General features: G+C 39.7%; 4 protein-coding genes across 4 annotated transcripts in view; 2 read left to right on the top strand and 2 right to left on the bottom strand.

The window, feature by feature from the left end:
- Nucleotides 1-6,672: 6,672 nt before the first annotated feature.
- On the bottom strand, nucleotides 6,673-35,755 carry LOC140953838 (uncharacterized). Its single transcript, XM_073403218.1, has 20 exons — nucleotides 35,686-35,755; nucleotides 33,397-33,493; nucleotides 31,152-31,283; nucleotides 30,233-30,358; nucleotides 28,358-28,467; nucleotides 27,073-27,183; nucleotides 25,360-25,482; nucleotides 21,167-21,286; nucleotides 20,795-20,911; nucleotides 19,803-19,925; nucleotides 19,315-19,437; nucleotides 18,385-18,507; nucleotides 17,198-17,371; nucleotides 16,610-16,786; nucleotides 15,189-16,504; nucleotides 14,610-14,748; nucleotides 9,803-13,735; nucleotides 8,743-8,910; nucleotides 8,242-8,463; nucleotides 6,673-7,583 (listed from the first exon to the last, which is right to left on the bottom strand). The coding sequence occupies exons 1-20, from the start codon at nucleotides 35,753-35,755 to the stop codon at nucleotides 7,318-7,320; spliced, it is 7,770 nt and encodes a 2,589-aa protein (XP_073259319.1). The 3' UTR covers nucleotides 6,673-7,317.
- A 2,175-nt stretch (nucleotides 35,756-37,930) lies between these two features.
- On the top strand, nucleotides 37,931-39,731 carry LOC140921371 (transcription elongation factor 1 homolog). Its single transcript, XM_073371372.1, has 3 exons — nucleotides 37,931-38,116; nucleotides 38,430-38,500; nucleotides 39,614-39,731. Exons 1-3 carry the CDS (start codon nucleotides 38,004-38,006, stop codon nucleotides 39,676-39,678), a joined length of 249 nt encoding a protein of 82 aa, XP_073227473.1. The 5' UTR covers nucleotides 37,931-38,003; the 3' UTR covers nucleotides 39,679-39,731.
- Nucleotides 39,732-41,901: 2,170 nt separating this feature from the next.
- Nucleotides 41,902-111,751, top strand: LOC140953519 (cytoplasmic dynein 1 heavy chain 1-like). The gene is made up of 94 exons (XM_073402921.1): nucleotides 41,902-42,506; nucleotides 45,073-45,328; nucleotides 46,000-46,186; nucleotides 46,686-46,906; nucleotides 47,500-47,550; nucleotides 47,970-48,139; nucleotides 48,707-48,967; nucleotides 49,510-49,726; nucleotides 50,055-50,141; nucleotides 50,336-50,491; nucleotides 50,920-51,054; nucleotides 51,528-51,662; nucleotides 52,100-52,171; nucleotides 52,842-52,925; nucleotides 53,528-53,707; nucleotides 54,156-54,305; nucleotides 54,909-55,055; nucleotides 56,105-56,349; nucleotides 56,840-56,912; nucleotides 57,526-57,636; nucleotides 58,217-58,336; nucleotides 59,178-59,318; nucleotides 59,897-60,119; nucleotides 60,458-60,603; nucleotides 61,020-61,130; nucleotides 61,703-61,912; nucleotides 62,442-62,588; nucleotides 63,548-63,714; nucleotides 63,805-64,144; nucleotides 64,560-64,745; nucleotides 65,643-65,846; nucleotides 66,728-67,010; nucleotides 67,697-67,797; nucleotides 68,180-68,330; nucleotides 68,852-69,092; nucleotides 69,862-70,045; nucleotides 70,757-70,969; nucleotides 71,799-71,951; nucleotides 73,088-73,173; nucleotides 73,593-73,749; nucleotides 74,640-74,861; nucleotides 76,504-76,707; nucleotides 77,696-77,863; nucleotides 78,651-78,884; nucleotides 79,471-79,645; nucleotides 80,716-80,869; nucleotides 81,540-81,705; nucleotides 82,181-82,344; nucleotides 83,170-83,356; nucleotides 83,754-83,849; nucleotides 83,990-84,085; nucleotides 84,495-84,656; nucleotides 84,934-85,056; nucleotides 85,591-85,682; nucleotides 85,850-85,943; nucleotides 86,587-86,778; nucleotides 87,185-87,277; nucleotides 87,424-87,510; nucleotides 87,700-87,765; nucleotides 88,204-88,291; nucleotides 88,736-88,931; nucleotides 89,781-89,898; nucleotides 90,474-90,563; nucleotides 91,058-91,183; nucleotides 91,883-92,021; nucleotides 92,156-92,256; nucleotides 92,924-93,108; nucleotides 93,364-93,433; nucleotides 93,816-93,962; nucleotides 94,363-94,513; nucleotides 94,912-95,165; nucleotides 95,497-95,631; nucleotides 96,502-96,596; nucleotides 97,584-97,683; nucleotides 98,033-98,183; nucleotides 98,734-98,894; nucleotides 99,664-99,775; nucleotides 100,012-100,072; nucleotides 100,648-100,771; nucleotides 101,225-101,338; nucleotides 101,874-102,044; nucleotides 102,376-102,477; nucleotides 102,560-102,681; nucleotides 103,175-103,278; nucleotides 103,753-103,834; nucleotides 106,784-106,871; nucleotides 107,511-107,579; nucleotides 107,762-107,885; nucleotides 108,289-108,431; nucleotides 109,190-109,300; nucleotides 109,659-109,722; nucleotides 110,092-110,188; nucleotides 110,702-110,738; nucleotides 111,164-111,751. The coding sequence occupies exons 1-94, from the start codon at nucleotides 41,977-41,979 to the stop codon at nucleotides 111,305-111,307; spliced, it is 13,983 nt and encodes a 4,660-aa protein (XP_073259022.1). The 5' UTR covers nucleotides 41,902-41,976; the 3' UTR covers nucleotides 111,308-111,751.
- A 3,867-nt stretch (nucleotides 111,752-115,618) lies between these two features.
- LOC140953550 (polypyrimidine tract-binding protein 1-like) overlaps nucleotides 115,619-127,559 on the bottom strand; it is a 16,773-nt gene continuing 4,832 nt past the window's right edge. Inside the window, exons 8-22 of the mRNA XM_073402958.1 lie at nucleotides 127,519-127,559; nucleotides 126,587-126,766; nucleotides 126,153-126,204; nucleotides 125,940-125,998; nucleotides 125,732-125,832; nucleotides 125,350-125,432; nucleotides 124,439-124,522; nucleotides 123,442-123,515; nucleotides 121,686-121,719; nucleotides 120,550-120,642; nucleotides 119,720-119,814; nucleotides 119,483-119,601; nucleotides 118,934-119,008; nucleotides 118,204-118,267; nucleotides 115,619-118,101 (exon numbers count right to left, since the gene is read on the bottom strand). The exon at nucleotides 127,519-127,559 is cut by the window's right edge and continues 32 nt beyond it. Of these exons, the coding sequence (XP_073259059.1) occupies nucleotides 118,027-118,101; nucleotides 118,204-118,267; nucleotides 118,934-119,008; nucleotides 119,483-119,601; nucleotides 119,720-119,814; nucleotides 120,550-120,642; nucleotides 121,686-121,719; nucleotides 123,442-123,515; nucleotides 124,439-124,522; nucleotides 125,350-125,432; nucleotides 125,732-125,832; nucleotides 125,940-125,998; nucleotides 126,153-126,204; nucleotides 126,587-126,766; nucleotides 127,519-127,559 (1,229 nt within the window). The 3' untranslated portion in view covers nucleotides 115,619-118,026. The remainder of the gene's footprint in view (nucleotides 118,102-118,203; nucleotides 118,268-118,933; nucleotides 119,009-119,482; nucleotides 119,602-119,719; nucleotides 119,815-120,549; nucleotides 120,643-121,685; nucleotides 121,720-123,441; nucleotides 123,516-124,438; nucleotides 124,523-125,349; nucleotides 125,433-125,731; nucleotides 125,833-125,939; nucleotides 125,999-126,152; nucleotides 126,205-126,586; nucleotides 126,767-127,518) is intronic.

The following is a 127,559-nucleotide window of genomic DNA, read 5'->3' as shown; positions in this document are numbered from 1 at the left end:
TACCATAATGTGCTTTACGCTTTTTTGTCGTATCAATACCGGGAGAACATATCGCTGCAACTGACGCCTTGGGTCAATTCTTGCACTAAACAAAAATCTTCCATCAACAGGTTCCAAAGTTTTTGCACTTATTTTGAAAAATGCGTTTCGCGTCGCCTGCAAATCATCGCAAATAGCCACTGAGAAACCTGACCTCTGTGACTTTGATACTTCTTCTGCGTCTGAATTTAAAGGCTTCAGCTCGGATTTAAACTCTTTACAGGGCGGGGAAGAGGCACTGCAGTTAGCCTGGAAGTTCGTTGGCGAGTCAACAAAGATACTGGTGTCTACGGACACAGCTTTGAGGCAGATATCTTCCCCAGATGCAGAACTTAATACCTTGATGTGCTTAACGCCTTTTTGCGGTATCAATACCGGGAGATCGTATCGCTGCATCCCACGGCTTGGGTCAATTCTTGTACCAAAGGAGCACCTTCCGTTAACAGGTTCCAAAGTGTTTCCACCTATTTCACCTGCTATTTTGAAAGATTCTTTTCCGTTCGTCTCAAAATCATCGCAAAAAGCCACTGAGACGCCCGAGTTCTCAGAGTTTGGTGATGCTACGTTTTCTGCGTCTGACTGTTGAGCACGAAGGAAAAAGACAAACGCTACGAATACTGACCACTTCATGATAACACTGCTGAGTATCTGCTGTGCTAAAATAAACAGGAATCTGCGCTGATTACAGCCAGAATAGTCGGGTGAGATTATTGAACTTGCTTTATCAAAAGTATAGCTTTGAAATATTAAAACTCAAAGATAAAGTCATTGCCGAAGCCAGTCCAATGGCCAGCAATGTTGAGTGTTCTTCAAATACCAGTTTTTGACCTCTTGATGGGAACTTGTCAAGCGGAGAGAAAAATAATTGTTTGTTGATGACAGATTGTATAGCCATGAAATATTTAAATCAAAGATAAAGTCATTTCAGGCCAATATTTTGTAAGACTGTCTTTAATAATCAGGGTAAAGAATTTACCTAAACAACTACATACAGTAATTCCGCGATAGTTATTCGGGTCGCCTATATCACCAGCTTTAAAGACTGGTGAAATATCACCCACCGACCACAACTGGGGAAATATGCCGGAATTCAAAACCCAATGATGGACACGCTTGATTTGATCATTAGATATACTATCATTTCCGGCTGCCTTGCCAGTTTTTAACTTGGTCGATGCTTTACGTATCTCTTCAAGCGTGATTGGTTCGTCTGGGATTGGTTCATTTGATTTTGCGAATTCAGCACTTTTAGATACGTTGAAGTCAACCAACTTCTCAAACCCACTTTTTGCGGAGTTATGGAGGGTAGAGAGTTTCCTAAAATAGGTAAACCATTCTTCTGCATCAATTTTGTCTGATATTTGGTTGGCTGATTTTTGTCTTAATTCGTTTACCATTTCCCAGAAATCCTTGGGATTGTCAGACTCAAAAGAAGCAATTTTGTGAAGTAAGAATTCTTTAAAAGATCTTTTCTTCGTTTTAGCTGATTTCTTATAAGTTTTCTTTATTACCAAAAATGTACCTCGCACGATGGGATCAGAGGGAAATTTCGAAGACAGTTTTCCAATGCGCAGTACTTCTCTTTTGAGTTCGAAACAAGATTTATCACACCACTTGTTTTTCCTTTTCCGGGAATTTTTGAGTTTTTTCAACACAGGTAAACCTGATTTAACAGGTAACGTGGTTTCAGCAACACTGAAAACAACATCCGAAAGATCTTTAACAGCGTCATCGACATCATAGAAGACGTCTTTCAGACATGCATTAGAAAACTTGTTAAGGTGGTCTACCACCTGTTGTGATGATAATTCATCCAAAAATTTTGTTTTGAATATATTGTTCCATTTGAAAGACACAGGTGGAGGGTGTTACTGAGAAGGAGACGTTTTTGGTTTCACACGCACCCCCGATTTCAATACAAAAGATATTAGACAATGGCATGACCAGTCCGTTAGAGGGGAGACGACAAAACCCATTATTTCAGTTAGTAATTCCTCAATTACTACAGCGTAGTCAATTGAGCTTACTCCATTGGGGGTGAAGCAGGTAAAGTCGCCTGGTCTGTCACCTTTAGTTCTCCAGTTAAGAATTATTTTAATTTAACGCCATGGCAAAGCTGCTATCAATTCTAAGCCAAACTTGTTAACTGTATGATCCCTGTTGCTTCTTCGTAAAACATGTTCGCGTTCAGTGACAGATACTCCTAATCTACAATTAAAAACCTAAGAGACATCTTCTGCAAAATCATCCAAGTTTCCAGTGCCGCTTGCATTAAAGTCACCGCAAAGAATAATTTTCCCCTTTTTACCGAAGTAGGAAAGCTGGTCACGGAAAGTGATAAAGCAATTAATGCGGTCTTTGTTTGATTCTGAGGCATACGTCTTCGACGTATACGGCGGTAAGTAAACAGACCAAAGGCCGAAAATGTCGTCCGTAAGTCTAAAGAAATTCCGATCTAATTTCCACCATAAAAATCTCTCGTCATCGCATTTACAAATGGTGACGCCCTGAAATAACTGCTCTTTTACCAGAAGGGTTATTCCACCCGACGCACGCTTAGCTCTTGGGTTTTTCCTCCTATACATGTATAAAGAAAAACTAGAATCCCTCAAAATTTACTTGCTCATCAGTTGGCAACCAGGTTTCTAGCAAGTGATCAGTACTATAAAAGCTAAATAACTCAGGAAATTTCTAATTATATACCCTGTGGGCGGAGGCCGTCGATCTTCCCGACTTATCTAGGAAGATCGAAGGGCCTCTGCTCGCAGTGTACTAATTATATGGTGGCTACGTGTGATGTTCTCCTCGCCCTCTTTTCCGTCGGAGGCTAGAAAGACAAAGTGGCGAAGATTTTGGCAAACCAACGGATCTAAAATATTTAAATACTCAAAAAAGAGAAGGATTCGATCATATATCTTCAAAGTTCCACCTTGAAAAAAGCAAATTGATTCGAGCTATCGGAAGGTTTAAATAAAGGAAGTAAAATTACAGTGTTTGACTGGTGATGAAAAAAAAATCGGAATTCTATTTGTCACCTGTAGAACCAATGATAGAGAATCGTTTGATAAGGTAGTGTTTCTTACCTTCTATTTCATTTAGAAAACGCATAATTTCCTATATTTGGCAAGCCGTACCTTCTATATTCTATCATCAATTTATATGATTACTTGTCCTTGATTTTGCCATTGCTTGTCGCTGGTTCGAGTTTTTTTCAAGATCTAACAAAGAAGATTTCTTTTCTTTTTTAATTTGACAAGAGTACAATTTTAATCTATTGTTATAAATTGAAGTAGCTGTGATTGATGTATTGATGTGTTTTAGCTACCTCTACTGTCAATGATGTTTTTGGTTAAGTCAGTTATCTCTGATTTATTTATTTGTCGAGTACCATCTAGTCTAGTTGTATTTGTACCGCGGTTATGTTAAACTGTGTACAAATCAGGGGCACCCAATGACGGTTTCCTCCTAAATGCGTTGAAAACACTTTTTAGGCTATCTAGCTCCTTTACATAAAACAAGGAGTTAAACTATAGGGCCATTTATACGAGGAAAAATAAGACGCGTCTTATTTTTCCTCGTATAAATGGCCCTCATGATAAAGGTTGAAATAGAGTGATAAAAAGTTTGTTATCAATTGATAAGGAAAGGAAGTCAAGACCGTTTTGTTGCAAAAATACTGGGTCTATATAAATTGTCCTATCGATATTTGTTTTGAATTTGAGAAGCTTCCATCAGCACAAAAGGAAAGCCAAAGGAATAGCATTGTTAAATTTCAATAGGATCATCGTTAATAAAAAAGGATTTTTTTCTGAGCGTAGATTTGCGGCAACACTTCTCGAAAATAATTATAACAGATTCGGGATTTTTTCCCTCTTTGTGGTGGTTGTAGTGTCTGCAAGGATAAGAGGATCTCGAAGTCATCTCAAATAATATCGAACAAATCTACCAAATAGGCTAAGCGTTGTAAGCGAAATCAAATGGCGGATTGAAAAACCAAAGCCTAATTACTGGAATTTGGTGCTGAGTTTTCTTTGCTTTTTTCTAAAACTGTTTCGTCTTAGTGATGTTCTCCATATTTAGCAAAATAAAAGAAGTGCCTGGGTGGGACGTCGCCAAACCACAAACAATAAACCATTTTACAGTTACAGGTCAAACCGAGGCTGGAGTTGACCTTCGTCTCAGTCAAGGGTGTGTTGGTTTTGATACAACCCTTCCTTCTTTATTTTAAGTCATGTGGTTCTTACGCTAACTCATATTTTTTCAGTATAAGTTCCATTATAAAATTAAGGAGGTTTATATGAAAACAAGGTCAAACTCAGCATTACGTTCACTCGTAGGCTAGATTACTAAGGCTACAACTGTAAAATGGTCTATTCTATTGTGATCTCAGGTGGCATTCTGCAGGTGACACCTGCTGTTTCACCGTTTCAGTGGAATCGGGATTTTTATAACTTCCAAGGGAAATGGAAATTGGTTCGAAAAATCAGCGAGAATATATTCGAAAAATCAACGGTGGCATGGAATCATACCTGTTTTAACATGGTTTTGTTTTAAAAGAACCAAGAAGGCTGCAGACAACAACGGCCTTATTTTCAAACTAAACTTACATGTAGTGTAAATTATAAAAGATTTAAGCCAACTAAGCAAAACAAAAACCAGTAATGTATTGGTATACAGTATGTGCTAATTTTGGGCGGACTTCATTTGCTGTAACAGAAACCCACAGTAGTAAAAAATGTATAATTATAGTTACCTGTGTTAAAATAACGGGTAATATAAGGTGTTGCATCTTTTCAACACGGAAACTCAGGCTCTTTCTTTACAACGTCCGTAATGCTTCCGATTGTGTAACAACAACGGTGTTGCAGTTTATAACAGATTTGTCACTTACTTTGTAATATCAAGTATATAAATACACCTTCCCAGGAGCTTGTTGAATGCTTAACCAGGAGTACATGTGCAGACCAAAATCTTGTGTTCCAGGTTGGTTCCTAAATTATCAAGGTTCAAGAAATCGAAAGTAAATTTTTGAAAGGAATCAAAATTAGTTCGAAATCTCGGAAGTTGAGAAAAACCGAAGATTCGGCAAAACCGGGGTGAAATTACTGACCGTGTCTAACCAAAGCAACGTCTTTTGGTTAGAAAAATCGGGCGTTTCGGAAAATCAACTATTTGAAAGATCGGGATCCTACTGTACTCTACCCAGGTGGTTCTAGTTAGTCGAGCTTGCGTAGCAGAACGACTCATAATTTGCAACCTTTTTTTTTTCTTCGTATTTAGTCCATTAATAGGAAGTCATGGTCCCAGGCTTTCTTAGCGGAGACAGTGGAAACTGGGGATAGGATCGCTACGTGACCTAAGACATATAAAGATTTTCCAGAGCGCCATGAATGTTTTGTGAAGAAAGCTTTCGAAAGATTTTAAAAATGCGAAAGATGTCCAGCTTTTCCAGAACCGGTCGGTCCACGAATTCTATCGATTGAAATGAGTCTTGTGATGAGCTTGCGGTTTATTTTCAGCGATAGTTGAGATGAAACGCCATGTTTATCACGTTTTGGCTCTTTGGCAATGATGCAATTTCTCTCGAATGGAGGCCCTTGATTTTCGTGTATTTTCATACACGCGTGCTCAATAACAAATGGACGAATGTGACGATATAACAAGTAAAGACCCTGAAGAACCCAGAGAGGGGAGAAGAACCACTCTATAAGCTTGAATCTACTTCTTTTTAAAAAAAATACAATTCAGCTCATGCATCAAATATTATGGAGCTTATTCAAGTTACGCTACCTATTATTACTTCTCTGATGTTAAGACCGTATTAGGCTCGTGAAGTTCATTATTACCTTTTATGTTCGGATACTAACAACTAGACTGTCATTATCACAAAGTGCGATTGAGCAATAAATTTGCATGCTCTTTATATTGTTGAACCTCATGCTTGGTTTACGTAACTCAGGGCATTAGAGTGCACAGGAGTGCCCTCAAATTGGCTTATCTAATTCTTCTCGCGGTTTACCGCCAAATTCATTTCACCGGTGCTTTTATGGTCTTTTTTAACAGTCGCGCGCGATAATAGTGAACTTACACTAAAGGACGGCGGACGAAAGAAAACGGCGATAAACCTTTTATGACAAGCGTAAAAGTAATTTTGTTTTAACAATTTTTATGGCAAGCTTTCTCGTCCTTTAAACAGATCGTTTTTTTTTTTGAGGCCAGAACATAGTATTGTGATACGAAGATCATGAAAAAAAAACTTGCAAGAGATAGCCCTCTCATTTTTGTCACACACAAACGTTTTGCCGTCCTGTTGCGAAACCTCATCAATGTGACGCAGGCTACCTTATGCGGATGTCGATTAATCTTTGAAAATACGTAGAACTACTAAAAGCGTTATAACAAATGAGAAGAAGCTTTTGGGCTTTAAATCACCCTTTTTCTATAGCGGAATTTCATTTTTTATTTTCGTCAGCTGTCAAGCTTGAAAAGCGCATAAAAATTTTGTTTAGGCTTTTATAGACTGTGCTTGCAAAAGTAGCATAATATGCTTCGAGCAGTGGTCATACATTTCTAGAATTATGGCAATAATTATGCTAGTTTTTTCTAAAAAATGCAGAAATTATTCCTCTTATTTTTCCTTTAAATTTAGTAAAAACAGCTCAGTAACCTTACAACTAACAAGTAAATGACAAACACATTTACCCATTTTACATCTAGAAACTTTAATAGGGCATAATTCACGCCATCTTGGGTATTCGAGCGAGTTACGCACATGCGTTGAGTCCTGCGGAAAGACTACTGTGTCACTACCAGTGCAGGGGCGGATCCACGATTTTTTTTAGGAGGGGGTGCACTCGTCTCTTGCTCTAGTTCAACACCAATAAACCACATAGCTTTTTTTTTGCAGAATACCAGTTGTATTAGAAAACTGCAGGTCATCTCGGGGGGGAGGGGGGTGCACACCCCCTGCACCCTCCCCCTAGATCCGCCCCTGCAGTAGGATCCAGGTCCCTTGAATTTGACAATTTAATAAGCAGACAAAAAAAAGTGGTTTTTTAACTTAAATTTGCCTGTAACACTGATCACAGGCCAGAAAAGATTGGTTGCACAATCATTAAACGACCATTTTGTGTTGCAAAACTAGCCAAAGTACAAATTATGCTAACAGTGCTTTTTTCGGAAAAAGGATCAAAATTAGACTCGTGATGACAAATTATGCCAAATATGATGCTATCAAAATCTATCAAAGCCTTATTTTGTTGGGGTTCAACCTGTTCTTTACATGCTAGTATCATCATCTTGTGGGTCCTCTATTTGGTAGCAAGGGTTCTCGAGGCTGTAAAGGGTGCCAAGCTTAACAGCAGATGGGTCCCCGGACTGGTAAATTAGGTTCTTCTGACTGAGTACCGGTCGCTCCTTAACATCCTCGTTCGTATCGTATATGGGATTCTGGAAGGTTTGATCAGTAGCTGACGTTCTCATCTTGCCAGTTTTAAAATGGGGGATTTTCTTGACGCGATAGCGAATAGCGTACGCCAACACTCCTTAAGAAGAGAAGAAGCAACAACAATTTTTACAAAACGATTTGTAGCAAGACCTGGTCCAATCGTAACATTTGTATAGAAATTCTTTCCTACTATAATATCCCACGTTCGACTATAGCAGTGCAATTTTCGTGCCCTGATAAAATTATAGTTTAGCACTTTTTATTTTATAACTTTGTTTTTGCGAAAAGAAAATTTATCTCATACATGGAAGTGTATTATAATGCTTATGGACGTTTCATATTACATGGCAGCAGTGTGTGTCGGTTCTCGATCTTACTAATCGGGCTTTCAAATGATGTCTGTCAACTGATGTCAGTGGAAACGTCAGCTTTCGAATCTCTTTACGATGGCAGATTTACTTTTCATTATTAACTCAGCACTAAAAAAATGTTTAAAAGTAGCCCCTTAGTTCTTATTGTTGATGAATGAGTACGTGATTCAGATAGTGTTCTTTGAAAACAATTACATTTTCCACCCTCATCATATTCCACCGATCCAGTGTAGGGAGTCATATGATTGACTTATTAACCCTCTACCAATCTACCAATCTCAATCTTGAGTCTTTGAATAAAGTGATCTCTGAGAGCTTAGAAGGACTAACCATGCATACAGAAAAATACTAAAAATGCCTAATTTGGTTTGCGATGGAACGAACCTGCCAGTAGAATGACAATAACAGCCACGCATGCGCCAAAGGCTATCTTCCATTTGGTGGCGACATCTTTATCACTTCCAAGCCCGGACGCGTTTGGACTCCTAGTCGTCTTCTCAACTTCTCCTTTTCGTGTGGTTCTGGTTTCGTCTGTAGCAGTAGTCGCCACTGACTTCTTCAACGTGGTTTCAGTGGGAGGGAAAGTCGTAGGATAAGTAACGATATCTGGTGAAAGATGTACGAGAAGACCATTAAAGAATTTACGTGTTGTTGTACAATTTCAGCTTTCAGCTTATAGAGGATGGTATGTCACTCAACTAAAAAAATGGTGGACTGGCCCAAATGAGGGGAGAAACGTTCCTTTGTTACTTAGTAGTAACTAAATTCAGTTATAAATTATTACTACTCTCACAACGGATGGCTTAAAACTGCTTAGCAGTCACGATTGTTGCAGATTTGCTATGGCGAGAGGAGGCAACGCATATCATTATCATCTAGCCTTACCTTTACAGGAAGAACGCGTTTCTAATCCTGTTTTGCGGGAATTAGAACCCGAGGGACAAAGAAAACAGGACGTTTGTCCCTGATATGGTTGGTATGTTCCAATAGGACACGGAAAGCATGCCGTCGTTGTCCCATTTAAGGCACCATAAGTACCCGATGGACAGTTCACTGTAAAAAAAAAAAGTTTAGAACTTTATGCGGACCCTTACATTAGTCTACTAGGAAGAGTTTCAATACGACTTCGAGTCTCCAACCAAATCTGAGCGCTCAAGATAATTCTACCACACTTCTTTTTAAGTCCTTATACTGGCTCGACGCTAGAAAGGAGCGAACGATCTGGCGGGTCATTAGCAGGTTTTAAATGTTAAATTTCACTTAGTCTAGCGTTGAAGGACAATGGAAACGTAGGGAATGCCTCTTTCATTCCAAACCACTGACATACTTCATTTTACAGTTCAGCTAAGTCAAAAAGGAATAGAAACTGAAAATTATCTGTCCTAAAATTGCCATATACGAATAATGAAAGGCGCACATTCCAAAATGACCTGTTCCGTTAACTACTTAATAGCTGGTGAAACTTTTCCAAAGTGAGAAATAAAAAACCTGTCTCTGAAGAGTGAAGGTACTGACAGAAATTTTTCTCGAAAAACCAGAAAATTAGGATCAGTAGGTTGATTTCCCGTCTGACTGGAAGTAAACTAGTTCGAGCAACAGCCCCAGTTAGCAACCTCGACCCCAGAGTCTTTTGGAAAACGAGAAGACCCTGGGGACGTGACTGCTCCAGTTAGTGGCCGAAGCGATCGAGATTTGAAACCTTGGGCGATTGAACAACTCGTCCAATTTTGCTGCCTCCTGCACAAACTTGGTTTTTAAAAATGATACGAGTGTGTCTTAAGGGCAGGACAAACATAGTAGCCAAAGCTGAGCAATGGCCGCTGTTGCTTTTGCGTTCCTTTTTCTTCATTGCGTGATAATAATCACAAATCTGGTCCGTGATTTTCAAGTTTAGTTTGGAAATGTCTTTTGATTACATAGTTTGGATCTCAACAGAGTTACTTACCGCAAAGGAAATTATTTACATACAACATCGTGCCAGTAGGACACATGGATTTGTACTCTCCAGTTTTCCATGAGCTTGGATCAATGTACAGGATGACATCTTTGATATTTAAGCTGATTCCTCGAGTATTTGACTCGTTAACCAGAACAGCTACAGACTGTTTCATCACATTCACAGACTCCACTACACTTCGAGCGTTCTCCCTCTCGGTTCTGTTAGTCGACTCTGGTCCTGTTACATTTAAGCTGAGCAACCTCAGGGATGCACTGCAAGAGACGTTTTTCTGGTCGTTGCTTTTGCAGTCATGTATAGTAAGATTCCTCACTGCATTAGAGGAAAGGTTCGCCAAGTTGCTTACCACTCTTTTAAAAGAAAATTGTACGTCTAACTGAAAACGTTCGTTGTCGTGTAAGGGAGTGTTATCAATATCCATCTGATTGTTTACTTCATAAGAATCTTGAAGACTTTTGTAGTTACCAACTATCTCAAACGATAATCCCAACGAAGGCACCACCAAAGAAAATCCAAGAACTCTGACGTGGACATCATGAGACAAAGTGAAGTCGAAAGGATTGGACACGTTACACTTGTAAAATCCTTCCTCCTGATTCTGGACTGATGTGAACTTCAATACGGAAAAGTTGCCTCTTTCAACCATGCTGTATCCATTCGCTTCGAAAGGCATGAAAAGCCACTGATAGCGAAGTGGTCGAACCAAGCTGGTTGCCTTACAGCGCAAATAAAAGCCGGTGTTGATAGGAATGTTTAGCTTGTTTGGAGGCTGATATACCAGGGTTGGAGGTGGGTGTACCAGAACTAAACTGGGCGTCGATGTCTCCACACTCACATGGTTGTAAGCTTCACATGTATAATTACCGCTATCTTTTGTTGTCACTTTTTCGATTCGCAGATTCTCTGTGTCCCTTTCTAGCAGAAGCACGCCATTTTTCTTCCAGCGATAAGATGGCGCGGGATCTCCGACAGCTTTGCAAGTCAACTCGAGCGTCTGTCCAGTTTTCATGTTTTTCATCACTTCCGGGTGATTTGTAATGTTGGGAGCGACCGCACAGAAAATTTTTTCATTCTTGATGTCTTGCAAAATCTGTAGAATTCTAGAAGATTTCTCAGCCGCTTCAGCCACTGTAAGGTCTTCAAAGGAAACAAGGGCTTTGACTTCCGTCCTCAGTACTGCTAATGTTTTCTTCAACCTGACTGCCTCAGGGAGAGTTACGTCTTGGTAGAGATAGTTCCAGTTGTCCACAAAGTCTTCCACACAATCCACGAAACCATTGCATTCTAGTGATGTGCCGTTAAACACCCGCTCCATACTCGCTTCCCATTCTCTGTAAACAACCCCAATCGCTGTTTGCACTTTATTGTGATTGGCTGCATTTCTTAGTTCAATCAAACTAACTGCAGTTATAACCTCCAAGTCTGAGGACACGGCCTTCATGGACTCCTTGACATCCTTAGCGGTGAGCCCAAACTCCGCTGCTTGCGTCATGTTGACAGCAAAATCATGGGCTTCAGCATGCCGTTGTGTTATGGTTTGATTCGTGAAAAAAGTGAAAGTCATTAATGACTGTGCAGAGATCTTATAAAGTGACCTTAATATGTCAGTCAAGACGCGATGATAGTTTGTAACTAAGGCACATTTTTTCTTGAATTCAAGCAGATTCGTTACATCAGCATTGCCTTTATCAATGGCTCGCCTCCTCCTCTCTGCACTTTTAGCTGAGGACATCTGATTTAATGGATGACCGGAACGGAGAACAAAGCTCACGTTACCAAAAAGTTCTCTGACTATTTGTTTCGTTACCTGTTGCAAGGAATCATTCAATGATGCAAAATTGAGGATTGGAAAGATCGTTTTCTCTATGTCCTTTGAGGCTATTTTGAACATCACTGGTATGGAAGTTTCGCGGGGCGAGGAAAAGGTAAGACCAAATGAAACTTCCTTAATATCCACTGGACATGTTTGATTGGTACTATTCCAAAGCTGTGCCAAAACAATTGCGTCCTTTAGAAGGGCACGGTTCTCACCATTCGCCCTTTGTGAGATTTTACTTGCTTTTGCAACAGCATCATGTACTCTTCGAAGAATGTTGCGTTCACTGGAAGCACCTTCCAGTTCAATCTTTTGTTTGACAAGTTCAATCTCGGCGATTCGGAGTTTCCTTTTTGCATTTTGTAACTTTGCGAATGGTTTTAAGAGATTACTTTTTGCTGTGTTAAGCTTGGACAGGGCTTTTTCTGTGGTCTTGAGGCAGAACGCGTTCTTTTCCTTGCATCTCAACTCCTTTATCCGTGATGCGCAGTTTACTACTTTGCAACACGGAGTGGCAACAGTTTCTTTTATAACGTTCACTTTACATGAAATCACACATGAGTAAGGTATTTCAGTGAAACTATAATTGAAGACATCCTTTTCACAAGGCTTAGGTTCAACGTAGCAGTTCCATTCACCCTCATCGTTACATCCGGTGACTGCATCGACCACTCCACTGACAACCCCTGCAGGTACTTTACCATCAAGGTTTTTGTTATCGTTTGGTTCAGAGTTTGCATCTTTCGCCATTTTGATATCCGTGTTCTTATTGATATAGCGCGTAGCGAACAAGTAAGCTCCGGCAGATTTCGCCGCTTCTTCTACGCTTCCAGTTTCAGCAAGCTTAACTATTCCGTTTGCAAGTGGATAGGCAGCCTGTGGTGGAACGCCTACGGACGTCAAAACGCCCGTAGCTACTGTTTTAGCAACCGCTTTTCCCACTTTCTCAAAATTACAGCTTACGAAGGAGAAGAGGTCACCCCCCGAATGATCGCATTCCTCTTCCAGGCAGGTTGCCATCTCCTTAAAAGGTGCGACCCTTTTCTTTAAGACATTATGACAAATCGCAGGACAAAGTCCTTGTTCCTCACTTATGAGGTCTTTGTAACAAGTGTTACATGCTGTTCCAGCCACACAGACATGGGGACATTCAGTTACGGAACATAGTCGTTCGAGCGATGCTTTGAGTTTGTTGAATTCTTGGTTACTTACGGATGCATTTTTCTCGGCAGTACTAGCCTCCTTCGAAGCGACTTTTTGGGCTTTTAACGCCCACAGGTATCGTGTGATGGCCAAACTAGTCCTATTTTCGGCACGAAGAAGTCTTGTTTTACTTTGTTCAAACCTTTTGCTCATTTTGTCATCGATATTTTGGAGGGCTACAAGTCGTTGTACAGTGTGCTCTACAACAACTTGAATGTACTCGTTTATCATCTTCTTCAAGACGTCTTCTAAAGCATCATTCGTGCCTCCTTTATTGGACCTTCCAAATATTCCGGTAACCTTTAAAAGTAAATAATCCCAAGGCTGTAGTCGACTCGAGCCACTTAACGATAGGCGATATGTTTTGAAGAGGAGGAAGTCTCGTTGAAAACTCGCAGAGGTGTTTGAAATAGTGACTTGCGACTCAAACGAGTCACCCAGTAGTGACACTGTTGCGTTAAGGACTCCATAAGTTTTGTTCTGGCTGTCAAAAGGTAGAAATATCTGGACAGAATCCGATTGGGAAATTGTAAAAAATCTTCCTAATGCTGCCTTCTGGTTGAAACTTGCGGACAATTTCAGATCCTGAGCTTTCCTTTCAGCACTGCATCGTTCAAAAGTTTGATTAGTGGCAATTTCCGTCTCAATGGTCACGTTGGGAAACTTCAGTGGTCCAAACTTAATTGTCCCATTTAATATGTAAAGCTCCAAATGCGTGGCTGATCTCGAGTTTAACGAGGAATTATTCAAATTGTGAGATTTGGCAAACAACGAAACATTGCTGTTAGGAATTTCTATGAAAGAGCCAAGTAGAGTAGACGTAAAGGGGTCTTTTTGCAAGAGGCCGTTCAGGGACATTTCGTATGTATCTTGGAACTTGCAAGATGTGTAGTTTTCGTACTCTGTTAAAAGTAAATAGTAAGATTTCATACCTTTAAAAAACGATTACCAAAGTAAATTCACTGCACAGAAAAATTTTTTAAGAACAGGCATGCTGCGTTCACTATAGAAATCACACATGCACCGGCGGTGACTTCAGCGATAATGATCTGTGTTACATTTTCATCACGGTCGTAGTCGCTGAATGTGGATGGTCTCGTAAACAACTCTCATAAACAGATCTTGGGCCCTGTCCAGGATTTCTTAAAACATTCTTGGTCTCAAATCTAGGGGCTCATTGGCCCCCCAAAAGGTTATTTGACTTTTCGCGCGAGAACTAAGGTGTGGACAACCTGCTGGCCATTGCACATGTGTAGTGAATCAACCACCAACCACGCCTTTGAATCCCATGCGAAAGCTCTGGTAAAAGCTAGGAATATGTATTACAGTTGAACCTCCATTAAGGGCAACCTCTCCGCAACGGACACTTTGCTACAACGGCCACGTTTTTTTTGGCGGACGGCCACCTCTCAACAATGGCCATGTTCGTCTGTCTCCAAGGTGGCCGTTGTGGAGAGGTTCAACTGTATTTTGCAAGTTTCAAACTGAAATTTATTTGCCTGTTGGGTTTTCATTGAACCAAAGTACAGGCAAGATCTATTGCAGGTTAGTTTCTAGGTAAAATTTAGCCAAAACGGGCTTGTGAAGATTTAAGACGAAAACAATAAAGACTTTTTTTCAACGTAAGTGCAGAAAGTTCCCTAGCATCTTAACAGAAACTAGCTACGCATCCTATCATGGAAAAGTGTCGGTTCGTCAATGAGTGATTGTTTACTTAAGCGATTTCATTACTACTCTATATTAGAGGCCCAGAGAACCTTCTCCTTGCACACTGACCTTGGTATCGCACTTTTCCCGAGCACCTATGTAATGATATGTTGAATATTATCTGTTGCTTTAGCACGGAAAGAGCAACGGACACATTCGTTTGTCCTCGAATACCAGCCGTCCAAGATCTTGGATTTTTGACCCACACCTGTGTTTAATAACACTATGTTAGCCTTAGGTTTTGGCATGCAAGTAGTGCTGAAGATATACAATATTGCCGTCAACAAAGTAACTTGTCATTGCGTTTTCGTGGTCCAAGGTGATTCCGTGGACAGAATGAAGAAATCTCTTTTGCAATAAGAAATAATTTTACAGGGACGTTTGAAATTAATGTAACATTCCTCGTATCCAGTGTTCCTTACGAAGCTTTTGTCTCTATGCTGTGGAACACTTCCTTGTAGGCGTTGTCAAATTTGTCCAAAATAACACCGACCCTCTATTGCCGTGATTCAAGAACGTGCAATAGTGATATGTAAATATGTAAATCTTGAATTTTGTATGTGTGTTTTTGGAACTGCCCATATGCAACCACGCTCCATCGTTTTAATTATGTATATTTTAGATAAGTTTACTTTTGTTCAAACTTACATTGTTGTTATCCTGAATGCCGATAACAGCATTTCCCACTAAACTAACTTTCATAAAATGGATGGGATGAGACCCAAGAATGGTCTTTTCTACTCTTCCATAGAGTTCCAGGTTGCCAGGTATGAAAACATTTCCTCGATTCCATACATTTACCGAATAGCTCGTTTTCCTTTGTCCAAAAAACTGCATTGCCAGAACAGAGATGTTCCAGCCTTTAGTTGCAAGTTCCTGGTACAGGGGCATACTTCTGAGTGTAACATAGGATAGCGGATTGAAGGCAAGAACCACCTTGGGGGGAAGGTCGTCTAAGCAAAGCTCCACAGCGGCCAAAAGGAACGAATTTTTGCCATATTTTGGTAGCTTTACAAAAGTCCCGTTAACTACAACGGTTATGGCACCAGTGTATAAAAGAACAGAGTAGTAGGTATGATCTTTCAGTGAAAGTCCTAGACCCTTCAAGACACCTTTGAGTTCCTTTCCGGTCCAAATATAAGTGATGACGTCATTTGGCTCAAGGCTCGAGAACGTTTTTGACGGAATAAGATGGAACCAGCTGGGTAGGCTGGAATTTAAAGACTGAAGAAAAACGGTTGCTAACGTCTCAGAGGGAAAACATTCTAGGCTTTTAGGAGTTTTGTCATAGCATTGCACTGTATCTCTTGAAACAGAAAAACGATCTATTTTGTCAAGGGTTGCTCCTCGCAAGCCGAGTGGTAAGGTAAGATTTCTAAAGACGATAGAGACAGCTCCGTTTGTGCTAACTCGTCTCGTGGACCGTAACCATGGTTCCGTTGATATTGCGTGAAGAAAACTGCTCCCTACTGGGCACTTATAAAGAGCAATTTTGTGACAGCCCTTTGGGAAACTGATGTTGGCATTTTCATTGCAAGATGTGCCATTCTGAAGAACAATCACCGTGTCTGGTAACACTGCCTGGTAATCCTTGGCTGTAGCACCAGAAAGGGTGTAAGTGATCTGATGGATACCTGGGAGACGTGCCGTGACAGTCATGTTAAAGATGTACAGTCTTCCTCGCTCAAGTTTTACTGGAACAACGACCAGATCCCGAGGATGCAATTCCAATCCTACTGAGTTAAATGTGATTGTCAGTTCCTCTTTTGGTGGAGACAACTGAAAAGTAAAGTTCCAGCTGCTATTCTGCTCAAGTCGGGGGTAATTTGGCTTGCGGAAAATCCCGACCTGGCATTTGCTGCCAATGTGAGCAGTGCCTGTGCAGTTACACCAAAAAGCAGTGCTGTTGAGAGGGCGGCACACGCCTCCATTCAAGCAAGGGTTGGGACGACAAACTGTTATAGCTGCAATGGTCAATCAAATATTAAAACATTAATCAATTATTTAATCATGTAATCTAGAGCGGTCACATCCTAAGGATGAAATACCTGGAAGCTTATATTCCTTACCGTCACAGTTGCCAGGAGTGGGTATCCATGTGGAGTCAGCTGAGCATGAAACGGTTTTGCTGCCATTCAAGAAATACCCAGAGCGACAATCAAATGAGCACTTTCCTTTGTATGTGGTTGAGCAGGGAATTTTGACAAAGCCATTGGAAGGAGGCTTAGGTCTTTTACATTGCTTTGCTGCAATCAGAGAAAAAGAAAATTGATGAGTAATTATGAAAGCATCGCTGGCTGTAATCCATAATCTTCATAATTTCTCGCAGTCTTGGTTTTTAAGATATACCAAAGGTTTAGATAAGTGGATTCTGAATCAATGTTTACCATCGCGGTAGGTTCGAAAGAGTTCTTCAAAGTTGTGGTAAAGTTAATTTGTGATTATTACAGAAAGGGGAAAGCCTTTCTTCGTCGATTTCGGTGAAAACCTACTACTGCCCTTACGTTTCAGCACTTCTCTAACGCTAGTGCTCCTGAACAAAGAAACACTCGAGAGTGAGTAACTAGGTTTCGCTCACGTTTACTTATACAGTTTACAGGACTTGTACACGGCAAGACATTTTTTGCTTTTACGTATTGCAAGTGTTGTAGGCTTACTTTTACAAACTGGACGAACTCCGTTCCATTGAGCTTGGATCAAACATCTGAGTAGCATTGATCCTACCAGTTCGTACCCAGGTTGACAGCTAAACTGACAGACACTGTCCACTGTGTTTCCAGTGCAATTTATGTATCCATTGACTGGTCGGGATAGGGACGAACACGGATACCCTGGTAAAGAAATTAATTTAACTCATCATTAGCGACACGATAAAAGGAAATTGTTGAAAAGAAAAGGCCAGATTGCAATATTGACACTTTTAAAAATTAAAACGGTGATTTAGTCGTGGACCAAATCTGATGGTATTGCGTCACAAACATCACGAGCCGTTTTGCAAGTTAACTAAATAATGGAACGCTATACAAAACAACCTGATACAAATGCTTTTTTAGGTTTTTAAGAATCAGTAATTTAGAGGAAATCCCTTGCTCTTTCCTTCATCGGACTTTTCTGAAGCCTCCTAGCAGTCCTAGGTTGACAGCGTTAAAGAGAATAATTGACTTAAAGGGGCTATGTCAAGTTATTTGCTATCCTTTTAAAAGCTGAAAAGGTTTTTCGTATCAATTGTATTCCAAAAAAAATGGTCCAGATTTGTTATTTAAGACTAAAATTAGGCAGTGAAGCTGTGTCCTGTTGTCTACTGCTACGGATGGTAAGCATTGACATGGACTGAGACTTGAAAAAAATGAGCCAGCTTTTTAAAGTTTTGATGCTATGCCTGAAAAATCACCTAAACAATTATTATGGTTAATGCTTAATAGTAATGACTTCAGCACAAAATTGACCTAAAACAGTAATATCCTCAGGGGCGTAGCTGAGGGGGGGGGGGGGGGGGGTCCTGGGGTGCCCGTGACCCCCCCTTGGTAGGCCTTCTTTTGAGCAAACAACCTACAATATTCAGGTGGCGAAAACGCCATGACAATATCTTGGCCGTAAAAGCCATTGTTGAAAAGCCCACTTTTTTAAAATTTGTTTTTCTGTAACGTATTTTCGTCAACGGCTCTTGTCTTTAGTTAATATAGGCCTTCATGCCGCGATGATTCAACTGAGCCCGCTGATACACGAGGGAGAGCAGCCGTATAAACCATATATAGTCGGCGATCCCCAGATGGTGTCCCTGTATGTGACCCCCCCTTTGAAAAATCCTGGTACGCCCCTGATCCTCATGACATGTTGCGCATACCTTTGCACGTTCTAAAGTCGCCATCAAGATAGTACCCTGGTCGGCAAGCGCAATAGTAGCTACCTGGAGTGTTACCACAGATTTGACTGCAAGTGTGCTGGCCATTTTTGCACTCATTATGATCTGGAGAAAAGTACCATTCATGAGAACTACGCCTTCGCGGTGACATAAATAGGTAACACACAGAATGGGAATAAGCAAGGGGGATTAGAATTCAGCAACAGGAGTGAGCGTGCGGCAGAGGCGAGAACGGAAAGTAAATGTGGTAGGGTAAATGGCTCCCATCTTCACTTCCTGGCATGTTTGTTTTTCTTTTGTAAGGCTGAGAGTAAGTTAAGTTACTTTAGTTTAGTTTAATACATTCGCCACAACAATTACAATGATGAATAATAACAACAAAAGGAGTGTTAACAAATGAAAGACAAACCAAAGGGATATAAGGGGCGGGGGGTGGGGTGGCTGGAGATAGGAACAGAACTTTCGTCCTGATTGCAACTTAAATCCCTCGAGTTACAAGACAATAGAAGCTAAGATGACAGTTTTAAAGGTTGCAACATTGGAGGATAATAGGTCTCAAGTTTTGAAAGGTAAAACTGAAAAAGCTAGTTTTGAACATTGTTAACGAATTACTGGCTAATTTGAACTCGCACAGTAAAAGGTTCCATAACTTGGCAGTCATAATGAAGTACGACTTTCTGAAACAATCCTGATTGTGTTTGTAAATTAGGTTATAATATATTGTTGATGTCATATCGCTGTGGTCGGTATCGTTCCTCGAACGTGCGCTGGAACTTTCTAATGTCAGTGGATACTATATTAGGCAGTATTACGTATTTTATACCGCTCTACCCTAAAATTATCTTTCTTCTGGGCAGACTAATATAGTTACTACGACTTGCGTTCTTGTAACAAACCAAAGTCTATGCCTACCAGAACAGGTCCGATTATCAGGATTAAGGAAGTAACCAGTCGGGCAAATACAATGAAAGCTACCATTCGTGTTTCTGCATTGGTATTGACATCCTGCCAGACCTGTCTTACATTCATCGACATCTGAGGGTCATAAGATAGGTTGACATAGTTAAACAACATTGTTTGCTTCTTTAGTAAAAGATAGTTTGCGTTACGCAAATCTTAGTGGTAGAAAACACCTAGAAATATAATTACTCTCCACTAGACGGGATGTCAGTTCCCCGTGGGGCTAACCGTAGCAGTATGTCAGCGGTACCCATTTATACACCTAGGCGGAAGGAGACAGTTTTAGACAGTTCTTGTGTAAGAAAACAACGCGATGGCATAGCTAAAGCTCAAAGTCGGGGGCTTACCCATATAAAGATTACCGCACGCCTCTATGAAGTGCTTCGTCTGCAACGGAGAATGTAATGTGTTTTTTAAAAACAAAATGTATTTCGTATAACCTGAACAGGAGCGGTTATCATTGTTGAGTGAGTAGCCAGTGTGGCACGTGCAAGTGTAGGCTCCGGGGTGATTCACACACAGCTGTCCACAAGTGTGATTCCCCGTCGTACATTCGTCATGATCTAGAAAAAAGGACGAACAATTACCTTCAGATCAAAGGAATAGTATCATCTAGTCACTCTAGTGTCATATTTTGAAAACCCAGTGGGCACTTTTCCCAGGTACGATGCGATATAATAGTCATTAGGAGCCTTGAAGTCCTTTTATGGGTTCGCAATTTAAAGCTCTTTTAGAATAATTTTGAGTCTGATATTTTTTGGCGACTTTTATGGGATAGACGATTCTGGTAACAAGCCTTTTAATTTTGGGGCTTTGTTACAAGAAGTAGCATAAAAAAGTAAAGGAGGGAAGAAATGTCGGGGATTTACGTTCTTCGTTGTATTAGTAGACCTTTTAGGATTATACTCTTGGTTCAGTAGGACCTCTGCGGAGTTAACAATTTGGCTACATTCGTACTTTCTACTCACTATGATATAGATAAGCACCCTATCCCATTTTCTGGATCACTTTTACATCAACGCAAAGGGAAAATAAGTCCAACTTTTTATTCAAAACGGTTATTCCAGGGAAGGAAACCCCTCCAAAACGGCTTTAGATATGATGATGGACAGCTGTGATGGAAATGCATACTCTCTTGAAAAGGTCGAGCTTGATCGAATGCGTCGCATTCATTCCTTGAAAATTAACCTGATGTTAAACTCATCGCTGATCTAGACATGATTTATCTATGGAAAAGCGGAGCAATGCCCATGGGACTTCCCTCTCTCCATAGCCTGTGTAGCAGGCGTCGAAAGGGGTAGGGGGTAGGGGATAGCGAGGAAGGGAAAAAGGGGAGGGGGATTTTCCCTTTCTCCCTCCCCCTCCCCCCCTCCCCCTCCCCTTTTTGCGCCTGCCAGGCAGGCTACTCTCTCCATATTGTGTTTGAGTTTACCTGCGCAATCCCTTTTGTTAGTCGTAAGTAGATATCCTTGAGGACAAGTGCAAAAGAAACTGCCAACTGTGTTGTTACACTTGTACTGACAAATAGGCTGGGCACACTCGTTTACCTCTGCGGATTAAAAGGATTAGAGACTTATCTAAGTGGTCTAGCTACAAAACAACGAAAAGGCTGCAGGGTGCTGAACAAAGGACTTTTTTGCAATTCACATCGTCCGAAAACATGGCTCTGTTAAAATATCCTATTGGTAGTAAATCGGTTTTAAAGGAGTTAGGAGTGGTTGTTGCAGCACCATATGTTTTACGACCTTGTCAAGTAACCGATGGCCATATTGATCACAGATTTATCATTCTTGAAATGGCCTACCAGAACATGTTCTGCCGTTATTGTCCAGTTCATATCCAGTCCGACAGGTGCAAGAGTAGCTTCCAGGTCTATTGACGCAATTTTGCTGACAACTGTGGCCACCCTGGCATTCATTGATGTCTACAAGAAAAAATGGTAGGCTAAAGGCTTTGGCTAAAAGGTCGGCTGCCGGTTAAGGTTTTAAAAATAATGTAAACTGAGGTTTGAAAAACCACTGCAAAAACCGTGAACGATCAATGAAGCTCAACGTTGGATCAAACAAGATCGTGATCAGTCGGAAAAGATAAAAATAGAATTAAAGTCAAAAAGACTACTGCAAAGACTGATCAAACAACGTGAAAAAGGCTGAGGTATACAATATTTTGACTGGCCAATAGCAGTCTTCATCAGGTTTATTAGGAAAAACCACGAATATACAGACTATATACTACTGTAAAATAATAAACGGGAGTTACATGGTATGACGTGGTAAGGTGTGGCTGCTAAGAAAAATAAACCGAAGAAAAGATAAAGATTACATAATCAGGGGCACCCAACGACAATTTTCGGAAAATATCTGTTCGGAAGACGATCTGCGATCTAGAATTTTCGGAACATTTGTTGTAAAATTTCTTGCTTGCCTGCCTCTCCTAGGATTTTCGAACATCTGAAAAATGGTATAATTGCCTATTTTTAACGGATTTTTACCCTAAAAAGGTCACCTAGAATTTTCGGGAGCCTTTGTTTCTGGCTAGAATTTTCGAAAAGGTAAGTTTTGATCCCTATAATTTTCGGATCACTAGATTTTCAGCTAGGAAATCCGAACAGATGAAAAATTTTTAAGAGATAAAAATATGCCTATATCTACCGTTTAAATACTAAAATACGTTTAACAATGCTATGTTAAAGTGGTTTTGAACTATATTCTCGTTGGGTGCCCCTGCATAATGATAATAATTCGTCACGTTTGTTCATTCCCAGAGGCTCGATGTTTTTGGCTTTATGAATGAGGTTCGCCTCACGTGCTTTCCTAAGACAATCGCGTTCATATCTAAGTGTTTCAACTGGGATAAGTAACATATGGGAAACAGAGTTGCAATTGCTGAGAAAGTGTTCTAAAACTGCTGTTTGGATGTAACTACCGAAAACTAGCGGTAGTTACACACACCTTATGTAATACCATGTAACTTCCTTTTATTATTTTACGGTAGTATATATTCTGTATATTCGTGGTTTTTCCTAATAAACCTGATGAAGACTGTTTAGTTAAGGTACAAAAACCACTGCAAAAACCGTGTACGAACAATCTTGCTCAACGTCGGATCCAAAAAGATCGTGATCAGTCAAAATAGATAAAACTGAAAACGTTACAGTCAAGAAGACTTTTGCAGGGACTGATCAAACAACGTGAAATAGAGTTAAGTTGAAGAAGACTGCTATTGGCCAGTCGAAATATTGTATACCTCAGTCAAAATAGATAAAATTGAAAACGTTACAGTCAAGAAGACTTTTGCAGGGACTGATCAAACAACGTGAAAAAGAGTCAAGTTGATGAAGACTGCTATTGGCCAGTCCAAATATTGTATACCTAAGCATTTTCTTAAATTCGATTTTTGAAAAAAATATTTAAATGGTTGTAACTAAATACAAACATCTATATTAGTTCCAGGTCTCCTTACCCTAACTCAACCAAGTTCGCTTTATTTCGCAATAAACTCAAACTTAGAGAAGTGAAAAATACAGATCGGACTGTCGGCCAATCAGGGCCGACGGAACAACTGCACGAGCCAATTAGACCTCGAGAGAGAGAAGGTACGTATTGCTTTGATGTTGCTGATTCGCAAACGTTCGGGTCATTGCCTTGTTTACAACCGAGGAGGGTTGGTACGAGTTCGTGTATTATGGGATAAACAACATGAAACTTTCAAGGTCACAAAAAGGGCAAGTAATTCATGGTAGTCTCCATGTAGTCACCCTTATATATAGTGCAATATGTTATTATACCCGCACAGTTACAAGCACTGGGGTAAGGAGACTATGTGTAGACTAACATGAATTACTTGCCAGAAAGGGGAAACCGAGATTTACAGAATTCTGAAGTTTGGTGCTAATCGGGCCAACTGGTAAACAAGATACAGCTTCTTAAAACTTGAAAATTTACAAGGAGATTTAAGGATTGCCCGACACCGTCCGGACGTGCATGTATTTCTTAGTAAATATTGGAGTTTTTGAATGGCTGTATCTCGTTGCAGAAGGTCTAAATGTAATAAACGACCCTAGATGTAATAAAGTCCTAAATGTAATAACATTTTGTCCTAAATGTAATAATAATTTGCCCTATCTTAAGTTGCCAATTACAGTAATTACTCGAATAAGTGCGCTCTCAAATAAGCGCCGCATTTGGGGGGGGGGGTGGGGAGTTAATTAGCGCCGCGGCGGTTATTCATGTAAATACGGTACCAAGCGGTATTACTATGGTATTAAGCACCGCTCTCAAATAAGCGCCGCATTTTTGGAGAAAAAAGTTAATAAGCGCCGCGGCGCTAATTCGCGTAAATTCGGTAAATTTTCTTACGCACTGTGAAACTTAACGGTTACAAATAAATTGCTTGTAAACGACAGAGTAACAATATTTTTCTAAAGACAGAGACAGTTATGCATGCACCCCTCGAGTGTTTATATCAGGCTATGCAAACACAGGAAAAAGTTTTCCATTGCTTTTATAAAATAACTTTCCCCAGAAAAAAGAAAAACTCTTTGTTTAGGTTACTGATTAAAAGAGAAATTCCTACCAATCGCGAAATCATGTACACGAAGCTCAATGTGCGTGTAATCAGTTCTTGTTTTGCAATAAAGATGCTTTCCAATAAAGGGTTTTTCTCGCTTAAAATGTCAGCTGAAGCAAAAAAAAAATTGGGCACAGCATGTTTGTAAAGATTTTCCAAGTTTCATCCGAGGGGAATGGGTAAATAAAGTAAATTTGTCGAGTTTTCAACTCAAAAACATTTTAAAATTCGTGCTTGTGTGAGTAGCGCGCGAAGAACAAAACATCTTGACTCTACATATGTTTACATACTCTCATGCAAACACATCTCTCGGCCAATCAGAGCGCGACGCGTATTATCTTAGTTATTTATAAACGTTGTTATCAGCTGGGCTCTAGTCTTTAAGGGCGTGTTTACATGGAGGTAGGGGCCCCAGATAGGTGAGGTAACATGCGGGGGGTCACCCCACCTATCATGTAAACGTGATCAAATTAAAATGAGAGATTATGTGGACAGGCGGGTTCCCCACCAAAGCGTGTTACCTCACCTACCTGGGGTCCCCCACCTCCATGTAAAGAGGCCCTTAGACTTCTCGTTTTTTGTTCTTAATATTTTAGCTGATTAGATCTCTTTTCTAGAGATCCAACGTTGACAAGCAACAGGATCTTCGTCCACGGTTTTTGCAGTAAATTTCTTTAACAAAAATGAAGTATGAAAAATGTTTTAAGGCTTACAAGTCTTTTTTTTATTTTGTCCTTTTACAAGCAATTTATTTGTAAACGTCATGTTACACAGTGCATAATGTACCAAAGCTTACTAAATTTTTTTCTCCAAAAATGCGGCACTTACTTGAGGGCAGCGCTTAAAACCATAGTAATACTTCTTAGTACCGTATTTACGCGAATAAACGCCGCGGCGCTTATTTAATCCCCCAAATGCTGAGCTTATTTGAGGGTGATGCTTATTTGAGTAATTAATGTAATTTGCAACTTAAGAATTTTTTACATTTGGGACAAAATGTTCTTACATTTAGGACTTTATTACATTTAGGGTCGTTTATACTGTGTTTATTACGTTTAGGCCTTCTACTCTCGCTCAGTATACACCCTATAAACATAAAAACTTCAAGATTTTGTAAATCTCGGTTTCCTCTGTTTGGACCTCGTGGGTCTCTTGTTGTTTATCCCATAATAAATGGACTCGATCCTAACCTTCCTCGGTTTGAAATCAGTTAATTGTTAAGTGTCTGCAAAAGAGCTATTTTAAGAACAATCATCAGGCGAAAGTCCAGTGTGCTATATTTTGCATTTCGGTAGTACAGGGAGCTGACTCAAGAGATTTGACTGTAGCCTGCACCTAACACGAGAAAAAAACTTCGTGAGCAAATCATAATTTGATCAATTTAAGTCTGATTAGCCTTGAAGAGATCAAGAGAAATATAAGAGTTACCTTGACAGTTGAAGAATCCAGACTTGGCGTACCCCTGATCACAATAGCATCTGTAGGAACCGTCCCGATTATTAGAGCAATGTTGCTGGCAACCGCCATTATTGGTCAAGCACTCGTTTATATCTGTTGGTATCGATGTAAATGCTTTATGAACCCATGCTACTAAAGGTTGAAGTTTGTTCACGACTGCAGCAAATACTTCCTGTTAAGTGTGTAAGTCTAGTATTTTATAAAACTGGGTTACGCATTAAATGTAGCATATGTCAGTAAGATGTTAAGTATTAATTTAGGCACCCAAATTATCAATATTTTTCAAGATTTGTTTTCTAGTTCGACTGGGTATGCTTACTTGTCCTCCGACCATTTCAAGTTTATTCCAAAGTGCGATAGGTGTTATTACAATAGACTTGCTCACAAGTCGAGCTTTTGAGCGCGTAGCGCGACTGTGAGCGCGAAGCGCGATCGTACGAGCGCGGAGCGCGAAGCGCGAGCGAGCGAAAGCTCGTGCCGGGTCCTACCACACCAGACCAGAAAACCAAGCGAATGACTTTGAGAAAGTCTATTATTACAAGTGCGACAGGTATTACAAAGTGCGACAAGACAGAGGTTTGAGTTATAGAGGTTTCGAGTTACCGAGGGTAAAATTACAGTAAATGTACGAAGGAAATCCAGGGGAAATCCACTTTGGTTCGAGTTAGTGTTAGGTTCAAATTAGGAGGGTTCGAGTTATCGGGAGTCAAACAAACAAGTCCATAGCTATGCCACTAGACACGCGAACGATTTTCACCTTCCTTTTTGTAGAACAAACCTTCGTAAATTTTCTGTCAGTTTCCAAGGACCTACTTATTATAACTCTATAGAAAATGATATTAAAGAATCTAATTCTCTGCACTTATTCAAAACGAAATTGAAAAAAAAAATTAAATATGAATTATTAGTTATAAATCTTGTAGTAAATAGTTATATTTCTTCACATGTCTGATATTATTTTTATACTTATTCTTACATGTACCATACCTTATATTTTGTCAACTCAGTCTATGTAATTAGTTAATTTATACTTACCTTCATTGTATTTTACTTTCGATCCTGGCCTTACTGTTACTGTTAACTTTATTTTTACTCTGAGGGAGCCCAATGTCTATAAGCCTCATGGTTTCTTTTTGGGCTTCCTCGCCACTTTCATTTGCTTTTATGTAACTGTCTTGTTTTATCGTTATTTGTATTTTGTGGTAAATCAAATAAAGTCACTAAAAATTACTAAAAAAAAAAACTGTATAAAACTTAATAGTTTTCCTACAACAAAAAAGGTTCCTCTTCAAGGCTTTATTAAGGTGAAATTTGAATATTTTGAATATTTAATTTTTATATTCACTGCGAAAAAAATTTTTTTCTGGGAAAAAATACCACTAAAATGCTCGAAAAAATTCTAGCATAATGTACAAAACCCTAGTAACTAAAACCTACTGTATCGCGTTTTGCCCTAATATTGCATGAGATAAAGTTCTACCGCGTGATTCAATTTTTGGCTACAGTAATGTTTCCCTCCCCTTCCCTTCCTGCACAATTGTGCAGCTTTTGCGCCATTCATGAATCAGTTCGTCAAAATTGTGAAAAAATTTGTTGCATAAATCTTCTATAGGTTGGTCTCGGTGTAGAGCTTTCATACAGTATACAAGTTATCAGTAGCTTTGCAAGCGGTATCGTACATACCCGTTCTGCACTTTGCACCCCTCCATCCCGGCATACATCGACATCGTTCAGGGCTTATGCAAGTGCCTCCGTTAGCACAACCTGGTTGGCCTGGTTGGCCTGTGCAAATTGCTTTAAAATAAGAAAGAGCGGAAATTAATAATAATGGAAGATCTTTTGTGTGATTGATTTTTGCGTAACTCGGCGAGTAAACTAAAACAGTTCTGCTTCGCCTATCACTGAGGTCCTGGAATAAATTAAAATAATAAAAATAAAAAGCTCACAACTGTAATTACTTATTTTGCTTTTCCCTCCGAAACATAAATTGTTTCTGCTACGTTCCTAATTTATCTTTTATTATTATTATTATTATTATTATTATTATTATTATTATGTGATTGCTCCCACCTTAATAGCTACAAATTATCAATAATTATATCTATGCCATCCGTCCTTGATTTCAGGTGGGATAAATTAATATAATTTTTTTTAATTCGTTGGTGTTGCAGGCCACCTATTGTTTTACATTTTTGTTATTATTATTATTATTATTATTATTATTATTATTATTATTATTATTATGTGATTGCTCCCACCTTAATAGCTACAAATTATCAATAATTTTATCTATGCCATCCGTCCTTGATTTCAGGTGGGATAAATTAATATAATTTTTTTTAATTCGTTGGTGTTGCAGGCCACCTATTGTTTTACATTTTTGTTATTATTATTATTATTATTATTATTATTATTATTATTATTATGTGATTGCTCCCACCTTAATAGCTACAAATTATCAATAATTTTATCTATGCCATCCGTCCTTGATTTCAGGTGGGAGAAATTAATATAATTTTTTTTAATTCGTTGGTGTTGCAGGCCACCTATTGTTTTACATTTTTGTCTCGTTAGCATCGGCTTATCAATATCTGATGAAGCTAATAAAATGAAGTTTCGGACTCTCAAAAGAGCATAATAATTTCCGTAATCTCTGGAAAATTTGAGCCCGATATACCAAACAGTTTCGGAGAAATTCTCTCGAAAACCCCCAAAATTTACAAAGGGTGTGTGAGCTCAAGGTTTTGCCACCCAGCAATTTTGCATTTTTTAATTGCTGCTATTTTCTTTGTTACTGATAACTTCATAGATTAACAAGCTGTCTTAATTTTTTAACCTAATTGGTATATACGGCTACATCGTTTATGGGTTAGCTCGTATGCTAATGAGCAAAAATGTAAACAGTGACGTCACGATGAATCCGCCTATAACTATAAGGTAAAAAAGTGGCTATTTTTGTGTAACTTACGTATTGTACATTCGTCCCCGGCTGCCCTCCACCCGTGGGCACAATAATAGATGGGCTTGTATCTCGTCACATAATAATGAATATTTTTCCATTTTTGACGGTATGTAGTTCTACAAAAGAAAGAAACATTGTTACTTGTAAATTTCGCCCTCAGCGCCCAGGTCTAACATTTCTTAATAAAAGATAATGCGTGCAGAAGAAACTCATTGTAAATAACACCCGATCATAAAAACGGAGCTATGCATGACTTACCCATCGTAGCATGTACAGGCCAAAGCACACTTCCTCGGCAGAGACGTGCGCATAGGAAGTTTAAAGCAATGAAGTTTTGAGGTATAACCTGCTCTTGTAAATATGGCTTTTGGTTTTTAGCTCTTACTGTGTTACAGCTTACTTCTAATTTCTTCTTAAACGGAACCTCCTCGTTTTCCCATTATTACTATTCTATAATATTATTTCTCTTCAGCCCTCGGTTTTGAGCGTTACCTTCATGCATATACAGTCAACTCTCTCTCCTAACAGACTCTCTAGGACGGACACCTGGTGTTGGTCCCTGCCGTTTTTCAGTCATTTTACTGTAACTAAACTCTCTATAAGAAACCGCTCAATGAACGAAAGTCTGTTGTTAGCCGCCGGCTCAGGAACTTTGATTTTGATTTTTACCAGCAACCATAATGCAAAGTTGCTATTTGTTATTTTGTCGTCTTGCTCCAGTTCAGGGAGTATATACTGTTTCGCTTTTAGACCACGAAGCCGTGAACGTTTGCTCTATGAATGAACGTTTGATCAGTTTGATTCTACAATGAGAAAATGATTCCACTTTTCTGCTACAATATATGTTCCAGTTTTAGATGTTCTGTACAATTTAAATTGAACTGACCATGCAGCCCATAGACCTTTAGGCCCGGGCCTACAAATGTTTGGTTTGATCACTCTTTCGCTTGTAATCAATAGGCTGATTTAGCAACAGGACGGGAACCTCAGTTGACGACGGGAAAGCGCGCGGAAAGGACTAAACACGACTTTCGGTGCTCAATTTGCTCTCTGCCATTGGTCAATCTGGTTGTTTGATTTGCACGCACCGTCGTCAACTGACGTTCCCGTTCTGTTGCTAAATCAGCCTAATTATGCATTGTTGGGGTGAGCTAAAAAGCTAAGAGCTCAAAGTGTTGATGAGGTCAGTGCGTACTAGTCATGCGTGCAATTTTCAGGATATGTAGAAATGAAAGTAAGCAAGGCCTACAACTAGTCGAAAAGCTGGCTACGCCCCTGCAGACGTTTTCATTGTGAATGGGTTCAGCTTTAAAATTACTGGTTTCACGTTACCGCGACTCTCTCTAAGACGGACAGTCAATCAATGTCTCAATTTTTTTATTTGGGCTTTTTAGAATCAATAAGCAACCTTCTACTTTACTTGAAATCTCTACGCTAATTCAGGTTTACAACATGGCTGCAAGCTAGGTATCGGTTTAGCGATGAACCAATGCACGTGAATGTTATAGAGGTGTCCATGAGCGTACTATAGAGGTAGGGATTTCCTGGTCTAAGAGAACTGTCCGTAATCGAATGTCTGTAGAGAGAAGGTCAACTGTATTCACGCAAACAAACTGAATGTTTCCCAAGCCCCGATCTCTCTCCCTTCCAGTTTCTGGGGTTTTTTGATTATGCTAGTCCCTAGGCGTTCTCTCTTGTCTGGTTGCTCCCACTTAGAGTCTCCGTGACATCCCGGCTCAAACTATTTTTTTGGATTTACAAAATATTGCTGGATTGTCCCTTTTCCGCTTCCGTTGTCCAGGGTTTGCGAGCCGAGAATGCCTCGAACACTAGACTAATTCTAACTCTACTTTTAAATAGACAAGCGAAAACAGATCTCACCTGCATCTGCGACAATTTTGGCAAGACCAGGACCATGTTTTAGTGCATGTCCTACTCGAAGTTAATGTCGTGACAGCCGTGGAAAGTCTTGTTGAATAGGAAACCCATCTTGTTTTCACGTTGCGACTGCAAGGACATGATATAAAATCGATTATATGTGAACTGGACTATACCTGTTTGTCGAGCTGCCATAAGCCGCGTTCCCCGACAGGACTAAAATTTAAATGACCCTTAACTTACTTTATATTTGACTCCTCACTGTAAAGAGGATTCTATACAGCATAATAGTACTCGGGGTTGTTGACATATTCTTCATTTTTTTACGGTCATTTTCGTCGTCATCATCATCATCATTATTTAGTTACTTATATACGTCACGCCTACGAGCTAATAGCTCGTTCATAATGCATGTCAATTGCCCTCTATTCTCGTCAAGACATTTTTTACCTTCTTTGATTCGCGTTATATATGGGCCTGTCTGTATTTATTTCTTTCTCATCTTTCTCATCCTTTTTATTTTTTGTATAATGAGAACTCCAGTCCGAAGCGAACTTTCATTATAAGGTTCACCTTCCTTCTGCTTAGGTATCTGGCAGATTAGGAATGCCCAGGAATGCAAAAGGTCCACTTCCAGTTGACCTGCGTCGTTGAAAAATGCCTTTGCTTAAGGCACCACCAACCTTGATCGCAGGGTGTCCCCCCTACCATTTCTAAGGGAAGAGCCCTGGTGAGAGATTGGGGCGTCACGTTTAGGAGTTCACCGAAAGCAGTGCATCCTTCCCAGGAATCACACTTTTGCAAGAAAGGACGTCTGGAAACGAAGCAGGGAAGAGAAAATTTCCGCAAGCGAAGGTTACTGCTTGGCTAACGATTGATGATTTTTAAAACGACAGGACAGAAAAAGAAAAAGACAACTTACCCCCCAGGTCGCAAGCTTGTAACACTTAAAGTGAGCAAAACAAAGCACTGAGTAGCTAGCAACAGTCGTGCTGTGGTCGGCATTTCGCGCTGTACAAGAAATGGCAAAATCTCTTTCTCGATGTATGCAGTTCTGCAAAGTTAAAAACGCACTCATTATTAATTAATTTTGATATAATTTCAAATTTCGTCATATTCACATGCATATGTACGCTTAATTTACGAAAAGGCAAAGGGTGAAATTCCCCTGGGACTTCATTGGGAAAACAAAACAAACAAGCTAAGGAGGTGTATTGTACCCACTTCAAGGGATTAGAGTTTCCAAATAAGGTCAGTTTTTTTCTTCAGGTTCGGCGTATCCATGGCAACACGGTGACGCAACTGCCATTTTTGCATTTCCTCAATTTGTGCGAAATTTCGACATTCGTATTTGAAGCTGCTTAAGGGACTTGTAGTTCATATAATATAACTGCCTTGCGTTGTATCTATCTTAAGCAATTTTTAAGAGAGGGTATTCGATAAATCTCTATTTGAAATGTTTGGCTACTACAACGAAATGAGCCTTGAACACGTTTGAACAACGTTTTTTGCGTTTCAGAGACAGACATTAACACTGTTCTTAGGAAGTAAACTTCGTCCTCAAATTGTTTTTAGAGCTTTCTGTTATAACAATTATGAAAAAAAATAGCTTCACTCGGTTTCCAATAATGTGAACGTAAGCAAAAGTTACACTTCACTTCATTGTCAGAAATTATGTTGCTGTTTTCATACAATGTAGTAATAATAAAACAAGCCGATGTCTTTACATGAAACACCGTTAGCTTTTAGCTTTCCAAATTCCTGGTTATATCCATTTTGAAATCACTGGTGATTCCTGCAATATGATTGGCTCTCAGCAGTTTGATTTCTTTACGAGTCACACTAATTTTTTGCTCTAAACTACATCTGTTCTAAATCGCATCATTCATGTTCTAAATCACATCATTTTTGTTTTAAATCGCACCATTTTTGCTCTATATAATCGCATTATTTCTGTTTCGAATACCAAATGAGGTGTAAAAGCCTTTTTGTTTCCCGCTTTTCAACAAACCGCCTACTTGATCAATAGAACATTGGGACTGACTGTATTCTGCGATTTCAAAAAAATGGCTGTAATAAAGTGGTATTAAATTGAACTTCGTGTCGTGCAATTTTGGTCTGAAATAATGGTTGTGATTCACATCGAACTCGTGCTGCGCGCTCGCTGACGCTCGCTACTTGTTACAACAACTTGGTTGGAAAGACCTGATCACCCAGAGTCAAATTCAAGTAGCTTTAATGGTGTTGAAAGCTCTTAATGATCTGGCCCCTGACTATTTATCCTCTATGTTTACTGAGCGCAGTTCGTCAGGCTATGTCTTAAGGGACTCTACGAACAAATTAAATGTCCCTTTACCAAGAACCAACTACCTAAAAAGGAGCTTTAGGTATAGAGGTGCAACTCTCTGGAACAGTCTGCCCTTCAATCTTAGACAAGAGAAATCTCTAAATCGTTTTAAGCAATTGTTAAACTTTAGTTTTAGTTAATTAAGTTAGATACACGGCATTCATGGAAAACAGGTATAGTTTAATGTAATTTTGAGTAGTATTTTTAAGAGACTCTTTAGATATGTATTTATTATTATTAAATATTGTTGTGTAGTTATACTTTATATGTAACAAAAAACCTGATGAATTTTTACCGTGTTAAAATAAAGATTTGAGATTCGTCCTATTTTGAAATCACGCATATGATTTCAGACCAAATTGCACTCCACTCAATTTAATTTCCATTATTTATAAAGATATTTCAATTCCTGGAGTTAATAAACTGTGCAGGTAAATACAATTTCACGATCGGGATAGGGTTCGTTATGTTCGCGTCTCCTCATCCCGATATAAATGGAACTAAAAAATTGCGAACAATAGGCTTTCCAGATACCACTGAATAGAAAATCTTAGAGGAAAATTTTAAGCACTTATAGATTTCTACTTACCAGCTAATATTTCAACTACCAGGTTTGGTCTTGGAAGAAAAGGTAGTGGGCCTAAGTCAAACTTGGCTCTTGCGAGTTGTCGAGGAAATGATTTTAAACTACTTTGTTGCTTAGTTTTAGGAAAGTCTGAGACAAGAATGTGAATTTCAGTTGATGAATGATCCACATTACCTAGTGCTGAAACGAGATCAAACTTATTCCTGTCAAACTCCATTTTACAGTCGTTTATACTTTCGCATCGACATGAAATTGTCACTCTCTAAATGTGCTTGAAGAACTTCCTGGTCTTGATTACATTCTAAATAGCAAAACTTCCCTCTTTCGTGGTCTACAAAAATAAAAGTCTTAACAGATTAACAATTTGCTCATGCACGTACGTTATCAAAAAATGATGATATTCTCCATCTTTCGTGGTTTCGTTGCTGAATTGCGTTGAAACGGCATTGAACGGGTAAAAGCTGCACTCTAGCGGGGGTGGGGAAGGGAATTCGTCCCTGTAGAATTTTTCCATTGTCAAAAACACGGTCTTAATAATTTGCAGAGATTGAGCTGAAATGAGCTATATATAGTGCTTAAAGTATTTGTATTTGAAATTTGTTGTTGTTGTTGTTATCTGGTTAACCTGGTTTAAAAAATTTAACCTGAAAATGATTTTGATTTTTAACATATGCAACAAAATGTTTGGCTCACTGAACATCAGTGTACTGTACTGATACATGTGCTACGCATTTTGCATTTTCCGGTGGAGTCTACAGCGTCTTATATGAAAATATTTAACGTACAGCTGAAGCACATCTTAAGAACGTTTTAAGATTTGGCTCTGTCACAGCTTCAATGCGCTGGTCCATTAGTCAGTCAATTTGCGTGTTCCCAAATAGCCGATCGCAAACATTTTCGAGTGACAAGAGTCACCTGAACCGTTGTCCATCTTAAATTTCTTCCTAGTTTAAAATGAGATGTCATCCACTTTTATCAGTATTTTCAGAGTTAACTACTAGCGAGTGGATAATGTGTGAGAACGTTTTCTTGTGCCTTGATAATTTTGGTCACTCGACAAGTTAGGTGATTGGAAAGTTTAAATTGAGGCATTTAGTCAGCGAATTTTTATCCTCTTGGCGAATACATGAAAACACTAGCTTTTTTGGTTGAAAATAATCATATTTAACCCTCCTCGTTTGATGGATGCACGTAGCCAACGAATAAAGTCGAGTCTCTCATTGCTTCTTGCCACTGGCACGTTTCTGGAGAGAAACGCCCTCTCGAAACGTCCCAGCGGAGTGGAACGAGGAGAGACAGTAGTATTTGCAGGCTAGAACATCTCGAGGTTTTAACTGAATTCAAATTTGGAATGATGAAAAGCGTAATTTTGGCGTTAGGTCAAGCAATTGACCCAGGCCTTAAACACCTCCAGATACTCGCAACTTGCGAGTATATTTACTAGAGAACAATGTTGTCGCTGCCTCAAATGTAGTAATTGACCACAAATGTAATAAGGCTCGCAAATGTAATACAAATTGAGCACAAATGTAATAAAGTCCTGAAACCAATTTTTATTACATTTGAGGGCTCTATTATACATTTGTGGTTTCAAAAATGGTCATAAAAGCCGGCAACTGACTTCACTGGTCCTGAAGATGGTAATTTTGACAAATTTTCATATAATTATTTCCATCATAATACGCAAACCTCTGTAATGCGGACACTTGACAGACTTTGGTGTCCGTTTTAACGAGGTTTCACCGTACATATAACAAAGCAGTTGGTTGGGCATTTTACTGTTGTGTTCATTGACTATATTCTAAGATTCCCTATCGAACAATAGAGTTGAAAGAACCGCAGTTTCCCTGATTCCATGCATACTTGGATCACGTGATTTTCTTGCTCAGGCGCGTTTCAAATACCTTATCACAGCAGTAGCACGACTTGGTTTTAAACGTCGTTCTACGGCTGTGCTGAATTCAATTTCATAATTATAAATACGTTAAAATACATTTTAAAAGTTGGTTAGTCTGTGTTTTTAGTTTAGTTTTAGTAACAGCTATTTTATTTGACTGAATCAAATTCGACGTCTGAAGTCGTACTATAGAGACGTGCCACAGTCGACAGCTTAAGACGGCATTAGGAAGACGTTTAAAACGGGCTTCAATTAGTTAAAGGCCATAATTGTTAGAATGCCTTCCCTGCTGCACAGGTAAAGAGAAGCCTGATTTCAAGCTAACGATAAAAACAATATAACGTTTTCTTTTAAACAATAATATATAACCATCACGTTGCCTATCAGTTTAGCCCATTTAGAAATCGCAATTCCATTCAGTAGACTGGAAATATCCTTGGCATTGATTTCAGTGTTCTCCACTTACTTCTTTCAAAGAAATAAATCCCTCGATAATGGTACTTAACGTTAAAGATGATCTCAAACCTAGCTTCGTAGGTACATTTTTTCGCGACATTTCATACATCAAGTGAATCCTATCCTTATTTTGAACATGTTGATAAAAACCTTTTTCATCGCTAACTTACCTCGCGGAATATGTTTTTCTTCCTTTCCGACGTTCTCACCAGCAACTTCCCCAACTGCGTTTGAAAGCATACTCGATCTGAGCAATACTTTCAGCTTTTAGTGCTAGCCGATAGGGTTCCTAACAGATGGTTTCGTTACTCGTTTCGATTTTGTGGGTGGTATTCTATAACTGAAAAGTGATACCATCGTCTAAAAATTGTCGAGCAGCATTTTCCATTACTCTACTGTTCTGTGTTACAGTGGCTTCTACTTTCGAGTTTTGAGAGTAAAAACTAGAATATGCGTACTAAATGAAACCTAATGAGCAAAAATTTTCCCGTTGGGGTAAGCTAGCGTGTTGTACATTATGGTTCTTACAACTGGTTAGTTTTTGTTATATTTTTGATGGGTAACAGTTATTAGTGGCCAACGAAACGCCGGTCAAGAGGCGAACAATTTAACACCAACGATCGACGGAAGTTAATAAAAGATTTTTTGACTCCAAACTATAACAAATATCTGTTTCAGATACAGCTTTCATCTCAGACTGAATGACAGTATAAACATCATTTTCCACCACGTATCGTACTTTCAACGTGATCAGTAAGGAGAAATTACCATAAGGAATGCATCAAAGTGCAGTATTAAAATGTTGTCTCAGTAAACATTACCATAAAGCCTGTTCACATGACGTCAAGTCCGCCATGTTGGTGTCCAAAACCAGTCCCGTGGAAGTTGAACTCTTTTCTTATGTAAACGCTTTCTTTGCTGGTTATGTGAGTAAAACGCTCTACACATGTGCTGTGCATTTTCTGGTGGTGTGAGATTTTTATATGAAAACATTCAACATACAATTGCGAGAGAACATCTTAGGAACGTTAAGATTCGGCTTGGTTTCTAGAGTAGGGAGGCAAGGCTTCGATACCCTGCTTTATATTAATCACTCAATTTGCGTGTTCCCAAATAGTCGATCTCAAACATTTTCGAATGTCAAGAGTGGTCTGAACCGTTGTCCGTCTTAAATTTCTTCCGGGTTTATAAATGAGATTTCTCAAACTCATAATAATTCATAAAGAAAATACAAAAGAAATTAATGTCTAATGAGTGTTTGGAAATCGGATGAAAAACTGCTCATTTTTACATCCTTAATTTCTCTGTCTAAAATCATTTTGTTTGGGAAGTAATATCAAGCATTCGACACAGTGTTTCATCACCAGATGAAACACCTCGAAGTTCGTCAAAAATACTTCGCTCCGTGTCTTATTTTCATCTCTCTTCTCAGTGTTTCATCTGGTGATGAAACACTGCGTCTCATGCTTGATATATTACGTCATCCACTTGCATCAGGATTTCAGAGTTAGCTGGTTAAAAATAAGTGCAACAATAACAATCATTTCTCTAGCCCCAGAGTTATTGTTTGAGTCTGGTTCTCGCTTGTAAGTCAGTTCATGCCTGATAAAAATCGTCTCTTTTCATCAATACTACCCCTACCAACTGTGGTCCATATTCGTAAAAAGTAACAACCCACTAAATTCTTTTGCAGATAAACTGATCACCATGGTGTACCGTTGAGAAATTCTTCAAACTGTAAGCAGTACCTCAAAAATAATCCCTGATCACGAGCCATCGTAATATACAATGGATTATAGTTGGTAAATAGACCTTTTTACCGATACTTCGGCCATATTGAATCTCCTGACTCAGATTTAAGGAGTATTATGGGATGCCCGGGGGGGGGGCATGAGCACGATTCGATATACTCGCGCAGTATTCAGGCGCGCTTTTCGGGCCAATTTTTCTTTAAGTTTTCCTAGAAAAAGAGTGTAATTGATGGGGAAAAAATTGTTGTGCCGTGTTTGGATGTAATAATGATTTCCTTTTCCCGATAAATATACAGTAGCCTGCGACGCTTCTCTCCACTCGAAAAGTTACTTTTCGGGTGGAAGCGTGGAGAGAAGCGAGGAGAGAAGCGTTCGCTAGACTGCAAAACAGTCCGTATTTTTGCGTATTCAAGTACGCGCGAGCAGTCAAACAAAAGGTCTGGAAAGAAGCTGAAAACACAGAGCGAGACTGGGGAGAGACGGTAAGACTCTTACGCCACGCTTTACCGATTTCTTTACTGATTTTGAGAAAAAACCCGACTGTTTTGCAGTCTAAGCGTTCGCAGGCTAGTTGAGGGCTCCGCCAGAACAGGATATTGGAGGGTGGCCTGCCTGTGGTAGTAGTGTCTTCGTAGCCACGCCTGTAACTCGACACGCGGTTACAAAGCTACAGCGTGGGTTTTACAACACGGGAACTAAAATTCGTTGCAGCTTGTGAAGCTTCGCACGTGTTTAAAATGGGAAGAAGAAGATCTAAAAGAAAGCCAGCACCTAAAAGAAGGGCAGATCCCCTGGATAAACAATTCAACTGTCCTTTTTGCAACCACGAGAAGTCATGTGAAGTTAAAATGTAAGTCCTCTGGTCTTGAGCAGTCAAAACAAACGCACGCATGGCGTACGTGCTTAAATATTTCTTGAAATTTAACTAAAAACGTTCAATATTGTGCTTCTTTATATTGCGCTGCGATGTTCTCGAAGAACTGAAATTTATTGCTTGTCAAAGGACTTGAATTTTTATTTTTAGCTGCACCGAAAGTAATTGTGGAATTGATTGTAATTATTTTTTCATACATCCTCTATTTTACCTTATTTTACCACTAAGAACACAGTGTTAGCTTACCCTTAAAGATTAACATTTGACTGTTTTGGTGTTGTATTTTCAGGGATCGGGTTAGAAATACAGGGCATATATCATGTCGAGTTTGTTTGGAAGATTATCAGACATCCATTACATGTATCCTTTAGAAAACAAAAGAAGAAGAAGAAATTAGTACGAAAGGGCTAATTGAGGACACTGTTGTTATATCTTCCTCTAAAGATGGGATGGTACATTGTATTTTTGATTTTGTGGATGGTTATCTGAGTAACTGTAAGGTCCAGCTGTTTGCAGGACATAAACAGTGCCTCCACTCCTCTGGTGTTAGGGAGCTTTCAAGAAATGACGATGGCAACAGCAACGAGAACAGCAAAAAAAAAAACAATAGATTTATATTAGCAAAGCAACGACTTTAACTTGTTCGGTCGAAATGGCTAGATATTGGCCTTATTCTGTTTTGTGATTACAGCTGTATGTTGAACTTGACTTCATCTCGGTCCATAAAAATGCCAGAAAAGTACTTAACCAATATATCCAGTTATCTTAACCTCAGGCTTGGTCAATAACGCATATATACTGGTGCAGTCCCAAGAGTCAAACCTGGGGTCAGTGTAATAAAACTTTTACATGTGTAATTTACAAGTGTAGCTATTGTTTTCAGACTCTACAACAATGGCTGCACTTGTAAAAGTTTTATTAAATTAAACATTTGACTGTTGTGGCCTTTTGTCTTTTGTCTGTCATTCGCACGATTTAGAACGATTTAGCTACTCTGTTGTCCAATCAGTGCTTATGACTGGATTCTGGGCAGATTTTATATCATCAGTATGGAATTTCTGTTGCTGAATCACAGACCTTTTTCCTCACGAAACGTCCTCAGTGGTGAGGAGCGAGAAGAAATGGCTGTTTTCACAGGCTATTGAATGATATGAAATGTAGCCCATTATGAAAATGTATGATGATAGAGTTTATTTAGGCAGCACTTAAAAGGTGTTTGCAAAATTAGTGGTGGTGAATGATAAAGTGTTAAATTAGCAACGATAATTGGTGGCGCGACCCTTGTCTGAAAATGAGACATTGAAGCAACAAGTTCAAGACTCTGAGCCTGGTTCAAAGTAAAAGTTTGAGACTTCTAAGATATACCAAGATCAGATCAGAAGTTTCTAGGTAACATGTGGCATCTTTCTGACATAATTATGTGCCACTTAAAAACTGCTTGATTTCACTTGAACTTTCCTTAACTAGTTGCAGATCTTTCAGAACCTGTTGATGTTTACAGTGACTGGATAGATGCTTGTGAAAGTGCGAACCAGTAGCACATCATGCTATAGGCCATTTCTGAGTTCATTAACTCTCAGTTTCAAAATGAGGCAAAGTGCAAAATCTTTCTTGTGAAAATGAGATTTATTTGCATGAGAATAGAAATCGTTTTCATGTTAATAGCTTCTCACTTATCTTCGCATTGTAACTGAGGCGTGGAGCAGCTCGGAAATGGTCAATTCTTACAGAACTCTTTAAAGAGAGACAGCTCTTTTTGGTTTGCCTCAAGTCCAAGATGAAGAACAATGAAGTGCAGAAAAAGGTTGGCAACCTTACCAAGAAATGTGAAACTGCAAAATCATGACAAGATTACTTTGTATACGTGTATATAGATGTGAAAATAAGACCTCCCTCATTGCTGGGAATTCTAGGAGGCTTTCTGTAGGTTTATGTCTCTTACAACTTTCTATGAGCATATACCACAAGCAGTGTTCCGACTGTCACAAATTTCTGGTGTAATGCTGAAAACTAGAGTTGTCCCCGCAAAAAAAGCCAATAATCATCTTGTTTGTAAATACCAATAAATAATACAGTTCACATTTGAGCATAATAAGCCAATGAATAAAATCCTTTTCTACCACTTGATTGTCTGTGTAGCAGCTTTTTTGTTAGCCTGTGTCCTGTTCCAAGTGTTTCTATGTGAGTTTGTCAAGACAGTTGGGATGAGAGCAAAAAAGAGGAATGCTCTCTCAAACTTTTGTGCAATAACTTGATTGGAAACAATCGCTATGCAGGCTTCTATTTTTAAGCCTCCAATGCAGACATTCTTAGGGCTTTGTTACACATTCCTTCCCCACATTGGCTATCTTTTCAAGCTTACTTCTGCTTTGTCAACGGGGTTTTCCTTGATTAAATACCAATACAAGTGGGACCAAGGGGGTGGGGGTACTTGAGGAATGCTCTTAGCCTATACCATACACCACCGCAGTCAAACATCTAAATCGTTATTTTTGTTTTTTATTGCTGGGATTTCATTTACCAGTTAGCGAAAAGTGGGCAAAGATTGATAAATCAGGTAGTCAACATAACTATCTTTCCATTTTTCTCAAAATTTTGAGCTTTTTTCGCTGAAAACGCTTCGCGCTAAAAGAGAATCATGTTTGAAAATGGCGCTGATAATAACGTCAGCATCGGTTTTCAATCACTTAGAACTTTTTTAGTAAACTTTTAAAAAGTTTAGTAAACTAACAGGATGTTGGAAATACCCTAAACTTTCGATAGTGAAAGTAGCAACCTTAACTTTGAAGTATTTCGCTTAACTTTTGCAAATTTCACTCGTTTGACCGCTGTGAAATACCATACACACACATACATACCTAACATGTAGCCCATAAATAGGAGTACCCAAAATCTCCACCTGGGGATGCTGGTGCTGGTTGCCGGGGTTATGGGGTCGAGTGCAGTGTGTGAAGAAGTTATTGGGGCTCAAATTCCCATGGCCAGGTGGACAGTTTACTACCCCAGATTGAATTTCTAGTTTGTGATCAGAAGTAATGAGCCCATTGTTAACCTTGATCCCTAAGTTCAGACACCAGGATGAGCATAAGCATCACAAGGACGAACTGGCAAAGAAGGCAAAAAATCATCCAAAGTCCTACCTTTTGTCTCACAGTAGCTCCAGGGGCAGATCCAGGATTTTTTTTAGGAGGGGGTGCACTCGTCCCTTGCTCTACTTCAATACCATTAAACCACATAGTTTTTTTTTTTGCAGAATACCAGTTGTATTAGAAAACCGCAGGTCATCTCAGGGGGGGGGAGGTGCACACCCACTGCACCCTCCCCCTAGATCTGCCCCTGAGCTCCCACATGTAAGCTATCTGAGCATTTAATCCAGGGCATGCGAAGACTAATAATCTTGGCTTAAAGTCATTGTAATAGCGACTGCCTTGGATGCAGAACAAATAATTGAATATCCTGCACTTCAAAAGAGACTTTTGAAATTTCCCCGAGTCCCTCTATTTTTATTTTTTAATTTTATCTATGAATGAGAAATTATCTACATCTCTGATACTTTTTATGCACATTTAGTAGTTCTTTCAGAAAGTTTTATTAAAATGTGTTTGTAAGTTAAAAAAGGATGTTTAAAATATTTTCGTTTCAATCTAAAAACCGAAACAATGCCAACAGATCGATAGAATAAATCCTGTGACCTACCCACCAAGGCTCGTTCTGTACATGAGTCACGTGATTCTTCAACGTGGAATGAAAAATAAAGGCTCGGCGAATCTACAGCTGTATTAAGTGTCTGTCGAAATTTAGAGCGAAAGAAGCTTTATCTTTGCTGTTTTTCCGCCATGTCGGCGGCAGGAGACGGAGGACCCAGTTCTCCGACTCCTCCTGAAGCTGCTGTAGTAGATGTGAAGAATTTTACAAATTATTTGCGTCGAGTTGTACCTCTTCTTCTGGAAGGCGACCCACAAGTTCCGCTCGAGCTGGACACAACTTTGAAAGACCCCTTGCATGTGGACTACATCAGGAAATTTCTTGCTGATGCCCAAACGAGAAGCCTTCTCGTTACGCGAACGCCACTCAAAGATGAAGAAGAAAGCGATGAAACCTCTTCGACAGAGAGTGGCGCCGAGAACGATCAAGAAAAGGCGATGTATTCCATCAATTTGGATGTTCATTACACCGCGCCGAAGCTCTCAAGCGTCGCGTTTATCAAACGAGGAGCGATTGTTGATGCTGACAAGAAGATCACCTCACAAGTTCGTGTGATAAATTTAAACGAAGGCTCTCCTTACGAAACTCTTCACTCCTACATCAGCAACGCAGTGGCGCCATATTTTAAGTCGTTCGTGAGAAAATCTGGCAAAGCAGACAGGTATATTTCATTTTTTCTTCATCCGTGTCTTTTTATCATGTCGTTCATGGTTAGTTTTGTATGACATGTGGTGAAGTTGCGAATTGCTGTTCAGACAGTTCTATGATTTCAAGTTCCGTGAATTGAAGAAGTCATATTAGACTTGGGTGTGTTGGATGCTATCAATATGCAAATTAAATTTTAAGTTTTTATGGTAGGGCTAATTACGGTATACGATATACCAGGACTCGGGGGGATTGCAAATACTTGGAGGTGGCTAGGATAGTGCATCAGTCAATTCCAGCTGTGCCAAGGCCCCTCCTCCACCCCCGCCCCCGTGCTACTGTGGGCCATTTGCCCACCTTGTCCGTCCCAGGGGTGGGGCATTTGCAAACATTGTGCTGCCCGGGGGACAGGCATCTGCCTACCCTGAGACTATTCCCGAGCTTTTGACACGCATGTGGTTTCCTATCAGAATTTAACTATGAAGAGGATTTTACTAGAAAAACAAGCATATTGGCTCCTCTGTCAAGGACAGGGAAAAATTGAAGAGGGTTGTTAAGGCATGTTGTTGATTTTATGCATGCATTTCTTCATTGCCTATCAAGCCAGAATTTCATAGCGAAATTGGGAGCTATCGACGCGACTCGGCAACGTTTTTTTAGTTAAGTTGAATCAAATTTCTGTTGATATTATTTGAAGAAGAACATCCTTTCATATTTATAAAACTATTCGACATAACATATAACTTAATATGGCTCTCTTAATTTTAATGTCAATAATTTTATAACAATACTAAAACCATAAACTGGTGTCGTCGCAGCGTAAAGTCTTAATTAGAATCCTAGCGCTATCTATTGCAGAGGAAGACATTAATTATTAATTATTAATTATTATTAATTAGTTTATGGTTTTAGTATTGTTACAAAATTATTGACATTAAAATTAATAGAGCACTATTAACCCATTCGCCCCTGAACCGCCCGTAACCGCCCGTGCGGATCCAGGTCCTTTCTACCCATTGTGAAGTCATCAGTTTTAACGGTCAAGGACAACTTTCTTCGCTAACTTATGCAGAGTGAAGAGATCTTTCAAACCATACCAGAATGAGCACAATTCAGTCAAGGACACCGGAGAAACAAGCAAAAAACCACGTGACATTGACCTGAAAATCTCCATGAAAATCCTGTTCCATTACCCACCTACCTTTCCTTTCGCCTAATCCTAAGATCCTAAAAGCTTTCCTAAAAACTCTTCCCACCAAAATCAAGCCTACTAAATGCCCAGCAAGAGAAAAAAAAAAATGAGGCAAGAAAAGCGAAAAAAGAAGGGAGGAGAGAAAGGGAAAAGTAAAAGTCAAGACTGCTGTGTCACTTTTAAACCCAAAAACTATGTCGAAATTTTGCTTTCTGCGCATGCCCGAACTTCACAAGCTGATGTTTTGCATCTGGATCAGAAGGCCGCGAAGTGTTCGACCTGCAAACCAGTTTGTGGTAAGTTTTAGCTTTTTATAGCACGACAGTGACCAGAAAACCACTCGACTAGCTTCAAAACGCGTTTTTCGGCAAAATCTCCAGGAGCGAATGGGTTAAGTTATGAAACAAAAAAAATGCACATTAAAATGCTTAAAATGGCACTATTTGACTGTGCGATCAGTGAAAAATGTTGCAGTGTTGATGGAGGACAGGGCATTTGCCCTCTTTTTTCGTCCCTACCGCGGGGGATTTGAGAGCTTAATAGTCCCCACCCCCGGGAATTTGCCATCCAAGGGAAAAAATGCTAATGCCCAGGGGTCACCCCAGGGGGGCTGGACAAAGCTGGAATTGACTGATGCATAACATGCATAGAACGTGTTCAAGGTTATAAGCAGCATTAGAAATGACTTGTATGGACATGTTTGCTTGATTGTGATGACAGTGTTTAGTACACCAATGAGCTTGCTGAAAAGCTTAGTGATTATGCTAACAGTCCCTCTGAATCAAGTGATAGTTATCTTATTGTCTTCATTTTAACCTTGTCATTCTTACCCTCCTTGTAATAAATTATCTGTAACAATTGGTATAGGATTTAATGGAGCCGAAACCAGTTGTGGAATTGCACGCATTTTAGGCATCCTACTGATGAACAGTTGCGACATGTAGATATATATTTTTTAGCAACTAAGATAATTTGCAGTCTGTCTACTTTGAATTTGAATATGATTATCCTTCCTCTCTGTAATTACACTGCTGTTGTACCAATTGTAATCTTGGTACTTTGTAATCATCCTCTTCCTCCTCATCATCATCATTATCTCTACCATTTTCATCATTGTGAATGCCCTCCTAATCATCTTCACTCTTACCTTCCTCACCCATTCTGCTTTCATCGTAAGTAACATCATCATTCTATTTTGTAAAGATAGTTTTTGTCTTCTCATACCTAATCTCATAGTATGACAATTATTAATGCCATTTGTGTAGAACCAGTTAAACTTAAATTTGTACGACTCTCTCTGACATTTTATTATCAGAGGTTTGACCATGTTTGGACGGCACTACCAACTCATTTGATCCTGCATATTTTTTGTTGGTAATTTTTTTTTCAGAGATGGAGATAAAATGGTTCCATCTGTGGAGAAGAAGATTGCTGAGCTTGAAATGGGCCTCCTACATCTACAGCAGAACATTGACATTCCAGAGATTTCTCTTGCCATCCATCCGATTGTGACAGCAATGGCTAAGAAAACTGCTGAAGAAGGTCGGAGACCCAAGGTACAAGATTTTGGTGACAAAGTTGAGGATTCAACATTCCTGAATCAGCTGCAGAACGGAGTGAACAGATGGATTAGAGAAATTCAAAAGGTGTGTATGTTATTCATCAGGGTTTCTCCCTTTCTAACAAACCAAAGTATAACAGTAGTACTGGTTACTTTCTTTTCTCACGACTATGCAGTCTGATCTGATATGCAGTCTCTCTCTCTGGTGTTGTAATAATTTGTTACAACACCATAAATGACTAAAATTACAGAAAAAGACCTAATACATTGATAGCAAGAAACTGAGACTAGATATAATAGCAACCAGAACTACGGCACTACTTTCAATGCTTAAATAACTCAAAAGACACATAAAAGGTAGCTAGGCGGGGCAGGGGGCAGGTGGGTGGGGCTGGTCAGGCAATGGTGGATGGTAGCAAAACACTGAACTCTGAAACACTAGGTGACCTAAAGACTCACTGCAAACTTGAACCCAAACTCCCTGTGCTGTGTGAGAAATAATTCCTGCTTCATTTACTCCTCAGCCAGCGGAAACTACTTTAATTGATTTTACTCTTGCCTTGAGCTCTATTCCTGAACAGTTCAACTGAGTTGCTTTCATTCAAATGTTCACTGTCAAGTCCATGTCAAAGATAAGAGCTTTTACTGTCTCCACATGAATCTTGAATAATCTGCGACTCCAGTGCTTTTGTAATGGAGAGGATCATAAAGGCCAGCAGGTTTGAAACATCTAACTACATTTTATATTGTGTTTAGGTTACCAAACTTGATCGTGACCCAGCATCTGGTACTGCTCTTCAAGAAATCAGCTTCTGGTTGAATCTTGAGCGAGCATTGTTGAGGATCCAGGACATCAGAGAGAGTCCTGACATTGCACTGACACTTGACATCTTAAAACATGGAAAAAGATTCCATGCTACTGTCAGTTTTGACACCGACACAGGTACTGTTGATGTAACTTGAACTAGCCTGCCAGCAGGCTCTGTTGTAGGGAAGCAAGTGTGAGAGTTTAGCACTTCCGTGTTCATGTCAGGTACTAAGCCTGAGAGTTTTGCACAAGCTATTGAATTTTGAATGCTTCGCCGTGGGCAGTGACAACTTGGCGATAACTGGTCACATTCCTAGTACCAAGTAACCAATCAATTGAAGCTTATTTCAAGTTAAGAAATTCAGATGATACAGATCTTTATGAATGGCATGAAAACTCCTAAGAGAATTGTCAATAGGGTGAGCATTAGTTGCCATATGCCTGGAAGTGTCCATTCACTGTAAAGTAGGGAGTTTTCTCACAACTTTACTTACAATGTAGCATTCTTGAAACCAGTTGTCGTTTCCAGCTGCCAGCTCTGTCTGGTAAGAGATCTTTCTGTACATGATAGAACATCGATTCCCCTTCACACTTACCTGTGTTTTCTCATAAGACCCACTTTTTTAAAATTTAGGTTTAAAAACTGCTTTAGCAACAGTGAATGATTACAACCCACTTATGAAGGACTTTCCACTGGATGACCTTCTTGCTGCAACTGAGCTCGATAAAATCCGAGCTGCACTGAGTGCCATTTTCAGTCATCTGAAGAAGATCCGTAGCACGAAGTATCCAATTCAGAGAGCTCTGCGTCTTGTGGAGGCAATCTCACGTGACTTAAGCTCACAACTCCTAAAAGTAAGTCATGTGTTGTAAATTTCTATATGGTCAATGTGTGATTCCAGAAAATATCCATACCCCTCCCACGGATGGTTCTTCCAATAATCCACATATACTTAAGTATGTCTCGTATGATTGATCGCGTCTTTTACAACCCTGTGGAAAATTATTCTCGTGGGCACCCCCTGTACCCCTCGGAAATTTATACCCTTTTGCCCCCCCACCCCCTAGGAATTTCCATTGACCATCCTTGGGGGGGGAGGGTATGGATATTTTCTGGAATCACACAATTTGTTTCAGAAAGAAGGTATGGGGGGTAAACAGAGGTGTCACTAAGATTTCAAGTTGAAGGGTAAATACAACAAGTAGGCGGGGAATCAAACAGCCAGGGGTTTCTTTTGGTTCCATTTTTCTTTTATTTTCCTTTGAAAGTAGCCAGGGGCCAAGTTCATAGTAGCCTGGGGAAATCCCTGGCTCCCGCCCCTTAATGACAGCCCAGGGTAAATAATGTTGGATATAATAAGAATTCTTTGGATCTCTCCAAATTTTAGTTGTGCAGTCTTGGGTTTTTAAACAGTTTGCTAACCTTAGATACTTCTTCTCTCCCACAGGTTTTGGGAACAAGGCGACTGATGCACATCAATCATGACGACTTTGAAAAGGTCTTTATTCATGCTACTATTTTTACCTTTTTTGTGCTGTATGTCTGTTTATTAATGTGGGTGAATGTAATTTAAGGGGATTTGTATCGTAGTTTATAGTGGTGTCTGTCTTGAAAGAGGCTTGACTGTGTTATAGCCATCATTGTGATCAGTACCATCATTATTAACCCTTTAAGCCCCAATATCCACATACAAATTCTCCAAACTGATCTCCAAACGTTTCCTTAAGAATGTGTTGAGAGAATTTGATAAATGATCAAGACATTTTCTCTTTGGTGATCATTTTATTACTCCTCATGACCTAATCTCTTGACAATGTATGGATATCATTAGGAGAAAATGGATTTTGGTCACTCTCAGGGCGTAAAAAGGTTAAAAGCCAAATTATTCTAAGTATTTCTTTAATTTTCAATGCTTAGATCATGGTTGCTTGCTTTGAAGTGTTCACTACATGGGATGATGAGTATGAAAAACTGCAAACATTGTTGAGAGACATTGTAAAAAAGAAGAGAGAGGAGAGTCTGAAGATGGTTTGGAGGGTAAACCCTGCCCACAAGAGACTTCAAGGAAGACTTGATCAAATGCGGAAGTAAGACTGCATTCATCATTTCACTAGTAGCCAGTGGCCACTGTGAAAAGTTCTCAAAAAATTCAAAGCTTTAGTTTTCAAAATCAAACAAAATTATACAGCACCATGTAAACGTTCTGTCAAAGTGCAAGTTCATTTGTTTGGTGACATCATAGGATTCCATCCACAGAATTAATAGACTGCTTAGCGGGTGCCTTTTCTCGTAAAATCTGTCCAGTTCTTATCCCAACCAGTGCAATTGCAAATAAAAACATCACAATAAGGGATTTTTAGAATTAGACGAGAAAAGACGGGCCTCTTATTTTTTCTTCTCGGGCTTACGCCCTTGTTTATAGTGACTTGTGTCTTGGCTGCTTGCGTGCAGCGGTTACTCATGGACTAACTTTGCAAAGAAAAATAAGAGACTGCTTGCAGTCTGCAGAATTAAAAGTAAGACTGTCAACTGACATTATCTGCAATATAACTTGGCCTAGGAGTTAGAGAGTTTATTTATCAATGAAACACAAAAGAAATGTTATAAATCTGCTACAAGGAAGCTAAGATTTTGCTTGATTCACTGACATTTAGGTTCCGCCGCCAGCATGAGCAACTGCGTGCTGTGATTGTTCGTGTTCTTCAGCCTCCTGCTGTCAGTCAAGCAACTCCCTCCAGTCCGGGTGGTCCCCCCAAAAATGTTGAGGATGAAGAGGCTAAGCCAGAAGCGTTGCTGGATCCAGCTGATGCTAATGCAATTCAGGAAGTAAACCTTGCATATGAGAATGTCAAGGAGGTTGATGGACTTGATGTGTCAAAGGAAGGTTCAGAGGCTTGGGAAGCTGCCATTAAAAGGTTGGTGAAGTCTGTGTTTAAAATGAATTGATATTCAGCTTGTACAGTATACCTTGTCATCTTTCTGGAAGTGTATTGGCTTAAAGCAGTTTCTGTGTTATGAAGTAGGGAGAAAATGACTCAGATATTCAGTGTATTAGATTTAAAGGTCTGGGTTTTGGTGTTGACCACTCCATTGCATTGTTTTTTGAGACACATATGGACAAAAGGACTAATGAACGAGCGATGGTGGTGAAAGACATTTGTGCGTTAAGCGACTCATTCCAGCCCTGATTGGATGAAGTGTGATGGGAATTTGCATGGACCAAGATTAAAAACTCTAGTGTTAAAAAATATAAGTCAGAACAGTTTAGAACTTGGAAGGACTTGGACAGAGAGACAATTTTCGTTTATTCGATTAATAATTTTTGAATTCGCTTGGTAGTTTTTTTGTGAATTTGAATTTGGTCAAATTGTAAAATTCGTAGCTAAGAGTTTGTGTACAATTTTTGAATATATATAGTTCATTCTCGTGAACAAAATATTTTGCCCTTGTTGGTCAGGTATGATGAGCGCATTGACAGAGTGGAAACACGGATCACAGCTCGCTTGCGAGATCAGCTTGGAACAGCAAAGAATGCTAATGAGATGTTCAGGATCTTCTCCAGGTTCAATGCTCTGTTTGTGCGTCCTCATATCAGAGGTGCTATCCGAGAGTACCAAACTCAGCTTATCCAGAGAGTAAAAGACGACATTGAGGCCCTCCATGACAAGTTTAAGGTAAAGAAACTCCCCAGTGATGACTTATTCAGAATTTAGAAAGCAGGATTGAAGAAAAAAAAAATTAAAACATGTTAAGATAGTCTTTACCTATGGTTTTCCTTTGTGTCTAATTTGAATTATTGTGGCGGATTTCTTGTCCATCACATCATATTGGTATATTTTTTGACTAAGACTGACATTATTTCATTACATGTGAACGTTGATGATTCTAATGTCCAAAATAAGCAGATTTTGTCCAATTACATTTTATTGCTCTAAGAAGGCTTAGCATAAAATTACTTTTTATAGGTCAGGTGATTTTGACTCATTTTTATTATATTTGTAGGTCCAGTATCCTTACAGCAAAGCTTGCAAGATGAGTAAAGTGAGAGATCTGCCTCCCGTTTCTGGTTCCATCATTTGGGCGCGACAAGTAAGTACTACATGGATATATTGTAGTCTCACTTATAAACTGTATGATGTCTATATTTCCTCCAATGCCAGAGCAAAAGTGAGGGTAATAATTTTGTCTGAATTTGCATCGCAAATGGGACATTGCTGGATCTCTGGGAAGGTAGAAACCTGAGTTCATATACTAATACAATGATTTATTTCTTTTTATTTTAGATTGACCGTCAGTTATCTGCTTACATGCGGCGTGTGGAGGACGTCCTGGGTAAAGGATGGGAAAACCATGTTGAGGGACAAAGGCTGAAGGCTGATGGTGACAGTTTTAGGCAGAAACTGAACACACAGGAACTGTTTGATGATTGGTCAAGAAAGGTTGGTAATTCACCTATAATTACATTAGAACCCCTTGAAAAAAATGGCCGTATGAAAGACGGTTTTTTTTACAAGAAAATGTCTGGCGGTTTTTGCAAGGCCACCGAAAAAAGTGGCCGTAATAACGAGGTGGCCATATTAACAAGGTGGCCAAAAGGCGGTGTTCCACCGTAGTCACAGGAAAACCTGTTAAATTCTCTGATGCATGTTGATATCTTCCCCTTTACCATTGCAGCTTGACATTCTTCACTCAATTTTCAATATATTTAAAACTTCCTTTTCATCACATAATGCACAGCTTAGTTCTCGTTGGTATTATAGTCATCTCGCTCTCAGTAGACACCTCTCTAGGACGGACACAGTGCAGGTCCCAGAGGTCAACGTTTTAGAGAGAGTTGACTATATGCTTAAATTTCGTTTCATTGTAGGTTCAGCAGCGAAACCTGGGGGTCTCAGGTCGCATTTTCACTATTGAAAGCACCAGAGCCAGAGGTGGTGGCAGAGGGAATGTTCTGAAGCTGAAAGTAAACTTCTTGCCAGAAATCATCACCCTTTCCAAGGAGGTACAAACTGTTAGTTATTCTGCCATTGATTATTAGAAGTGACTCTAGAGCGTCAGTTTTCTCTTAATAGTTTTAACACATAATCAAGAGAAAAGATTTAGAGAATTATTAAAATCATTGTGAAATGAAAAATTTTCAGGATTTTCACTAAGAAATCTAGTAGCAGGAGAATGATGTAATTACCGGAGAATATTTTGAAAGCATCTCCATGTCTGAATAAAAAGCAGTCCTAGTCTACCGAACATTAGCTGGAGAATTCAGTGTAGTAAACAAAGAATTCTTCGATCTCTGATGCCTAATGAACACTCTGATTTTGTGAACTTTTAACAAATTCTGTCTACTAATTCTTTAAGCAAATGTATTAAGATCAGTGTCGAGAATTTGAACATTTATGTGGATATTAAGGCTTTAAGGGTTAAGGTAAGCTACTTAAGTTTAGTTATACAGAATGCTAATTAGCGTTTAATCGTCAGGTTCGTAACTTGAAGTGGCTGGGATTTCGAGTGCCTCTTGCCATCGTGAACAAAGCACATCAGGCCAATCAACTCTATCCTTTTGCCATCTCACTTATTGAAAGTGTTCGTACTTATGAGAGGACATGTGAAAAGGTAATACTTACTGCTTGTCTTTATAATAAGAACCTTTTCAATAGTTTCAATAATTTTGAAGTGAATTGTGTAATTGTAGTGTAATTAATCTCAAACTAAGTTGATCTGTTATCCCTGCAATAATGGAATATGATTTGCAGAGTATCTGCATTTTTGCATTGCCCTTTAGCAAATCTGTTTGTTTCTCTATTTTCTTGTTAGTTGTATCAATTGGCAGTGAGTTGTTAACTGTGTAATGATGCATACAATACACTTTTATTTTGAATTCTGTAAAGTTTTCTTTTTGTGTTTATATCATTTCATGCTCATGGTACCTTGAGAAAGTTTGATCTTTCTTTGTTTAGTTGTTTTGTTTTGGCCTTAAAATAATGTGCACAGTGAAAATATTTTTTTTCTCTAAGATACTATGAACTTTTCTATTCTAAATTTCTATACAGGTGGAGGAGAAGAACTCAATCTCACCTCTTGTCGCTGGTCTGCGAAAAGAAGTTCAAGGATTGATCATGGAAGTGAGTAATATATACACCTTATTCAATGGTTTAGCATATAATATGTGTGAATATTTTGCAAGTTGAGTAGTATTTTTCCGAGCCCCGCAGGGGCGAGGAAAAATACGAGCAATGAGCAAAATGTCCGCTCTTATTATATGCTAAACCATCGAATAAGAGGTTAATTATTCCACTACAAAAAAAAAATTATCTGGCAATTGGCTTCTATTTTTTGGTAAGAGTATGCAGAGACATCCTGATTCTGTCTGTGAGAATGACGTTAACAATTAGCAAAATGTTCGCACGTATTTTATGCCAAACCATTGAATGAGAGGTTGATTATTTTACTGCAAAAGAAAATGGTATTTTGGCTTCTATTTTCTAATGAGAGTATCCAAAACATCCTGATTCTGTCAGCCACAGTTGCTCCTTTTGCATCCGCCGGTATTCGCCCTGTTGTAAACCGGTAAAACCAGGACACTACGGTGTATTATGGCCTCGTATTTTGCTTGTTCTCTTGACCTTATAATTATGGTAAAATAGCGGAATAATAAATTGTGATAATTACAGTGTATGCTAGACAAGTGTTGCAAAGGAACAGTACGTCTTACACAAATCACACTTGCAAGTTATAATGATATGGGTATCGGCTGAATCATAACTCATATTTCTCCCCCTTTAATGTTTATAGGGTATGGCCCTTGTGTGGGAGTCATACAAGTTGGATCCTTATGTGCAGAAGCTGGCTGAAGCTGTTTTTAACTTCCAAGAAAAGGTACAAGAACTGTTTCTAGCAAATGACAGATGTGTACTGGCCTAAGCAAATAAAATGACATTGTGTGAACTGTTCTGTGGGGTGAAGCATCCTATGTCATGCGTCTTATTCATAGTTAAAGTTGGAAGCAAGTACAGTTGACTTTCACCTTCTGGATGTAGGATATACGGCTAGGATACAAAGGAAATTGAGAATCAACATTGGTTGAAAAATTTTTACCTGAAAATAAATTTGACCTGTAATATCTCCAGTCCAAATATACCCAGCTTGTTTTGCCATTTTACTAATTGTTTAATTGTGGTTGCAATAATGTTTTGCTGCTGTTTTTTTCCTCCCACGTCATGAATTGGAGTTGGGATCATAACTTCTTTTCAGGTAAATCTCGACTTCTCCGGTCAGCAACCTCAGTGTGACAGTTGCTGTTAATAAATTATGGGAGTCTTCACTCATGGCAAGGTTGCCATGGCTACCCCCTCATTTTGATTTGCTTACCTTTGCTTGCTTTCACTGTGTTGCTCACTGCCGCCACCTACCTGTACTCTTCCTCTCGAGCTCGTCTTTACCTATGAACAAGTTTATTTATACTACAGTGTATGTTGTAGGTTGACGACTTGCTGAGCAGTGTAGAGAAGATTGACATTGAAGTGCGTTCCTTGGAAACTTGTTCCTACAACAGTCAAACATTCAGAGATGTTTTGGGCAAAGTTCAGAAAGCTGTGGATGAGTTGAACCTTCATTCATACTCCAATCTTCCCCAGTGGGTTGCTACTCTAGATCTGCAGGTAAAATGAGACCAGTAATTCTTAAGAAAAGTCAAAGTTCCAGAGAAAAATATTAAATTGCCTTTTAAAACATCGAAAAATAAGAAGAGCCCTGAGGAGGCTCAAAAGTGGTTTAGTTTAGATGGTCACACTAGACAATTTTTTATCCAAACCTACAAGTTGGAGATAAGTTTTTCAGTTTATTGTCTCCATTGACTCTGGCCTCAGAAGGTTAGAGGTTTGGTCACACTCTATATGTTCACTGCTGTTCTTAGCTCTCTTGTGGATGGTAACATCTTAAGATCTTGTTCACTAAAGAGTATTTACATGAAGATTCACTATTAATTTATTTGTATAGTTGATCTTGTACATCCTATGAGAGTGAAATGGATACAGTGTAATGAACATCTATTTAGTAAAGAGTTGTTTAGCTGCAGATGTTTATAGTAAAGTAACTGTGTGTTTGCAGGTTGAAAAGTTTTTGTCTGGTCGTCTTGAAGCTGGTCTCAAGAGCTGGACTGAATGCCTGAAGGGAAGCAGGACATCACGGCACATGACCATGGATGATTCTGACACCTCCATGATGGCACACAAGCCAGGAGGAGACCCTGACATTCAGGTTATTAAAAGACTTACTTTATTATGAAACTACACCGTACACAACTTTTCACTGAACTTTTCACTTTTCACTTTTCACTTTTCACTCAACTTTTTGCTCTGGCCACTTGCTGGATTTGTTCTAGGTTGTCCCAATTTTAAATCCTCGGCCACGCTTGTACATAGCCAACTGGCTACCTCCAACCAGTTGGGATTATTAATTCTGTTATGTTGTATTTGAATTATTTGTTTCTAAGTATTTGAGTTGAGTGCCTGTAAACTAGCTGGATAAGCTAAGTGCACTTTCCACTATAAACAAGCCTTGAAGTGTATAATAAAGTATAGTAATATTAACAATACTAATGAGTGGGCATATTTTATTTAAATTGTGAGTGTATTGAATGTTACTTCTTCTTTTATACATTTGCTTGGGTTTTTTTTTATTATTTCAGCTAAAAAAAATCAGCACCAAAACTCAGCTATGTTTTATCCCATTTAAAGATCCTTGTTTACAGTAACTTGCCAGAACTCATGTTCGCTAACTCACTCTGTATTATATTTTCCCTCATCCTGATCGAACTTCACTGAACTACAGTTTTGTTTTGTGTTGATTCATTTCACTTAGGTCCTAAAACATGAGATCTTGATCCAGAACCAAGTGCTCTTCATACAGCCTCCAGTGGAGAAAGTGCGAGAACACTTGATCAAAGAGCTGCATGTGTGGGTTGGTAACATCACCCTGCTACCCCGCATCCAGAGTTCCCGATATCAGGTGGGAGTTAAGGAGAGAGCTACATGTAGTTATTTCAAAGCTGTCTGTTAATCCTTCAAACCCTAAGATCAAAATTTGAATTCTCATTTGTTGTCCCCATTCATTTCCTACAGAAGAAATGGGGAGAAGTTGATAAATTATCAAGCAAATACATCTTGTGTGATCATGACTGTGATTCTCATGACCACTCTGTTTGACAAAGCATTGATATTACAAGGAGAAATTTGATGCTGATCACTCTTAGGGCTTAAAGGGTTAATCATACCAGCAATGCTTTTGGTTCTTGACTATAATTAGGGCTTGAAAGTGGCAGGTCACCGACAATTTTACATGTTTGTGTGGTCAAACATCAGAGTTGTCACTAAGATAAGTTACCGTGTAAATATAACAAGTAGCTAGGTGGGGAATCAAAAAGCTAGGGATTTCTTTTGGTTCTATTTTTCTTCTATTTTCCAATGAAAGTAGCCGGAGGCCACATCCATAGTAGCTAGGGCAAATCCCCAGCTCCTGGGGACATAAACATGGATGATTAGACATTTGTCCTGTCATGTATGTCTCTAATGGGAAATTTCATCCAGAACTTAAGATTGAAATGAAGTTGAACACTTTTATTGGCATTAGTGAAGGGAAAAAAAGAAAGGTATGACCAGATAAAGAACTTTTTTGAAAGAAATGATTCATAATAGTTGTTTTTCAATTTGCAGTTATTAAAAACTACCAGTATTGACAGTGTTAGTTCAAACATTTGAAGGTTGATCTCATCGCCAGAGCTGCCGCTAACAGTATCCAGGGGCCTCAGGCTGCTGGCTCTTTACTTTGGTTGACTGAAAAACCTTTGTTTTAACCTTTTATGCTCTAAGATCAAAAGTCAAATTCTCACTGTGGCCCCTATCTATTTCCTACAGAATTAGTGGTGAGAAGTTGTTAAAGTATCAAGTAAATTCATCTTGTGTGATCATTTCCGTAATTCTCATGACCACTCTGTTTAATAAGGCATTGATATTACAAGGAGAAATTTGATGCTAATCACAAGCTGTAACATATTGTAGGTTGGTTTAGAGCGTGAGGACTCTGACACTGATACCACCTACCGTAATCTTCTGGCAAGACTTCCAGAGGGTCCAGTGTACCTGCAGGCTGCTTACGCTGCAATTGAAGAGAAAGTAGCTAAAATGGAGGAGTATGTTCAGGTGTGGCTGCAGTATCAGTCCCTCTGGGACATGGATATGAGCATGATATACAACAGGCTGGGAGAAAACATGGAGAAATGGATGGTTCTTCTGAAAGACATCAAGTAAGAAAAATTCTTTGGTCCCTATGCTTCCTTTATGCTTTAGTATTGCATTTTTAAAAGCAGTTATATATTTTCTAAAATAATTGTCATGATTTAGGGGTCTGTTTACCACAGATGACTACTTTTGAACAAAACTGCCAAAATATAGCCTTGTCTCTGTACCATTAATAATTATCATTTCTGCATGTGATATTAAATTATCATTCAGTCATAATATTATGCCAAAAATTGGGTCAAAAATTACATAAAACAGTTGTAACAGGGCTTTTCTTCTTCTAATATTAGCACACTCTAGTGTCAAAAATACTTAAATCTACACATACTTCCAAAAATCGTCTTTTGTTTGGTTGATTTCTACAAAACAAATGGAGGTAGTGGAAAATTTATGATGTGGACGATGACAACAATAATTAAATAATAATGGTAATGATAATAAAAATGATAGTGATAAATCACGGTAATGCTTATCTTCATATCTGCTTTTCCACAGACGAGCCCGGGTGACTTTCGACACGTCGGCGACACAGAAGGTCTTTGGCCCTATAGTTATAGACTACCACCAGGTTCGTCCTTACAGCTTCTTTTTCTTCTTCTTCTTCTTTTTTTTCAATTTACATTGTCTGATAATTATCTATTTATTTATTAAACCAGGGGGGATTTGAGGGGGGGTGGGGTGGGGTGGCTGGCAGTGGATGTTCAATGGATCTGTTCTCGGGGTCTTGAAAACTAAAACAGAATGTGCAGTTCCAGAAAATATCCATACTCCCCCCCACAGAAGGGATTGGAAATTCCTGGGGGGTGGGGGTGGGGGTTCTCAAAGGACTAGAAATTTAATTTAATGTGTGAAGCTTGATTGGAATTTCCAGACGGGGGGGGGGGGGGGGGTCTAAGGAAAAATCCCTTCCGTGGGGGAGGTATGGAAAATTTTTGGAACCACTCAATGATAAATTACTCTAAATACCGTAGGACACTTCAGGTCATTAGAATGTGCTGATGGAACCCATGAATTACGTTGTAGTTTTGCAATAATTTCTGAAAAGAAGCTAGAAGCTAGAAGCTCCCATGGTGAAAATGTATTGAAATCCTTTTTCTGCTCAGCACATCTTACTGTTATCATCAGTGGTGTTAAACTTCAATAGAAAGTCTGTAATGTCTACATCTGTTTGGTATTATTAGGTTCAATCCAAAGTGAACATGAAATATGACACATGGCACAAAGAAATCCTTAGCAAGTTTGCCTCCCGCCTTGGCGATAACATGCAAGACTTCTATGGCACAGTCTCTAAGGTGATAAATTAATCATAACTTCAGTTGTAGTGGGGTCTACTTCATTTGAAGATTGTAATGGGTTTTTCTGTTCCAGCTGAAATCCCACCCAGAAGTATACTTTATGATATTATCTAAAAAGAGTGCATGTTTCTTGTGATATTGATAACAAACTAGAGACTACAGTAACAATTCAACAAACAACCTTGTTTGATCCTCTAGTGGGGTAAAAGTGCATATGTCTACATGTGAAACCACAAAATTAACGATAACTAAGGGTTGAGCAGTAACATGAAAATATCCCCCCAAAACCAGCCTTCCAGTTCTTGATATTGGATGAACTACTCTTTATTGTTTAATTTATGGTGACTTAGTTTGTGAAATGTTATCACAACTACCCGAACAAATTTCCAAACCACCCCTCTGTTAGCTAATTCCTTTGTTTTTTTTTTTGGTCATGTGAATTTTGTTATTGTTCACTCTAAATGTGAAGATATACATAGGATTTGTCTTTTTTCCTCACTTCAAGTTAACAGTATCCTTCTCAGAATTATTAAAATGTGATAATGAGTATTTATTTAATGTTTTGATGCCCTCCCAGGCCCGCACAGATATGGAAGAGCAGACAATTGAAGGAGCCTCTACATCAGATGCTGTTGGTTTCATCACTGTTGTGCAGTCCCTGAAGAGAAAAATCAAAAATTGGGAAAAGAGTGTTGAGGTGTGTAATATTACCCTATATTTTATGGCTGAATCTGTGAGCAGGTAAGATAAAGCAAATTCTGTGTTCTCATTGGCTTCTTCAGCAGGCCCATCTTGCGTCCTAGGGATACCCCACATTGGTTCTGCAAGAAAAAATAAATTCTTTATTGAGCAAGTTTTTTCGGTCAAGATAACTGGATGTTGGCCTTGTTATTTTTTTGCATTTTTTTTGACCGAGACAAATACACAAAAAAGAACATGGCCACTAACCAGCCATCTTCACCTCATGCTTGGTAAATAACCCACCCATATACTTGTGATTAATTCAACCCCTGTTTAGCGTGGTTACTGCCTAGTCAATACTTAAGGTAGCTTTTGTCTGATAGGCTTCAATGTTATTAATTTTATTGATAGCCTCAAAGAAAGTTAACCAGTCGATTTCCCCACATTGCGACCCACCGTCCCTACTGTGGAGCCTAAAGCCTTTTTTAACTAGCCTGCTACTATACTTAATGGTAATGGAAGAATAGAATTCCATTCCTGTGGCATGTAGATTTTTTTAAGGGTGAGGTCATTAGCTAAGTGGCCCTACTAGGCGACAATGCTCCTGGCAGCATTTTTTTTTTCACTGAGATACTCAAGTTTCCTAACCACAGCAAAGTGTTTTTTTTTATCTGGAAGAATTTGGAGCCGCTGTGTTATGGGCCTTCTGATAAGGAGAGAAAATTAATAATGATGATTATATTTCTTATTCTCTTGATATTTCTATTGGGTAAACATCCATGATACTTGCCGTATAAAATGATATTTGTTTTTTATTTTTATATAAAAAAATTGTTTGATTTCCAAATTAATTGCAGATGTACAAGGAAGGTCAGCGTATCTTGGAGAGGCAGAGATTCGCCTTCCCTCCATCATGGCTGTATGTGGACAATATTGAAGGAGAATGGGGTGCCTTTAATGACATTCTCAAGAGGAAAGACTCTAGCATTCAGACACAGGTACACTTCAGTGGCTTTACAACCAGTAGCAAGCCCTTCTTAGAGCATACAATATTTTAAAGAAGTGAAAGAAGTATTTTAACCCACAGTGGTCCAGAGATTAAAATTTCAATAGAATCCTTTGTCAGGAAAGCTCAACAGTGACTTAGTGACTTACTTGTAGACTGTTAATAAGCTTAATAAGCAAGGTCAAACAGCTAAGCTCATCTGTTTTGTTTTAAGAAGTATATTTCCTTCTGGCATTGCTTGGAACAGAGACAGGCATGGCATTTTTATGGCTCAGCAACCTAATTAATAGAAGTATCGCCTTGCTTATCATTGGTCTCCCCTAGATTACCACAGAGGGGTACAGGGATACAGGGGATACAGGGTACACAGAGGCCACAGGAGACACAGGGACCACAGAGGCCACAGAGTACACAGTTGCCACAGGGTGTCAGTCTATCTGGTACCTGGGTCACCATGGTTGCCAGATATTTAATGCCCCTGGAAGATTGGATGTTCAAATTATTTCATTTGTTAGTTTGTACTGCTTTTATTGAGAAGATCTTAACCTTGATCTTTTACTTACTTCCTAGGTTGCCACCCTGCAGATGAAGATCATCTCTGAGGACCAAGCTGTGGAAACACGCACGTCGGAGCTGCTGTTTGAATGGGAGAAAGGCAAACCAGTACAGGGCAATGTCAGGCCAGATGTTGCACTCAACAACTTGGCAATTTATGAGGGCAAATTCTCAAGACTGAAGGAAGACAGGGACAATGTTGCCAGAGCCAAGGAAGCTCTTGAGTTGATGGAGCCAGGTTTGTTGATTCTTTGTAAAAGTGACATTCCATCCTGTCCCCTTTGTGAAATGCTAGAGGACAAGCTGCCATGTCAAGTACCACTCTGGCTGTCTAGATACATCTAAATGCAATTTAAAGGTGTTAACAGCGAAAAGAGAGTGCAATAATGTTACCTAAGGGTCTCAGTTTCATGTAGATGTCATGGTCGCAGAATAAGACATTGTCTCTCCAGTGGAGTGCACTCTGTTGGAGAGAATATGAATAAGACCAATGCTGATCCATAATCAATGATTATTACTAGTTTAGCAAATTACTTTTGGTAACTTTTAAAATTATGTATTATGTATTGATTATAGGTACATTAGTGGCCAGTGATGAGCGTGTCCAGATTGGATTGGAAGAATTACAGGACTTGAAGGGTGTTTGGTCAGAGCTGGCAAAAATTTGGGAGAAAGTGGATGAGTTGAAGGACAAACCATGGCTGTCTGTTCAACCAAGAAAGGTAGATGAACATTCCTCTTATCTCTTATTCCTTATCTCCTAAATAACTTATTATCAATGCCTTGGGTGAAATTGGCATGTAGTGATATCTACCAGATCAACCAACTGCTTTTGTGAGCATAGTATACCAAGCTGCCGTCCCCTTTTAGAATAACCTGAGCAGGAACTGTTGCTGTACTCCATGTTTAACTTCTCTTAAGTTGTTTTTTAGTGACCTTAAATTGCAAAATGGTTGTGTGACAAATTCATAAACACATTTATATCACCCTTTCTAAATCCTGCTGTTGCTGTTGCTGTTGGCAAGGAAGAGGCAAGGATGATTGGAATGTTATTTTGCCAAAATATCTGATTTTCTGATGTCCGACCTTAAGGGCTGTCAATGTCGCACTTTATGTAACCATGCATGTATCTTTGCAGCTTCGTCAGGCACTTGATGCACTGTTGAATGACATGAAGAACCTCCCGGCTCGGCTGAAGCAGTATTCCTCCTTTGAATATGTTCAGAAAACTATCAAGACCTATCTTAAGGTAAGCAACATCTTGTCCTTTCCAACTTCTAGAATAGATAGGGATAGAGCCACTTAACAGAGGTGCTGTAGCTAGGGAATGTTTTTTTAGTTTTGTGTCTTTGGAAGCAAGGAGAACTGTCCATAATAGAGTGGTTTAAGAGGTGTCAGTAAATGTTAATGATTAAAGAAAAGAATCAATCAATCAATCAGTCACTCAGTTAATCAATAGGGACCTTAAGCATATCCAGGACGATGTTGTATGTAAAAATGTCACTACAGTGGTATTTGTGCAGTGGACATTAAAGCGATGTACCAAATTAGGTGTGATGCACATGGAAATGTTTTGTTTTGATCTTTAAACCAATATTTTTGTAATGTTTATGTTCTTGTTGCTGACACCACAACTATGGTGTATTCATCGGTCAAGTCTTACAGCTGGCTACCGCCAGCCTCATGTCACAAGTACCAAAGAGAGTTTTTTAAGGATCTGAAGAGTGGGAACCCTGTGTTGCCTCTTTAGGTTTCAGGGAGACAGGGTGTGGATATTGCCAGTTAGTAAGATGCTTAATGCATGTCTTTTCCTCCTGTTAGGTCAATGTTATGATTGTCGAACTCAAATCAGAAGCACTGAAGGAGCGACATTGGAAGACACTTATGAGGAAGCTCCATGTTAACTGGGTGCTCAGTGACCTGAATCTGGGACAAGTCTGGGATGTTGATCTTCAGAAAAATGAGATGATTGTCAAAGATGTTATTCTTGTTGCCCAGGGAGAGATGGCATTAGAAGAATTTTTGAAACAGGTTAGACCTTCTTGCATTTTAAGGCCTTGGATTCTAAGTGTTGTTTTGTTCAAGATTGAAAAAAGTTTTTGAGAAATTGTAAATGCTGAGACTAGGAATGTGTTTATTTTGCAAGTAGTTCAAGTGAAAAAATGTTGCACAAGACAATACCACACCACAATTAAAATTATAGCTTAACAGTGATGGTTTCTGAAACACCCACCAATACTTGGTCTGTATTGCCAAAGTCCTTCAGGTCTTTATTAATGTTCACTTTGAAACTGTAAGGTTTTAAATGACACATGTACAGCTTCCTTTAAACAAAACTCATTAATTGTGCTACTGTACCAATACTTTCTGCCCTTACTTTACTATGACTTACCTTTTAGCCTGTGTCTTTTGTGATTTGAAAGTCTCCTGTAGGGAGAAACATGAATATGAATATATTGAGCTTGTTTTGGAAGCCCTGTCAGCAACTTCTGGCGGGCAACAGTTCCAAAATCCGTTTTTTCCCACTAAATGATTGTTTCCCTCCCTACTGTTGCTATAGGTGCGAGACGTGTGGCAGAGCTATGAACTGGAGCTGGTTAATTACCAAAACAAATGTCGTATCATCCGTGGCTGGGATGACTTGTTTACCAAAGTCAAGGAACACATCAACAGTGTCTCAGCAATGAAGCTCTCCCCATACTACAAGGTACATTGAGTAGGCTTGGCTTGAAACATGCCCTTTGTGCTTCATAAAGGCTAAGAATTCTTCTGCACTCCCAAAGAAAAAAGTACTAAACAGAAGAACATTGCAAACAAATCTCACTGGCCCTTTGGATTCTTGTTATTGAAAGATCTTTTCTGTAAAGGTTTTTGATTTCCTTTTCGTTTGACTTATTTTTACCAAGACTACCTGGGTACAATTTATGCATGCAAGGCATTTATTGGCTTGGTTTTCAGTAGGCATGAAGCTTGTAATATGACTATTTTAAGAGTTTAATGTACTTGAAGAAGCTGTATTCATGATTGTAGTTGCGAAAAATTAATAGTCTTGTTTGAGGAAGACTTTCAAGATGTAACAAGGAAGAGTTTCTTTGTAAAATAATGCCTCCTAAACCACAGTATTCAAGGTTGGCTTTTTCATCTGCATAGTTCGGAGATCACCGAATTGGCAATCATGCTTACCTGTGAGCAACGCTGGTTTGATGTGATTTTGTTACAAATAGTTATGGTGAGTTCTGGACTCATCTTGTGAAAAATCGTGAGTCCCAGTCCATAACCAATGAGTCCCAGTTCAAAAAAACAAGGAGTCCTTAATTGAAAATGCTTGGCCTTTATGTAACAAGACAGTTAATCTGGAGACTGACGAAAAAACCCTCAATTACAGGTTACTGAAATTAAATTATAGTCTTTCTATATATTTAAAGCACAAAAAAGACTGCATCTTTAAACAACAGCCACAGAAAACAAACAAACAGGATATTGTACTAAAAAATCTTCAAATTGATCGATCGTTCTTTGCATCCTACGGGATGCATTTCGTGAATTGTTTTCTGTCTTTGTGGATTTTGATGCGTTAGGGACGTAGGACGCAGAGGTACCAAAATCATTGGAAAACGATGGTCAATGTTTATAATGGCCTTTTAAACATGCAAACTTTCCTCTCAGGTCTTTGAAGAGGATGCTCTCCAGTGGGAAGAGAAGCTAAACCGCATTCATGATGTGTTTGATGTGTGGATTGATGTGCAGCGACGATGGGTGTATCTTGATGGCATCTTCAGTGGCAGTGCGGATATCAAAGCTCTGCTGCCTGTCGAGACTCAGCGCTTCCAGAGGTGGGTAAAAGTCGTTGCACTTAGAGCCACACCTGACTTTTTACAGATCAGTGACAGCCTGTTTAACATCCTTTTTTTTTACTTTATTAGTATCAGCACAGAATTTCTCACTCTGATGAAGAAAGTTGCCAAAACACCTCTGATCGTTGATGTCCTGAATATCCAAGGCGTCCAACGACAGCTTGAACGTCTTGCAGATCTGCTTGGTAAGATTCAGAAAGCCCTTGGAGAGTATTTGGAGAGGGAGAGAGCATCATTTCCACGTTTCTATTTTGTTGGCGATGAAGATTTGTTGGAGATTATCGGAAACAGTAAAAGCATTCCAAAGCTTCAGAAGCACTTCAAAAAGATGTTTGCTGGTGTCACTGCAATTATTCTGAACGAGGAGGAGAATTTGGTGACTGGATTGAGCTCCAAAGAGGGAGAAGAGGTACACACAGTAGATTACTGTTTCAAATAGTGTTTTCGAAAAAGAAAGATAGTAACCTGAGAAGATAGCTGGTATTTTGGGACGCCACCACTGGTTGACGTCTGAGAAACGAATGCAGAAATTCCATATTGATGACGCATCACTTTCTAGATCTTTCTGGGTAGTGCTTCTTAGTGGTTGGAAATTTGTTTCCTCATTTTTCATATGACTATCCCCCAAAGGGAATGTTAATAGTGGTGGCAAATTTCGTTGCTCTCTTGGTATTTGTTGGTAAAGCTGCTTTATTTATTACTTAAGCTTTGTCTTCCAAAACTGTCACGAAACAGGATGCTTATTTGGTTCCCCTCCTAATTGTGCAAAAATGTCTATCCACTGATTTAGGAAATACTTGTTGATATCCTTCGTTTTAAATTAGGTGGTGTTTAAGAAACCTGTCTCATTAACTGAACATCCCAAAGTGAATGAATGGCTGACATGTGTAGAATCTGAGATGCGTACCACCCTGGCAACATTATTGTATACAGCAGTTACTGATGTGCAGCAGTTTAATTCAGAGTTAATTGATCCCGGGCAGTATATGAAATGGGTTGATAGCTATCAGGTGAGAAGCATTTTTGTCATTGCCGTGGAACCCCGTTAATGCGACCATCGTTGGGCAATAAAATCCTGGTCATAATAACTAGGTGGTCTCAGTAACGAGGTCTCAAAATAATAACTGATTCACTGATTTTTACATTTGGGTCGAAAGAATATGGTCGTTCACTATAATGACAAGGTGATCGTTATAAATGGGTGGTCATAAGGCTGGGTTCCACTGTATTTCTTTGTGAGAAAATAACAACTTTATGGCTTAAGTACATGTAAGAAATATGGCTTCTAGGCATTTTACCCTCAAAGTTCTATTAGACAGATATAAATTTGAAAAACCATTATGTTGAGCAGTGTTAAAAACTAAATTGCAATCCATTTTAATCTCTTTCAATTAATTTATTAATTTGCACCTTCTTTTGAATTTATTAGGTTAGTTGAATGGTTCATTATTGTTTTGAGCGGTCATTTTTACATTTCACTCAATTTGGTGGCCTCTTCCTCTTAGCTAAATTTAGCAAAATTTTGTGGTACAGTTCCTTTAACAAATACAGTACGTTTAATTATAATAATATATTATTATATTAGTCCCTAAAACGTTAATGTATGCAGTATCAGTGTGCATAGAAAGTTGTGTCTGATAGCCTGGGACTCGTAGATTTTGTTTTTGGGCTAGTGAATTCTGTTCTCAACTTGCCTGGCAGACAAATGAATTTGTTTGGAAAATTCACATTAGAGAAGAACTGTAATCAATCCTGTTCAACAAAAATGTTTTCGGGTTAATTAAAATTACTCTTTGGCTGCACATGCTAGTTGTGCCTTCCCCGAATGGCAAACTTTAAAACTGACTTTCTTTGCACCCTGAGTATAAAGAGGAAAACAATTTTTTTATCAATTATTTCCTCTATAGGCCCAGCTTGTGGTTCTAGCATCACAGATTGCCTGGTCAGAAAGCTGTGAAAATGCGCTCCAAACAATTTCATCATCCTCTAACCAGAACGACCTGGAGCCGGTGTTGAGAGTCCTGCGGGTTGTTGAAGCAACTCTTAACATCCTGGCAGATTCTGTGCTCCAAGAGCAGCCTCCTGTTAGACGCCGCAAGCTGGAACACTTAGTAAGTAAACTGCTGTTAATTAGTTATATTTTTTTGTTTTTTTTTTGCAGTTCCAAAAAAACTCTGCTTTTCTTACAGAAGGACACTGGAATTTTGCGAGCAAGTGCGCCTTATGTGTAACCTTGTGGTTAAAGTTTTCCACTCCCAAAGGTTACCCAAGTCAAAATTTAACAAAATTTCTTAATCTTATTTTTAAAATGCGGAAACATAAAATATTACCGTGTGAAAGTGCTGCCAAAGAGTTTTCATTTGAATGGTAACACAACAGCGTTTTGTCAACACTGCACAGACTGAAGGTAGAACCACCTTGTGAGATGGTTTTGGCTCTGGGGCTGAAGGGTTTAATACGTACATCCATCATAGCGACAGAACCACTTTACAGGGATGTCTGTACATGTTAGAGCGATTTTCGTATGACCTTGAAATAAAAACGCGCGAACAAAACAGAAACAACAAACTAACGGAAATAGAGCGATTTGATTGGTTTATTAAATGGATACAAACGCGCGTGGCCAAACGCGCGTGGCTGTTGGTTGGTTGCCCGACAACTTTCTAGAAATCAACCGATACTTCGCTTTGATGAAATACTGCAACACGATTGGCCAATCGAACAATGCTTTCTCCATATTAGGGTTTTCTTTGGCGGGAAAACAAAGAGGCCATGTTTTGATGTTTTCATCCATTGGCTGATAAAACAAATAACGAACACTCACCGAAACTATTTTTCAAGGTCATGTGAAAATCGCTCCAACGTGAAATTTAGTTGATTTCAGTGGAATTGGAGGCGAGGGCACTAACCAAAGACGTGTCCCCTCCAAACAGCTAAGGCCGGTCAGTAGTGAGTTATTTTAATAACCTAAAATATTAATTGTCATTTGCAGATCATTGAGTCTGTCCATCAACGTGATGTAACACGTGAACTTGTCAGCAGTAAAGTGACAAGTACTAAGGATTTTGATTGGCTCAGTCAGATGAGATTCTACTTCGATCCGAAGCAAAAGGATGTTCTCCAACAACTTTCCATTCACATGGCCAATGCCAAATTTAACTATGGATTTGAGTACCTTGGAGTGCAGGACAAGCTTGTTCAGACCCCCCTGACAGATCGATGCTACCTAACCATGACTCAGGCTTTGGAGGGCCGATTGGGAGGGTCACCTTTTGGTGAGCGAGATATTTCTGTAACTGAAAACGCTGTGACCTCCTGATTAATTTAGAGATAAAAAAGGTGGCTACAGGTGAACTCTGGATTACAAGTACCCCCCTCAATTAACCTCATCTATTCCCGTCAGGACAAGCTCAGTCGGAAGAGAACTTATAAACGTACAGAGCCTGAGGTCGCGGGTTCCTTCCCCAAGGCCATACTTATACTCAGGGTCTTAAAATAACTTAGAAATAAAAAAAAAATTGTAAACTGCTTGTTTACCCACGAAGCACCTAGGAGTTCACATGAACTCGTTTAAACGTGTCCGTGCGTTCCATATCGAATTGGAATTTGGAAGTGTTAGTTTTTGAGGAGAGGGGAAAACCGGAGTACCCGGAGTACCCGGAGAAAAACCTCTCGGAGCAAAGGAGAGAACCAACAACAAACTCAACCCACATATGGCGTCAACACCGGTAGTTGAACCCGGGCCACATTGGTGGGAGGCAAGCGCTCTCACTACTGCGCCACCCTTGCTCCCCTAAGCTGAAATGAAGGTATACTTCCTTTGCTGTGCAAACGGCTAGTCCTTCGTGTGGCGCAGATGAACACGTAAAATGGCAATCCCATTTCCAGTAGGGTATAATGCTGTTCGGCTTGATCTCACTTAAGTTACCTTTCAGTGACATTGTTTTGAATTACCTTAAAGGTCCTGCTGGTACTGGAAAGACGGAATCAGTGAAAGCCCTTGGTCATCAGCTGGGACGATTTGTGTTGGTGTTTAACTGTGATGAGACTTTTGACTTCCAGGTCAGTTAACTCGGCTATTTACTCAAAAGTTAATAGTTAATGCTACAACTGACATTTTTTGAAATTTCAATGCGTAGGTAATTACTTCAAATTCTTACTCATAGTATCTTGTGACTGAAAATGTCCAGTCAAATTCATAGGAAAGGTTTTCAAGTTTGCCCAGAGGAGGCAATACTTGACCATGTGTCTTCACAACTGCTTGCTCCACAAAAGCTTGAATTTGATCATCACCATAATGGTTCTTTTCATGAGTAGGTTGAGAATGATCGTCCGGGTGAACGTAGTCCTGAATAGGACTGTTGCTGTTGACAGTGACGGACGTTTACGACAACCTGTGCGGTTGTAATCTTCCGAGTCACGCTTTTTTACGCTTTTTTTTCAGGCCATGGGACGTATCTTTGTAGGTCTATGTCAGGTTGGAGCCTGGGGTTGTTTTGACGAGTTTAACAGACTTGAGGAGCGAATGCTGTCAGCTGTATCACAACAAGTACAGACAATTCAACAGTCACTCAAAGAAGGCAGCAGTGATACATGTAAGCCTATCACATACGTTGTATTTTTCTCTGCGGACATAAGCTCTTGTAGACAGTGTGTACCGTAAATCCTCTATTGCCCCCCCCCCCCCCCCCCCCCTTTTCAGGGAAAGAAAGTTAATAAGCCCATCCACACAACGCAAATACTATACATGTAGCTTCCCTTACAGAGTGTACGGTGTATGATGTATAAGATAATCGTGTTGGTTTGGTCCGTCCACTCGTAAGCGACCATCCGGCGTCTTAAAAGTCTCCAGTCTGGGGCCCGTTTTAAAAAAAACTGCGTCTTTGGTGCCGAAAACTGCGTTTAAGTATAGACAGTAGACTACGGAGTAAAACAAAACTCGTTTTTCAAAAAACCAATATACTCATATGTGTGGACGGGGCCTTAGTTCCGTGTTGGCGGATTGCACACTAAGAGAATAAATGCGTTTAGCTTAGTCTTAATTAACTAAATTAACTTAATCTAAACTTGTCCTTGTACGGTAGAATAACGTTTCATGTTTCTTTATATTTCTCAGCTACAGCCATTACAATTGAACTGGTAGGCAAGCAGGTCAAAGTGAGCCGTGACATGGCCATTTTCATCACAATGAATCCAGGTTATGCTGGACGATCCAATCTCCCTGACAACTTGAAGAAGTTGTTCCGCAGCTTGGCTATGACCACCCCTGACAGACAGCTGATTGCACAGGTCATGTTGTACTCGCAGGGTTTCCGAATGGCAGAGAAACTTGCTTCAAAGATTGTACCTTTCTTCAAGTAAGTGATACCTTGCCAGAGTATGTACTAGTAATAACCAAAGGTTAGGATTCAGGAAGGTCAAAACACGCGTGATCAGATTACGAGTGATAGAAGCTAGAAACGTACCTGATCAGATTGCGTTCCATGCACTTTAGCTATGTACATGTCAAAGATGCGTAATTGCAACCAATCTCCTGGCCCCAGTTGTTCAAACGTTGGATAGCGCTATCCACCGGATAAAGATCTTTCCAGTGGATAACGCAATTGACTTCCCTAACACTTATCCGCTGGATAGTGATTTATCCGGTGGATAACACTATCCAACGTTTGAACAACCGGGGCCAGGAGATTGCGGGCGATGAGAGGAGCACGCAATCAATAACTTCGATTATACCGAGTGGCGAGATCGTGGTAAAATGGTTACTATAAAAAAGAGGATAGCTATGTTACTACCAACAGGTCGTGTTAACGATAGAGTGGCACACTTTTACTGAGCTTGATCATATATAGTACAATGTAGTCCTCAAAATCCCGCTTGCTTGGGGCTGCCATTATAATCTTTGCGGATAGGAGGTGTTACAATTTAAGAGTAATTGTTAAGAAGGATTCCTTTGTAGAGGGGATAGAAATAAGGAAGTTAAAGAGCCCATTTAATCTGACGCCTGTACAACAGGAGAGCTGCTTGTCTTAAAGAGAGACTAGAAGATGATATCCATTTCGAAGACGTTCCTTAAAGGGGTATCCATTCAAAAATGATAACCGTGATTTATATCACAACTTTCCACAGGCTTTGTCTTGAACAGCTGTCGAACCAGTCTCACTATGACTTTGGTCTGCGTGCCTTGAAGAGTGTGCTGGTTAGTGCTGGTAACGTCAAACGCGAGAAGATCCAGAGAATCAAGGAGAGTCTCATTGAAGAGAAGAAGGAGGCTGATGAGGCAGCCATCTCTGAGAGCCTTAATGAACAAGAGGTTTGGACATTGTTGATCTCTTCTACTTTGTCTTTAAATGCATAGCCTGCGTATCAGGCATTTCTGCAGGAAAAGGAGAATAGAGAATAGCAAAAAGGGGGGAGAGGGAGGGGAGATAAGGGCCTTTTTCTCTCTCTCTTCCCCCCCCCCCCTTTAAAATCTCCTCTCTGTAATGGCATTCCTCTCTCTCTCTCTCCACCCCCCCCCCCACTCCTCCTCCTCTAAAATCTCCACTCCCTAACTCAAGGCCTGATATTTAGGCTATTAAATCTGTTGTTATGTGACCACTTTTCATACACATAGAAGAAGTAAAAAATTTGAAATTTGCATTTAGGCACCAAAAGAGTTTGAATTTGTTAGACAGGGCATAAAGTTGTCTTTATCTGCTTGGGCAAAACTAAGTTTACTTTTGATTAGCAAGCAAAATTCCAGAACGACAATTCTGAAATATCTGGAGCCCTGCCTGGCATAGTACATCAAGATGTGTGCAATATTCTGGTGGCTACAGTACCTCCAATGGAAATAATTTGTGGCAGTCGCCAAGGGGATGTTTTTGTTACCTCATTAGTTTAATGGTCAGTTTTAATTAAGCTTAAAGATTTTGGGATTAACATTGTACCTCTCTAGGTTTCCAGTCATTGTAGACAAAGTTTTAAAAATGACCATATGAGTGGAAAAAAAAATTCTTTCTTTATCATTCTTTCTTCATAGATTCTGATCCAGAGCGTCTATGAAACTGTGGTTCCAAAGCTTGTCGCCGAAGACATCCCTCTTCTACAAAGCTTGCTATCAGATGTTTTCCCAGGGGTGAAGTACGTTGGTGCTGAAATGAAACAATTGAAGGCTGAGATTAAGAAAGTGTGCACTGAAATGAACTTTGTTTATGGTGAAGGAGAAGAGCAAGGGAGTGCATGGGTGGAGAAGGTACGGTTGTGAAGAAAGATCAAACCTTTTGTCTTACACAGCCAGTCATGAAGATGAGAAATTTCGTTCTAATTTTTGACTCTGAGGACAAAATTCTATAGTATGTTTAGCTAGCTGGGACCATTCAAATGAAAGCTACCAAGCAGTTCTCTACAATGTATGTCCAGAATTGGACGTTGATGAGATTTGTGCCCATCATGGTAGACATCACGAAATGTCCCCCTAGCACTCATCCTCACCTAAATACAAACAATACTGTCAAACAAAAAGACATATTTTATGGATTATATAATTATATCGATTGGTCTTAAAATTTGTTGAGTAACAATGACGTGGATGACAGCATGAGTTTCTTCCATTCTCTTCAAAATAACTTTGCCAGGTGATCAGATAGCCTTAGAAGTTACCGCGAAGCAGTGAATGTTTCCATCTTTCTGTCCGATGAATTCAGATTCTGAAGAGGGAGCAAGGGTGGCGCAGTAGTGAGAGCACTCGCCTCCCACCAATGTGGCCCGGGTTCAAATCCCGGCGTAAACGCCCCACATGGGTTGAGTTTGTTGTTGGTTCTCTCCCTTACTTCGAACGTCTTTTTTTCTCCGGTTACTCCGGTTTTCCCACCCTCCTTAAAAACCAACACTTTTAAATTCTAATTCGACCTGCAAAGCATGGACACGTCTCAAGGAGTTCTTAAGAACTCCTTAGTGCTCCGTGGGTAAACAAATTACAATTTTTTTTTAGACTTTATTGTTTAGTCACAGAGTAGATAACAGAGATATTGTGGCTTGAATAATCATTAATGGTATATTTTTTTGCTTTGTCTGTGTTGTAGATCCTTCAGCTGTACCAAATATCCCAGATTCATCATGGGTTAATGATGGTAGGACCCAGTGGCAGTGGCAAGTCAACAGCTTGGCAGACGCTTTTGAAGGCACTGGAGAATTTGGAGGGCGTCGAGGGTGTGGCACATGTTGTTGACCCAAAGGTGAGTGCATGACACTAAGTATGGTTAAATGCCAATGTTCTATAGCAGTTTGCATCGTAAGGTACATGCGTATCTCGACACCATTGAGACAAGGTACAGGGAGTCAATCTATGTGTCACTATATGAGTGAAAGGAAACATGTCGCCCTCACTATACTACTAAGGTATTCGATCTCTCTTGCTTTCATCTGTGTTATTAGAGAGCTTTAGATTTGAGGACGACTACGAGTACAAGATTTTACTTAAAGTTTGGTGGCGTATTGACAAAAAATACTCGACAAAGAGAGCTTTATTGTACTATTTTTCACCTGAAAAATTAGTGTGGTTATTTTTATTGAAGAAGGTTTAGCCCTTCCCCGATAGCAAAATGATATAACTTGTTACATTTGATAACTTGTTCCCGCCATTACGACATTCTCGCTAAATCTTGTTGTAGAATGACGACGGCTATTGCTTTTTCCCGCCAAAATGACGTTGGTTCACGCACGAGCACTGCTAACTATTGAGAAAATCTCTTTCTTGTAGTCGTTCTTGTCTTAGAATCTAAAGCTCTCTATCGACAGATGAGGAGCTTAATTATAAGCGATTTAAATGGGGAATTGTTATGTCCTGTCTATACTACTAAGATATTGATTATGTTTTGAGTTGAAAAAACTTCGTTGTCATTTTCATGAATAAAAGATTGCATGTAAGCAGTTAAGGTGGTAAATTGTCTGTGTTTGAGTGAAAGTGGGACATTTTGTCCTCCTTATTAAGTTATGTGTCAAATGAAATTTTTCCTCACAATTGAGGAAACTATTTGAAAAAGAAACAAGTTTGTGATCAAGATGTTGAAACGTTCTTACTTGGACTTAAAGAAATGAAGCAGGGGCGGATCTAGGGGGAGGGTGCAGGGGGTGTGCACCCCCCCCCCCCCCCCTGAGATGACCTGCAGTAACCTAATACAACTGGTATTCTGCAAAAAAAAAAAAAACAAAACAAAACAAACTATGTGGTTTATTGGTGTTGAAGTAGAGCAAGAGGCGAGTGCACCCCCTCCTAAAAAAATCGTGGATCCGCCGCTGTGAAGGACTGTAACTATCGCTTGGCTTTCGCTCGGTGCCAATAATATAACGTCATTGGTTTGTTTGGTTTCAGGCCATTTCCAAGGAAGCTTTGTATGGAACCCTTGATCCAAACACCAGAGAATGGACAGATGGGTTGTTTACTCACATTCTGAGAAAGTAATCCCCAAGTTTCGTTTATTGCTGTAACTTTAATTTGACCAGTATAAATATAGAATAACAGTGTGTCAAGAAATTATGCCTGATTAGATTTGTCGTACTCCAAAATTTAACGCTCTCACTAGCATATAGAGGTTTCTTAACCATTTAAACAGTACCACAGCAATATTTCAGAAAAGCTCTATTGCTAATTTTCTTCCTTAAAAACCGCACTTTTACTGATTTTAAGCGATACGATGCAATCGCTTAATGGCTGTGAGTTGTTTTATAAAGAAAAGAAACTTTCCCCCAAAGTGTCTTTCCACTCAGTAGCTATCGTTTTAATGAACTGTTGTGTAATTCACTGTCCTAAGCAGTTTTTCTTGGCGGCTAATTATCGTTTCTGTTGCTTAAACCTACTGACTGTCTATTTTTACCAGGATCATTGACAATGTTCGTGGTGAGATCAACAAGCGGCAGTGGATTATTTTTGATGGTGATGTCGACCCAGAATGGGTGGAGAACTTAAACAGTGTTCTTGATGACAACAAGTTGCTGACATTGCCGAATGGTGAACGTCTAGGCATTCCATCTAATGTAAGTCAAACCGGATGTTCAAAAATGATCAAAGCCAAGTGAACATAGTAAACATGTTCTTGCCAATAGGGAGCTAGATACACCGGCCCGTATCTGTTTACAGGTGGGGATAGGTGAACATGTTTGTTACGTAGTTATATGAAAGGCAACCCTGATTTCCCTGATGTGATATTGGCATCAATAGTCTGACGGTAGGCTAGGGGTAAGAGCCAATCTATTTGTATTAACGGCTTTTAGTACGGGTAATTTACCTGTACCCGTACATGGAAACGATTTATCGTAAGGTCTCCATGACTTCTCTGCCCGGTAACCTAGCCGTTTCTTCGGAATAACAGGCAATCTACCCATATTTGCAACTGTGGGTATGGGTAAGTCACCAGTACCTGCACTTGGAAACGGTCTCTCTCAAGGTCTCTAACAGCTCTTTACACATGATTATGCTAACCCCACACCAAGACCCAACAACAGGCGTTGCCTTTACTCAGTACAAAAGCGTGCAGTGACAAATGAGAAGATAGAAGGCATGGCGTAACTTAAATTTTATATCCTTAACAAAAGAAAAAAATTTTAAGCTGACTTTCTATGGTGCACGTGTTGAAAGGTTGATGGAAAACAACAAGTAGCATTACCAGTGTTATCTCTTTTGTGACCTTTCTTTATCCCAGCCACTTGCAGTCTTTCATGAATGCATTTTGTACTTTTTTCATTTCACCTAACCGGTGGGAAATTACCTATATTTGAATACTTAAAGTTTCGTTTTGAGAACACATCTGCATCACGGTTCTATTTCCAAGCAATACGTCATAGCTTCCAGATGAAATTCCTTAAGATTGGATACACGATAGGGCCACTGTGAGGTTAAACCTATTTATGTCCGTGCTTTACATTAGGTTCGAATCATGTTTGAAGTCCAAGATCTTCGTTATGCAACTTTGGCTACTGTCAGTCGCTGTGGTATGGTCTGGTTCAGTGAGGATGTTCTGTCAACCGAGATGATTTTTGACAATAACTTGCTGCGAATGAAGAGGGTGCCAATCGAGGAGTTTGAAGAGGAAACAAGGAGAATTAAAGCCAGAGGAGAAGAGGAGAATGCTTTGTCCCCTGCCATGCAGGTATGGAAAATCAAAGTACTTTATGAAGAAGAAGTACTAGTTCTTTTCTTGCTGTTTTACAGCAACCAAAGGAACCTTTTGTACCAGAAATACCACAGTTTCCTGAACCAAAATGCCAATGAAAATGTTATTTGAGGAAACAAATTAACTCTGTGAAACCTTTTCCCAAAACAACAGATACACCTCAAATATGAACACCTAACCCTTTGGTGAACAGAAGATGTTAAATGCTTTCTCACCAACTGTTTGTGTAGTGTTTTTCTTAAAAAATCCCGTTCTCTAAAGGCGAAGCGTTTTTTGTCGAGTGCAGGAATGTTGATGCTTGCCTAACCTCAATACTGATTCTAAAAAAATCGAGGAGTTGAGGGCAAGTCAAAGGTGAGGGGGGGGGGGGGGAGATGTATTTTTCACCCCATCTCCTTCCTTCACGCCGATGCTTACCTCAAGGATTGATATATCTTCTGGTAAAAGGGAACTTAAGCAATGACGACGGTGACGTCAACGAGAACGGCAAAAAAGCGATAGGTTTAGGTTGGCAAAACAACAACTCTGCACGTTCATCACGCCTCTTTTGTACATTTCTTTGCCGTCACTGCACGACTACGACGTGAACTTGCCTAATTTTTTGTATTGTGGAGGACGTGAACGCAAGGCGACGACTTTCTTTTTCTTTTCGTGAACGTTGATACAGTCTTTTAGAATTCAACTCCAGAAAAAATAGACAACATATGACGAATTGAATGAGATGGAATAAGCGCGATAAAGGTTGAATCAGCGCGAATTCACTGTTTAAAAAGTGGCGTTTTTGTAGCCGTCACCGCCGTCGTTGCTTAAGCTCCCTAAAATCAAAGGTAGCGGCCATAGCGTTATGAACATACGCAAACAGCTTTCGCTCGCCCAAAAAATAGAGTGGTTTTCGTTTGAGTGTCGTAAAACCAAAACCAAAGTAATTACTCTGGCCAATCACATAGGACACAGACAATACATTCAACCAATCAAAACTCGAAGTAATTACATGTGGCTGACGCAAAGCGCGGGAAAATGCATGCGAGCGCGTCACAATTGGCTTTGGTTTTACTTCTGATTGGATGAAAAGGTGGCGCGAATCTTTTAAGCCAATCGCATCGTGTAGAAAGTGCAAAACCAATTACTTTTCGACACTCAAATGAAAACCGCTCTATGCCTGCAATGGTGGTTATGTCTTAGTCCAAGTCGTCCACGTTGGATAATAGGGACTTTAAGATCCAACGACGCGACGGCGATAAGAACGTCGCTTAAAAAGTAAATTTGCGTTCTTTCAGTCTTTATAGCGATTATTCCTACCCACTTACTTTGTCAATTGTAGGCGAACCCTCCTGACGCTGAATTTAAAGGGACCAAATTCAAGCTCAGAAAGAGAAAAAAAATTTTGTTGTTGGTTGTTTACGTCCTCCGTAAAACGCGAAATTAGGCATTTTCACGTCGTAGTCGTGCAAAAACGGGAAAGAAATGTACAAAAAAAGTGTGATGCACGCGCGAAGTTGTTGTTTTGCTAATTAAACCCATTTTTTTTTGTTGACGTTCTCGTTGTCGTCCGCGTCGTTGGATCTTAAAGTCCCTAATACGTTTTGAAAAACTGATCCCAATAGCGATGACTTTTTAGGTCCAGAGTGACTTTGTTGACATCGTTCAAGAACACTTCTCACCCAACGGTTTGGTTGTCAAGTGTTTGGAGTTTGCTTTTAAGCAAGAGCACATCATGGATTTCACACGTATGAGAGCATTGGAGTCATTATTCTCCATGATTCACCAAGGTGTCAGAAATGTTCTCCAGTATAACCAGCAACACCCAGACTTCCCAATGGAGGTAAGCAAACTTGTCATTTGTACTTTTAGTGGTAATAGCGACATGCCAGAGATTTTTCATGCTTTCCTTTTCCAACTGTACAAGTTGCGTCTTTGACTGCCTTGATATTTTTTGCATTTATTTCTTTATTTCGTATATTCATCATCTCAAAATAAATAAACTGTCAATGAACTTACTGCACTTTTCACAAACATGCGAATTCCGAAGTTCAAAAGCCAACCGACGATTGCGTTTTTCGCTGCTGTCAATCATCTTAACGGACCTCTAAGGAAACAAAACTTTAGAGTTCGTATGTTTGTGAAAAGCACAGTAACTTCTTTGCAGGTATAAGGTGCCCACTATTCTTTCCTCTCCCAGAGTCAATTTAAATGACGTGCTATTTGGTTGTAACTTTCCAAGGGCGGGGGGGGGGGGGGGGGTTAATTGTACTTACCTGCGGCATCATCCCTAGTGTAGCGTATTTGAATATTATTCATACTCAAACGTAGTTATAAAGGTTTAAAGTATCTCCTGGAATATGACACACTGAAATAAGATTCTCACATCTCTTCTTTTCTCTTGAGGAAATTCATTAGGCTAGTAAGTTCAAGTGATTTCCCCCCAACCAGGGGGGAGGGGTGGCCTCGACAGAGTAACTTTCCGCGTTTGTCGCAATTAACACCTTCAATAGCCTATTTAGGGTTACTGACACCTGTGAAGTTTTCTAGTTTTGATAAAGATGGCTGTCGGTCATCGAAACTGTCAGCATTACTAGGATTTTTCTTTCAGCCATGCTTTGATAGTTATTCTCACATCCGTTATATAAATATTCGTTCTTTTAACATCCACACCAGTTATTTAAAAAATACCTTAACTTACCAACACAAAACAAGTTTGTCTTGTAGGGGGTATATGTTAGTGTGCTGTATTTCCCAGAACCCCACAAAGAAACTTTTTCCCAGTGCTTATAATTAATCTAGGTTTTTTACGCTAAATTTTCTGTCGACAGAGGGATCAAATAGAGCGCTACGTTCCAAGATACCTGATTTTCTGCCTCTTGTGGGCTTTCTCCGGAGACTGTAAACTTAAGACTAGAGAAGATTTGGGCAAATTCATTAGGAGTATCACCACAATCCCTTTGCCCTCAAGCACATCATCATCCATCGTGGACTTTGAGGTATGAAGATTGTGGTCAGACAGTTAATAAACAGCTGGTTTTTAAGAATGACATATACTCCTTTCCCCCTAGCCCTGCTTCAAATACTACTTATTAAGAGTTAAGTCATTACAGGGAAATCTAAGACCGAGGTTTGATGTATTGACCGAGCGATAGAATTCAGAATGCCAATGTTTCGAAAAGCCAAAAACCAGAATTCCAATCGTTGGAAAAGCTAAAATTCAGAATTCCAATGTTTGGAAAAGCCAAAATTTAGAATATCAATGTTTGGAAAAGCCAAAAACCACAATTCTGATCTTTGGAAAAGCAAAAATTAAGAATTCCAATCTTTGGAAAAGCAAAAATTAAGAATTCCAATCTTTGAAAAAGCAAAAATTCAGGATTGCAATGTTTGAAAAAGCCAAAATTCACACTCCTAATGTTTGGAAAAGCCAAAAACCAGAATTCCAATGTTTGGAAAGGCGAAACTTCAGAATTCCGATGTTTGGAAAAGGCAAAAACCAGAATTCCAATCTTTCTGGAAGGCCGAGGTTGGGGATGCTTTAGTTTGTATTTCTGTTCACCCGAAGACGACATCTTAAAGTCACTAATTCAGCACAAACCTGAAAGGAGTTAGATCAAGCACTCTTATTGAGCGCTCATAACAACAGCAAACACCTTCGATTTCGTTGAAAATAGAACGCTAAGCGTCAACTTCCTTCGTTGTGACATATTACGGAGCTTAACGGCGTTTTTGAGCGATGCACGCAAGGTTATGGATGTTAACAGATTTATCTTTTGTTTCCAGGTCACTATTCAAGGTGAATGGGTGCTATGGCAATCCAAGGTGCCTCAAATTGAAGTGGAGACTCACAAAGTCGCAGCACCTGATGTTGTCGTTCCAACAGTAGACACAGTGCGGCATGAAGCACTCTTGTACACGTGGCTGGCTGAACATAAGCCCATGGTTCTTTGCGGCCCACCAGGCAGCGGCAAGACCATGACACTCTTTAGCGCATTGAGAGCTTTGCCTGATATGGAGGTATGTAATAGGGCACTCCCGGGTTCCAAAAACCCTCACTTTCAAAACGAGGCCAAGTGCACAACCGTTGTTGTGAAAATGAGTTTTATTTGCATGAGAATAGAAAAACATTTCCATATCAAAGGCTGAGCACTTAACCTCGTTTTGATACAGAGGCCCGGGGAAACTCGAAAATAGCCTATTTCAAAGGTGGAAGAGATCAGTTTAGCTTTATTTGGCTTGCTTCAAAGACTTCCTGCTAAGACAATTCGGTATATGACCCGAAGAACATTGCCACTTAACAAAAAGGTCAGCTTGCAAGGCACAGGGAGTAAACTTACAAGGGGCACGTTTGGACGGTTGTAAGAGCACTTCTTTTCAGACAAATGTTTAATTAAATTTTGTAAGTTATTCGATAAGGTTTAGGATTTTCTCTCAGGAGAAGTGGTACGCTTGGTAAGGAGATTAGGAGATGTTTACCTTGGTAAACTGTTATTACAGTGATTGTCTAATGTCATGGTTAGTATACCCTCACGTGACATTGTGCCATCCTCTCATGGCAGGTTTCACGTAGGTTTTGACCTTCTTGAAACCCTTCTCTTTACAGGTTGTCGGTTTGAACTTCTCTAGTGCAACCTCTCCTGAGCTGCTGTTGAAAACGTTTGACCATTACTGCGAGTACAGACGAACTCCAAATGGAATCGTTTTGGCCCCAGTGCAGCTTGGCAAATGGATGGTGTTGTTCTGTGATGAGATCAATCTTCCAGACATGGATCATTATGGTAAATACTTCTCAAACTCATAAATAATTTAAAAAGAAAATACAAAGGTAGTTAATGTTTTATGAGTGTTTAAAAATCAGATGAAAAACTGCTCATTTTTGCATCCTTAATTTCTCTGTCTAAAATCATTTTGTTTGAGAAGTAATATCAAGCATTCGACACAATGTTTCATCACCAGATGAACCACCTCGAAGTTCGTCAAAAATACTCTGCTACTGGTCGTATTTTCAACTCTGTTCTGAGTGTTTTATCTGGTAATAAAACACTGCGTCTCATGCTTGATATATTACGTCATAGTCTGTGAGCACACTCTCGACGTGGTGGATATCACGCGAAGTCACGCGCGAGAGGCACCACTCGCGTTTCAGCTGATCGCGCGTTCTCTCACGGCTCCCTTTGTTTTTCACTCGAAATGAAGAGCTTGCTTGCAGGCTAAATTCACCAAGACAAAAAAGATCAATCTTCCAGACACGAACCATTATGGTAAATACGTCATAGTCTATGAGCACACTGTCTACGTGGTGGATATCGCGGGAAGTCACGCGCGAGAGGCACCCCTCGCAGTTCGCGTTCTCTCGCGGCTCCCCTTTCTTTCCACTCGAAATGAAGAGCTTGCTCGCTGGCTAAATTCACCAAAACAAAAAAGAATGGTCAATTAAAACCTTTCCAAGCCAGTGCAGTACGTAACAGGGTACCCAGGGTAAGTTGCTTGTGAGGGAGCTCAAACGAACAGAACAATGAATTACCTTTGATTCTGAGTCGTGATCAGTCGACGGGTGTACGCATTATTGGATAAAAAGGTCCAGGATCACACCTCCGAGTAAAAGCGCAAGATGTGAATGTGTACTTACCCCAATTCTTCACCGATCGCTCACGCTCGACCTTCGCGGTCTCAACGTGGAGACCGCGAACCCTACATAATTCGGGGCAAACAGGAAAATCAAATAGAAGTTCATTTTGTAGGGAGTTTATGCTATTGCATACAATAGCAAGCATACCAATACAGGATACATAACGGTGCTATTTTATGTAACGATATTATAATGAGTGACGTTGCGTTCTTTCTGTAGGTACACAGCGTGTGATCTCCTTCTTGAGGCAAATTGTTGAGCATGGCGGGTTTTACCGCACCACAGATCAAGCCTGGGTCACCATGGAGAGGATACAGTTTGTTGGAGCCTGCAATCCACCCACTGACCCTGGAAGGAAACCTCTCTCACACAGGTTGGCTTTTGTCAAGTTTCCACCCACATGGGTGGTCGGACATAGTTTGAGGATCCTTGTGTGAGCCTTTCGAAAAAGATATAACGGAAATATATTCAGATTTTAAATTTTTTTTTGAAATTGCCTCGGTGAGAATTTTTCCTCTTGGTCCGTTTCTGAGTAGGTCTTGTAGGTGTTCAAAGTAAAATGACCGAAACGGGAAGATTGAAAGTACCTATTCGAATTTGGGGCCGTTTTGGCAAGTAAAATACAGCACCCCAGTAAGGTTTAAACTGGCTATTTTGATGACGGCCAAATGGTGTAACTTTTGAGGGTTTATATGGAGCGCGAATTGAAGACCCCAGAGTGGGGTTAAATCTTTCTTTGATAAAATTAAATCTTCACTTAAAAGCTTAAACAGAGCAACAGCTTTCATTAAGAGTTATCCTTATAAACCCTTGAGACTAAAAAATCCAAAAAATCCCTAGTATGCTTCCATTTTGCAGCAAATTTTGCTGTGGTGTTGTTGGTTCAATGTCGAGAGGTAAACTCATATTTCAACAATCGTCAATCAGCAATTTTTGGTCCTTTTTATTTCTTACTTGAATTTCCTTAACTTACTGTTGAATGTTTGCCATTTCAAATGCAACAGTTGTATTTCCTTAACAGTAAACTGTCTTTTTATTGTCAGATTCCTACGTCATGTACCAGTCATTTATGTTGACTACCCTGGTCCCACCTCGCTCACTCAGATCTATGGCACATTCAATCGTGCCATGCTAAGAATTGTTCCACCGCTTAGAAGCTATGCGCAACCTCTTACTGATGCAATGGTGGAGTTCTACTCTATGTCCCAGGTAAAAACGAGTCTATAGAGCGATTTCTTTACAGGGTCACATCGGTCATATTAATGTACAGAAAGCAATGAAACGGCTTCCATGTTGGTGTACCAAGCCAGTCCTGTGGAAGGTGAATTGTTTTCTTATGAAACAACGAAAGCTTTTTTAAGTCGATTCTTGCTTGCAACTAGGGTAATGACTACATTAATATCAGTTAAATCTGTATCTTGTAATAATAAGCCAAACTGAATCGGTGACTTGGAAGACAATAAAGGAAATCATTAGAGCAACGAAGATACGAACTACCGTAACAATTAGCGAAATGAAGATTTAAATCATTTATCATTTTAGAAACTACATCAAACATGACACAGTCTTCTATCCGAGGTTCAAATACCTTAAACTCCTCGGTGTTTGGATATTGGACGTAACACTGTGACTCCAGTTTGATGTATTAGATCACAGGATTAAAACGCGTCGTCAATTTTTTTAGGAACGTTTCACTCAAGACATGCAGCCCCATTACATCTACAGTCCTCGTGAGATGACTCGATGGGTTCGAGGCATCTGCGAAGCACTGAAACCGTTGGAGACTCTTTCAATCGAGGGCCTCGTTCGTTTGTGGGCACACGAAGCACTGCGACTTTTCCAGGATCGGTGAGATTTAAGTCACACTATACAGGATAGGTCATAGATTTTAGCTTAAATTGGATATACTATTTCTTAAGGCTAAGAGCAAGTTCTTAACGTCTCATTTAGCTGTAGCTACAATCGGCGACAAAATTAGTTGAGGCACTTTGCCCGAAAAGGGCTTTTTGATGTTTTATCAACTTTAAAAGGGGAAAATAAAGCTTTTCTTCCCTCATCCCCTCCATGAAATGTTGTGCCGCTGTTCAAGCTACCTGTAGAAAACATCAAACACCCCAACTTTGAATGGAGGGGAGAGAGGAGGGGTGTGGATTCGTTTGTTCTCTGAAGTTAACCTATTTAAGTACAATGTGTCAAAAATTTTGTCGCCTATTGTAGTTCGTATTTTTCGTGGACGTTACTAAATTCTATTGACATGATTCTTTTTCAAGTTCAGTGAATTCTAGACTTCTACAAGTGGACCTCTTATAATTTCTTGAAACGACCTCAATGAGGAAAAGCGAGCGAGCTTCAAGGAAGTCACAACAAAACGAGCGATGAAGTCGCGAGGTCGACTTGTTTTCGCCTGAAGGGATTTAAATCATACTATAAATTCACGCGGGAAAAAAACAAATTGGGGCGTCTTCTTAGAGCTTCCAGATTACGTCATTGTGAAACCCTCAATCTACCATTTTTCAATTGTCATGACATCAGCGAAATTTTTTTCGGTGAATTTCGCGCCCAACAGATACGAGAAGTCCTGTAAAATGGCATAACAAACCAGGGGGTGGGGGATAAAGTAAAGTCTTAGTGAATTTTTGATGACTTTTTTTTTTGTTCATTGTCTTTTACCAGGTTGGTAGAAGACGACGAGCGCAAATGGACAGATGAAAACATCAGCATGGTCGCGTTGAAACATTTTCCCAATGTTGACAGCAATGCAGCTCTAAAGCGACCAATCCTATACAGCAACTGGCTGTCAAAGGATTATATTCCAGTTGATCAGGAGGAGCTGAGAGATTTCGTGAAAGCTAGACTGAAGGTATGGACTATGATATACGGATGATATGATATGGATGATAATTATAATTTGTAGGTGCAGCTTCAAGCGGAGTTTCATACTTAAGAAAAGCAATGCTTACCCATATGGAAAATCGGAACGTGACGCTTGTAGAGTCCTCAAGCTTACACAAGGAACCTGACGTTGTAATGTGCACCAGGACGTTGAGTGCATTGTTAAAATTGACTTGCCAAAATTGAAGGTGATTCTTTGGATGTTTGTGTTCGTGTTTATCCAATGAAGGGAATTTTTTAGACATCACAGTTCCATCCGCAATTAGCAAAGACTATCCTCCCAACGCTTAACTACAAATACCCCTGATGATGAGATGAGACGTACATTTGTTGAATTTCAATACTTGCCCTTTTGCTTTTCGAAGGTGTTTTATGAAGAGGAGTTGGATGTTCCGTTGGTGTTGTTCAATGAAGTGCTTGACCATGTTCTGAGGATCGACAGAATCTTCAGACAGCCACAGGTTAGTTAAAAATTGGAATTTTGAGACGAAGAGTTCTGAAAACTTTGAGGTAGTATTTTTGCTGTTGTTGAATACCACTTACCATATATGCAACTTTTATCAGTGTTTTATGACGTCATGTGCAACTTTTTAATCCTCAGGGCCACTTGCTGTTGATTGGTGTGAGTGGAGCTGGAAAAACCACACTGTCCAGATTTGTGGCGTGGATGAATGGTTTAAGCCTTTTCCAAGTCAAGGTTTGTATAATGTTTTAAAAGGTAATTTGTTTACAAAAAAATGTGTAGGTGTGGTGGTCTCGTGCTTAACGAGTCAGAAACTGGATCTAGCGGGGTGGATTCCGGTCTTGGCTGTGCTGAAGAGTTGTTTCCTTGTATAAGGAACTGTCTCTTCATATAGGTTTTTAATTGTATACCAGTGTCATACTGCTCTAGGTAACTCTTTCGGGGGTCTTATCATCCGGGTGGGGGGTGCGGGGTTGGTTGTAGTAAAGCTTTTAGATGTCGCGTGCTACTAAGTCAGAATAAGCTATGATAATAATTATGGACCTTTTTGGCGTGCAGTTTGCCTTTGTTAAAACTTATGCTCAGATAGTTAAATGGTAAGTATGTTGTCGAGGCCTGACATCTTTGTATTTCACATTACTAGATTCACCGCAAATACTTGGCTGCAGATTTTGATGAAGATTTGCGAGCGGTGCTCAGACGAGCAGGTTGCAAGAACGAGAAGATTGTCTTTATTTTGGATGAGTCCAACATTTTGGAGTCAAGCTTCTTGGAAAGAATGAACACTCTTTTGGCAAATGGAGAGGTAAAAAAAAAATTTATGGATTGAAATATATGGTGAGGAAGGTTTCAATGTAAAGATGACTGTACACAATGCCCCTTGGAATGGATTCTCTGTTCAAAAATAATTGTATCTAGAGTACGTGCCTCTCAGTAGTTCTTATTTAAATGGGCACACTTTCATCTATAAGTTAATAAGGTAGAACCATCTTTTAAGGCTTAATAAGCATCCTTGAGCATATGAATAATAATTCAATAAGCATTGATTTTCCAATATTCTTATATTGTTGTCTGTAATGTAGGTTCCAGGATTGTTTGAAGGCGACGAGTACACCACACTAATGACACAGTGCAAAGAAGGATCACAAAGAGAGGGCCTGATGTTGGATAGCAGTGAGGAGCTGTACAAATGGTTTACGCAGCAGGTTAGTTGATACAGGAGGTAGCACTCTAGCACTCTATTTCGTAAGCACTCTATTTCGTTCCCTTGTCACGCGAGAACGCACGAGGGAGGGGCTTTCCCCGTCTCGTGCTCGCGTCTTCTTTCGCGCGAGTTATCACGATATCCCCCAAATAGTGGGCTTTCACGCAGGCTGTCGAGAAGACCGTACGTTGGACTCGCAACCCGTAGGGTTGGGTGCGAGTCCCGCCCCGACTCCCTGAGCCCCTAGTCCAATTCCCGCCCTGAACAACGGACACCATGATCCTAGTCCCTCCCCGACTCCTTGCGCCTCAGGTCCAAGTCCCAACCTAGCACCCTGGTCCGAGTCCCGCCCAGATCCCTTGTCCCTGGTTGGACTTTTCTTTCAGTATCCCCATATTTAACGCCTCGGCCATATTTGTAAATAACTGACTGATTTTCGTCCTGCCAGTTGAAGAAAATGGTTAAACTTTGCCAATGCACAGCATATTTTTAAAGGTTGGATGTCATAGCAGCACGTTCTTTCTCATTTTCTCAGGTCATGAACAACCTGCATGTTGTTTTCACCATGAATCCATCATCGGAGGGACTAAAGAGCCGTGCAGCGACGTCTCCTGCTCTGTTCAACAGGTACGCGCTAACCTGACGAACACTATAATTTTCAGTTGATTAAACTAACTTAATATCTATACGCCCATGTCGTGCATACATCCATCACCATTCTTTTTCATCCATGGTGAGAGGCCATTTTCGCTGATTTATCCTCAGACCGCCATTGAAAATTCTTGTCGTTTCAGATGTGTTCTCAATTGGTTTGGCGATTGGTCCACTGGTGCGCTGTATCAAGTTGGCAAGGAGTTTACCAGCAAGATTGACTTGGAAAAATCCAACGTAAGTACAAGATATTCCGAAGAACAAAGATATGGCAAAAAAAACATCTAATGAAACCGTCATTAAAAGCGATAGTCGCGATACTGGAGTCGTCGATCGTTAAAACTGATGACGTCACAAGCGGTAGAAGGGACATGGATCCGCACGGGCGGTTACGGGCGGTTCAGGGACGAATGGGACAGTGGAAAATTTTACGTCATAGTCGTGCATTGACGGTACAGAAATGAAGCCAAAAGTTTGATGCGTGTGCAGAGTTGTTATTGTTTTTGTTGTTTGTTATTAAAAAAAAAGCGCTTTATCTGAAAACGAAGGTACTAAATGAGGACACAATTTTACATCTTCTACTAGAGACACGACCTCCATTTTTTGTGGTCGTCAGAGCCTCGCGAAGGGAGTACCTTTATTGCTCAGTTGTTGTATAGCCCTCAGAGTATTGGCCCAGTCCCGGGGATGGAACCTACCACCTCCCGCGTTGAAATGGAAGGTTTTCTTAGCCGTCGCCGTAGTAGTCACGTGATCTCCCTATTTAAGTGGTCATCACCGAATTATATTAATGAAAGGACCTTTTTGGATACGTATAGGGTTGTGTTCCATCTGGTTTGATGACAAATGTGTGTTATTCTCTTCCTGCTTTTTCACACAGTACACTCCTCCGGACTACTTACCCAAAGTTTATGAAGACCTTCCAATGTCACCCACCCACAGAGAAGCTGTCATAAACGCATTTGTGTACGTTCATCAAACTCTACACCAGGCAAATGAGCGCTTAGCCAAACGAGGAGGTCGAGTGATGGCTATCACACCTCGACACTACCTGGACTTCATTAACCACTATGTAAGTATAATTCACGTGTCTGAAATGGCCAAGACCATGGGGAGCAAGGGTGGTGTCGGTAGTGAGAGCACTTGCCTCCCACCAGTGTGGACCGGGTTCAAATCCCGGCGTTGACGCCATTCGTGGGTTGAGTTTGTTGTTGGCTCGTTCCTTTGACCCGAGAGGTTTTTCTTCGGGTTCTCCGGTTTTCCCCTCTCCTTAAAAAAACAACAATTCCAAATTCCAATTCGATCTGGAACATTTTTAAACGGGTTCTTAAGATTTTTTCAGTCTTACTTGAGTGAGCAAATTACAACACTATGGAAAAAAAATTGATGCGGTACTTGTTTTTCGGTTGTTATTATTAGGAAACAAGCCAAGACAATTATCTTTCAATCAGTGATAATTCTGTTTTTTTGTATTTTAGGTCAAACTTTTCAATGAGAAGAGATCGGACCTAGAAGAGCAGCAGCTTCACTTGAATGTTGGTCTACAGAAAATCCACGAGACCGTGGATCAGGTAAAGAATAAATGTTGTAAGAAAATTAGGGTTTGTGAGAAACTTTCAGTGACTTACAGCCCTCTCAAGTTGTTATTTATGTAGAGACACAGAGCTATGCTGCTTTAACACGCTTTATTACGCTTTTTTTGCCTTTTTATTCATAGGTGGAGGAGCTACAGAAGAGTTTGTCACTTAAGAGTCAAGAACTGGAGGCCAAGAATGCCTTAGCCAATCAAAAACTCAAACAGATGGTGAGAAGAAAATTCATTGTCTCTTAATACGTTGAATAAGCTTCTAGTTTCAAGTTATCTGTGTTGTTGTTTCATACAAGCAAATTCACTAAGATTGTTAGGAGTAGATTTTTATTGCCAGTCATTCAAGGCAAGTCGGCTTGTCAAGCTTTTATTTCTGAGAACTCCAATCTTGTTATTGTCATGCAGGTTAAGGACCAGCAAGAGGCAGAGAAGAAAAAGGTCACATCCATTGAAATTCAGGCAACAATAGAGGTACGGAACGAGATATGCGATTAAGGTGTTGAGCAGTTGTATGAAGGCCGCAGCGGAGCCTTCAGCGCAGACCCCACAGACCCTAGACGACAGTTGTGTAGCAGCTGCTCGTGGGGTCTCTCCTGATTGGTCAAGCAAAAGACAACACTGGAACTGGATATTTCTTGTTAACTTCACATAAAATGCAGTTTAAAGCTTGAGCATGAGACTAGGTCACTCTTTTGTCGAATTGCAGTATGGGACTGTTTTGTTTCCCCGCGCGCGCTTCTTCGCGCTCACCAATGAAAGAACCTTTAGCGTCCAGGGTCATCAAGGCACACAAACCTTCCCACCACGTTAAGGTGCAACACTTCAACGCAGCCGCAAAATGGCTGACATAGACTGCTTTCCTTGAAATTCACCGCGTTTCATGATATATATTTTTTAAATTACGTTCAGAAACAAACCAAAGAGATCAAGGAAAAGCAGACAAGTGTAATGGCTGAACTCGCCAAAGTAGAACCAGCTGTACAGGATGCCAAGATGGGTAAGCCACCTATCCCCAGTATCGTAGTTAAAATTCTCATTTCTCTCTTTACACCTTTTAGCATATAGCTGTTCTTGATGCTAAATTGAGTTAACAACAGTCTTAGGAAGATTGTATTGCTCTGACTCCGTTGGAAAGATACGTGAAGACAAACGCTACAAATTTCCCAATTAGTGCTTATTGAGGTGCCCTGTTAAACATAAAAGGCAATGGACTGGGTATACCCATATGGTAACGGCCGCTTGATTAGCACAGTTGGGAGAGCGCCGGCCTGCTGAGCAGGAGGTCGCGGGTTCGAACCCAAAAATCCACTAGCCCCGGGCTATCGGACACGACTTTCTTTGCACGCTGATTAAAGGGTTAATTTGTCCCTTAGTGGAGCCTGAATTACTTCTTCAGTCCACGTTCCGACCCTAGTGTAATTCCCATTACGTTTTATTTTAGCTGTGAAGTCCATCAAGAAGCAACATCTTGTTGAAGTCCGTTCTATGGGTAATCCACCCCCTGCTGTGAAACTGGCCTTGGAATCTATCTGTTTGTTGCTTGGAGAACAAGCAGCAGATTGGAGAACCATCAGAGGTGTTATCATCAAGGACAACTTTATCTCCACAGTTGTGAACTTCTCTACAGAGGATATTTCGTATGTGGAACAACTTTGCTTACCTTTTACTATTTCACCTCTGTTAGCATCCGGTTTATCAACAGGGAAGTTAAGATGTCACTATGGCGACGCCGACGTCAACGAGAACGTCAAAAAAGCAATAGGTTTAGATTAGCAAAACGACAACTCCGCACGTGCACCGCGCTTTTTGTACATTTGTTTGCCGTCACTGCACGACTACGACCTGAATTGCCATATTTCACGTTTCATCGACAACGTGAACATACGATGACAAATTTCTCTTTCTCTCCCTAAACTTAATTTCCTTCGTAAGAATTCAACTCCAGGAAACTTTGCCTACATTGGACAAGGTGAGCGAGTGGGGATAATCGCACCGGAGTTTCAAAGAACGCGAAGTCACTTTTTAAGCGACGTTTTAGCTGCTGTCGCCGTCGTGGTGTCTTAAACTCCCTGATAAGGAACGGGGGCCGGGGATTTCCAAGCTACTATGAGTATATCCCCTGGCTACTTTCATATGAAACAAAAGGAAAATAAAACCAACAGCAATTCCTAGCTGTTTACTTCCCGCGTACTAATGTCATATACCCTGCAACTTGAAATCTTAGCAGCCACAGCCCTGTAGCATCCTATTTGAAGAGTCGAACCTCCTCTTGCAGTCAACTCCTTGTTCGTAAAACGCTCAGTTATGGTCCGGTTTTGGTCCTAACGATGCAAAAAGACGTACCGCCCAATCCTCCACCTCTAAAATACGGACACCTGTTGTAAAATCGCACAATCACAGATTTAATTCTATCTATTTGTATCTAATTTAATTTAATTCTAATTTAATTGTATCTATTTGTATCTAATTGTATCTATCTAATGTAGGGAGGACATCCGTAAGATCATGCTGAGCAAGTATCTTAGTAATCCTGATTACAACTTTGAGAAAGTGAATCGTGCCAGTGTGGCTTGTGGACCTCTTGTTAAGTGGGCCATAGCACAGGTTAGTGAAAATTCACTTAAATCTTTTAAAAGCTGTCATAAACCTTCGTGTTACCTTGTAGAATATGCAATACCACAGGGTAGTAATACTCAGTAGCTTTCATCTGAACGGTCTGACTTTAGGATTCAATCTACAGAGTCAAAACTAGAACCACCTTGTACAACATAATGAACTGTACCGCAAGAAAGTACGGCTCAGTAGCTTTCATTTACATGGTCACACTGTTAGTTGATTGGTCATCAATAGAGCCAAAACGTTTTAACCAACTTGTACAGGATAATCAACAGTACTAAAGGAACAACGGCATAGTAGCTCTCATTTGAGTGGAATGATTTCATCCTCAGAATAAAACGTTAAAGCACGTATAGTGTGATAATACTGCTTAGTAGCGTCGATTTCAATTGTCATACTTTTCGTCAGACTTGAAAATGACATTGTACTGTAAGCAAAACCACAGGAAAGTACGATCGAACAGGTTCCAATGCAATGGTCACGCTCTATTAAGCACTCTATTAAGGTTTTCATTCGCGATCGTTATACGTATATGTTATGCAGCAAAACACTATTGTTTGCAGATCAGCTATGCAGACATGCTCACAAAGGTAGATCCACTGAGAAATGAACTTAAAAGCCTAGAGATAGAGGCCCAGGCCAGCCGAATCAAGGTGAGTAAACAGAGGTAAACCATGTGATCGTCCGCCTCGATCTTTTCAAGAGTTTTTGGGATGATCGAGGCGAGTCGGGCGGTAATATGGAAACCAGCAGCCTGGTCCCCAGGCCAGTTCGCGTTATCTGAGTGACCAGAAAAGGCTTGAAACCGAGCACAATAGTCCTCGGCGAATTCTCCCGACAAGCTTGATCGATGACGTCACATTACAGCCGAAATCGCCGCGGAGGTCTAGGAACGAGGCTGCAGGGAAACCAGCCTTAAAGCCATAGCGCTATCCACCGGATAAGTATCAAGGAAACCAATTGTGTTATCGACTGCATAGATTTATCCAGTGGATAGTGTTAGTCACCTTTTAAACAACTGGGACTTGGCACAGTGGTTGTTGAGTTATTGTCGGGATGGTCATTTGTCGATGTTCCATGTTAGACTTAACTCTTTACCGTGACCATATGAATTTTTTTTGGCAATTAATTTTTTCTTACATCATAGGCTGATGAGATTAGCCAGGTTATTGCTGAACTAGAGAAGAGTATTGCCCGTTACAAGGAGGAATATGCTGCACTAATCAGTCAGGCCCAGGCTATCAAGGCCGACCTTGCTGCAGTTGAAGCCAAGGTGAGTCTGATTTATATATTAGCATAGCGCGCAGAAGTAACTGGTAAATACTATACTACTCACTATTCATCGACTCACCCACACTTAATCGGTACTTCCTAAATGCCTCTTTTAAACCGAGCAAACTGCTGATCGCTTTCTCACGCCACACAATTAAAGAATGAGACACGATAAACATTCATGGAGAAGGCGAGTTACCTTTACCGTGAGTGAGTTTGGGAGGGGACGAATTCACCAGTTACTGTTTCTGAGATGTCTTAGATTAGTGTCTCTGCCTACTTGCGTATCTATTTTGTATATATTTTTTAAATCTTATTTCTTGCTTGAAAATTGGCAAGATTCTCGATTTGGCTACTGAAGTGTGGATATAGTGCTGGACGCATGGTAAACCGGTTTTAAATACATTAAACTTCGGGTCCAAGCTTCAAGCCCAGCCGTCGCGTTGTTTCCTTGGACAAGAAACTTTACTGCACTCTATCTCTCTTCACCCAGGTGTATAAATGGTTTCCGACGCCTTAAGCCTGGGGGTAACCCGACGATGGATTAGCATCCCCCGGAGGGGCGGAAGGGCTTGTGGCAATACTCTTAGGTGCTAATGCTGCAGAAACCTGGTTAAGCTCTGACCGTGTGGGCCTTTTTGGCTCATTTGCGCCTGTACCTTTCCTTCTACGAATAATTATTAATGCTTCATAATTTTAGGTAAGTCGCAGCACGGCGTTGTTGAGGAGTCTGTCCGTTGAGAGGCAGCGATGGGAAACAGGAAGCAATGCCTTCCAAACTCAGATGGGAACTATCGTAGGAGATGTGCTTCTGTCATCAGCATTCCTCGCTTATGCAGGTAATAAACGTCAACGTATCTCCTACCTTCAAAGACATTGGAGAACAAAAGTGTTCGTTGGATAACAAAGCCAAATAGTCATTGAATTTTTTTATCGGTGTAGGGTTCGCTAACCAAAATAACTTTTCTCCTAGGCTACTTTGATCAGCAGCTTCGTCAGAATCTGTTCACCTCTTGGGCATCTCATCTACAACAAGCAAACATTCAGTTTAGGCCGGATATTGCCAGGGTTGAGGTAGGATGCTAAAAAGCTACTAAACTATGGAAGGACTGGAAGTAAGACTTTTGGAGCTTAACAACGATTTTATTTATTTTAGCAATACATCATTAGTAGCCTGTCCCACAGATAGCTTCAAAGCTTGTCTTGGATGGAGGGGGGGCTAGGCAAACAAACAGAAAAATCTAAGAGGAGTTACATCAAATGAAGTAAAATCTACTTAGGAAAGAACGTTACATTGTAATACTAGGTCAACCAAAGATAGCTCAGGTGGTACGAAAGGCAAAACTGAAACGCAAAAACACGACTTAACCTCATTTTTCGTGATATGAAAGATTAAACGTTAATAAAAAGAATCCCCAAATATGAGGTTCTGATCTGTAATGGTTTTGAAGAACGAAAAGGTTGAAGTTTCGATGTCAATGGCGCCATCTTGAGCCGCCATATTGGATTTACAGACACATAATTGCTCAGCGGAAGCTGACAGCATGCGCAGAGGGTTTGTTATCGAGTGATTCTGCGTGATACCTCGCGCGCTATTGTTCATAAGTACAGGGATATAAGTTAGTACAGACCTGGTAAGATGCCACTATTACTGACTATAAACTATGATAGATAATCTAAGAAGTGAAAACGATTTTTGTAGGATATTGGAATTTGACTGACCATGTGTGTATCTTCACAGTATTTATCCACTGCTGATGAACGTCTACAGTGGCAAGCTAACTCCCTGCCAGCAGACGATCTATGCACAGAGAATGCTATCATGTTGAAGAGATTTAACCGCTACCCTCTGATCATTGACCCGTCAGGACAAGCCACTGAGTTCTTATTGAACGAGTACAAAGGCAAGAAGATCAACAAAACAAGGTACGGTTAAAACAATTGCAGATTGTGTTGTTAACGTGGCATTTTCAAGCATTATTTTCACCTCATTATTTTCAAGGTGTCTGACTTCTAATACTTAATACTATCCAGGGGGGAGGGGGATTAGCTTGAATTGTATTTCCTATACATGAAAAGTCTCAAACGTTTTGACCAGGATTGTAGGTTGATTGTAACATTAACAGTATTGCTTACAGTTTTCGTGGTTAATGTAACCGAACTTCGCTATCGTTTCGTTAGTTTCCTTGATGATGCTTTCCGCAAGAATCTCGAGAGTGCTCTGCGATTTGGTAACCCACTCCTTGTTCAGGTGAGCTCAGAAATTTTCTTTTTAAATCATTCAAAATGCCATATTCTGGTTGTGTGCTTGGTTGAGTGAAAATTTTCTTTCTTGTTAGAAAAGCAAAGGAATTTCGCTGACCAATCGCAGCAACGAAAAATACGCTATTTAACCAATCACAGCTTGAGGCAAACATGCAGCCCAAGTAAGGCGCGGGAAAAAAGCGGACGTTCAAAGAGCAATTCTTGTTGGTTTTGCTTTTCATTGGTTGCTAAAGTCGATCGAGACATTTTAGCCATTAAAAATGCGCTAAGCGTGGCAAAAAGTGGTACGCGATTTTGTGGCCAATCAATAAGCGTTCTCCAACCCAACTGAAATGGTCTCACACTCTGTTAATTGTTTTTTCCAACAGGATGTTGAAAGTTATGATCCAATCCTAAATCCCGTGTTGAACCGTGAGTTGCGTCGTACTGGCGGCCGTGTTCTCATCACCATAGGTGATCAAGACATTGATCTCTCACCTTCTTTTACCATCTTTCTTTCCACCAGAGATCCAACGGTAGGTGAAATCTTGGGTTTCTTTCCATTCAAACATAATACTCCGAAAATTTGGAAAGGATTGTGAATGGAACGGAAGTTGTCTGGGAAAAACTCCGAGAAAATTCGGAAATTGGACAATTTTCTTAGGCAAACCATCAACCGAAAACTCGGGATATTCCGTGCAGAGAATCGTATAGAACTGATATTTCCGGGAAGGCATTTTCTCCTTTCGCCTTTCGGGAAAACAAACTCAGTTCCTTTCTTTACATAGAATTTCAAATTTTGAAGTATTTATGTAAAACTGTTTATTTTTGTTGAAGTAGAACGTACCCCTGAATTCATTGGATCATGTTAGAATACTTCTTGGTTCCCAGGACACCTTTTGAGATTCTTAACATGATTGGCTTTTCTACTTACAGGTCGAGTTCGCACCAGATTTGTGTAGTCGCGTGACATTCGTCAACTTCACGGTGACTCGTAGCAGCTTACAGAGTCAGTGCCTAAATCAAGTGTTGAAGGCTGAGAGACCTGATGTGGACGAGAAGAGATCCGATCTGCTCAAGCTTCAAGGTAACTGGTACTTTAAAAGCTATTTTTGAACCTCGTTTTGAAAGGCAGCGTTCACTTTTAGTGCCCGGGCACAATGCCCGAGTATGGTACTCACTGGGCACCAATTTGAACACACCCTTGATTCAGGTACCCACGCTAGAATTCGGGCATGGTGCATGGTGCTTAAGTACAAGGTCGAAACCTTTTATTCGGGCACAAAAGTGAGCCGCGGGCCTTTCTGGCACGCGCTTTCTGTTAGTTCCGAGACAATCCACTGTTTAGCTTTTCCTGCTACGCTCACGTTTCAAAATGGCATCTGGCCGTGCGAAATGTCGGGTTCCACAAGGTGTGAACACCACAATTTTGTGACGATACCCAATCACCATTGACTCTTACGATTTTGTGGTTTTCATTCCTAGGTGAATTCCACCTTCGTCTCCGCCATCTCGAAAAGTCTTTGCTCCAAGCCTTGAATGATGCTAAGGGAAGAATCTTGGACGATGATCGCATCATTGCTACTCTGGAAAAACTGAAGCAAGAAGCAGCTGAGATCACTCGTAAAGTGGAAGAGACAGATGCCGTTATGGCTGAAGTGGAGGCAGTGTCTGATCAATATAACGCACTATCACACTACTGCAGTAGTATATACTTCACTATGGAGGGACTAAACTTGGTGAGTCACAGGAACCTCATCCTTATGAATAAGAAGTTTATTGTGAGTCACAGGCCACCCAGATTAACTGTTGACGAATTCTGCAAAATGTTTTAAAAACTCGATAATTCGTGTAGAATAAACTTAGTATTGTCTGAAACACTCGGCCGCTCCTCGTGTTTTTAACTTCTTAGGACCCTCCTCCGAAAAGGAAGTTGTGGGTTGATCAGCTTAATAATCCCTAATGCAGATCTCTGAAAAATGATACTCCATTCCTTAGATTTCTGTTCATTTTCGCCTAGATATTCCCAAAGGTATTAGTGGGTTACTTATTAAGCTTTTTCTTCTCCAGGTGCATTTCCTGTACCAGTTCTCTCTGCAGTTTTTCCTGGACATTTTCCAGTGCGTGTTGTATGAGAATCCCAAGCTGAACAGCATGAAAGATCCCCAGCAGAGGTTGAAGGTTTTGTGCAGCGACTTGTTCCAGGTAAACATCGCCTTCCTTCTTATCTACTGCGAGTGGCCGTTTCCAACCCCCCAGAGGGAGGAAATAGGACGGTTTTTACATTCTTTCAGGGGTAGGATACGGGAGGCCGTTACGTTCTTTCACATGTAGACTAGCATTTATTTTCTGCTTTTGTTACGCTGTGTAATTTACGTGCTTTCCTGTAGCAATCTGTCTAAGCTTTTTAAACCCCAACAAAGGTCATTGTGTAATTTCTGCTTATAATTTTACAGCTAATCGTACAAAAAGGTTTTGAAAATAAAGGAGATGATCACTTAAGATCAAATATTTTGATTTAAACACGAATTGTCCTCGTCCGTATGATAGGAAAGGACGGGGAACAGTGCGGGAAATATTTGAGTTGATATTAGAAGTTTTGCTGTTACTTGCTCAGGCTGCGGCCCGTATTTTCTGTCAGCAAACACTCAATAGACCTTTCCACTTTTTTTTCAACTTTTGACATGAACAAGTTAGGCAAAATCCGTCGACACCTACTAGAAAGAGCGCCTTAAAATTAGTAAAATTCCCAAGTTTGAAAGTGATTTGTTGACAACCATGGAAGAGATAGCCCCTCAGTGTCGCGAAATTTTACAGACGTTTGTATGGTGGGGACGCAAATCACCACCACCACTACCACCATATAAACGTCTATAATTTTCACAACTTTGCAGAGCTATACCTTGGCTCACTTAAGACGTATCACTTTCACATTTGGCAGTTTTACTAATTTTAAGGCGCTCTTTCCAGTGGTGTCGACGGATTTTCGCTAACTTGTCCATGTCAAAATTTGACAAAACCGTAAAGGGGTCTATTAAATTAACTTGAATATGTTTTTCACATTGTCTCCTTTAGATTGTATACAACAGAGTTGCTCGTGGTATGTTGCATGATGACAGGATCACGTTTGCCATGTTGCTCTGCCGAATTTACCTCCGTGGACTAACAGGGTTAGCTCTTTTTTTTTCTCCATGAGTTCGCTTAGTTGTCAATGAGATTGAAACCAAGAGTGGGAAGAATTTTTCTTTTTGTAAAGGATGAAAACAAAATTCTGTAGTGGTCTGAACTGTGACGTCTTATCTGTTAGCGGCCAACGGAGCAAGCCGCAAGGGGAATGTGCCAAACGCACTTGCAGATGACACCTCTCGCCTGTCTTGTGTGATACCTCAAATTAAAGAATCAGCTCGACGCCTGGCTTAAGTATCATTCTCTTACTAGATCATAGGGGAATAGCATTACCTTTTGCAACACAATTAAGGAAGCACCCTCAATCACTTTTTCAGTTGAAATGGTTTAATGACTGGAATAGTAAACCGGGTTGCTATAGAAATACATGACAAGTTTTTCTTTTGGTTGTTACACGATGTGTACAAACCTCTGCTTGCATGTAATATTGATATCTTCTGGTTTGGTTAGGGAGTTACTATGTGTGTAATGAAAATGATTTTAGACTCGCCAAAGTACATCCTCGGAGACCAAGGGGCAGTCAGTCGGGTCGGGAGAAAAGGCGAGACGAAAGTTTTCAGGGATGGGCGGAAGAGCCTCTGAATACCGACTCTCACCAGACCATTTCCAAACGGTCAAGCGAATGCTGGCTCCTGATTGGGCACAAAAAAATGCTTTGTATTGTTGTGCCCAATCGGCGAACAACTGTGTGACTGCCCCTGGGTGCCCGAGGATGAACAAAGTAGGGCGTCAAAACGGTTCTACGTAAAGAACCAGGCTGATATTTAGTCATCGTCCTCAAACAAACTTGTTCAATAAAGAGTTAATTACATGAATCATCTCTACCCGCTTAGGTAGCCAATCAGAACACAGAATTCGCTCCACATTTCTCTCGCGCGCAGCTAGCCATGTAATAAGGAACTAATGTTAACTAAAGCTAAGGAACATTTAGGTGTGTCAATAGGTCGAATCAATAATGTTGATTTTTACAGTGAGACTGAATATGAAGATGAGTTTGAGATGTTTTTGCGAGGAGGAGAGACGGTTTTGTCGGGAAAGCCACCAAAAATGGATGGATTTACACCTCAGCAGGTATGAAAAATGTTTTTCCTTTGCGAAACATGTGCAAATCTTTGTTATGGATTACATAAAGCACAAGCTTTGTCTGAACGTTCTTTTGTACCAAATTTAAAGGCAGCATGCTCGGGGTTAATCTAGGTGACCGGAAGTTTCCATTTAACTTGTGGTGCTTAATTTCATGTAATTTTCATCTGAGTACATCTTATGTTGTGTGAAAATTTGTTTTTGTGATTACAGTTTCTGTAGAAACAAAAACCGCTACACTATCAAATTGTATGTAAGTTAGTCCCAATTAGGAATGCCGTCGGAACGCTGAAGATCCAGTCGATCCTTTATCGATGAGTCTGTTGTATTTTTTCAGGCTGCTGCTGTGGTTCGTTTATCCAAACTCACAGCTTTTAAGGAGGTGCAGACGTATATCAATTTGAACCGCGCGGACTTCTTTGAGTGGTTGGAGTCTGGCAAACCAGAGCGTAGCGTACCATCCTGCTGGGACTCCAAAATGTCTCTCAGTAAGTTGAATTTTAAAAGTAATAAAACCGAAAGACGTTTTTAAAGATTATCCGAATAATTCTGTCAAAACTTATGGTTCATGTAGCAGCTGCTAAACTTTTTGGCGAGAAATTGATTCTTGGTTGCGGTTTTTTACCGTTCTTGGCTTGAAAAAAGGCCCGTCTGGTTGTCTGGGTCAAGTAGACTTTTAGCTGGGCAATCAACTTTTTAAGCTTACTTGCCTTATAGCTAATGAGACAGGCAAGCAATGGCCCAGGGCAGTCCAAATGTGAAAGCTGTTTGTCCAAAGTACAAGGTGGAATTCAAGGTTTTTCGAGTTCTGCAGTTTTGATGATAGTTGCTTATGAGAAGTGTGCCTTAACAGCTGAAGAGAGTTCATTTCAGTGGGAAGATTTTTTAGCGCACCAAGTTATGTAATACAAGACTACGGAGACCCATATCGACAACAGTTTCCGCAAAAAAAAGATTATTATTAAGTCAGAATTGGATTACATATCTCCGTAAGCGACTTCATTAGCTGAGAGGATTCATTTACTTTTTTCTTTGAAGCAAACATTGGCCAAATTATCCATGAGCTGCTTGTGATCCAGGCCTTGCGCCCTGACCGTATAATGGCGATGGGACATAGGGTCGTGGGAAGGATTCTTGGTGAAAACTTCATGCATGATGCCGAGCAAGGACTGGACCTAGCTTCCGTAGTAGAGCATGAGGTTTGCCTGTTTGCTTTTTATTTGTTTATGTTTGTTCGTTTGTTTGTTCGTTATTAAATTCACTGTAAGCCTTAAACAGTCCGTATTATTGCGTGCTTGGTCTGTATTTGATTAATGACCTCAAATTGCCTGCTGCACTGGCTCGCGTACGTGGGGCGTTTTCGATTTTAAATTCAAAGTTGGTTCTCTTGGAAAATGCTAAACTATGCCAAACCAACTGTGTGCAAGCAATTATTTCTTATTACTGGGCCGTTTTCGTATCAATCTTATCGTTCTTAATTTTTTTTTGTGGAGATTGCGAAGAAATTTGCTGTCCCTTAGTGGAGTTAACTAAATGGATATGCACTAAAGCATCCTTTGCCATGTCGAGCCATCCTATAATGTATCTAAACAAAATGTTCAAGGGCGTGTGTTACCAAGCCGCAGGTGACAACAACAAATTCTCCCTGGCGAAGTACCAAAGTTGTTTGATTTCTGTTGGTTAAAATGCCTTTTTGTGTCAGTTACAGCAGCACAGGCGAATTATCTTTAGGCAGGTCATTTAACCCCTTACTGGTATCCAAAGAAAAGAAGTTCACACAAATCGTAAAAAATAAATACTATTATAGAACAGTTCTGTCAAATAGGTTTCATTTGAATGGTAATATTGTTGGGTTTACTCCAAGGATTTGAAAGTTAGAGTCACAGTTTTACCATCACATTGTCTAGGAGTGAGGGGTTAATGGAAAATGCAGTACATGGGTAACCACGTTTTGTTTGAATTCAACAGGTGAAGGCGAATACTCCTCTACTGATGTGCTCTGTGACAGGTTATGATGCCAGTGGTTGGGTAGATGATCTGGCAGCAGAACAAAACAAGCAATGCACTTCCATTGCTATTGGTAAGAGATGGAACTTCCCTAAAATCTAGGCCTGTAACATTTGAGCCTTTGTAGTGCTCGGGAATGTATATTTTCGCTGTTCACTGTCCTGTGTATCTTGGTGACCTGTGGCCACTTGCCTACCCTATGCTTTGGCTGTTAACTCTCCTGTGTATTTCGGTGACCTTTGGTCACTTGCCTACCTTGTGCTTATCCACATCACTGCGTTAAACGTTTCCTCGGTTTGGTTTTGACAGGTTCTGCCGAAGGATTCAGTCTTGCTGATAAAGCCATCAACTCGGCCACTAAATCTGGCAGGTAAGTGTTAGTGTAAGAATCGTATTCGGTTTGTAGAAGAGCAGCACGGCAGTAAAAGCACTGCTCTGTAGCTTTCATTTGAGTTGTCACTCTGAAAAGATTTCGTGCACAAACTCAAAAGTTTGAACCACTTTGTACAGCATAATATACAGTACCACAGGAAAGCACTGCTCAGTAGCTTTCATTTGAATGGTCACGCTTTTGGAATTCATTCACAAACTCAAAAGTTAGAACCTCCAACATTTCACAGCATGATAAACAGTTTCACAGAAAAGTATCGCTTTGCCTATTCACATTTTACTCCCGTTCTTTCTCCAACCCTGAGTAGACTTAACCCTTTAAGTTCCAATAGTGACGAACATCAATTTTCTCCTTACAATATCAATAGACAATCAAGAGGAAAGGTTATGGGAATTTATAAAATGACCGCCAAATGAGAAGTGCTTTGATCTTTTATCAAATTCTTTCAACTCATACTTAAAGGAAATATATAGAGATTTCAGTTTGGAGAATTTGTATGTGGATATTGGGGCTTAAAGAGTAAACTGATATTATTTGGTTCCTCTTTACTTTAGATGGGTTTTGCTGAAGAATGTCCACCTGGCGCCTCAGTGGTTGGTAACTCTGGAAAAGAAATTGCACACCTTGAACCCACACGCTGCCTTCAGGTTGTTTATGACCATGGAAATCAATCCGAAGGTATACTCTTGATTTTGTAGACTTGGGAAGCTTTCATTTAATTTGACTGGGCTGGGAACGGGATGGGTAGAGGTCAAAATCCGTTGAAATGTCTTCAAAATATTCCTAACCTCCACCCCTCTGTAGTCAGCAAAACAATTCACACCCCCCTACAGAGTAGCCTGTGTCAGACAAGCTGTACACAGGTTATCTACAGGGCTTACCAAAGAATACAGACCCCCACAATGGTCATAATGAATCAAAGCCCCATTTATCAGTCCCATGTAAAATGAACAAACTTCAAGGCGCTTCGCTCATGTTTTGCAACTTAACTTGTGGGCAAGTGTATCGATTATTGTGTTAACGGGCTAACAAAAGTTCTCTTGGGTAGACATGAGATAAACCAGACATGGATAAAACAAAATGGAACATTTTTAAAAATCACTCAATTGAATACCGTTTTTATTACAACAGGTTCCTGTGAACTTGCTGAGAGCATCTCGGGTATTTGTATTTGAGCCTCCGCCTGGAGTCAAAGCCAACTTGTTAAGAACGTTCAGCGCTGTGCCAGCTACAAGGATGTGTAAGGTAAGTTTCGTCAAAATCTTTCAGAGAGGAAGTACCTCTTTGAGTTGGAACTGCACCAAGGTTCCCACGTGTCGTGGAAAACCTGGAAATTTAAAAATTTAATTTTCCAGGCCTGGAAAGTCATGGAATTTAATTGTCAGTCCTGGAAAGTTGTGGTATTTTAAAGTCATTTTTAGTACGTTACATGTAGTTACTGCTAATGTCAAAGCAAGGACAAAGTTAGATACAGTTGTAGAGACGAGTAATTGAACATCGCGAACAGCACGCATTTGAACTTAGTTAAGTAAAAAAAATACCCTAAAACAAGGAAGGTTTGAAAAATTTTCGATACTGACCGCTAAATCTAAGGTCATGGAAAAAGTCACGGAAATTCACGGGATTTGAGGAGCTCAAAGAGAAAAAACAGAACTCGTTGTGTGAAAGCATCGTTAAAACTTGTTTCTTCCTGAGGTGAATTTCATTTTGAAGTTGAGGATGTTATCCAACATTTTGTTAATTAACTAGTTATCACGTTTTGCCATTTTAATTTTCTTAGGCCCCCAGTGAGCGTGCCCGTCTATATTTCCTTCTCGCTTGGTTCCATGCGATTGTTCAAGAACGCTTGCGTTACGCTCCTCTTGGTTGGTCCAAGCGTTACGAGTTCAGCGAGTCTGATTTGCGAGTGGCGTGTGATACACTAGATACCTGGTTGGATGCAGTTGCCCAGGTGTGTGACTTAAGGTGTTTGTTTTTCAGTAACGCAATCGTAAGAGTATATGGTCACGGTGATGAAAGTTATCAATGCCTGAAATATACGAGTATATTGTTACAAAGTTTTGTTGTAAGAGAGTGTCCAGGCTAGTTTTTTCGTGTTCAACAACAATTATTTTATCTGTTAGAAGTTGTTTTGGACACTCCTTTGGCTGAAATCGAAGATTAAGTGATGCAAATGAACTTAGTGAATTTCAACTCTGAATCGTGCTTAAATTCGTCTCTGTTTTGCTTTAGTTAGCTTTAAGTGACCTAACTCACTTAAAAGTGTTTTGTTTTGCTCCTAGGGCCGTACTAATCTGCCGCCCAACAAAGTTCCATGGGACGCTCTTCAAGCTCTTCTGTCTCAAGCCATTTATGGTGGGCGCATCGACAACGACTTTGATCAGGTTTGAATTAAGCTCTCTCTTTAGGAGAAAAAACATGCTTTTGTGGACGCCTTATTGAAGCATTATTTTCGTCCTCTTTTAGCGCCTGATGACGTCCTTTGTGAATCGCTTATTCACCGTCAGCAGCTTTGAGTCTGATTTCCCATTGGTTCTTGATGTGGATGGAGAAAAAGGCAAGAAAATTGTCATGCCAGAAGGAATCAGGTATGTTTTTAAGCTCGTTCGCTTTATCCCTTACAGAGCCAAGTACTTAAATGCTAAGGAGTCGCCAAAGTACAGGTTTAAATTTAAACAGTAAGTCGCGTGTCCACTCGAAATTTGGTCAGCAGTTCGGTATCTTGGCTTATACGCTAAACTTTTGTGCACATTGCAGCGTGTGTGTGGCGCACTATCCAACGTTTCAACTTCCTCTTTCTTAATCCAAAACATAATCGGAGCTTTTCTAGACCTGGAACTTCTATTTAATTCTATTAGTGGGAAAAAGGCTTATGTACGACCGTTCTGAGATTTTGGTAGTAATTTCCTCACTAGATTATCTGTGTAAGTTTAGAGGGTTTGTTATCAGGCCTATCGCCATAGGCAAAAATGCAAGCAGCCTATAAGGGATGGATTTGAAAATTCAGTCATGTAAATTTTTACAGCTGTTAGGATCTTTTAAAAGAATAATTTCCTGACCTCGTTTTTTCAACTCATTTAGGCGTGAACAGTTCCTGCAGTGGACTGAAGCTCTTCCGGATGCTCAGTCTCCCTCGTGGCTCGGCCTTCCCAACAACGCGGAAAAAGTTCTTCTCACTACTCAAGGTGTTTTAAGTTAACGACCTTTGTCACGATATTCAAGGCAAAACAAATGAGTTTCGACTTCCCGAGGGAAGTGGAAGCATCCCTCAGCCTTGTCTAGCCGAGACAGGTTTGATGTGGGTGGTAAAAGGCGCAACATCGCTATTCAACTCGTTTTGCGTTTTTTGTTGTTGCCCGTTTTACCGTACCTTAATTTATGCTCTATAATTATTGCCACTCATCTCTTATATATTTTCGTGCGCTCACAAGCACTGGGAACACTGAGATCGGTATTATATCCTGGGAAAATGTATCGATGCAACCCTAGCCCCTTTGAGAGAAACCGGACTGTAAACTGAATGAACATCTTTCACTTTAAGCGAGCTTTATTCTTATTTTCAATATCTGTGAAACCTATGAAAGACCGTGATATCGTTTTTATTTATTCTTGAAACATATTTTACGCAACACTTACAACACTCTATTTCCCCTTTGTAGGCCAAGATATGGTTACTAAGCTACTGAAGATGCAGATGTTGAGTGATGATGACGAGCTTGCCTATTCCCCAGACTCCGCTAGGTAAATATTGACCGTGACAACCCAATCTAAGATTGGTAACCGCTCTTGATTTCAGTGTTACTATTTAGGAAAAAAATATAGACAGGCTTAAAAAAACTTTCATAACTTGGTAAAATTGATTCTTACATTTCTTTTCAAAAGTAACGACTTACCGTGACGTCCAAGCGTAACATTTGTAAAAAGAGCCATAGTCGGGTGGCCTTTGATAATTACTCGTCAATTCAACACAAACAACATGTGATCCAAAAAGATGCAATCTGATTGGCTCAGCACACGCAAGGTCTTCACGCGCCCAGTCATTGGCTGGCTTAGCGACAACGCAATCCTAGTAGTCAGAGCTTAAAAACGTTACTGCGTTTTTCATCATTTTGATCGGTCAGTTGAACCTAGCGTTTTCCATATCAAAGTGTTTCTGGTTTCAACGTCTAAAGAATGAGGAAAACAATATTGGAAGGCCATACGAGAATCGCGTTTTCTAAACAAATAAGACATAATTCATTTGTTTTATTTTCACTGATGATTTAGCCCTAATCTTTAAGCAGGATATAATTTTAAAATTTTATCTCAATTTCGTAGCTCAAGTAACCTAAATGGAGCTTTCATGCTATTAAACAGTACTAACCATCCAATTGGAAAATCGACTAGTTTATAATCCGATGTCCTTTATCTTTTGAAGTATATGAACATATTTCTAAACCTTTCACATTTTGGTTTTAAATGATTGCTGATCTTTACGAATTCTCTTAATTGATGTACCATAACATTGATTTTAATAACTTTTGCTCTCTCAAAATATAAACAGTATTACTATTTGTTTTGTTTGTTAACCTAAATGTTTTATTATTATTATTTTTTTGTCTTCACTTTGGTTAATTTTCCTTTAAATCTGTTCACTTTAAACTGCGTTCACTTCCTACAATTCACGCTTTCGTTTTACACTCATCCGTTCCTTCACGTACCTCTACGCTTGCTTGCTTCCTGCTTTTAGTATCCTGAAAGACCTTTGTTTTTAACTCTGAACGTTCAGTGATGTAGTTGATGATTAAAACCTCTCTCTGAGTCAGGAGATTTTCTTTATGTCTTACCAGCGTAGGTACACAACATTTTCAGTCACACTTTGGCTTTCAATTACCGGCGCAAAAGTAGAGCCACCTTGCACAGCATAACAGACATTACCACAAGGAAACCATTGCTCATTAGCTTTCAGCTGAATAACCACACTTCAGGATTTTGCCCACAGGCTCAAGTGTTAGAATCACCTTATAAAGCATAATAAACAGTACCACAGTAGAGTACTGCTCAGTAGCTTTCATTTGAATGGTCACACTTAAGGATTCCACCCTCAGATGCAAGTGTTAGAAACACCTTGTTTAGCATAATAAACAGTACTCAGCAAATGACTGCTCAGTAGCTTTCATTTGAGTGGTGTGTGCTTTAGGCTGGCTTACACAGCATCATAACCAACACTACACAAAAGTACTGTTCGCGCTTTACAACTTCGTCTCGTGGAATCTTTATCTGCAATCTCAAGGAGCATTTGTTCTGCCAACAAACCGGAAAGCAATAAACCATCTTGTCTTCTGGCCTTTCCAGTCTTACTAAAATCTCACGAGGAATCCTGATGTCTTTAACCGAGAAAGATATTTCCGTCTAACTCTGTGCTCTCAATCTCGAAATCCTCTGAGTTTTGAACTCTAAAATGGAAAACTTTCATGCATGTTAAACGTTTTATTTAAAGCTTAGGCCAGCCTCTTGAAGTACCTCTCATACACGGGATATATGGTGCAGAGTAAGTAAAGTAAAGGCTTTTATAAAATAAGCATAATCTAACGGGCACTACAATTGGCTAAAAACTATTGGTTAGTTAACCAATCACTCTGGTTGTTCTATTGGTAAACAGAGAGCGTAAAAGTATCGTGCGTTGTCATAGCAAATTAAAGTTTAATTGTTAGACATTAAACGAAATACAAATCGCTTTTCTTACAACTGGAGAGTGATCTATCCCCTTAAAAAGTAAGTCAGAGGAAAAGGTGTTAAATTTCGTGAAAGCAAGAAAATGACGGCTAAGGAAATAAGTAAAGTGCTTGCTTGCATACGTTGCTTGTGCACTTAACCATCACTTCAGTTTCAACATTCATTTGCACAGCAGTCGTTTAATCAGTCTCTCTACCCATTATTTTTTTTCTTCCTGTTTAATTTTCTTTTTCATTATGCTTTAAAAATTTTATTTACTCTAAATTCAAAGTTACGGTCAAGAGGTGACTTGTTTAAAAGTAAGTTAAAAAGGTGAATATTCTTAGAATGGGTGTTATAAAGGGACAATGGTTATAATGTAAGTGATTATACCAAAAAACCTTGGTTATTAAAATAGTTTTTATCCAAACAGACCACGGTAAATGCGACTTAAAACTATGGCTTTTGCTTCAACTGACACATTTAAGGACTGTTGTCGACGTCAAGACAATAATATATAATAAACATCGCCACAGAAAAGTACTGTTCAGTAGCTTTTATATGCCTCGCGACGCATCACCATTTCATCCATAGATTCAAAAAGGTAGAGCTACCTTGTACAGCAGTAAAAAACAGAACCGCAAGAGAGTGCTGCTCAGTAGCTTTCATTTTTAATTGTCATACCTATGTTTTATCAGCCAGAAACGAAGAAGTTAGAACCATTGTGTTCAGCATAATAATCAGCATTCCCCACTCCTCAAACTTTAGGAAGAATGGGTACAAGCTTTGGGTGCAGTGCTTTCTGCGATCTTTTGCGTGGATAAACGTTAGTTATCATTGGTAAATGGTATCTAAGGCAACCGTTAACCAATTACAAGTAACGCTTGTTCAGCCAAATCAGGATCCCAGAAATCATTGCGCCGAAAGCTTGTACCCATTCCCCTTATTTCTAAAGGGGGGAATTAACATTTGTTCCAACTTCCCTTTGTGTTGTAGGAAACAGAGGCGAGAGAGTGACCCCCGTCCCGCGTGGATGAGAACCTTGCACTCAACAGCTGCAAACTGGCTTAGTATGATACCAAAGGTACAAAAAAATACTCGTAAAGAACACGATTCTGAAGCCTGATTCACACAGTAAGATTTTGCAGGGAGATAAAAAAAATGGGAAGTGTTGTGTGCCTTCCCTTGCACTGATTTTTGACCCCCAATTGAACGCATGGAAAAGGCTTAGATTTTCTTGGCTTTTGCACGATTGCACTTTGTTATTAGTTGTCAAAAGTACATGTAATACCGCAACCTTAGCCAATCAAATTGAAACTAACTTCAATTGTGACTAGGCCTATCGGGTTTTCTTTCTCTTGATAGCAGGTACCCATATACATGTATTTCTGAAGTTCGATTACCTCATGATTGTCTATTTCAGAAGCGAATGGGAGAAGGGGTACAGGCTTTAGGTGCAGTGCTCTCTGGGTTCGTTTGAGTGGACAAGCGTTAGTTATGATTGGTCGATGGTATTAAACCATAACCAATCATAAGTAATGCTTGCCCAACCAAATGATCCCAGAAATCTTTGCGCCGAAAGCTTGCACCTATGCCTTTACGGAATAGTGAATTGGATTGTTACATCTATTTGTCATCGGCAAGTAAGATTGACTGCTTTGCCCTTTCACTCTGTCATTCCTCGGTTTAAAACCAATCTTACTCGTGTAACATTTTTTTGTAGGATTTGACGCCGTTAAAACGAACGTTGGACAACATCAAAGATCCACTTTTCCGCTACTTTGAGCGTGAGGTAAGTACCAAGTAGCCTTCACAGTTTTAAAAAAAATGCGCCATTAATGCGTCGTCTTCTTGTTTTATGTAGAACTTCGGAACTTTTACGGTAATTTATATTCTTGGATCATATCCTCGAAGCCTTTTTGCTTGACAAGATTTGATATTTGAAGAAATAAGTTAGATTTATTACTTTTCTAGGTCAATACTGGCTACCAGCTTTTGAATACCATCCGAGAGGACCTTAATCATGTGGTGCTCGTTTGTGAAAGCCAAAAGAAGCCCACCAATTACCTGAGGAATCTTATGAGCGACTTGGTTAAGGGTAAGAGTCGCTTTTTTTACACTTACTAAGAAAATAATCATCTTCTACAGTACCAACCTAATTACCCAGTTAATCACCGGTTCCCGACGGTCCTACGGGAGTTTTTGTAGCCAGTACCGGGCTTTCATCAGACAGAAGGGACGTCGCGAGAACAAGCCAAGCGAGATAGGATACGCGTGATGTCAGGGAGGGGTCGGTGGCTCCTTCGCTTTTTTCGCATGAGTTTTTCGCGATCGCGATCTCTGCATATTACTGTCTTGGAGCCTGATACAGGCTAGCGATTTTTAAGCCAATCCTCAAACGTGAAAGTGCAAAACAAAAAAAACAAAAAAATTACTTTCGATATTTACAAATGTAAGAAAAACCGCGTTAGATTAACTGTCGTTCCTTTGTGTAATTTCAGGTATTTTGCCATCTAACTGGAGACGCTATACTGTTCCAAAAGGCCTGACAGTTCTTCAGTGGGTAGCAGACTTCAGTGACCGAATTAAGCAGCTGCAGAAGATCTCCCATGCTGCCAACACGGGTGGAGCCAAGGGCCTTAAGGTCAGCTTTTCCGTCATTCAACCAAAAACCAAAAAAATCAATTTCAGCCTTCGCCACAGAAGAGACTGAACCTCTGGGTTAAGTCTGTCTGCGAGCCAGCGCCGAAATCCTTTTTCTGTGCCCCCAGCTGTGTGCCAGAATTTGACTACGCACCATAATTGGCTCGTTAAAAAAAACATTGTTCGATCGGTTCGCAGACGTTGCTGGTCGTGAGTTGCTAGCCTGCGACGCAGGCTGTTTTAATTGGTGCATGTGTGTAAAGGAATACAGTTTTTTCTTTACCTCTTAACTCCTACGACTGGAAAAAGGAAATGTTAAAAAAAGAAAAGATCTCGATTGTTAAACAAATTCTCATCACTCCCTTAGGGTGGATAATAGTGTGGAGAATGTACATCATTCTGACATTAAGGCCTTGCCTTTTCAGTTCCAATATCCACATGCAAATTCTCCCAACTGATTCCCATACATTTCCTTAAAAAATCAGTTAAGAGAGGTCGATAACAGATCAAGGCATTTTCCCTTTGGTGATCATTTTGTAAATTGTCCTAATCTTATCTCCGGATTGTAAATTGATATTGTTAGAAGAAAGCTAAAGTTTGTCACTCTAAATAGACCGTGAATGCCATTGAAGAAGCATGTCATGTTACTGAAGTAGCGCAAAAAAATCCCTGGATTCTCTGGCTATCGCTCAGAGAAAAGTACCCTTTTTTGCTTTGCATTCTATCGCTTGTCTAAAGTTGTTTTGCTTTTGCTCTTAGAACTTGCATATTTGGCTGGGCGGAATGTTTGTCCCTGAAGCATACATCACAGCAACCCGTCAGTTCGTTGCACAGGCGAACAATTGGTCCCTGGAAGAACTAACATTGGAGGTAACCCCTTTCTTTTTTTCCTTTTTTTTTTGTTTTTTTATTTTTTCCTTTCTCTTCTTTCCCTCCCCCACTCCTCTTTATTTTTTATTTGTCTTCTTCTCTTGTCTGTGATTGAAAAAAAACTCTACTAAAGATAGTGCAGTATTTATATTTAGTGAAAGGTAGTGTTCTTCGTCTCGTGTTTATTGTAGGCCTGTTTATCGTTAATGTCACGAAAGTAACTTTCTTACCCATTGTACTTAACAAAAGATCTCTACAATAAACTTATTGAACCGAAAATTCCTTCTTGTTTGTCTTACACTCTTCGCTGGAATGGAGAAATTATCTTGATTATCTTTTTTAAAAAATCTCTTCTAAGGTGACTATTGCAAATGGTCCCGACGATCGCCTTACCATTGATGACTGCAGCTTTGGAATTAAAGGTAATATAAATCTGCATGTTACTCAGGTATTAGGTCTCACCTATTAGTGGCAGAATAGCTAAAATATGCTAGTTGCATGAAAGAACCGCTTTTAGTCTGAGTGATCAGTAACATCAAACTGAATGGTTCATAATAAAATAGAATCAGAAAAATAATATAATTTGATCACCAACACCGTAAGGGAGACGAGTGGAACGTCTAGAACTCCTCCAGGCTTTTCTTTTTCGATGACTCCATGTGCAGTCTCCTTTTGGTGTCGAGGTTGCAGGATTCAGTTCCCCTAGAGCGGGAAGACGGGGCGAAGAGTGACCCTGGGAACAAGATTGGTTGTTTTTCAGTCAGTTTACACGGGTGATTGATTTCTCGCAGGGCTTCGACTCCAGGGTGCCCGTTGCCTTGACAACAAGTTAGAACTGACAGCAACGATTTTGACTGATCTGCCGCTGACCAGTCTGAAGTGGATCAGGTAAAAAATGTTATAATGCCAGTAGAATTGTTCAATTGATATTTTTTTCTGCGGCCTGGTGAGCTCTTTCGTTAGGAAAAAGATTGCTGAGCATTGTTGGTAGAGGAATTTGGAGTTAAGGCGTTGTAGTGTTTTGTTGATGTTGTTGTTGTTGTAATGCAATGGTATTCTTTGAAGTGCCCGTGAAAAGAGGTCGACGCAAGGATAGACAACAAAACCCTTAATCATTCCATTCTGGTTTTTTTCCTTCTTCTTTAGTTGCTGTTTGAGTTTTTTTGTGTATCGTGCATGTCTTTAACTTTACCTTGAGGCGGTTGAATCGACGTCGTGCGGTTTAGATTAATACCTGTTGCTCCACCGACTTTCTGAGCTTGGCCACCTCGTTTAAGATGTTACAAGGTAGTAATTGAGCTTGTCTAAGTACAGCGAAAGGCTTGATAACATTCTTGCGTGTATGTCAGGTATGTATCTGCCATACAGTCATTGATCGCGTATTTTATGGTATATTTTCAGGGTTGAACCGGGAACTGACCATTTACTCGAAGGAAAGGTATGTGTAACTGTTTTGGTTATTAACGTTTAATTAATGTCCGGACATATCTTATATGTAGCCGGATTCTTGAAAACGAACGTGCCGAAATTTGCTGTCATTTGAGTGGAAACTTTAAGATGCTAAAAATCAGGGGTTTTTTGCGTCCGATGTGCCAACAAGCGTGACAATAATTTTGTTTGAAAAAACTTTTCGCCCAACTTCACCCTCCTTTAAACAGATCTTTTTGTAAAAGACCCAAAAACATTAATGTAAGTGAAGATCACGACAACACACGCAAGTAATAGCCCTGTTACGTTTTTCACCCACAAACGTTTTGCCGTCCTTTTCTTTCTGCCGTCCTGTTGCGTAACCTCATTCTCGAAAGCCACGGGGCGAGCAGCTCTTCGCGAAGTAGTGACAGTTGAACAACTTGTTTTTTGCAGGTCACCCTACCAGTGTATCTCAATCAAACACGTACCGAGCTTCTGTTCACTGTTGACATGGCAACTAGAGGTGAACCCGCTGGTCGAGAGCATCGCTTTTATGAGCGAGGTGTGGCTTTCTTAGCATCCTCTCTGAGTGGTTAACAGCATAATCACGTGATTGGCGCGTGATAATTGTCTGGGCCGTACCGTCCGATTTATAACTGGTTTACTTTTTCTGTAGTTTTAGAATTAAACATTTTAGCTATTGTTATGGTAGATATAAACCATTGTAGTTAGAGAACTTTGATCTATAAACTCCACATCCTGATCAGCATGGGATTATTTCTAGCATCAGTTTTAACCTAAATAGTCTTAGCAGGATTTGCATGATCTTGGAAAGGTCATATGATCATATGAGTCAAATAACTAGAAGAATTGTTTCCAGTTCGCGAACGAAAGGAAAGGACGAGCAACCCTGTAACTGCATAATTACAATATAACAGTCAACTAAAAATCAAACCTGTAGTGTAAAAGGTATTTTGCCTTTTTTGTCTGGTATTAGCATTAGCATAATGTGATAATAAATGTGGGTGTATTGTGGTGAAACTAATCTGTTGTTCTTTATACCTCTCGTGTTGCTCTTATGCTTTGCCACTCTAAAGCGGAATGCCTTTCGCCGCATAAAACTATCCCCTGTAGTGTGTACACCTATCCGATGACTCTCCACTTTATAAATCTGCGAGCCGCAGCTTCGCTCCGTCACAGAAGTCGCACAACCGCAACCGTTCTTGTGCGTGAACAGAGGCCCTATACGGTATGATTATCGTGGCGGCGCAAACGTTATTCGGTATCTCGTACCCAGATCTCCCAAGGCCAAGGGAAAGGGAGATCTCACTTTTCAGCGTAAGACAGAGTGAGATCTTGGTACGACATTAAGGTGAACATAGCCTTAATCACAGTGCTACGGCTGCTCAATGTCTTTCATATTTATCCGGGAGAATTACTTCAACAGTGTTTCAGTTTCATTATAATTAACTGCATCTTTCCGCTTAAAGAATGAAGTTAGTAGTATAGAAAAACCGAATGAATCCTTTTGTTCGCCAGAACTTACACCAGCGAGAATGCTAATACATTCTCATCGATTTCGGGTGATCACATAGTATGTCGTGTTTCTGTCAGAAATAAAAAGCTTAGCACTTGTTCAGCATATTCAGAAAGCTGCCACCACCTCGTCCCCAGGGTGTTCTCTTTTTTCCAATAGGCGATTTCCGAGTTACAAAAACCCTCACTTTCAAAACGAGGGTAAGTGCAAAATTGAGTTTTGTTTGCATAAGAATATAAAATATTTTTCATGTAAAAAGCTTCGCACTTAGCCCCAGTGGGGCCCGGATACGCGGGCACTACCACGAATCTTCAGATTGTTTTGAATATCCCCCCCCCCCCCCCCCAAAAAAAAAAAACCTTTTCAACTCGAGCCACCCAAAATTATCCCAGAATCGAAAATTTCAAACCCCCAAAAAACCTTCGATCATCTCCGTCACTTGAATTCGGATTTCCCCTCTCTACCCCCCTGGGACTTAGCTTAGCTTTGACAGAGCATAGGGGCAACTTGGCAATGGCCTATTGGAACGAGAAGACCCTGGGAACGAGGAAGCGCACCAATGACGTCATTAATTTTAGACTCGTTCAAACAAACAAACAAGAAACCACGGAATTACTTCTCACGGCGCATAAATGGCCACAGAAAATAATGCAGTTCCGGGTTCACACTGTGCTGTTAAGAAACTCGACGGATGGTTTAAGTCTCGAAGTTTCAAGCAAGCAGGTAAAAGAAGTTTATGTTATTTAGGCGTATTTGTCAACGAGAACGACTCGCTCATAGCTCAGTTTTAAGGCCAGGAAGCAAACAAGACTACAGACGAGGTTAAATTTTGGAGGTTACTTAGAACTGGGGGGCTTAAAAAAGTACAAATTCTGGACTGAACCTCCTGGTAAGTGTTCTTAAGTGTTAACTACGGTTTGAATTTTAATTTTGCCTGCCAATGACATGAAAACACAAGCAAATGGGTTTTTCAGCAAACCAACAACTTTGCACGTGCATCACGCTTTTTTGTACATTTCTATTCCGTCTCTGCACGACTAATTAAGACGTGAAAATGCCTAATTTTACGCTTTATGGAGGACGTAAACAAGCGACGACGAATTTTTCTCTTTCTAAACTTGAGTGCGGTCCCCAAGAAATGAGCCTTCATTTGAAGTTTTCAGAACGTTTGAAAGAAACGCGAATTCATTTTAAAAGTGGCGTTTTCGCTGCTGTTGCCCACCCTTGTGGACCAGTGAATGGACCCGGGGTCCTCTGGGGGTTTTCGTCAGACAGTATTACAGGTCCAATCTCCTCAGAGAAGTTCCTGTCATTCCAACATTCTGACATGGGGGCAAGCGAGCCCGTGTAACTGGCGTTTTTGTTGTGTTTCGAAGAAAGAGTTACAGCCGCCCGAAAGCTGAACTGAGGTTGAAACAGGAAACGATGAGGGACCTTCTCCCCTCGCCCCCTCCCCCATCGTTTTCTTTTTCGTCCTCATTTCAGCTTTCGCGCGGCAGAATCTTACTTCACGAGACAACAGAAAAAACACCAAAAAAACCGCCAACTACGCAGGCTAGAAATGCGTATACTTTAGTACCAACCGTTTTCCGATAGCATGGGAAATCGAAATTCAAGTTCCTTCTCCATTTTTTGTTTACGCATGACATTCAAAAACAGATTTAAATAGGCCATTTGCACTAAGAGGTCATGTGACATCATTTTCATTAAAATGAAAGTAATATGATTTCGCCTTCAAAAAAAAATTAGTGGGTCATATCTTAAACAAAATAACAGTGATTTAGTTTTTCAAACCCTCACCATTTTCTTAAAATGAGCAAGATTTAATTTTAAATGTAATTTTTAAAACTACGAATTACCTCTTTCTGAACAAAAATTTTACACTTAAACTTCAAGGAAATTGTTGAAAAGATGATGTGGTAACGTTTACAGCACATCTGAGCGTAACTATCAAGCGATTTACCAGATACAAGTAAAAAGCAGTTTTGACCGCCATGTTGAAGGGCAAGAGTATGCCCTCCAATATGGCAGCCAATACAAATCTTCGTTTTTCGTAACATATCCGCGACACATACGTGACGAGTAGTTGACAAAAAATGATTGATATCTCACGTACATACAAAGTGTAACCAGACTTCAGATTTTTCCGCAAAAACTCTTAACAACTGCGAAAATCTAGGAATTAGATACGTACAACAAAGTGAATCTGCAATAAAACATCGAATCTATTTTACCGTAGAATTTCAGGAATTGCTTCAAATATTCTGAAAAACGTAACGCGTTAATTCACTCACTTTCGAACTCTTCGCCTTCGCACCACGTCCTACTTTATCGAAGGTCGAGTATTCTCCAGGGTATTTACTTTTTATATCGTATTCGACCATTTGTTTCTGAATTGATTGAGTACGCGTGTGTAAATACACGAAATCAAGGACATCCATTCGAGAGAAATTACATCATTGCTAAAGGGCCAAAACGCGATAAACATGGCGCGTCATTTCAATCATCGCCGAAAATAAACCGCATGTTTATCACAAGACTCATTTCAATCGATAGAATTCGTGGACCGACCCGTTCTGGAAAAGCTAGACATCTCTCGCATTTTTAAAATCTTTCCAAAGCTTTCTTCACAAAACATGCATGGCGCTTTGGAATTTTTTTATGGTCGTCGTCGTAGGTCAAGTCGCGATCTTATCCACAGTTTTGACATTGTCCGCTGGGAACGCCTGGGGCTATAACTCTCTACGAAGGGCTTATCCTCGGTGTAAAAACCCACAACTGACGTCATAAACTATCGCAACAATAATGGCTCTCTCCTGCTAAGGTACCCGTCGCGTGGGTCATATGGGTCATGTAGGTCAAATGGGTCGTTTGGGTCATGTGGGTCAGATGGGTCATGTGTCATCTGGGTCAGATGGGTCGTTTGGGTCAGATGGGTCGTTTGGGTAAGGATAAGCCCTACGAAGAAGAAAAAATGGCCCATAGTATCTCCACTTCTTTTGGGTGCACTGTCAAATTCAGAATTCTTAAAGCAGTATCGACGAAGTGTTAGGATAAATCGAGTACGCTGTTTTTCTGTTTTTGGGTGTGGACCAGTCCTTTATTGAATGAAAACCTCTCTTCTAGTTGCAATATAGACTGCAAAACAGTCCGTATTTTTGAGTATTCAAGTACGCGCGAGCAGTCAAACAAAAGGTCTGCGTAGGGCGTGTGAGGCTCGCGCGCTTCGCGCGTAAGACTCTTACGCCACGCTTTACCGATTTCTTTACTAATTTTGAGAAAAAAACCGACTGTTTTGCAGTCTAGTTGCAATATGTATACGCCGGCTGGTTTTCCTCTTGCATTTCGCAGACAAACAACACACAAAAAACTTAGGAAATTAATGTTTATTTTTCTAAAAAATCCTTTTCGTATGAAAAGTTACTACAAATGCAATTGACGCCAATGATGTTTTTACAAGGCCCTCCCTCAAATACCATCAATTAACGCTAAAAACAAGTTCAAGCGTACCTACAATTACAATACTTGATAAAATGTAGTCCTAATTTCTTAACGAGGAGCACTCATAGCAACACAGTGCATATCAAATCAAAGCAACTCTTAACTCTTCAACTCCCAGGAGTGATTGGCATTAACTTCTCCTTACAATATCCAATACACTGTCCAACACATAAGTGATGAGAATAGGCAAATTTATCAGCCAATGGATGTTGTAATAGAGAGCTTAGTAGTGCTCGCGTGTAAACCAACGACATTTTGGCGGGAAAACGTGACATCCGTCGTCATTGTCCTAAGCGTTTTAGCGAGAATGTCGTAGCGGAAACAAGTTATCAAGTGTTAGAAGTTTCAGAAGAGGGCTTAACCTCCTATCAATAAAGATATAAACAGTGCAACCTTTTCTGGTGAAAAAAGTACACCGAAGTTTTCCGGGGTGTCCACTTTTTAATAATAAGCGAAAAACTTTGAATCAAATCTCGTCCTCGAATCTAAAGGTCTCCAATGATACGATCCAAAATTCTCTTATTCAACATTCAATATGATATTTAGCAATGAGAAATGAGAATTAATCATCAAATCATGGGAGTTGAAAGGTCAACTGGAAGGGATTCACCAACATACTAGTCCCCCACGCAGACGTTATTTGGGCCGGACAGTGTTGCATAATATCCCAAATAACGGCAGCGTAGGATAGTAATTAAAGTTTATATACTGACTTGAAAAATGGAAAGACAAGAGCGTAACGCTTTCACACCCAACAAGAAATGGTCAACCCCCTTATAAAGTACTGCCCAGTAACTTTCACTTATGTGGTCACACTTAAAGGAACTCGCCCACAGCTCGAAAGTTAAAACCACTTTGAACATCATGATAGAAAAACTACCATAAGAAAGTATTTGCTCAGTAGTGTTTGTTTGAATGGTCACACTTTAGGATTTCATCCTCATTATTCTGCAAAGTTTATCTTTGTTTCAAGTCTTTACCTTTTCTACTGGGTGTGAAAGAGTTCAAAGTAAGGACAAAAACAAGAAACACTTTGGCCGAGTAGCAGACTTAGAGAATCTACGTCTGGGTTTTACTACATTGACATAGGTTTTATGAGAAAGTTCCAAGTCTGTTTTTACCCCTTGCATTGCATATTTGTTTAATTACACAAAAGTCAACTGATGCTTCTCGCAAAGGAGTTGAGAAAGCTAAATTAAACTTAAATTAAAGCCCCTTTCAAGAAAGCTGAATTGAAAATATGCCAGTGTTTCAACATCTTCTCTTCAAATCAAATTCCTTCCGTGTATTTAAATTCCCCATCACATATTTCTTGATCCCAGTATCCCAAGTCCATCATAATTACTGGCATTCTAGGACATTTTAAAGCAGCTCTGGTTCAAATTGTTCAAAGTGCAGAAAGCTCTAGCCTTGGGCTGGCTGTAAAAGTGACTTATGAGTTGTCATAAGAAACTGGAGTGATTTTACTTAACCCATGAAACAGGTAGTGGAATACTACGCACTTTTATGCACTGATTCCATTGTCTTCTTTTGTTTCCCTCTTGCTGTTTTGCACTATTTGTTAGTATCTGTTTCATGGCTCAAGTAAAATCACTCCTAACCTAGATTGATGCTTATAAGCTTTTGAACAACTTGGCCCTGCTAAACTGGAAACATAACAACATAATATACTATTTTTAAAATCTTTCTTAACTTTACCCATCAAATTGTTAAATTACATTAAATTCAAGGAAACGAGAAATTTAAAGGACCATAATATGGTCGTAGCAAAGAAACACCAAAAATAAGGAAAACAAATTGCACGTTAACTGTAGGCGCATTACCCGAAAAACGTCGCAAAGAAAAAAATGCACGTGCGAAATGTATATTTAAGTACACAACTTAACAATAATCAAAGAGCACTTAGAATAATGATATTGAGGTAGCACATAACATTTGCTATTCCCTTCTCTAGATCCCTGGATATAGCACTTTTGCCAAAAAAATAATGCTGAGTAGAGAGACCTCAGAACTGGTTAAAGTATTAAGGAGAAATCCTTCAGCAACAAACATGGCCAGACGGCAGGATATAAATGCCATAACCCTGACAGAAAAGAGAGAACCAAAATGTTCCTGGTAGCTTCCAAAATGCATACCTGCCACCAGCAAACGGGCAAAACATGAAGAACTCCGGTTGTCTTTATACAAAGCCCATCTGATTGCAAGAAATGGTTCATACAACTGTGGAAGAATGACGTGAACGGTCAAGTGATGTGTAAGCTTCTCCAAACGATGCAGTTCAGGATGCCATCACTTGCTTGGCGAATGATACTCTCAGGTGATTTGACTCTGTAATTTTATAGTTGTGCATTTTCTGTTGGGAGTAGCAAAGACCCAAGTTAGCTCTTGCATGATCAAGGCTAAGATATGCCTTCTATCAATTGAATTATTATAGTTACAATGATTAATAACTTACAATGAGAGCATCAATAGCTTCTTCTGTTGACGTCATATTTACGAAAGCCATCCTATGGTCCTTCCTGTAAACAGTGCCAAATAATGGGGCAATTAAGTACAAAGGAATTTCCCAAGTTGTTATATTTAACTTCCCCTCTTGTTTAAATCTTTCAATATTTTCAATCATAGCATTTCTTCAAAAGCTAAGTTCTATAGTCCCACAGATGATTAGTGTCCTGTTGTTTTTATGCTGAAATATAAAAATAGTCCCCTGAGAGTACATGCACTAACTGGAAAACAAGTGGAGTGGCAGTGGAGTGACTTCCAAAAGGTGAAACTTAGTTCAAAACAGCTTCATCTTTAATGTGACTGTTACTCGAGTTAAAATAACATTTAAAACCAGTGGAAACAGTCAATCAGTTTTCAAGGAAAACTTGACTGGTGCCAAGCACGCACATGCTAGCTGGTCAAAATTAGTTTGTTTGAGAAAGTGAAGCAAATGATTGCACCAATCATCAAGGCAAGAAAAACAAAGCATATAAGCAATTCCAAAACTGATTTTTATGATCAACAGAAAATTGCTTTTAAAACTGAGAAATTGCACTTATTGGGCCCGTGTGAAGTGTACATGTAACATGCGACATTAACAGCTTTGACTACCGTTTGGTTCTTAAGATTTCTGAAGACTGTCATACATGTATGTGCTATCTAAGATGCATGTCTGCAATAATAGTTCTACAAATACTCACAGGAAAAAGCGGAAGTCTGTCACTGTCCCTGCTTCACTAAAAGCATCCACCAATTCTTCCTCTGTTGCTGAGTCACTGTATTTTCCACAACAAATGAAACATTTTAGAAATGACACATTGGTTTCCATATTATTGGACCCAGCCCCTGATAAGTGCCCATCATAATAAGCCTCCACTCTATGGCACAAAAACAAGCCCCCCCTTTCCACGACCCCGCCTTATTGTACGCACCCAGTCTATGAAAATTGAAAACAAAATTAATAAGTCTTCAGAGGGGCTGAATAGAGAAAAGTCTCCAATTAAACTTGAACCAGTGATAAAATCACATCTATGCCATATGTGGGTTGAGTTTGATGTTGGCTCTCTCCTTTGCTCGGAGAGGTTTTACTCTGGGTACTCCAGTTTTCCCCACTCCTCAAAAAACCAACATGACCATGAATCAGGTAGACGAAGAACCACTTTGTGGATGTGCTACATCTAAATCGTTTATTTATTTATTTATATATTTCATTTTTAATTCTTATTTGGTAAATGAAAGCTAACACTTACGGGATATTTGAGACATGTAGTGTTCTGATTGGTGGGAAAATATTCTGAAAATTTTTGGATCCTGGCTTTTTGAAGCGGTGTAGAGGTGAGTTTGTAAAATCTTTGGTTAGATTGTTTTCCTGCAAATAAAAGGAAATGAACGTTTCTCTGTTGAGACTACCCCTTTAAAACTGGAGCAAAAACAACCACTCAAAAATGACACTGAAATCACTAGACTAATGAATCATGACAACTTACGTCTCCTTCCTTGGGCATAGAGACTGAGTAGTGCTTAGATGCTGTGACCCTAATTTCTTTTCCATAAACTCTAACTCCATTCAAAATTGAAATTGCTGTGAATGAAAACAATGTTTACTCAGTAAAGACCTTTAAAACACCAAGGGTTATTTACACAACTAGCCTATACTTAAGCTACTAGTTAAGAAATCATCAGAACTCCAGATTCATTTCTGACCAGGTCATTTTAAGAAGATAAATGCCTTTCTAGTCTATGCTACATGCAAATGCTTTCATGAAACTGTTAACCAATTACAGTGAACAGATAATAGGGTTGGGCAGACTGAAAATTAACGGCTTATATAAGTGTGGAAGAATGATATGGAAGGTCAAGCAATATGTAAGGTTCTTCAATTGATGCAGTTTTGATAAACACTGGCTTAACTCCATTTAACTATTTGGCCCAAATTTTTCTTTTCCGTTTGCTTTTTAGCTCGCAATAATGTACTATGTAGCCGATTTTTTTTCTGTTTAGAATTGAAGTTAATGAAAATTAAGCACAAGAAAGACAGGCCATGGAAGAGCATTGGGCAATTATTTAATAATATTATGCAAGTATAAAACAACACTGTCTTCAGAGACTGCCTTTGTTTGTTACATGCATCATAATTTCAAAATGACTACCATTTTCAAGAAGTGGGCTCAAAATGTACAAACACCATCAAAATATCACAACACAAATATTTCACAGAATTGCATTGTGCATCCAGATCCAAAAGAATATCTGAATCATTTGTCTGATAAATTTTGTACAACTCTAAAAGAACAAGCATGATGATTGTAAGAAGTACCTGTTTGGGCCTGTTGACCATCATTGAACTGGATGAGTGCTGTATCCTTCTTGTTGAAGAGAATCTTTACACGAACTACGTCGCCATACACACCTACAGATGGAGGATTGGCGTACAGTCAGATTGTTTATGTTTTATGAGTTGAACACACATTAAGCATTTCATTATTGAACCAGTTATACCACAATGTAAAGAGTGTGATATGAAGTCGCTCAACTTTCAAAAACAGCAATATACACTTTAAGATGCAAAGGTGATAATTTAACCACTTGGATAATCCAGACATCACTCTGCTACAACTTTGTAGCAAATGAGGGACACCATAGGGATTACAAAAAAATTGAGACAGGAAAGAAAAAAGAAATGAATTCTGGGATTAGCAAGACATCAAAACGACTGGTTAAAGTGAGCATGAATTTGCTATTGCTTGTGAATTCTTTGACCATGAATTGTTACATGGTTTATTTTCTTAAATGGATTACTGTAAGATTAAGGCTCTCTCTTAAACCCTGTAAGCCCTAATAGAGACCAGCATCTAATTCCTCCTTGCCTGCAATACTGCATATTTTAGTCTTGATTCTTAAGCAAATTCTCCCCATTACAGCTACAGAAGAAACTGGAGTACAGAAAAGATGTGCTATAAGAAATCGTCAGAAACCAGTCATCTGTTTTGTGAAAAAATAAAGATTTTCCGAGGGCCCTAATCACAGTTAAGTTGCCAGAGTCCAGCAGTACTGCTACAACACAGCCCAAAACAGAGAGGAGAATATGTCTGCCGATATATATTAGGACTTAGAGGGTTGCCTTAAATAATTATTAAAATATTAATTGTACATCAACGGATAACTTCTTAGTTCTGTGGAGAACTAAGGCACCAGGTTTCTCTTCATTTCAAAAGGTAATGGGCATAATGGAGGAGACCTTGACAGCATTTAATAATTCAGGAGAAAGTTAGAAGCATTAGCTCTTCAATGAAATGCCAACAAAATTAAAAAACAATATCAAAAACAAAAAATAATAACATGATAACACTGAAACAAATGAAGGTTACCCATCCACAATCAGGCTTTCTTGAGTATGGAAAAACAAAATGAACAAGAAGGGTGATGACAGAGGCTTGGGGGAAAAAGACATACCGAACAAAGTGAAAAGCATGTCACAGTTTATCCTCTAGAATATGGATTCCAAGTGACGTGAGCAGATTGAAGTGGACAGCAAAAGAGAGAACAGTTCAAGGGGGTAGGCATCAGTCAGCGTCGATAACAGCATAATGAGGGAAAGAAGGAAACAAACATAAGATGAGTAAGGTTGTTTTAAAGAAATTGCAGGATACAAATAAACACGTTCACTCCCAGGTTCAAAACAATTCCAATTTCAAAATACTGAAAACAGTATCAAACAGAGAGTAATGCTTAAAAGAAAGTTCTCATTAAATTTAGAAGACAACTATTTAGCATTTCTCCAACAGACAACAGTTAGGGAAAAAAAAAGCACCAAAATGGTCTTAACACTTCTAAACACCTGTAGTATGATCACACGATCACACCAAAGAACTTTAATCACCATCTCAAAGGTGTGAGCCACTTGTTTAATAGCAAAACAGAAGGTACCACAGGAATGTAGTGCACAGTACATAAAGCTTTCCCAGGCACTTCCATTAGTAAGAACTGGCTGGCAAAAACCACTTCTGCTAAAGAGAGAATTTAGCTGTTATTCAGGACTGTCCATTCTTAAAACGTATGCACAGCACAGACAGCTTTTTAGCAGCTCTCAGGAAAAGCCTATTTTATTTTCAAATTGACTGGTCCAGCCCACCAGCTCTGACTTCTGGTAAGCGACCCTGGTCTCCTAAGCAGCTTTTCTTTGGGTCATCAATACATGCACCCAGCAGGCATCCATGGCGACCCCAGGGAGTACTGCACTGTGACTGTAGCTATCCAAACTGGATCATTATGCTTTGTGTTTTGATTGATGAACCTGAATTAAAGTCCCCTTTAACTTAAGTGTTCAGCTGTTTGCACCTGGGAGTGAAAATTTTTTTTAAGGCTACAAGGAAAAAAGAAGGAGATTTAGACAAAATAAAAACAGAAAATTAAACAAAATAATGTCAGTTACTTTGAAGCGTTAAGAAACAAAAAAAACAGAAATGTAGAAGTTCTTGCAAAAAGTACACCGGGATGACCAAGAGAACAATTTAAGATTATGCTAGCTGAAACTTCTCTCATGAAACTTGCTGCCTGGATGTTAGAAAAGAAGGTGACATGAACGGTATGCTTTAGATGAATTTTTTTCTTGGAAGTACTGAATGAGAATTAGAGTGAATTAGAAGCACATCATACAGGCAAAATACTCATTTTAACTACATCCAAAAATAGTGATGAGAAAAGCTACATGTAATTTGAAATTTTGGCAGGAACAATGAATGGAGCAGTTGGTTTGCCTGCCAAGGATGATGTTTTAACTGAAAATTTGATGCTAAAAAAAAACTGTAAAAATTTGTTGTATGAGATAGTTGAAAGGTCAAATCGGAATTTATTCATTATTGGTCAAATTGCAAAACATTATTTTGGTGAAATTCCAGAAGAGCAAAAATAGAAAAAAGGAATATTTAAGTTTCAAGCTTAAGGTACCGGTAACCTACCGACACATTAAATGCAAATATTATTTTGTAGCATCTGCAACAATAGGTTTTTGCTGCAACTTTAGAAAATTATCGTGAAGTAAAGGATTATGATTCCAAAAGTCACTCAAAAACATTTCATGATTTGAACAATAAAAAGCCAAACTTTCTTCAACCTCATTTTGTCATACAATACAAAGTAAAGACATGTATATTATATTTGGTGCAACAGGGCTCAACACCGCACTTTAAAAACTCGAAACCACTCTCACCTCTTCATTTAAATTACTGACGAGCACAACAGGGCTGCCTCCACTGCGACTACCAGCAGCTGCTGCAAGTAAATCTGCAACGACACATTAAAATTTTTGGCTGAGTGAAAGCTTATACTGAAGCTCTCTTCGGAAAATAGGGTCATTTTGCATTTTGAGGAGTAGACTATGTCACTGTCGGTATTTAACCCATCTTTATGTCATTTGTCAACTTTTCAGCTGTCTTATGGCACTGTTTTAGTATGGTTTCTAGGCCATACAGCCTGTCGGAATTTTATCCTAACAGGGCCTCTACAGTGTGCAAGACATCCAGGATAAAATGTAGCCGTCGTTCGGTTCCTTCTGTACACTGTAGATACTGAGGCACAGATTATGTACGACAAAAGAAATTATACAACCAAACAACAAAGCTCCCAGAAGAACTCTACTGTTCGGTTCCTCTGATTCTTTTGTGATGACAGTATCTGCAGAAAGGCCCAACCTCCGCAGACTGCTACAACTACACTGTGCAGGTACCCTATAAGCTTCCTTTTATCCCCTTCTTGATTGTGGAGGGATAAAGAAGGCTTTGCCTGAATTGCATCAAACCTTTGAAGCAACTGCAGCATGAACTTGACTAGCCAATCTTGTTTTTCTCTGGTTTTTCGAGTGTGAGCATCAGGTTGTTGAAAAACTGATGTTCATAACCAAGCCCGCTGAACCAAGCACCAGCTATTAAGCCTGGGTTCAGAACTGTATTCTAGTAACATGAAGCACATGCTTAGAAAAGGTCTTTCTAGATTCATGCAGAATCTTTCTCAAGTACACCAAAATTGAGCACAGAAAAGAAAGGCTCTACTTGCATGGTGAGTATACTGATCTTAACTCTGGTACAACATCTCCATGTTGGTTTTATTATTGTCCACTACATGTGCATTACTGATCAAATAGGAATTTTCTTGTGGGGAATATTTCACTTAACCCTTTTTTTTACTATAGTGAATCCCTACTTCCTTACTTGCTTGAATTAATCCTCCTTGAGGAAGAAGACCCAACAGAGCTGGGGCTCCCATCAGACTTGCTCCAGCTGCACCACCACCAGCTGACAAACAAAAGATGGAAAAAGATAAGTTGCTGATTTCGAAGTGGTTCAAAAACCTGTTTGCCAATAGAGAAGAATAAATAATAGTTCCAGCTATTTCAAGTTTGGCTACAACAGCAGACTGTAAAACAGCTGTTTTTTTTTTCTTTCTCAAAATCAGTTTTGCAAGGCACAAAGTGCCGTCCTGGACATGCGTGGCAAGTGTTTGACTAGAAAAAAGCAGACAGTCCAAATTCTGGGGTCTCTCCCCAGTCTCACTGTCTGTTTTCACCCTCACTCCTGACCTTTCCTTTTACAGCTCATGCATGCAAACCTACATGAAGGAAAAAGTATGGGCTGTTTTGCAGTCGACCACAACAGAAAGGCAAGAGCATTATTTCACCTATGATCTGAAATGCTGTCTCAGGTTCTTATGCAGATTTTACGTGAAATTCATTCCAAAACAATTGTTTAGTTATTTACAGTACCACTCAAAAGTAAGTTATCAGTCGCATCTCGTTTCCTGTGCTACGAGAATCCCGTAGTGCGCGACGCGATTCGCGTCTCGCGTGAGGGCGGTAACTTACTTTTGAGCGGTACTGTGTTCACGTGAAACGAGATTGTAGTTTCACGAGAAACAAGGCAACACGTGATACTGTATATTTACCATGCCTAATATTCACCATCACAATTAAATTTTATATCATTGTGCACACAACACACGTAGCTACAATAGCTGAAGAACAGAAACTTAAGACAATAAAAGTATAATCATGTAATCTTAAAAATATGATATATGCACTGGCATGTACATTTTTGGAAACAACCGAAAAAAAGTATCTGCTTACCAAGGGCTGCTAATCCAGCAATGTCGGCTCCAGCAAAAGGACTTTCATTTGGACCAGATGGTAGATCAGGTCGTGTGTAATCTCTATAAAAGAAAGATGTTATCATAAAATGGGCAAGACGGAAGAAAATTGAAATGGATTGTAATTGAGTAAATGCAGAGGCCATGCATTCGAATCCCACTGAAGTCCAAAATTTTAAATTTGAGTTAACTTCCATGAAAAAAAAAGCAACAAAATTTACATGTAAACAAAATTTTATTGTTTGATTTCTTATTGGCCAGACAGTAACCAGAAAATGGCTTCAATGACATCAAAAGCGTTTTTGACAAAATCTCCACAGGCAAATGGATAAGAATTGGTGACATACAAAATGTACACTCACTTGCTCTTATCATTGTTGAATTTCACAGTTAATGTGGTTAACTTGGAGTATTCAAGATGCAAGGTACAGCAACTATTGTAAATGTTTTGTCCATCTAGTGTCTGAGGAAAGTGAAAAAAAAGCTGTTACAGTGTAGTACTTATACAGTCATACATTTATCTTCATAATGAGTCAAACAAGAAAGCCGTAATAACAAAATTCTTTGTACCAATTTTGCAATCTCTGCTTCAGTTACGCTGTTGAATTCTATAAGGGCTTGGAACTGACCTGAAAGTCAACACAAACCTTTCATTAGTTCTTTCACTACCAGTTTTAACTGTAGAGTTTGTGGCAGAAATCCTGTCGTGTGACTACAGGGTGTCAGTGTAGTTTCACCTAATAGAACAAAATTTAGTGCACAGAACTTTTCCAGAAAACTTACTATTTTTGGTGAAGGTAACGATTCGGAGGACTGTCCCAAGACTGGAGAAAATCTGACAAGGAAGAGAAAAAAAGCAAGATCACATCAACATAATGTGAGCTATGATAACCTTCCAGCCAGAGCAACAACTTGTCTCCCATAATGGGGAAAAACTGTAAACACACAAGAAAAGAAATTTCTTCGTTTCTTAACCACTGAGGTCTGGATATAACTCACAAGACCCTTCAGGCAGGGAGTTGTGTTATGTGTTTGCCATTACCTTCCAACCCTCTAAACCTCAGTGCAGTTTGTCATAGTATGATAGCATCACATTAAGAGTACATTGTACACTGTAATTCTTCTGAATACAGCTGCGAGTTAATTTTACATGGTGGACCATCACAATGCAAAATGCACAGTCACAGCTCTTGCTGCAATCAGAATTTGAGACATACCTTGTAAAGGACTTCAACTGTAATAGGGTACCATAGCTTGTCAATCACCGCTCTGATGACATTACTCCTTGCCCCACCTTTGGCCACAGCAGCAGCAACTGCAGCGGCAGCCTGCTGTCCATCCGCTGAATATGGAGATGAGCTGAAGTCTCCTTGAGCTGCAGCAATGATCTTAGATGCCTAAAGTGAAGAAAGCTTCAAAGTTTAAAAAGAACAGTACAATCAACTCCCTCTTAACAGGCACTTTGATAAGATGGCCAAGAGACACTTTTGAAACCCTCAACAGACACTTGAGAAGTGCTTTATGTATTACAAGGTACCTCAAAATGAAAATGTAGGTGGTCTAAATGACAATGGGTTGCATTTTTTAATCATTTGGTGGTCTTATTCCAGTATGCAGAGTGTATACAAGTTCTGTTATGTTTTAAGACCACAAAGCCAGAAATGTTTGCTTGTAATGAACGTTTGAATGCAAAATGAGAATTCTAAATGATTCTTATTTCCTGTTTCAGGGGTGGATCTAGGGGGAGGGTGCAGGGGGTGTGCACCCCCCCCCCCCCCTTGAGATGACGTGCGGTTTTCTAATACAACTGGTATTCTGCAAAAAAAAACTATGTGGTTTATTGGTGTTGAAGTAGAGCAAGAGACGAGTGCCCCTTCTCCTAAAAAAATCCTGGATCTGCCCCTGTGTTTCACAGACTTCGTCCCTTATGGCGATTGGATTCAGCTTTATTTTATTATAAAAAATTATTACTGGTGTCACAATTCCTCAACCCTCCATAAGCTGGACACCTCTTTAAGATCAACAGTCGGGGCTGGTCCCAATAGTGTCCCTCTTAGAGAGAATTGGTTGTATGAATTGAGAAACACACAAGTGACACATACATGTAACAAATGTCAACAATGAACAGTGAAGAGGTGTAAATTCTTACCCCCGCAGAATGTTGTGAGGGTTCTGTCTTTAACTCTGTGT

This window comes from Porites lutea, chromosome 12 (genome assembly GCF_958299795.1).
Source record: "Porites lutea chromosome 12, jaPorLute2.1, whole genome shotgun sequence".
NCBI classification, from domain to species: Eukaryota; Metazoa; Cnidaria; class Anthozoa; order Scleractinia; family Poritidae; genus Porites; species Porites lutea.
Note: the sequence above shows the minus strand (reverse complement) of the source record. Positions and strands in the feature narration are given on the sequence as shown.

Excerpts from the sequence above, each read along its gene's own strand:
- LOC140953838 (XM_073403218.1), bottom strand. The coding sequence starts at position 35,755 with ATGCTTTCAAACGCAGTTGGGGAAGTTGCTGGTGAGAACGTCGGAAAG. Across the intron at positions 20,912-21,166 it reads TAACGGCAGAACATGTTCTG|AGGTAAACGAGTGTGCCCAG; the intron begins GTAGGCCATTTC and ends TTTAATCCGCAG. Across the intron at positions 8,911-9,802 it reads TGTAAATAATTTCCTTTGCG|TGAACTGTCCATCGGGTACT; the intron begins GTAAGTAACTCT and ends TTTTTTTTACAG.
- LOC140921371 (XM_073371372.1), top strand. The coding sequence starts at position 38,004 with ATGGGAAGAAGAAGATCTAAAAGAAAGCCAGCACCTAAAAGAAGGGCA. Across the intron at positions 38,117-38,429 it reads AAGTCATGTGAAGTTAAAAT|GGATCGGGTTAGAAATACAG; the intron begins GTAAGTCCTCTG and ends TTGTATTTTCAG. Across the intron at positions 38,501-39,613 it reads TTATCAGACATCCATTACAT|ATCTTTCAGAACCTGTTGAT; the intron begins GTATCCTTTAGA and ends AACTAGTTGCAG.
- LOC140953519 (XM_073402921.1), top strand. The coding sequence starts at position 41,977 with ATGTCGGCGGCAGGAGACGGAGGACCCAGTTCTCCGACTCCTCCTGAA. Across the intron at positions 57,637-58,216 it reads TCTATGGCACAGTCTCTAAG|GCCCGCACAGATATGGAAGA; the intron begins GTGATAAATTAA and ends ATGCCCTCCCAG. Across the intron at positions 78,885-79,470 it reads GAGCTTTGCCTGATATGGAG|GTTGTCGGTTTGAACTTCTC; the intron begins GTATGTAATAGG and ends TTCTCTTTACAG.